This window comes from Balaenoptera acutorostrata, chromosome 1 (assembly GCF_949987535.1).
Source record: "Balaenoptera acutorostrata chromosome 1, mBalAcu1.1, whole genome shotgun sequence".
Classification (NCBI taxonomy): Eukaryota; Metazoa; Chordata; class Mammalia; order Artiodactyla; family Balaenopteridae; genus Balaenoptera; species Balaenoptera acutorostrata.
The window spans coordinates 63,603,245-63,747,423 of record NC_080064.1 but is presented as its reverse complement, the minus strand read 5'-3'; positions in this window follow the sequence as shown (position 1 = coordinate 63,747,423).

Here is a 144,179-nt window from a genome sequence, read left to right as displayed (position 1 = left end):
TATAATTACCCTACTACATGAGCAGAAATACATGAAACAGAGACAAGAAAAATAATTTAAAACATCAACAAAATTAAGAGCTATTTGTTTGAAATGATAAACAAATTTGACAAATATATGGCTATACTAATAAAAAAAAGATTCAAATAAATAAAATCAGAAAGGAAAGAGGAAACATTATGAACAATGCCATAGAAATACAAAGGATCATAAGAGACTGAAGAAGTGGATACATTCCTAGAAACATACAATCAACCAAGACTGGACAATGAAGAAATAGAAAATCTAAACAGGCCAATAATGAATAAAGACATTGAATCAGTAATCAAAAACCTTCCAGCAAGGAAATGTTCAGCACCAGGTGATTTCACTGGTGAATTCCACCAAACATTTGAAAGAGAAATAATATGAATCCTCTCAACTTTTCTAAAACTCAGAGAGGATAGAACACTCCCAAACTCATTTTAGAGTTCAGTGTTACTCTGATATCAAAGCCAAATAAGGATACTACAAGAAAACCACATGACAATGTCCCTGATGTATATGGAGGCAAACTTTTTCAACAAAATACTAGCAAACCAAGTCAACAGCACATTAAAAGGATAAACATCATAATCAAGTGGGATTTATTTCTGGGATACAATGATGGTTCAACCCAACTCAATAAATGTGATACACCACATTAACAAAATGAAAGATTAAAATTATATGATTATCTCAATAGACACAGAAGAAGTATTTGACAAAATTCAACATACTTTCAAAATAAATACTCTCAACAGATTGAGTATAGAAGAAATGTACATCAAAATAATAAAGGCTATATATGACAAAGTCACAGCTAACTCAGGTTGAAATATATTTTTCTAAGATCAGGAACAAGACAAGTATATCCACAATCACCACTCCTAATCACCATAATACAGGAAGTGTTAGCCAGAGTAATTAGGCAAGAAAGAAAGAAAAGGAACTTAAATCAGAAAGAAAAAATATTGGCTCTTTTTCAGATGCCATGTTCTCATATATAGAGAATCCTAAAGACTCCACCAAAAAAAATTAGAACTAATTAATTCAGTAAAGCTGCAGAAAAAAAATCAACATGCAAAAGTCATTTGAGTTTCTATACACTAACAACAAACTACTGGGAAAAAGTAATTAAAAAATCAATCTCATTTACAGTAGTACCAAAATAATAAAATACTTAGGAATAAATGTAACTAATGAGGTGGAAGATCTGTACACTGATAACTACAGAACACTGATGAAAGAAATTAAAGAAGATGCAAACAAATGAAAAGATATTTCATGTTCATGGGTTGGAAGAATAAATATTGTTAAAATTTCCATACTACTAAAGCTATCTATTGACTCAGTGCAATGCCTATCGAAGTTCCAATGGCATTTTTCAAAAAATTCCAAAATTTATGAAAGACCCCAAATAGCCAAAACAGTTCTGAGGAAGAAGAACAAAGTTGAGCTATGACATAGGAAGAATTCAATAAATCTAGCTTTCTTATCTCAGCTATCAATTTCATTTAGAGATAAATTTCTAGATCAGAAAAGCAAATGAAAGTTCACTTTACAAATTCTAATTTCCTCAATGATGGCAAACAGCTTTAAATTATCCAAAATCCTTCTCACACTCCTAGATGTTGCCTCAGAATCTAACAAAAGCACTGTAGGTAGAGAGCTGTAATTAATTAGAGAGGGTACACTTATTTGCTATCATTATCTGAGATAATAAACTTTGCTTAACCTTGTACTGTATGTATCTACAAATCTCTCCTTGAGCTTTCAGACTTCTTTTGTATTATATGTGTCTCTTTCTTAGCTTTGTAATATCTGTCATACCTGACTGGTCTAAAACAAAACAAAATTCTAGATGTATGACTCTCAAACCTGATATTAGTTTATGTTTGCCATAAAAATTTTTATGGGCAATTTTTTTACCAATTTTTCCTCATTACTCTTTTATATAATAATAGCTTTATTGATAGATAATTCATCTGGCATAAAATACACTTTTTAAAATGTACAATTTGATGGCCTTTAGTGTAGTCACAGTGCTATAAAGCCATCATGACTATGTAATTTCAGAATATTTTCATCAGCCAAGAAAGAAACCTCATACCCTTTAGCAATCACTTCCTACTACTCCCTTCACTCTGATCCTGGCAACAACAAATACACTATTCTGGACATTTCATATAAACAGAATCATAAAATATGTGAACTTTTATGTCTGGCTTCATTCATTTAGCATCAGTATTTTCTTGATTCATCCATGTTGTGGCATGCATCTCTACTTCATTCCTTTTTATTGCTGAATAATATTCCATTATTCAGATATATCACATTTTCTTTATCCATTCATTCATCAGTTGATATTGTGTCGTTTCCACTTTCGGGCTATTATTGATAATTCTACCAAGAACATTAATGTACAAATATTTCTGTGGACATATGTTTTCAATTCTTTTTTTCATACATCTAGGAGTGGAACATTTTGAATAATATTAATATTTTGAGAACCTGATCAATTGTTTTTCAAGGCAGTTTCACTGCTCTACATTCCTACCAGTAGTGTACAAGTATTCCAATTTTTCCACATGCTTGCCAACATTTGCTGTTATGCATCTATTTTTATTAGGACATCCTAATGGATGTAAATTGGTATCATATTGTGTTTTATTTGCATTTACCTAATGAATATTTTTTGTTCATATGCTTATTGGTTATATGTATAGCTTCTTTGAAAAAATGTGTATTCAAATCCTTTGCCCATTTAAAAATCTTTGCCTCGATAAGTTGTAAGAGTTCTTCATAAATTCTGAATACTAGGCTCTATCAGACATGTTATTTGTAAATATTTTCTCCCATTATGAGAATTTTCTTTTTTACTTCCTTGATCATATTATTTAAAGAACAAAAGATTGCAATTTTCAAGTCCAATTTATCTAGTTCTTATTCTGTCACTTAAAATTCTTGTGTCATATCTAACCAACCTTTGTCTAATCCAAGATAATAAGGATTTACTACTATGTTTTCTTCTAAGAACTTTATAGTTTTAGCTCATATTCAGGTTATTGATCCATTTTCAGTTAAATTTTGTATTGGTGTGAGTTTGAGGTCAAATTTCATTCCTTAGCATGTGGATATCCACTTCTCCCAGTATCATTTGTTGAAAAGGCTATTATTTCTCAATTAATTGTCTCTGCACGCTTGTCAAAATTCAATTGCTCATAAATATAGGGGCATATTTCTGGATTCTCATTTATCTTCCATTGATGTACTCATCTGTATTCATGTCAGTACCACACAGTCTCGATTATTATATCTTTATAATCAATTTTGTAGTTGACTATTGCGGGTCTGTGAACTTTGGTCTGTTCTTTTTCGAGATTGCTTTGACCTATCTGAATCCCTTACTTTTTCATATCAATTTTTAAATCACCTTGTTATTTTTTCAAAAAGGGCATATTAGATTTTGATAGAAATTGTATTGACTCTTTAGATCAATTTAGAAAGTACTGCCATCCTAATAATATCATATTCCAATCCATGAACATGGGATGTGTTACATTTATTTATGAATTCTTTAATTTCTTTCAATGAAGTTTTGTGGTTTTCAGTGTGCAGATCTTGCTAGTTTGTTGTTAAATGTTTTCTAAATTTATGATTTTTCATACTATTATAAATGGGATTTTTATTGAAGTATAGTTGATTTCCAATGTTGTGTTAGTTTCTGGTATACAGCAAAGTGATTCAGTTTTATATATATATATAATTTTTCAGATTACTTTTCATTATAACAAGATATTGAACATTGTTCCTCGTGCCATACAGTAGGACTTTGTTATTTATCTATTTTTCACAGAGTGGTTTGTATCTGCTAATCCCAAACTCCTAAATTATTCCCCCCTTTCCCCTTTGATAACCGTAAATTTGTTTTCTATGTCTGTGAGCCTGTTCTTGTTTTGTAAACACATTCATAATACATTCATTTGTATTATTTTTCTAGATTCCACATATTAAGAGATATTACATGCTATCATATGATATTTGTCTTCTCTGTCTGACTTACTTCACTTAATATGATAATCTCTAGGTCTATCCATGTTGCTGCAAATGTGCAAATGGCATTATTTTATTCTTTTTTATGGCTAAGTAATATTCATATATATATATATACATATACATATGCATTACTTCTTTATCTTAAATGGATGGGATTTTTGTTAACTTATTTTTCAAATTGTTCATTGCTATTGTATAGAAATACAATTAAATTTGTTTGTATTTATCTTGTATCCTGTAACCCTGTTAACCTTTTTTCATTAGTTGTAATTGCTTTTGGTTGGAGACGGAGGAGTTCTTAAAGTTTTTCTATACACAAGATCATGCCATCTGCAAATAGAAGTAGTTTTACTTCTTTCTTTCCAATTTGGATGCCTATTTCCTTTTCTTCTAATTGTCCTGGCCAGAACATGCAGTATAATGCTGAATAGAAGTGGTGAGGATGAACATCCTTTCTTTTTCCTGATCTTACAAGGAAAGCATTCAGTCGTTTACCATTAGGTATGATGTTACCTGTAGAATTTTTATAGAGGCATTTTACATGATGAGGAAGTTCCTTTCTACTCTTTCTTATTTGTTGAGTGTGTTTATCATATTGGACTTTTAAAAAATATTTTTTTATTTTATTTATTTTTTTGGCCGCATCGGGTCTTATTTGTGGCATGCCAGGTCTTCGTTGTGGCGTGTGGGATCTTTCATTTCGGTGCGAGCTCTTTCTTTGCAGTGCAGGCTCTTCATTTTGTGGCTCACGGGCTTCTCTCTAGTTGTGGTGAGTGGGTTTTCCTCTCTCTAGTTGTGGTGCATGGGCTCTGTAGTTTGCAGCATGTGGACTCTCTCGTTGAGGCAAGTGAGCTCAGTAGTTGTGACGCTTGAGCTTAGTTGCCCCAAGGCATATGGGCTCTTAGTTCCCTGGCCAGGGATCTAACCCACGTTCCCTGCATTGGAAGGTGGATTCTTTACCACTGGACCACCAGGGAAGTCCCTATCATATTGGATTTTTTCCAATACTTTTTCTACATCTATTGAGATTATTATGTGTTTTTCTTTTTGTCCTTTATTATATTAATATCATGTATAATGTTTGTTGAGCTTTTAATGCTGAACTGACTTTGCAATGCTGGGATAAATTCCATTTGGTCAAGATATATAATCATTTTCATATGTTTCTGGATTTCATTCATTAGTATTTTGTTGAATATTTTTGCATCTATATAGTATTCTTGTACTGTGATATCTTTTTCTAGATTTGGTATCATGGAAACAGTGGCCTCATGGATTTACCTCCTCTTCCTTTTTTTAGAAGATTTTGAGAAGAATTTTGTGTTTGTGCATGTGTGTGTGAGTGTTGTTAAACCTGAATGAATTTTTTCCCTAAATTAGCAAAACATAGTTTTTTAGCTCTATTATTTATCAATTGTGTGGCATTAAGCAAATTAATTAACCTCCATAAGTCTAAAATTTTTCATCTCTAAAGTAAGGATAATAACTTTGTGGTTTTGTAACGTTTAAGTTGGATGAAATATGCACAACATATGTGTATATAGTGGAGCTAAATAGATATTATTATAATAAAAAGACTACACAAAATTTTAAAAATACATAGTAACCATATACTCATTATCAATGTAGAAAACTGTCAATATTTCCCTGTATTTCTTATACCGTTCTAAAACAATATGTTTTAAGACTATAGGAAATTTTTGTGTGCTTTAAGAAGTTTTCACATATTTTCATGATATTCGTAAATTGTGGAAAATAGCTTATATAGAGCTCTAATTATTTGATAGTGTGGAGAAATTAAAATTGATGTGGAATTTTAGCATTGAGTAAATAAGTTTCTATATAGAAATTATTTGAGGAGGAGATAGAAACATTACTTTAGAGCTAGAATTTAAATGTATATTGGATTTATCAAATCGTGATCCTGATTTATCATTTTAAAATTGGTAAGAGGCAAGAAAGGTTTTCCTTGTTCAATGGTAACATGTTAAAACATATATAAAATATAAATATAATTCATGTCTTCAAAAATTTAATATTACTAATATTAGATAAAAATAATTTAAAATTATATGTATATTAGATCCGTTAATTAGTAAAACAGTAGTAGGTAATAAGTAAATTTTATGATATGCATGAATATATTACTTCACTAAAATTCTGAATATTTAACATGTTAAATTTTACTTCAGAAGCTAAAAGAATTGATCCATTCTTCTATTACAAAATATAAGGGTATTCTGATGTCATACCTTTCAGATAAGGTCTCCAAATCTCAGGGCCTGGCTTTAAGATGGAGGCAAAACCATGGTAGCATCATAATGTAAAGTTTTTCAAGTATAAACTGGAGTCCACAGAAAGAACGGCCTTGCTGTGTCATTTCTAATTTTCTTGAGATTGGCTGTATTAAGGGAAAAAAAAAAAAGTCTGTTAATGTTTTTATGGTTGGTCATCAGACCCCTGAGGAAAATTTCTGCTCTGGCTATGATATTCTGAGGCAAAAAATTAAGTCTTTGGGAAAAGTATAGACATCTTTGTCCTTAATTCATCTGATTTATAGTTTTCATTTCCATTATTCCTCAAAAAATCTTTTAATTTCATATTTGTAGATTTCCTTATTTCACTTTGATAAACTGAATTCTAGGTAAGACGTATTTACAGAATGGTTTATAGTAACAGACACAGTGATCCACATTCTTCTTTGCAGACCACGTTTGTCAGAACATCATTAGTCTGTGATGTGAGGAAGAATATTATCAGCCTGGCGTGGAATATTATTTCTGTAGTGTCATAGGAATACTCATCTACCAGGTAACTTCTGGGAGTAGAACACTTGCTTAAGGCTTAAAGTAATAGCACATGTTTTATGCTCAATTAATATAAAGCAATCATTGGAAATAAAATTGATCCAGTGATTTGGATCAAAAGAAAGTTATCTCCACATGACTGATTTCTGTTTTGGTGATATATTTCATATATCTCAAATCACTGAGTTAGACATCATGAGTATTTATTTCAGAGATGAAATTGATGGCAACTTTATAACTTTCTGAGGCGACATAATCACGTATCATGATGCATTATCTATGAGTTGCATTCTAACCAGGGTGCAAACCACAACCCACATAATTAACTTCCAGCACCGTGAAATAGTGGAGCCTCAGAATCCTCTGGGGCAGTTACATTCTTGAGACCAATCTACTTTTACATTTTATTAAGCATCACACAATAATCATGGCCAAATATCTCTTTGTTACGAATGGATGTTGCATTTATTTAAGGAAAATTGTGACTGTATATAATGAAGGAGCAAGGAGTTGAGGCCCTACCAACTCCATTATCAGAGTCAGCCCCAAGATGGAAACAATGCATAGTCTTCAGCGTTATGCCTGGTATCAGGAAACCAGGTGGCAATGGTGGAAGTGTAATGGTAGTAAGTGAAGCAAGATAGTGTCCATAAGAAAAGGGCTTTCCCAAGGCTCAAGGCATACAATTACTCAGTGTGACAACTATTGTGATGGCTACAGGCCACCAAAGAAAGAACTATTGTGATGGCTATAAGACACAAAAGAAAGAATGCTCTATCAACAACCAAAGCAATAAGTTGACAGCTATTAGAAAAGGTGAATAACTCAACCTGAACCTAAGCAATATAGTCAGTGTCATGAGCTGGATCAAACAGCTATCAGCCACCTTATTAATGAGGGGAAAAATCCACTTTCCTTAATTTCTGTTTGAGATTTTGTCCAGAGTCTACTCTTTCGTTGTTTGTGTTCTTTTACTATTTACTATTTCTTTTACTATTTACTATTATAAATATTCTTAGTGAACATTGTCAAAGCTTAAAATATTTAATTCATCTGATAAATATAATAATATAGAGGCATATACAACAAACTGGTTTGAGTGGAGTAACCATATATACAATACAGTCTGAGAAATTCCTGAAGATTGTTATCTCTTGATAGCACTTTTGCAGAAGTACCAAGGCAAACAAGCAAACAAAACACCTCACAGGTTTTGAGTTTCAGTTAACTAATTTAATTCAGATTTTGTTGTAATTTGTTGTATTTTCTTATTCAAATGCAAGTTATAATTCACTGCTTACTTTTATTTACATAGAATTATTCATTAAAAGGAATACTATTATGCATTGTCACTGTGGAAAATTGGACAAAGTGAAACACAAAACAACCTAAAAATCTCCCATAATTCCATTACTTAAAGATAAAAACTGTGTATTCTTTTAGTTTTTTTTTGTTTTCTTTTTAATAACACACACGACTTCCCTGGTGGCACAGCAGTTAAGAATCCACCTGCCAATGCAGGGGACAGGGGTTCGAGCCCTCATCCAGGAAGATCCCATATGCTGCAGAACAACTAAGCCCATGTGCCACAACTACTGAAGCCCATGCGCCTAGAGCCTGTGCTCCACAACAAAAGAAGCCACTGCAAAGAGAAGCCCGCGTACCACAACAAAGAGTACCCCCCACTCACTGCAACTAAAGAAAGCCTGCGTGCAGCAATGAAGACCCAACATGACAAAAAATAAATTAATTAATTAATAAAAAAAACCTCACACACACACACAATTATATTTCAATCACACTCTCTATAATAGTCTTCTTTTTTATTTAATAATATCAATATAAATAATTTTTAAGGTTAATTATTCTTGAATGGCATAAATATTAAAGCGATAACAGCAAAAGAATAACAATATCATGGAACAAGCATGGAGTCATGACTCAGGCACATGGACTCTAAAGACAGATTGACTGAATTTCAATCCAAGCTCTACCACTTATAAGCTGTGCGGCAGTGGGCAAACATCTTAAACCTTCTCTATTTCAATTTCCCTTATTTTGTAAATATTACTGTATTGATAAATAAAATCTACAGTATCACATTACAATAAAACACCATAATTCACGCTAACAACTCCGTTAGTTTAAACTTTAAGTGGCTTCCAGTTTTCTTTTCTTTTTTTGCTTTATTACTTTCCTTCTATTTATACAAAATTCTGCAATGACAATTCTTCTAGCTATCTGGCAAAAACTTAATTATTTCCTTAGGATAAATTCCCAAGTGTGAAATCATGATCAAAGAGTGAGTACATTTTAAAGACTTTAGATACACAAGACTGAATTACCTTCTAGAAGTGTTATACTAACATACATTTACATTAATATTATACAATAGGTGTCCTGACCCTTTCCAATATGGACATGTATGGGGGTGAATATGTGTGTGTATGTAAATAATATATATGCTGGGGAATATACATGTGTACGTTAATGTTTGTCATTTTGACAGGACATAAGTGCAGACAAATGGATTCTTATTGTTTACACTAGCTGCACTTTATGATTCTGAAGAACAAGGCTTCCCAATGTTGAATCTATGAACTATGAAAAACACCTATTTTCTCCCTTTTCCACACTCTCATGAACCTAGAGCTAGATAATATAATCATATCTACCCAATAGAAAATAGCTAAACAAATTTTAGAAAGGAAGATTTTTTTTCTTTCTTTCAGTAATGAAGAAGGTAGGTTGTGGGTACTTATGGGGCCCTCAAATGTATTTTCAGGTTAAATTCACTCCAACTGGGTGGTTTACAACACTTTAGCCTGAGAATTTAGAAAGTAATCCCGTATTTAATGTATTTCTAAGAAACCACTAGAAGAGCCATCATATCTCTCTGCATGGATTTACCTTCAACCCAAGCATCAAGAATTTCAACAGATAAATCTTCAAGAAGTCTATAAGATAATGAAAACCAAACAAAAATCTCTGTCTCTCTTTTTCTTTCTTTTCTTTGTACACATACATACACGACACACCAGAGTTAATATTAAGTACAGAGAGCCATAGGTTTAAATCTATCTATCTAATCTATATCTGTGATTAAACTACTAAGTCCAAGATCTATAATACTACATATCACCCTCAAAGTATCCCTTTTGTTCTTCCCAATTAATATCACATTCCCACAAAAATAACCACCATTCTTACTTATAAATATGTTGTGATGGCATAAACATTTTTAGAAAGATGTAGAAAAAGCAATAAATTGAAATTGAAGACAGTATTAGCAAGAAAGTCACAAATATAAAAGGAAGAAATGAATTTGAGAACAAATAATTAACAATGTTAAAACATATTTTCTGTAGGACTGAAAAAAGGAGGATGGATAAAGTATAAAATTTTATGCTACATCCTTTGCAAAGAAATAGGGAATACTGGCCTATTCAAGGGACAAAATAATCTCCAGAAACAGACCTTGTATAAAACATAGGTCTTGGATTTACCTGACAAAGACTTTAAGAAAATGATCACAAATATGCTTAATGAACTAAAGAAGAACGCAGACAGACAACTAAACTAGCAAAATGATTTATGAACAAAATGAGAATATTAACACAGAGACAGAAATTTTCTAAAAAATAACAAAATGAAAATTCTGGAGCTGAAAAGTATAATTACTGAATTGAAAAATTCACTGCAGGGGTTCAACATAAGACTTGATAAGGAAGAAGAAATAATCAGCAAACTTGAAGGTAGGTAACTTGAAATTAGTGAGCCTTAGGAGCAAAAACATAAAAAGAATGAAGAAAAGTGCACAGAAACTAAAAGATTTATGGTACATTATGAAGTGGGCCAATATATGAATTGTGGGAGTCCCAGAAAGACAAGAGAGAAATAAAAGACCAAAGAGCTTATTTGAAGAAATAAAGGCTATAAACTTCCCAACTTTGAGGAAAGATGTGGATTTAAAAATATAAGAAGCCCAAAGATATCCAGGTAGTATCAACCTAAAAACTCCCACTGAGACATATTATAATCAAACTCTCAAAAGTCAAAGACAGAGAATTTTGAAAACAGCAAGAGAAATCATATATAAAGAATTATACCTCATGACCAAATGGAATTTACTGCTGGAATGACGGGATGGTTCAACATACAAAAGTAAATCAATGTAATACAGCACATTAAAAGAATGAAGGGAGGGAAACACACTACTTATTATCTCAATTGCCTTGGAAAAGCATTTGACAAAATTCAACATCCTTTGATGATTAAATCACTCAGCAAACTAGGAGTAGAGAAACTATCTTTAAATATTGTGTGGCCATATATGAAAAGTCCACAGGCAACATTATACTCAAAGGTAAAAGACTGGAAACTTTTTCTCTAAGATCAGGTACAAGACAAAGATTCTTGCTTCCATCACTTCTACTTAACATAGTACTCAGTATAGGACTAACCAGAATAATTAGGCAAGAAAAAGAAATAAAATCATACAAATTGGAAAGAAGAAGTAAGATTAACTCTGTTCACAGGCAACATGTTTTTATATATAGAAAACCCTACAGTTTCTACACTAACTTGATAGCTGATATACACTAACAAAGAACAATCTGAGAAGGAAATTGAGAAAACAATTCCATTTATTATGGTATAAAACATAATAAAATGTTTAGGAATAAGTTTAATTAAGGAGGAAAAGGTTTGTATACTAAAAACTGTAAGTCACTGAAGGAAATTAAAGAATACTTCAATAAATGGAAAGATATCTCAAGTTCATGAATTGGAAAGCCTAATATTGTTGAGATATCAACACTAACCAAAGCAATGCAATCTTTATCAAAATCCCAATGATACGTTTTGTAGAAATAGAATAATCTATCTTAAAATTAACTTGAAATCTCAACAAATCCCAAATAGCCAAAGCAATTTGGAAATGAAAAACAAATTTGGAGGTCTCACACTTTGATTTCAAAACATACTACAGAGCCACTGTAATCAAAACACTGTGGTAATTGCATAAAGATAGGCATGTAGACAAATGGAATACAATAGAGAAACAGAATGAAACCTTTACATATATGAACAAATGATTTTGACAAGGGTATCAAGAAAACTCAATGAGGAAAAGACAATCTTCTAAATAAATGGTGTTGGGAAAACTGGATATCCAAATAAATAAATATACATATATATCCAAATAAGTATTATATATATTTATTATATATATATAATATAGTATATGTGTGTATATATATAAATACACCATCTCTCTGGAGAGAGAGAGAGATTTATACATTTATACAATTTATACACATATAAATTTGGACCCTTACCCTGCACCGTATACAAAATTAACTCAAAATGGATCAAAGACCTAATTGTAACAGCTAAAGCTATTAAATTCATAGAAGAGAACATAGGGGTAAGCTTCAATATATTTGCTTTGGCAATGTTTCCTTGGACATAATACCAAAAGCACAGGCAACAAAAGAAAAATACATAAGTTGGATTTCATCGAATTTAAAAAACGTTTGTATATCAAAGAATATTATCAATATACTGAGAAGGCAACCAAGATGGAAGAAAATCTTGCAAATCATATTTGATAAGGGGTAAATATCCAAATATATAAAGTCCTTCTAGAACTTAGCAACAGCAACAAAAAACAAACAACCTGATTAAAAAATGGGCAAAGGACTTGAATAGGCATTTCTCCAAAGAAGACATATGAATGGTCATAAGCACATGAAAAGATGTCAATAGCACTGAACGTTAGAGAAATATAAATTAAAACCAAAATGAGATACCACCTCTTACCTACTAGGAATGGTACAATAATTTTCTTAACAGAAAATAATGTGTTAATAAGGCTGTGGAAAAATAGAAATCCTTATATATTGTTAGTGGACTGTAAAATGGTTCAGGGTCTGTGGAGAACAGTTTGATGTTTCCTCAAATAGACATAGAATTAGCATACTACTCAGCAATTCCATTCCTAGGTACATATCCGAGACATGAAAACATATGTGTGCATGTAGTCTTCTTCACAACAGACAAAATGTGTAAACCACCCAAATGAGTGTCAATGGGTGAATAGATAAACAAAATGTAGTATGTACATACAATGAAATATTACTCATCCATAAGAAGGAGTATATGGTACAACTTGAACAAACATTGAAAGTGTTATACTAAGTGAAAGAAGCCATACACAAAAGTTCATATATTGAATGATTCCTTCATATGAAATATCCAGAATAGGCAAATCCATATGTAGAGAAAGAAGATTAGTATTAGCTTTGTCACACTGTCACCATATCATGTTGGTCCCATAGCACAAGTCCCCATATTATATATAGGCAGCAGGTGGGAGATCAGAAAGGATTGCCAAAGGACCCAATTAGTCACCTTGCTTAGAATGCTGTGCCATTTATCATCCATTCCCCTTGGGTTTGATATTTCAGTTCATATTCTAAGACAGCAGGAAAAGGTGTGTGTGTGTGTGTGTGTGTGTGTACACTGCATACACTGAAATTCTCTATCATTTTTAGTGACTTGAGTGAGGAAAGGTAGGTTGCAGAAGCTTGGTCTGCTATCTTTACCCTATCTACTGCTCCTCCTCCTCCTCCTGCAATGATATGATCTTTAATTATTTTAATAAAACTATCAAATAAATGGGAAGGATTATCTGAATTACTTCTCTATGTGAGACATTTTCTGTAAATCCTGAATAGTAGGTAAATCTGCGGTACTGACTGAAAGTGTGAAATCTTTGCAGACAATTTAAGTGATAAGCACGTTGCTTAGATGTGGAGCTGGGACAGGTCAAGAAGTCTCCTTGTATTCACTGAAATTCATGATGAATAAGAGTTAAGAGACATAAGGGGTCAAACAAAAAGATTAGCATAACATCTGCAAAATGAGCCCTTAAAATTATTTAAAAAGCTAGAAGATGGTGACTTTTGATGCACGGCTCAGACTATAGTCTAACTACTTCTCAAAGCATTAGCCACAGAAAATAGCTTAAATAAAAATGCGTATGAAAACTTAACTCATTATTTTCTCTGATAAACTTTAATCACAGTGTGTGTCTATATAGAAAATCTAGTAATATTACTTCTCCAAAATTTCAAAAAAATAGCCCAACACATTAAAATGAACCAAAATATTACAATAAAAATAAACATATATCTGACAATTAAAACCACATGTCAATTCTTGTTACATAAATATATTAAAAGAAGTGCATTTATATGTTTTAATTGAGCATCAATAAAAGAAACAGTGAAACAAAAGGATGCTTCCTTAAGAATTGCTTTCCATAATTTTTGCAATAAATGTAAAGTTTGAACATGAAAGCTGAATTGTTTGACTAATAATTCTTATTACTATCTAACAATTTGATAAGAATGAAAAATACTCAAAAGCATATAGTTTCTTTAACCTTCTGAAATTTAACTACATGAAAGTTACTTCTAAGAGAGTTGTATAAATAAAAGTGTTTTGGAAGAAAATCTGTTTTCAAGATATTCTATTGGGATAATATAACTTGTAATAGTATTTTTCATACAAAAAGAAAATGTCTTCCTTACTTCTTTCACTCATTCCCTTTCCATTAGCTGTTCATTATACTTCATTTTTATTCAGTAAGCATATTAGCCAACTTTGTGCCATACATAGAACTAATCCATGGTCAGACAAAAGTAACCAAACATTTACCCTTAAGCACCTTGCAGTCTAGGCCAGACAAGTGAACAAATAATCAAGACACAAGGAGATAAGAAAGATAAAGAACAATTTTAATCATATAAATAAATTGCCAAATGACAAATAGCAAATAAGTGGTAGATGTGGATTTTTGAATCCATGGCTATAAGACACTAAGATCCTGTCACCACAAGGGTGCATCTCAAGGCTGACTGTCAGTTTCAGGACACAGGGTTAAAACATGGACATACAAACAACAATAATTGAAACAACATTTAAATTAACAAATGTATGACCACTTTGGAAACAGATCTAATTGTGATGAAAATATATTTATTTAGTATTACTTTAGACTAGACTTATCAATTGTCCAATACAAGGATGACATATGAATGGTCAATAAGCACATGAAAAGATGTCAACAGCACTAGACATTAGCAAAATGCAAATTAAAACCAAAATGAGATACTACCTCTTACCTACTAGGAATGATACAATAATTTTCTTAATGGAAAATAATGTGTTAATAAGGCTGTGGATAAATAGAAATCCTCATACATTGTTAGTGGAATGTAAAATGGTTCAGGCTCTGTGGAGAACAGTTTGATGTTTCCTCAAATAGTTAGACATAGAATTAGCGTACTACCCAGCAATTCCATTCCTAGATACATATCCAAGAGACATGAAAACATATGTCTACATAGAAAATTTTGTAGGTATGTTTATAGTAGTATTCTTCATAATAGAAAAAATGTGGAAGCCTGTTTCTTTCCTAACATTCACATCTTAATATTTCAAAGTCTACCACTATATCACAGATTAGAATAAAGACATTTTTATATCCCCTAAATATTTCATCTTTGTATCATTGAAATTAGTTTAATCAAGAATGTTATACTTTTTCATTGTACACATTTGTTTCTAAGAATACACTGTGACCTATGTGCTAAGGAATAACAAGTCATAAAGGTTCACCCCCAGTGTCCATTTTGATGACATCAAAAATAAACTATTGGGTGGGCCGAAAAGTACGTTCAGGTTTTCCCATAACATCCTCCGGAAAAACCAGTGTGAACTTTTTGGCCAACACAATATTTTAAGCTCCATAATCTGACTGTACTCCAAATATAAATACATTTCAAAAAATTAAGAATTTTTAAAACTTGTAAGTCGCCTTAATGGCACAAATGTGTATATTAGTGATTCAACCAAGATACCACGAAAATTCAAAAATATTTTTGAAGCAAGAAGAAATTTAACAGAGAGTAAGAGAAAACTTGGCAATAGCTTGCATGGTAGATATTTGTAAAACCTTTTGACAGTCAGTCAGAGTTAAAGCAAATTTGTTTTGACACAAAAAATTAGGAATGAAACAAGAACTTAGATCATGTTTACTAAAAGGTTCTTACAGAATAAACACAGACATTTTGTTGACTCTTGATTATTGGTATATATCTGAAATATAGTGGAATGAATCAAGTAATCACACAACTTTTTAGTTTTGCCACTGTGGGTAAATATAAAAAAAGATAAATGGCAACATTCTTAGTTATTAGAATTATTTTTAGTACTGACATTATGCAATTATTTTTTTTTACTTATAAATTATCAAAAAATATGTACATATTAGCTGCTCAAATTTTACCATTCTAAATGCCTAGGAGTTATAGTTACATATGCTTGAGCAACAAGCTGATTAGTAAATATCAGCTCTAAGGTAATGTTGAACTTATTCTGAAGTTTCAAGTTTTCCACCTTTACACAATAGTTCCATGACATTAATATATTGTGATATAGATGTTAATATGAATTACATATAGAATTTACTAGTTGTTAGCCGATTTCTCCCTGAAAATCGTATTTATTTTACTTTTTAAAATTAAAATTGTAAAACATTAGCTTCATTTAAAAAAACTCTTGTCTTTATAAATACAGTTGATTTTTATTATTCAGAGTAGTTCTATTCTAGAAGGTCATCATGAACACCTAATTAGCAACTATGAATTGTTACCCCTAGGAGAATACAGGAGTAGGTCACAACATTTTCACCAATTTTGTGTGCTTCTATTTTAAGACACCTTATTTACTACATATTGTTGACTCATTAACATTGAATTCATGGCCAATAGTGCTATAACTCATGCCCAAACACAGTTTATTTAACACAAATGTTTTCTCCATAAAGCCCATCACAGTCTTGTTATTAGGAACACTAGACAGCACTTCAGCTTGGGGGCCATTTTAAACAGCAAAGTCACAAAGAGCACAGAAATGCAAAAAAAGCTTGGCATTAAATATACCGTGGCAGGACACTTGAATACAGTATGAGAGCTGAAGCAAGAAAGCAGAGCAACTCCTTGTTCAACCTGAACTGGGAACAAGCATGTTGGGCAACACAAATTTTTTACTGTTCTGCGTCTTCAAACGATAGTGAAAATAGCCTCAAGTATTGGTTTGGATGTTGCAAATAAATGTTAGTGTGTAGGTGAATTTGCAATATGGAATCTGCAAAATAATGAGTATCGGCAGCTAAATGATGTATCTGTCTGTCAGGTGCAGCTATACTCTCTCCTTTTTGAGGAGCTTCTTTCAATCTTGAGATGAGTGACAACAAACAGATTACAGATCTTTCTTGACTTGAAATGGGATAATATTTCTATAAACCCATTGTAAATTGAAAATATCTTAAGGAGAAAATGTGTTTAATACACCTAACCTACCAAACATCATAACTCCACTTAGGCCACCTTAAGTATGTTCAGGACAATTATATTAACCTACAGTTGAGCAAAATCATCTACTACAACATCTATTTTATAATGAAGTGTTGAATATCTCATGCGTTTAGTGAATACTGTACTGAAAGTGAAAAACAGAATGGTTTTATGGCTAGAGAATGGTTGTGCTTACCCTGGAGATTCCATGACTGACTGGCTGGGAGCTGTGCCTCCCTCCTGTTGCCTAGCATCATGAGAGTGCATAGTACCACATATCACTAGCCAGGGGAAAAAATCAAAATTCAAAATTCGAAGTAGGGTTTCTACTGAATCTGTACTGCTTGTGCATCATTTAAAGTTGAAAAATTGTATGTCAAACCATCATAGGTTAATGATCACCTATATCATATTTTTCTGATCCCCTCCTCCCAGGCCCTTTTTTGTAGATATACCTGAAGTAAATATCTTTAGCCATTGTTGTTATTAAATAGTAAGGGTACCAGATTCAGTGGCTGGCTAGCAGAATATTTAGACTTTACAAACTGTAGATTACTAATAATTTGATCAAAGATTTTTTTCCAGATTTTGAGTAAAAAATTGATATTAAATAAATGTATTAGGTATGGATGGGTACAAATATACATAGGCAGATCCAATAATCACCTCACATGCACTAGCATGCTATTTCAGTTGGTGCCTATCCTCATTGATCAGGGCCAATTTTAACTGACCGCCCATGGCTTTCAGTTGATCAATCCTATGCTATGTTGTTAAATATTTTATATGTCATTCCAGTAGGTAAGACTGTACATGTACATTTTCCTTCCAAGAATATTTATTTACATTATAAACAGTGTTTCATACTTTTATAATGTTTAAGTAAATTTGGACAAAAAATTCATTTGGGCTAAAGATCAGCAATTTTAATTAGTATAAAAAACTAGAAAAATATAAAGAGTTTATTGAACTTCAGAGTTGCATGGAAAAAGAGTAGAAAAGGCAAAGAATCAAGAAAGGAAAGGCTAGAAAGTACACATTCTAGTTTGTATGACACTCTGAAAAAGGCAAAATTACGGTAACAGAATTCAGATCAGTGGTCACCAGAAACTAGACAGAGGGAGGTGACTGGAATCAAAGAGGCACAAAAGAACTTTCTGAGGTGATATAAATGAAAAAAAGGATAAATTGGACAATATTAGGGTCAGGGACTTCTTTTCACCAGGTGACACAATTAAGGGAGTACAGTAGTCCACAGAGTGAGAGAAGGTGTTGCAATAGCTCTATCTTACAAAGTGTGTTCAGGACACCTAAAGTAAAAAGGGCTGAAGAACAGATATTTCAAAGTATAAGGTAGCCAAATGACCAATAAGAATACAAAAAGTTCCTTAATTGTGTTAGTCATTAGGAAATGCAAATTAAATTCCAAGAAAAGAGCCACAAATTAGGTAAAATAAATGGAAAATATGGCAATATCTGATGCAGGCAAGGATGTAGCATGAAAGGTCAGTATTCAAGACTTTAATTATCAACCTTATTCAAACTTAAGAGACTCTTTAGCTTTAATATTTTATGTATGATTTTAGCTAACAAGCTTATTAAGAACAGTGTTCTGCTATTTTCTAAGAAGGGCAAAAGATTACCACTTTACAGGTAAAAGTTTTCTATAAAATTATTTATCCCATTCAGCATGTTTGTTTCCAGTTAATTATAGGCCTCTCTATAATATGACAGCTCTGACACTAAAATTCTATTCTAAATCTCTTATCAGGATAACCCCACTGAAACCAATGGAAACTCCTCATCCTCATCTCAATTTTACCTTATTAATTTTGCAAATAACAGGAAAATTCCTAATTAATCACCGTTCTTATATTCCGTATATTCACTAGAGACTTAACAATCTTATATTTTATAGACTATTTTTCAATGGTCAGCCGTTTTTATTTATTTTGTGATAAAGATACTATAAACATAAATTGATTGAAAAAATGCTCTAAAATATGTGAAACTAACAATACTACATGATCTGTTATTAACGAAGCTCAATTTCACACAAAAATTGTAAAAATAATGATGTGATTTTTTAGGTGATCATTTATCATGTAGTAGGCATATCTTTTTGTCTTTTCATCTATTTTTTAAATTTATCTCAGTAATGTTTCTTCTACACTGTTTTAAATAATTTCCCATTGTTTTTATAGTCATGATTCCCAAATGTTAGTTACAAAAGATTTATTGGATAGTTTGTTTAAAAATGGAAATAATCTGCACCTCCATGTTCATGGCAGCATTATTTACAATAGCCAAGATGTGGAAACAACCTAAGTGTGCATCGATGGATGAATGGATAAAGAATATGTGGTATATATATATGTATATATATATATATATATATATATACACACACACACACACAGTGGATTATTATTAAGCCTTAAAAAATTGCCATTTGTAGCAACATGGAAGGACCTTGAGGGCATTATGCTAAGTGAAATAAGTCAAACAGTGAAAGATTATATGATCTCACTTACATACGGAATCCAGAAAACAAAAAAACAAACAAACAAACAAGAAGCATATAGATACAGAGAGCAGATTGCCAGAGGGGAGGGGGCTTGGGGATGGGCAAAATGGGCAAAGGGGAGGGTCAAATGGTACAAACTTCCAGTTATAAAATAAATAAGACATGGGGAGGTAATGTACAGCATGGTGACTATAGTTAATAATACACTATTGCATATTTGAAAGTTGCTAGAAGAGTAAATTTTAAAAGTCTTCAACACAGAAAAAAAAGAAAAATATGTGTTACTATGTATGGTGATGGATGGTAACTAGACTTATTGTGCAGAACATTTCACAATGTATACAAATATTGAATCGTTGTATACCTGAGATTAAAATAAAGTTATATGTCAGTTAGACATCAATAAAGAAAAGAAGAAAATGGAGATCACTCCTAAATCTCATTCTGGGAGATGCTGATTTATCAGGGCTACAGAGTAAATGTCACTTTTCCAGATCTTTTTTATACCCAAGGCAAAATTTGGGGGTACTTCCTGCTGGTGTTTATGCTGAACATTTACTAACTCTAATGTAACTTTTATTATTTTTTGTTTTAGTCATTTGTCTATATATGTTAATTTCAGATCATAACAGTATAACCTTTTGGGTAGAAAATGACCTTGAGAAAGTCACCCAACATAAGTTTCTTAAATTTAATCATGCATTCACTGGTTCCTTTTCTTTTTTTTATCTACTCTAAGAGTGGACTAGGTACTGGGTTAAAAAAATGAATAGGACTCTATTCCTGTCTTCACAGATGTAAAATTACTACTATAAGTACTACTACTACTACAGTTACTACTAGTGGTAATGACAACAAGAACAACACTACCACAACCACAATAACAAAAACATTTATGGACACATTTACAGAATCTTTATTAAAAGAACATTACTGTGAGTATTTTTATGAGTATAGCAAGTTGTCAAGTTAGGAATTACTTATAATCTTATGTATCCTCTCTAACAGAAGAAGGTATTAAAGCTCAGAAAGGTTAACTGAACCTTTCAAGTTCTTCCAGTTAATAATCTATCAAGGCATCGTGAATACAGTAAAATTAAACGTGGTAGGTCTGTTAATAGAGATTAGTTATGTGAAATGTGAATGATGGCTAAGGAAACATTGCCTAATAGTGAGGGTAGTGTGTATGGATCAAGAAAAGTTTCACAAAGGAGGTGACTTTAAAGGAAGAATAATTTTATATATTCCAAATGGAGAAGGGTATATGATGAGAGGAAAGGAAGAGAGTATTGTGTACTGTAGGAAAAAAGGAAAACTTAAGCCAAGGCATTGGGGTAGAAACATATTTCATGTAAAACTTGAGGAGCATGACGACAATGGAGCATCTAGTCTATGGTTGTATGTGGCTCAAAGGAAGTCTTGAAATTGTGGCTTTGATAAAATGATGAAATAGACAATAGTTACTGTGGTTTCACTTCTGAAAACTGGACTTTCTGGGTCAGAATTGTATTTTATTAACAGTTTTAGATTAAAATGAATCCCTAGGGATTAAAAATGTACAGATAAGTGTTTTTCTCACACATTAAGACTTCGACAGAAAAAGTTCTCCATATTAGCCAGAAAAAAAAAAATAGAGATGTAATAAAGATTTCTTATCCAATTGGTTTTGACTAACTACGAGCACAGTAGCTTCTGAACCTAGAAATATTTGTTAAATACATAGTTGAGTGAGTGATGTTAATGTATGCAGTGAAAGGACAATGGTTTTGTCTGGGTTATATCACAGGTCTAACAACTCAAAGTGTGAGGACAATAGAAAATTTCTTTACTTTTACTATTACTTTATTTTAGAAATTTATGAAGAGAAAAACTGATCTTTAATTCAGAAAAAATAACTACAAGAAATACTGTTTCCTTATTCATAACAATATTTTATTCAGTTGTTAAATGTCTTTAAACTATATCTTCAAAGATGTACTAACTTCTGTCATCTGTTCTGCAGCTTGTCTTCTGCCAGTTGAAGGCCTATGAATGTAACAGTTAAAATTAAAATTGCTAATCCTAGACTTGAAAAAATAAAGTGGGAAATATGCATTCTTATTTTAACTGTCACGTTAGACTTAGAACAACTAATTCTGTCAAGTAACAAAGTGCCCAGTACATTTTTCCTTGTGGATGAATGAAAGTTTCAGAGAATGTTTAAAATCTTCCCATATACACCTAAAAGAAAAGATTCAACACAACATCAGTATACAAATATCTTGTTAAGCAATGTTCTTTGGGATTTTTTAACAATGGAAGAAGAGGAATGGATTTAATTAGAACTTAAAGAAAAAAAACCATTAAGCACAAGGATGATTAGATCAGAATGTATTAATATCCATCTCGGTTCAAACAGAAATTAGACACTTGAGTACAATGAAAGTTAAATTAAAAATCTGCAGGTAAGTAACCTGCAGATCACTGGACTCCACATGGTCATGGATAAAGAGGCTAAATTCAGTGCACCTGGCAAGAGGTACTACTTCATTATACTTCAGTAATTGCTAGTAATGCTATTCTACTGAAATCAAGCTCTACTTATTCAAGAAAATAATATGTTTTTTTATGCTGTGGAGACTACCTCATGGCCATTGCTATTTCCTAAATTTACTGAAAGCCTTTTCTAAATGAAATCTTCATATATCCTTCTTATGCCCTTATAGATTTCTCTACTTCACATGGTAAAATCCTACTCAGAAGTAATAATCAATTAAAATACAACTCCTCCATATCCTCCATGGAGTTTTTATGACTGACTTGGTCCTTTTGATACCCATATAATACCCTCTTGTTTCCCTAGAGCATTTGGCAAAGATCTTTGTTACAGCACTTATGCTGATGTGCCATTCTCTTTCTACACATCTTTCTACTCAACTAGATTAGGAAAACAAGGCAGAGAGTATGCATTTAACTTTAAGAATGTTCTCAGAACTTGGTGCCTAGTAAGTGATGAATGAAAGTTTCTTAATGAACAAATAAATGTAAAAAATGAATGAAAGGATAAAGAAATGATAAATGAATGAGTAAATGAACGGATTAATGAACTAAAAACTATTGGTGGACATGCTAATTATCCTTTTTGCTTCCACTAATGCTTTCATTCAGCTGACACCTCTCTGTAAAATCTGTATTTCTGTCATCTGCCTCTATCATTCTCCAACTCTTGGCATTGCTAATATCTATTGTCCCCTCGGTCCACTTTTGATTCCTTTCTCTCAATTTTTTTCTTACTTCTTCACCCCTAATTCTCACCATTTCTAGGTATCTTCAGTATCCATTCAATTTCTTGGCATCAATTGCTTGGTCTCTTCATTTTCTGAGATTGTCATCTTTTCTGTAAATTCATTTACTTCTTGTTTCTTATAGTTATCTGAAATTGTTTTTCCTTTAACATAATAACTTGAAACTCCCATTTTTAAATTTCACCTTTTTTTCACCAATGTGTTGCTTTGATCATACAGAGATTTCCAGGCCCTTCTCCTCTCTACTTTTTCACTTCTTTCCACAGACATTTACTCCTTGATCTCTCCAGTTCACCACGGTTCATTGTGGCCAATGCTTCATTAAGAACATTCTCAGGACTCTTGTTATAGTGTTGTGCCAGCTTAGCACCACAGAAAAAAATCTCAGAATTTCTCAGATTTATACAACTATAATCTTTTTCATCTCAAATCTCCCAATCATTGTGCTCTTCCCTAGTTCTCCATCTCCTACTCTCCAGAGTGACAAAACTTTGACTCTTTCAACCCATAACTTGTCTATTCCAATCAAATCATAAATGCTTTTGACTGTCTTCAAAACGGCTTCTTGAATATTTTTCCTCTCTATGTTCTGTTTTACGTTTTTCAACATTTTAAATTTATCTTTTATTTTTTATACAGTTTTTAAAAGTTAGTTTCCATTTACAGTTATTACAAAATACTGGCTATATTCCCAGTTGTGTTGTACAGTCCATCCTTGAGCATTTCTTATACCCAATAGTTTATAAAATAGATTAAAGACCTAACTGTAAGACCGGATACTATAAAACTCCTAGAGGAAAACATAGGCAGAACATTCTCACAGCAATATTTGTTTAGGTCTCTCTCCTAAAGTAAAGGAAATAAAAGCAAAAAATAAACAAATGGGACCTAATTAAACTTAAAAGCTTTTGAAATCAAAGGAAACCATCAACAAAATGAAAAGACAACCTACTGAATGGGAAAAAATATTTGCAAATGATATGACCAATAAGGGGTTAATATCCAATATATATAAAGAGATCATACAGCTCAACATCAAAAAGATCTAACAACCCCATTAAAAAATGGGCTGAAGAACTGAATAGACAGTTTTCCAAAGAGGAAATTTAGATGGCCAACAGGCACATGAAAAGATTCTCAACATCACTAATAATCAGGGAGATGCAAATCAAAGTCACAATGAGATATCACCTCACACCAGCCAGAATGGCTATCATCAAAAAGAACACAAATAACAAATGCTGGAGAGGATGGACAGAAAAGAGAACCCTCCTTCACTGTTATCAGGAATGTAAATTGGTGCAGCCACTGTGGAAAAGAGTATGGAGGTTTCTCAAAAAACTAAAAATAGAACTACCATATGACCCAGCAATTCCACTCCTGGGTGCATATCTGAAACAAAACAAAGCAAAAACACTAATTCAAAAAGATACATGCACCCCAATGTTCATAGTAACATTATTTACAGTTACCAAGACATGGAAGCAACCTAAGTGTTCATCAACAGATGAATGGATGAAGAATATGTGGTGTATATATACAATGGAATACTACTCAGCCATTTAAAAATGAAATTTTTCTCTATTTTATTTAAGTTCTAGTGTTGAAGTTTGAGCTTAAACATCACTTCCTTTATGCAGCCATTCCTGACCCTTTAACTCAGGTTAGTATTCCATCCATGTTGTTCTTCACTCACGTAGCTCTTTTTTTGTAATTTTAAATTTCTGATTTAATTGCACATCTTTCTCAATATACTGCTAACAACATAGGAGAGATAAATCTCTCTTTAAAAAAACTTCTTTCCAAAGTAATAGATGAATTATTTAAAATATCTAATAATACAAAGGTGCTCATAATATAACCTGTTCCCAAATTCCCAACATCCAATCTTACCTCTCAAAGGAAATTACATTGAACTATTTAGACTGTTTATATTTTCTAGGAGAAAACCTCATAACCTCATAACTGTATATAATGAGCTTATGTCATTGTTTCTTGAGCTGTTTAAAAGACATTAGTAACTGTCTTCTCACAGTAATAGATCAAAATTTAACTTAGCTTAACTCTTCCTCTGTCTTAATTTACATTTATACTTAAAATTATATTTATAATATCTTTGTAACTTTCAATAATATACTCAGATTTTTATTTTTTGAGCTTTTTCATCGTTATTGTTTTTTGTGGTCCAGAATCTGTAGACCAATCTTTTGATTCCTCAGGCAAATCAAGAACTTAAACATATATTTCTCTTATTCTCCTCCATAAACCTCCAACATTTTGATAACTGTTTTTTTAAACTTAGAAATTAGTAACGCATACACTCTCTTTCATAGCCATAATAATTGCTATAATTGTAGCAATACATAAACTGGGCATTTTCCTTTTATGCTAGAAGAGTTGACAGATATCAAGTATAGAGCCATCTGAAAGATGGCCATGTTTGCCTTCTGACTCTTACCCCATCACTTCTTCCAACCAGTCTGTATGATCAGAATACCAGAGTTTACAGAAATAAAGAAACGTATAAGTGTTTTATCATCTTATTTTGAAGACCTAGGGCCTCTCCACCACAAACTGAATGTGTAGACTGAGTATTGTGTTAGTAAACTGTCTCTCAAAAAAAGACCTTTTTGAGTATTTGCAAATATCTTTGGTATAAATACTTACACTGTGGCAGTTTTTTCAAGCTACCAACTTAACATCACAGAATGTGTTGTTGGGAAGAGATACAGTGAATCTGCTCCTTGTAGTCAATACAAGCTGCCTCCAGGATACCACTGAGTAGACTAAAACAAAACAAAACACAGATATTTGAGGAGCCTGCAAAGAAGGGATGCTGGTCTCTTGCTTTCCAGCTGGATATTTAATGTATCATTAGAAGAGAAATAAAAGTGTGTGAAAGTATTCCTAAAAAATCTGACGTGTCCTTTTTAATCAGAAGTACACATGAACATAGACATTGCTGTCTGCCTGAATCATTCTGGGCATAAATTCAGGGAAGGAGAGTGAACAGTAACGACACAGCCTGGAATCCTAATATCTGTATTGATTATATTATGTTTCCTCAGTTCCAGGTGGAGTCAGAGAAGTTTCTATTGGCCTTGATAGAACCTAACCAAGAGGGTGGCGTAAGGGGAAACTGTAAGGAAAAATAAAGTTTTCCCTTACCCTCTATGGTTGTTGGCAGTTCTGAAGATTAAAGACAGATGAACAGGAAAAAAGAATACACATGTTTAATAGAAGTTTTACATGGCACGAAAGCTTTTCTAAGGAAATGAATATAAAGAGAAAAAAAGGTTAATCCTGTGTGTTTTATGCTAGGTTTGATGAAGAGTGGAAAGCCACGGAAAGATATGATAAGACAAAGAGTATGAGTTAAGTCTCGTAAACTGGGGAAACTTAGCAAGGCCTGTTCATTTGGATGCTTCTCAATGTCCAGCTGTCTTGGAAACAAGGATGTACCTTTCCTCTGGGTACAGAGAGGGCAACTCTTGCGTGAAGGTTTCATGACATGCTTCAAGGGAGAAGGACAGGGGAAGGTCAGGGAGAGAACTTCTTGCTTCTTCTGTTTTCTCAGACTCCTACAACTTAAAATATTCAACATGCCAAGGTAAAATATTTGGGGGTAGCATGTGCTAAATACTGTTAGTTGCCTACTAGGCTTAGGGAACCTCAGCAAGAATAAGATATTGAGTATACAAACAGGAGTAGTGGCTGAGGGAACTATGGAGAAAGTCACTCACAGATGGGAAATCAGTGCAGTATTGAGGCTGAACTTCTAAAATACTCTTACATTCGTGCTACATAAAAGGGGTGGCATTGGGCTACTTCTATTGTTCCAGTCATCGAAAAGGAGGACACTATGAAGACATTTCCAAGAAGCTGGCTTACAGGTCCATTAGCAAAATTTTGCCAAATAGTTATAACTGACTACAAGAAGAACTGATAAATGTTGCCCTGATTCTGTGCAACAGTGGACCTACTAAAAATTAGAAGAATGATGGGACATTAGGTGAGATCTAGCAGTCTCTGGTAAATACTCTTATTTGTACCTTCTTATTTACAGGGTTTTTAGGTCAAATATTTTTGTCTATTGCAGTCCCTCCATAAACAGTTAAGCATATGCTCAGTCTACTATCTTGGACCAGAAAATGTAATGTCAATCTTGAAGATCACTGAAAGCACAGCATCCATCATAATCTCTTATAATTAGTGAGGGCTTGCTGAATGAATAAATGAATGAATAGAACTGAAAACAACTGGAACATAAAAGGCACTAAGTAAGTATTAGTTCCTTTTTGTACTTCATCTTTTAGCAAAGTCAGATAGCAATTTCTATATACATTTAAAACAGGGCATAGTCATCTTTTTTTCTGAATACCACAGGTACTAAATTATACATGTATTTATTAAAATGTGAATTCCATTTAATTAAATTTAGATGTTTTGTTAACTGAGTCTTAAATTGTAAATATTCTTTAAAATTCATTATTTTCAATACCTTCTTCTCTGATATCCTTATATGAATTCATAAAAATAAAAATTATAAACTAATACATTATTTGATATTTATCCAGGTATTACTCATCAATCACAATAGATTCAGTTTTCAAGTCAAGTAGCCAAAAGCAATGCCAATTATCAGTCAAAACAATAAACTGCAGTCCAGTAATTTTAACGTTTTCCATAAAGTTTAATTCATAGTTAGACAGATGTGTGACTTGGACAAAATCAAGCTTGGAATGATTGTCACCATTATATCCCAAGACTCATTTAACTACAAAGATTACCTGTGGCTGAAACAATAAAAAACAAACAAACAAACAAACAAACAGAACAGTTTTAAACCACCACATTTGCTCATTTAAAAGATATGCCAGGGGCTTCCCTGGTGGCGCAGTGGTTGAGAGTCTGCCTGCTAACGCAGGGGACACAGGTTCGAGCCCTGGTCTGGGAAGATCCCACATGCCGCGGAGCAACTAGGCCCGTCAGCCACAATTACTGAGCCTGCGCGTCTGGAGCCTGTGCTCCGCAACGGGAGAGGCCGCGATAATGAGAGGCCCGCGCACCGCGATGAAGAGTGGCCCCCACTTGCCACAACTGGAGAAAGCCCTTGCACAGAAACGAAGACCCAACACAGCCAAAAAAAAATTAAAAAAATAATAAAAAAAAAGATATGCCAGGTAGATCAGAATCAGGAAACATCTGTGCTTGCAAAATACACATAAAGCCATTCATATTCTAATTAAATCTATAGGTAGTGTGTCAACAAACCCCAGTTACTAAAATTAAACACAAAATATTTTTTGCACATTTTAGGACATGACTAATGATATGACTATATTAGGATTATTAGCATACATAGAGTATGGATTCCAGAACTAGCCAAATCCAATTCTTGTAAAATCAACTTTACTGCGGTATAATTGACATGCAATATAATCCATTGATCTTAAGTTCTCAAGTCAATGAGTTCTGACAAATGTGTTTATTTATGTAACTACATTAACCATTGACATATAGAACATTTGTTCCCTCATGCCACTTTGCAATTAATCTCTTCCTCTAATCCTGGTCCCTTGAAACCACAGATCTGATTCCTGTCCTAATTGTGCTGCCTTTTTAAAATGTTATAGAAACATTTTAAACAGAAACATTAAGTGTTCCTTTACATCTATGTTCCTTTGCTTTTGCGATCCATGCATGTTTTTGTATAAATAACTAGTTTGTTCCCTTTTATTACCAAGTAACAGTGGTATATTCCATTATCTGGATATACCCATCTTTGGTTATTAATTCAGAATTGATAAGCATTTTAACTGTTCCAAGTTTTAGTTATTATGAATGAAGCTTCTATGTGGATTTGTGTCTAATTCTCTGTGTGGACATATATTTTCATTTTTCTATGTATAATCCTAAGAGTGAGATTTCTGGGTTGCATAATGAGTATGTGTTTAACTTTTTGTGAAACCACCAAACTGTTCTAACGTAGGTGTGCCATTTTGCATTTCCATCAGCAACATATGAAAGTTGCAGTTGCTCCACTTTCTTGCCAACTCATATATTGTCAATCTTTTAAAATTTTAGCCTTTACAATCCTGTGTAGTTGTATCTCATTGATGTTTTTATTTGAATTTTCCCGTAACAAATGATGTCAAGAGTTATTTCACATGCTTATTTGTCACTTTTTGGTGAAGTGACTCTTCAAATCTTTTGCTCAGTTTTTAATAATATTCTATTCAGTTACTATTGAGTTGTAAGCATTCATTTTTAACATTCTAGGTAAGTCCTTTATGAAATATGTTTTGCAAATATTTTCTCCCAGCTGTAGCTTGCCTTTTCATTTTCTTAACATGTCATCTGATGAGCAAATTTTTTAATTTGGATGAATTTCAATTTTTATCTATGTATCTATGTATCTATCTATCATCTATCTACCGTTGTTGTTGTTAAAGGTTCAGACTTCTTGTGCCCTAGGAAATTTTTGCCTAATCCAAGGACACAAAAATTTTCTCCTTTTTTTTTTTTTTCCTAGATTTTTTTAATAGTTTTAGCTCTTAGGTTTAGGTCTATTATTCATTTCAAAGTAATTTCTATGGAGTTAGGTAAAATTTGAGGTTTAGTTTTTCCATATAGCAATCTAATGATTTTAGCAAAATCCATTTTAAAGATTACCCTGTTTATTATTAAACTATTTTGCTCTTTGTTGAAAATCATTGTCTGTGAGTCTGTTTCTGAACTTTACATTCTGTTCCATTGATCTATATGTCTGTCCCTAGGCCAACACCACATTCTCTTGATCGTTATAGATTAACTCATGAAATTAGGTACTTTAAAATTTCTAAATTTATTTTTTCAAAGTTGTTTTGACTATTCTATTCACACTTCCAATTAAGTTTTAGAATTAGTTTCTCAGTTTTTACAAAAATTTTAATCTCTAGGAAATTGTCAAATCCTTAAGTAAGCTCCAGCACTTACTAGCTCTGTTGTGCTGGTTGTCAGGGAATCTATCAAATCTATCCATTTTCTACATTTATGAAAGAGAAATAATATTATCAAATTCACAAAGGACTTTTCTGGATTAATGAGATAATGCAGATAAATAACTTCTTGGTTTGTCTGTAACATATGAGACATTCTATAAATGTCATTTTCCTTCACTATGACTTTCCCTTCCCCAAAACATAAATAGCTTAGCTTCCTGGGCATTGACAATTATTGGATTTTAACTGTTTGGAAGTGATATAAAGATAAATGTAGGAGCAAACCTAAGTCTCTGAATTTACCTGAGTTAGTTTTATTAACAACTTGTTACACATTTCTGTAGTAAAGATTGAAGGCTTGAGACTCCATAATCAGCTGATACAAATATAAGTGCCATATGGATGGATGGTTTTTGTAACCCGTGCAATTATTATTGAGTGGAATGGAATCAAAGGCATTATTATTGGTCTTCATATCCTTTAATAGAGCTAAATATTTGTTGATAATTTCTTCTCTCACTACTGTGCATTTATAAAATGCTACTTGAGAGCATTCTACAAGGCAATATTAAAAATTTGTATTTGAATGCTCCTAGTTAATGACCTGAATGGAAATAATGGATGCAATCTGCAACTTTGAGCATGAGTTTTACATGCTGCTGAAAACCTGTGCATATGTGCAAAAACCTTTACAGCTTCTCAGTGTATTTCCATTTCTTGTCCAGAGATTTGGCCTCCTTTTTTACTTCCCATTTTAACCATTTAGATTTAACAGTTTTTGCTTTATTTGTATAAAAAGTATAATGGTGAGGAAAAAACAAAAGGAGACAAGTTCTAACAGTGAAATCTAATGATATTTGCTAATTTACTTTTCATTATAAGTTGGGATTCCCCAGGGTGCATACATATTCAACTTCTGTCATTGTCTATAAACTCCCTTAGTATTATCACTCTCACTCTAAGTGTTTCAGCTACCCTTTATACATGTATAGTTTTTCACCAATTGTAACTTTATCATAGGCTACCTATAAATAAATGATCAAAGAACATAAATCTTAGTGGTTTTAAAAAATAGAATCAAATTGCAATTCAGAAAATGTGTATTAATATAAACTGATATTTACAAATGAACCGAACTCTTACTCTACTTGATTATTATTTTAAAAGCCTTCTTTACTTTATGGGTAAATTTTGTACTTCATATTAATTTCATTTACTTTGTTTATATATAAAGTTAAATTTTGTGTATTTATTGTAATATTTTTATTATTGTAATATACTACATTTCTAATTTTGAGACTGGTCTGTATTTTTCTTTTCAATGTTTCAGCTAATATTTTTCATGCTTTATTGGCATTCTTTACATGTTTAAAGAGGGCAATGTTTTGTCATTTTGTCACATTTTTTTCAAATTCATAAGCCTCCTCTTACTTTTAACCTCTTCTACATTCGGGTAGTATTTTTCATCATCATTCACTTGATATTCTTTATTATTATCTTTTGTGGTTAGCTGTCTTCAGTGAAGAATTTGTGTTGTCATTGTTTTTACTTATTTTAACCAGTTTATTTTCATCTCTGCTTTAATCTCAGCCTATTCATATCTATTCGTCACAATAGAATCTATTTTAATGACTCCAACTGATTCTCCTCTAAATTGTTGTTTGTTATGTAAATTATTTTCAAACTTATGGTCTCTATTTGTGTCTTCAAGACAAAGTTCTCTTTCCTTTAGGTTGCAGAATTTTTACTGACCCAATGTTGTCATAACTTTGTTTTCCTTTTTGGCACATATTTGGATGGCCTATTCTGATGTAGCATTTAATAACGTAGGGTGGCAGAATTCAAATTGTCACTATCAGTAGCTATTTGGGTGATGGCTGCTTCACTTCTCAGAGAACAGATCTGAAGGACAGGTTGATATTTATAGTTGTCTGAGAGGGGCATGTTCTCCACTCTTTATGGAGGTCATCGATAAGGCAACTCACACTTGCCATCTTTCTAAGAACTTAGCTGGAGAGAAGGAGCATAACAGGCTTGGATCAGCTACTCTTTTTTCTTCCTTTTGATATACACTTAACTACAGGAAACACACATCTACACTGCACCTGCATTCCATACAAGTTCAGATCCCCACAGTGTCAACCCATATATGCTCAGCACTGTCAATGACTGTGAATTGAATTTGAGTGTGAAGTATTAGGAATCCCACTTTACTATCTTAAAGTCATATTTTCCAATATCATCTTTAACTGTTATAAAGGTAATTTCGATCTCCATATGCCTAATTCCTCTGTTTTTCATATTTATTACTATCTTTAGTTTAGAAGCAAAACTGATTTAATTGTATTCCTGAAGTTCAAAGCCCTTCTTCACTATTGACCTGTCTACTCATCTTGGTTTGTTTATTTAAAGCTCCATTCCTCCAACCCACTCCAAATCTGTCTCTCCAATAATATTTCTAATATGTTTCTTATATTTTTTATGTTTAAATGTTTTTAAAAAATATATGCAAGTGTTTTGTGTCTATTTTATTTACATAAACAGCATTATGTTCTGTATTAAAGTCTGTCTCATTCTTTAAAAGTAAGCATTGTTTTCAAAATCCATTCATATTAGTAAATTTACAACTTATTTTGTATTTGTACTTGTTTTTTGTTGTTGTTGCATAAGAATATGTGGTATACATTCACCACATTTTGTATATTTATTTGGTATGTTATAGTTACAGATATTATCTCCAACTTTTGACCACAGTTAATGTGGCAATGAACATTCTGGAACATGACTCCTAATAAACTTATAAGATTTCCCTGGGGTAAATGCCCAGGACTGTAATTGTTGGTTCATAGGGTATGTTTTATTTAATTTGAATAAATTGTGCCAGAATGACTTCTTGATGGATGCCCTAATCTACTGTCCCTCCTAGAGAGGATGAGAGACTTTATATCCCCACCTTCCTGCTGGTGCTTGACATTATCTCACTTTATAATTTTAATCTAATAAATCTAAAGTGAAATTTCCTTGTTGCAATGTGAATTACTCTGGCTACAAATGTTTACCAATAACTCAGTGCTTTTATTTCATGTATTTCTGCATTCAATATGTTAAGATTTGATTCTTCTATTATATTATTTTCCTTTTACTGTTGTCTCTTTTTATTTTCTTCTCTTTTATTGATTTAAATTGAATAAGATTTCTTCTGCTTATTTAAATGTTATTTTTCTTTTTTTAATCTTAGATTTCTAGCTTAAGATCCATCCTACTATATATTTGCACAAAATGCTACCTCTACATAAGCCCTCCCATGAAAATAAGTTCTGTCCTCACTGCATTATGTTAATATTGTCCACAATTTTAGTCCAAGTTTAGAGTGGAAATTCTTTGTTTTCATTTTCCTCATCCTAGACTCTAACAAGCTATTTCACAATTATTACCCTTACATGTCTGTGGCATCGTCTGGATTTATCTCTCTAGTCAGCTGAGTACCTCTTCTAAAAGTATTTTAATTATGTATCTTGGTGGCAAATCTCTGATAATTGCATTTTGATAATGTTTTATTGTAATATTACATTAAACTAAATAATTTTCTGGATATAAATTATAAGTTCAACATCCTTTTAAATCAAAACATTAAAATTGCTATTCAATTGCCCTCCTGCTTCCAGTGTTTATGTTGATAAAACTCATGTCCAATTGTTCCTCAAATTTTACTATAATGTGTTTAAATTTTTTTGTAATTCATAATATTTGACACTCTATACATGTTTTTCTGTCTATACTCCTGGAAATTTATATCAATTTTTCTTCAAGTATTTCTCCATTTTTATTTGCATTTTCTTCTTCTGAGATTCCTATTATCTAAAATTTTGAACTTCAACTTTTAGGTAAGATTTCTGTTATTTTTTTAAAAAGTATTTTCTGTCATTTCTTTCCTGTTGTCTCCTGTAGGAGATGCTCACTCTGATCTTTTATTATTTGTCTTTATTCATTCTATGATTTATCTTTACCTATTGGGTTCTCTTTTTTTCAACTATCATTTTCATACTTAATATATCCAAATGCTATTATCATATTCTACTTTCAAATGATTTATATTCTTTACGTCTCTAAAGGTATTTATCATTTGTTTTATATTTTTATTTTTCTGTTCTAATGCTTCTGCTGCAGCTTGTATTGATAACATAGCTTGCTATTTTCTTTTGAGTTGTACTTTTTACATGTTTCCCTTAGTTGTTCAGCTTCTCTCACTGGAAATGTGTTTTAAGGAATAGTCAAGGCCAGGCTCCATTATGTATCAGTCCTTGGAAGAAGTCCCAGTTTTGACAGTGATGGAGCCATATTGATGATTCCCATTTGTAGTTACTCAATGAGGCAGTTTTTCTAGCCAAATGCTGCTGCTAAGTCCTTATATCATCTTAAATCATGAACTCTATCTCCAGAGAATCTGGATTCTAAAAACATTACCAAGGCTATAGCCCCTGTTCTTTGAATTGAACACAATTTTCTTATCACAAAACATAATTCTTTACTATAAAATCCCTTTACTACACAAATAGAAACAGAGTAGTTTTTTGTCACCAATAGAGACAGTGTAAAACTATGTCTGATATAATTCTGGGCAATAATAGAGGCCTATGGGAAAATAATTTGTATTTAAGCAACATATTAAATCATTGAGACTATTTAGATCTTTCCCTAATCTGGTCAAGAGACAAGTTCATACTAGAGGTGTAATTCACTGACCAACAAAGTTTGTTACTAATCAAGTAGTTCAATCAAAGGGACAGTTTCTGCTTCTACTTAAAGAGACAAACTATTAGCAATGAGAAATTAAGTGAACTATTAAGTATTGCACATTTGCTTTACATAGTAAAATCAAATATCAGTGACCTATTTTCCAAGGAAGTAAAATTTTTTTCCTAATAGTTTTTCTGGAATACTTTAGTAGCTAATTTTATTTTTAAATGTATGCACTTTAAATCTGTTTTTAAATAGACATTTTCTTAAAAAGAAAAAAAGAAAAAAAGAAAGGGTGTTATTCTGTGAAATACTTTCAGGTGTCTAATCTGCATTTTTTAATGATTCAGTGCTGAATTTGTAAAAAGTTTTCTCTAGTTACAAAATGAGACTCTTTCCCACACATCAATGGGATGATGATTCATTTTCCATTCGTTTCTGAGACAAGAAAAACAGTTGTTTTATGATGACCTGGAGAAGGATCTCAGGCCCTTGTCACTTTTCATGAACTGAGGACTGATGTCAATGACTGTCAGATACAAGTGATTTTCTCTATAAATCTTTTCCTTGCAAAAGCGAATTATTGTTCCCTTACACTGCACAGACTTTCGTTCAGGTTTTGTGTAGTATAAAATTTAATGAGAGCAGCCACAGAAAACATCAAGAAGCAAGTGTGTCAGAGAGAAATCTTCAGCTTTGTTGAGATACTCTTATATAATTACTTGTGCTTTCTTTTGGCTATTAGCTTTTTTCTTTTTTAAGATGGGAAAAAAACAGTTAAAGATCCAGTATCAATACTAATTACCATTTAGTATGTATATATGTATGTGAGTATATGTGTGTATATTGTGTATATATGGGTGTATGTGTGTGTAATATAGTATAAATGCAATTCCAGACTCAGTTTAATAATACTATGATTTGTGTGTGTGTGTGTGATAGAGAACTATACATATTTTATTTTATTTTTTTAACCTCTTTATTGGAGTATAATTGCTTTACAGTGGTGTGTTAGTTTCTGCTTTATAACAAAGTGAGTCAGCTATACATATACATATATCCCCATATCTCCTCCCTCTTGCATCTTCCTCCCTCCCTCCCTATCCCACCCCACTAGATGGTCACAAAGCACTGAGCTGATCTCCCTGTGCTGTGCGGCTGCTTCCCACTAGCTATCTGTTTTACACTTGGTAGTGTATATATGTCCATACCACTCTCTCACTTCGTCCCAGCTTACCCTTCCCCCTTCCCATGTCCTTAAGTTCGTTCTCTACATCTGCATCTTTATTCCTGTCCTTTCCTTAGGTTCTTCAGAACCACTTTTTTTTTTTTCTTTTGGATTCCATATATATGTGTTACCATACGGTATTTGTTTTTCTCTTTCTGACTTACTTCACTCTACATGACAGACTCCAGGTCCATCTACCTCACTACAAATAACTCAATTTCGTCTCTTTTTATGGCTGAGTAATGTTCCACTGTATATATGTGCCACATCTTCTTTATCCATTCATCTGTCAATGGACAATTAGGTTGCTTCCATGTCCTGGCTATTGTAAATAGAGCTGCAATGAACATTGTGATACATGACTCTTTTTGAATTATGGTTTTCTCAGGGTGTATGCCCAGTAGTGGGATTGCTGGGTCGTATGGTAGTTCTATTTTAGTTTTTTAAGGAACCTCCAAACTGTTCTCCATAGTGGCTGTATCAATTTACATTCCCACCAACAGTGCAAGAGGGTTCTCTTTTCTCCACATCCTCTCCAGCATTTATTGTTTGTAGATTTTTTGATGATGGCCATTCTGACTGGTGAGAGGTGATACCTCATTGTAGTTTTGATTTCCATTTCTCTAATGATTAGTGATGTTGAGCATCCTTTCATGTGTTTGTCGGCAATCTGTATATCTTCTTTGGAGAAATGTCTATTTAGGTCCTCTGCCCATTTTTGGATTGGGTTGTTTGTTTTTTTGATATTGAGCTGCATGAGCTGCTTGTAAATTTTGGAGATTAATCCAGAATATACTTCTCTACCATCCCCAGGCCCTGCCTGGGGAGATAAGTGAGAATCTCATTTATCTCCTTTTTTCCCTCAGCAATAGCCGTCATATGCATGGCTGCTCCTGATGTCTGTTGCCAGGGTCAAGCACCTTGAGGCAGACAGCTGGGCCTCCTTGATGGAAGATTCCCACCTCTATAATTCACCTAGACCTCTCTAATTCACTTCTACCCATCATCTGCCAGAGGTACAGCTTTACGATTGTTCGAACACATCACAAGATGTATCTGTTTGCTTTGCCCTGTGGGTACACTAATCTTTTTTTCTGAGACTGTGTATTTATTAGGGGAGAGGTTATTGTTTGTAGTCAGGGGGTGTGAAGATGTAATGAGAATGTACTTAATTTATGGTCACTGTTTCTATTTGCCTTATCTGTGCTGTGTCTTTTCCAGATATTTCCCAAAGGAACACTTAGTTCATCTAAAATATTTCTTATATAAATCCACACTTATGTGGTAACTTCACTGACACATGGTATGAACTCATTTCTTTCTATTTGCCAACTTGGCTCAATATGCTCTGGAAGGGAAAGTTTCCCTGATCAAATGGAAGAAACAAGGAACTCTAATAGAAGGAATATGGGTCCCTTTTCTACTACAATTCCCACATTCTCTCCAAATGAAACCCATAAAACACTTGTTTTATTTTTGCAAAATAATGGAGGGTAAGCTGTTGGATAGAAGAAGGAACTAGTTTAAAGGCTTGCTGATATTGGAGATTTTGAGTTCTTTATTCTCAGAGTTAAAAGCCTTTGGAAGAGCAAAAGATTATATCTGTGTCTGCATTTAACTATGGTGGGGATCAAATGCCACTGATTCATGCTCATTAGGGCTGCTTCTCCCTCACTTGAGAGGCTTAAAGAAGTCTTTATGAGAGCTCAGTGAGGATTAACTTCATAGACAAGAATAATACGAAAAAAATCTCTATGGTTGCTCTTACTTTGTGAGAGAATGAGATCATTTAGTTATTATGCCCTGGGAATCTTTAAAAAATTTAAGTACATTATAGTCAGAAATATACATATTAAATCCTTTAAAATCTGTGAGAGGTGGGGTTACTACAATGGTGCTTTTATCCCCAGTAAGAGAAAAGCTAATGCTGGTTATCTTAAGTGTGGGGGGAAAAAAAGCTGACTAACACTTTCCCTTGGTTGACTTTGGCATATCGAAACAATTGCATGGTATACTTGGTATGCATGTGTGTGTTGGTTATAATCCATGATTTTAATTCAGAAGTTATTAACTATTTATTATATTTCTGTTATGAATACATAGCACATGATAAATACACACAGAGGTATATTTTCTAATTATGATTTTTCTTGATCTAATTGCCTTTTACTTTCAAAATCATTTTGAATGGCATCAAAAACAAATGCCCTCACTGTATAGTTGGAAGAATCAGGGTGCATAAAATAGAAAGGCATGCTTAGAGTTAGAGTGTCAGTTAGTGTCTGCTCTTCTAATACCCAGACTTTACACTCTCCAAGACACCCTGTAACTCTTTTTAAAGCTAATCACTATTATGGACAGTTAATGTGACCACATGTATTTCCAAAAACCTCACTGTGCTATGCCAATATTTGATAATAAATCTATATTTATAGATGAAGAATCTCTAGGACAAATAATTAAACAAAGTTTCTCCACACTGTGTAGATACTTCACTGTTTTGTTTTCATGAGATTCTGTTCAGTTCAATAAATTAACAAATACTGGTTTAGGACTTACGTATACTAGATATGGTGCAAACATTAGAGTAAGAGAAAAATAAGACAGTGATTATAATAAAAAACAATGCTTCTATGGCTTTACTTATATTGGATAATGATTATATGTTTTCATATCTATCTCTTCTACCCTATTCACAAAATTCTAATATTGAGGAATATAGATTATGTCTTGTGACTGTAACTGACTGATAAATGAAATATTTTCTTCAAATGATAACAGCTCCTAATTAAAATATACTCAGAGTATTCATAATTGATTCAACTCTTTATCAAGATCTTCTGACCAGGGCCTTCCCTGGTGGTCCAGTGGTAAAGAATCTGCCTTCCAATGCAGGGGACGCGGGTTAGATCCCTGGTCAGGGAACTAAGATCCCACATGCTGCGGGGCAACTAAGTCCGCGCGCCTCAACCAGAGAGCCGCGTGCCACAAGCTACAGAGCCCACGCGCTCTGGAGCCCACTCACCACAACTAGAGAGAGAAAACCTACACACCACAACTGGAGAGAAGCCCATGAGCCACAACAAAGAGCCCGTGTGCTACAATGATAGATCCCGCATGCCCCAGCTAAGATCCGACACAGCCAAAAAGAAAAAAGAGAAAATATTAATTAATTAAAAAATAATTGTTAAAAAAAAATCTTCTGACCAGTTTAATGGAAAATTTTTATTTTCTTTCCTTAATTAATACATAGAAATATCTCTTTCCCCTAATACAATATAAACACCAGAAATATCGCTGATGTTCAACTCTATTCCCCTCCTCAACAACAATGCATTGAGGAGATTTTAAAAATTTTGCCAGTCTGAACATCTTGGTCTGAGGCTTTTACCTAAGCTAAAGTCACAGGACAGAATGAAAGGAGACAAGATATGACCTGATAGAAATTGAGACACATAAAGATCTCTCTCATTTCCTACCTCATCCTGTTGTCAGCTACTGAAATAAATTTCCCTTCTTTTCTTCTGCATTTTTCTAGAATCCAATGGTCATATCCTAGAAAGGGCATTTCTACACTACATTTGTAATGTGAGTATATATAACTTGATTTCAGCAGAGGGATAGTTAATCTTTATAGATTTTTCTCAGTTACTATTGACAGAGGTTGGATTTCATCCAAGGTCCCCATTTGTAAACAAGATTAGACTTGCTCTGTGGAACAACAGATGATCAGGTTCTGTGTTTCATGTACACTTAAAAGAATGTATGCATTGTTAACATTGGAGGTTCTGTTCCATAAATCCCAATTATATTAATTTTATGGTATTTGCTGCTCAGATCTTCTGTATACTTGATGATTTGTTGTCTGCTTTTTCTATCAGTTATTGAGAGGAGTATGTTAAAGTTCCTACTATGGTTATATATATGTTTCTCTCGTCTTTCAATATTGTAAATGTTTGTTTTAATTCTGAAATTATATTATTACATGCGTACATATTTGACATTGTTAAATACTCTATTTTAATCATAATGAAAGGTCCCTTGTATTGCTCAACCAATTTTTTCCTTAAAGTTTATTTTGTCTGACATTTGTATAGACATACCAGATTTTGTGTGTTTGTGAAGAGGGGAAGAGAAGTAGGGTGACTGCAGAATGTATCTTTCCACATTTTTTTTTTAAAGGAATTCCTTTATTTTTATTTTTTATTTATTTACTTATTTATTTTTGGCTGCGTTGGGTCTTCGTTTCTGTGCGAGGGCTTTCTCTAGTTGCGGCAAGCGGGGGCCACTCCTCATCGCGGTGCGCGGGCCTCTCACTATCGCGGCCTCTCTTGTTGCGGAGCGCGGGCTCCAGACGCGCAGGCTCAGTAGCCGTGGCTCACGGGCTTAGTTGCTCCGCCGCATGTGGGATTTTCCCAGACCAGGACCCGAACCCATGTCCCCTGCATCGGCAGGCAGACTCCCAACCACTGCGCCACAAGGGAAGCCCCCACATTTTTAATTGGAAATCTTCTATGCACTTATTTGAAATATTTTTTCTTGTAAGAAGGATATTGCTTTATTTGCCTTCCATAACAATCTTTCTTTTTTATATAGATTTCAAATATATTTTATACAAATACTGACAAAACTTAGTTCATATCTAATAGAGTACTTTCTGTTTCTGTTTATCCTACCTGTTTTATGTACCCTTTCTCTCCTTTCTTCTATTTTTGGACTACTCAGACTTATTTTATTATTCTATTTCTTCCTTTTATTTTGTAAAGATTATTTATTGTAAAAATAATCTGTGGGGGGTTATACTAGAAATGAAAACATACCTCTACACTTTGTATATACTAATATATATTAGTGCTTTCATTACTTCCCAGACAAAGCTGGACTCTAGAAATTTTTAACTCCACTTGATCCAGCCTAAATTTTGTGTTTTCTTGCATTTTAATTTTTTGATCACTTTAAGCCCCAGAATATTCATTTAAAATTTACTGACTTGTTCATCACTTCTGTGGTTCTTTATTCTTTCTAACATTTCTGTGTTTCTCTCTGGATATATTCCCTTCCTCTCCGAAGATCTCCTATTAATATTTCTCTAAGAGCATGCATGGTGGGAAAAAAATCTCTGTCTTTCTCTTAATTTGAATAAGTCTTTACCCCTTCACTTCCTTTTTAACTTTTAATATTTATTTATTTATTTTGACTGCACCAGGTCTTAGTTGTGGTATGAGGGATTTCCATTGCGGAAAGTGGGATATTTTAGTTGCAGTATGCAGACTTCTTAGTTGTGGCATGTAGAATCGAAGTTGTGGCATGCAGACTCTAAGTTGTGGCATGCATGCGGGATCTAGTTCTCTGACCAGGGATGGAACCTGGGCCCCCTGCATTGAGAGGGCAGAGTCTTACCCACTGGACCACCAGGAAAGTCCCCCCGCTTCACTTTCAAAGGATACTTTTTTTTGGTATAGAATTTGAGGTTAGCCTTTATTTTCTCTCAGTGCATTTGAGATGCTATATTGTCTTCTGGACTCCAGAGAGCCTATTGAAAGATCAGCGTTCACACTTATTGATCATCTGAACAAAATATGTCTCTTTTTTGTATGGCTGCTTTTAGGTTTTCCCTTTGTTTTTGGCTTTCAATAGTTTGATTGTAAAATGTCTAGATGTACTTCTCATTGAAATTATTTTGCTTCAGATTCATAAGGATTTTTAAAACTGTGCTTGGATTTTTTCGTATGTTTTGAAAACTTCTGTCAATGTATCTTCAAATTTTGCATCTTATCCATTCCATGTCTCTTTCTAGGACAACTATTACATATATTTAAAATCCTTTACTCTATCAACATTTTCCATATACAGTTTTCTCTATTCTTCCATCTGTTTTGGACTCTGTACTTCATTCTGGATACTATGTAATCACCTACTTACAATTCACTATATATTTCTTGTGCTGTGCCCAAACTGCTATTAAGCTTACCTATTGACTTCTAAATTTGTTTATTGAGTTGTTCATACCTATAGTTTCTATTTGATATTTTTATATATTCTAAATCTCTATGAACGTTCTACATTGTAATGCCAGTTTTCTTGAATACATTAATCACAACTATTTTTAAGTACATGTCTATTAACTCCTAAATTCTATTTATTTTGTCTGTGTTTTTTTTTTTTTTTCTTTTGAATTTTTTTCTATTGGCATGCCTCATGATTTTAAATCCATGCTGATATGTATAATAAAATTTAGAAGATCTGGATGATGCTTAATTCTTCCAAATATGGAAAAATTTATGGAAATACAAAGATACCACCTCCTCTACAAGCTAAATATTTTTTTCATTCAATAGTAGTACATCATTCATTCAACATTAATTGGTTTCCTACTATATTGGTACTTTGTTCTTCCTTGTTCATAAAAGCAGGAATATAGCAAGAGCTTTTTGTTTATTTGTTTTAGAGAACACAGTATATGGTGCAGCAAGGTAAACATTTAGGTAATTATTTAACATGGCCAAGTAATAATAAAACAATGCAAATAGCTATGAAAATGGGGAGGTTAGCTTACTGGGAGGCTGGGACAGGGAGGAAGTGTGCAGAACATCATTGGAGACTTCCTTAGAATTAAAAGAATTTTAATATATCTTAAACATTTAAATAGGAGGTAGCCAGGCATATCAAGTGTGTGAAGGTGAGTAGAATGAGAAGCTCATTCCAAGCAGAAGTGGCAGATTGCATAAAGGGAAGGAACTGCTTAGTTTATATGGGGAACCACAGAAGTGTAATGTAGGTAGTTGTAAAGATTGTGCTTGTGAGACAACACCTACAAAACCATGAAATACCTTTATTCCTTTCTTGTTTTCTGGAGTATGTGAATGTGTTAGTGGGAAGCCACTGATGTGATTTAGACAAGAAAGTGAAAAGATCATGTTTATGTATTAGAAAAATTTCTGCAAAAGCATGATAGAAGATGAATTATTAAGGGACTACAGTGGAGGTAGGGATGCCTGTTAGGATGCTGTTGAAGTAGCATAGTAAAATAGCATATCAGGTAATCATTTAGGACTTGAATAAAGGATAAACAGTTGTAGAAAATGAGGGAGAAAATCAGTAGTGTAAATATCAGCTGGCTCATGAGAGTTGAATGAGTGTGCATATCTTCCCAACTATGTGTTCAGTTACGTCACTTTGATGGCTTGAAATCTGCTGTGGTGGATGTTATCTACCCAAAGATAATTGTCAAATGCCAAAAATCAAGCTCTACATTTTTTCCCAGAGAACTGGTTGCTAAGCATTTACAACACACTGCTGGGCAGAATGGATTAGAGAAATGTCTGGAAACAAGCTATGAGACTTGATTTAGTATTTGGAGGCTGAAGAAATGGACAAGTCAAATTTGTCTATCAGGCTTTCACTTGGGTGAACAGATGGATACTGTTTCTATAACTGAAATACAACCTAAGAGTAGGATTTAGGGCAGGGAACTGAATTTCAGACATAGGTGACAACATTCAAGTCAAAGTGTCCAGCAAGTAATAGGATATATGAAGTTTTGAGTCATGAGCACGTGTGTGTAGTTAAAATAATTCCGCTAGAGGAAACTGACCAGGGAGAATGTGCGTGTTAGAATTTAAGTAGAAAATTTGAAGCAGATTTGAAATTTGAAGCAGCAAATTCCAAATGCTGATGGTGACATAAAGTAGAAGCCATAAGGAGGCAAAGGTGAAGGATCGCACAGGCATGAGGAGAATTAGCATAAACCATTGTTGCTGTGGAAAGAAAAACAACAGTTTTTCCAAACAGAGGGCATGTCAGCAATGCTGAATGCTTCAGAGATGCTGCTAGATCCTAGAGCTGAGAAATGTTCATTGAGGTGAATAAGTAAGACATCACTGTTGACCAAAATAAATGAAATTTCGGATTTTGAAGGAGTGGTTGGTAATGAGGTGAATGTAGTAATTGTGATAAAAAGTTTGAGTTTTTCTGAATGGATAGAATAGAAAGATGGAGTAAAAGAAAATTGAGATTCAGTCTAATAATGAACATGACTCATCCAGAGAAACTTAAAGAAGGTTGCAGTTGTCTTTCAGTATCCGTGGGTATCAGTTCCAGAAAACCCTTCAGATACCAAAATCTGCAGATACATACAAGGTACATATAAGGTACAAGTCCCTTATATAAAATGGCATAATATCTGCATATAAACTATACACATCCTCCCATTTACTTTAAATCATCTCTTGATTACTTATAATACCTAATACAATATAAACACTATGCAAATAGTTGTAAATACAATGTAAGTGCTATGTAAATATTTGCTGGTGCATGGAAATTTCTAATTTTGCTTTTGGAACTTTCTGGATTTTTTTTCAAATTTTTGAATAGCAGTTGGTTGAATCCATGGATGGGGATAAAAAGGACAAACTACGATTGCCCAGTAATCACTTTACCAGCATTTTGTGATGTGGGATTATGGAGTGCATGATAGTAGAAAAGCAGAGAGATTGGCACCATATCTGGGAGACCCTGAGCCTCAGTTGGCTCTCTTTAACAATTATGAGGCTGCTTTTTGACAGTTACCTGCTAAAATATTTGGTATAGTCTCTGGAAAAAGATTACTTACACAAGTTTCTTTTATCTGCTTTGGCAGCAGTTAGTGACTTTGAATCACGAAAGGATCACTATTTGTAGGTTAAATAAGGCCTCTGAATGAGAATGTCAAAGATATATACACTGGCCATATAAATTCAGTAAGGTTCCTTATTTTTGCTCCAGTTTGTACCTAAGTTTTCACAGTGGGACTTCTGCTTGGCCTTGAATGTATCAGCCTTGTTCCAAAGTTCTATTATTTGGGTTGCTATTTTGTTGCTCCATGTAAAAATTCTGATCTTTGCAATCTGCAAGCCCCAGGCTTCCTAGGATCCTCTGCATTTATTCCCAGAAGATAATATATGCTCTGTTTCATTTAGCTCTTCCAAATCTTACCTCTTCTTTAAGATCTAAATGCCATTGACTACTGAAAACCATTAAAAAAAAAACCACCTCACCTACTTATCTAAGAGATTTTGTTGCTGTTGTTGGCTCTCAGTCCTAATCATCTTTACCATTCCTTGAATACCTCACAGTTTTTGTAACCTCTCTTGAACTATGTATCATGTTTTTATTTAATTCGCAGTTCAAATTTTAATGGCTGTATGTCATCTCTTCAACTGGAATGTATGTTCCTTGTGGGGTTATTTTACTTTGTATCTATCCAAAGGAACTTAGCATAGTTTCATACTTCTGATAAAATTTTAATAGATACCTTTTGAATACTGATCATCTGTTAAATAGTGTATGGTTACTTTAAACACAGAATGTATTTATGCTGCTAGTAAATCCCTTGAGAGTGTTCAAACACCCTGGTCACATAGACACTGCATTAAGGATTTTGAAATATTATACATAAGAGCAAGCTGTATCTCAGTCAGAGTCTCACCATGGCAACAGCTGCTTATTTCACAAAGAAGGAGACTGATTTCCCTTATAGGTAATGTAAAGCTTGATACCCAGAGTGTTTTGTTTTGTTTTGTTTTTTAAAGCAGAGTTACACACACATACACACAACAATAGCCTTATTTAAATAGGTTAGAAGTTGGGTTTCTTTAGGAACTAATTTTGTTTAAGACTTATTTTAGAAACATATTTACCCAAAAAGAAGATTACAGCTATGATCTTACTTTGCCTTAAAAACAATATTCTCTATATTAAGCTAAGGACAGAAGACTTCAAGTTATCCAATAAAAAGAAAAATTGTTTAACTAGGGATTTACCTGATTCATGGAGTAAAATGAGAGGATAATTTTCAGAGAGATAAAAATTTATCACCTTTAATAGGTATCAATGTACCCAAAACTATTAATCTACAGGAATGACCTCTTCTGTAACAGTCAGACACTTAAAAGATCACGTTTTAGGCTTTCTATGACAATATCTCACTATAATTGTTATTTTTTAATTTTACTATAATTTTGTGGTGGTTAGCAATTCATCCCCATCCTAAAATCTACATTTACAGCCACCTCTAACAATATCTATCTTTTCTTATGCACAGCATACTCATTTACCTTCTTTTTTTTTTTTTTTTTTTTTTTCTTTTCCATAAGAAAAGAAAAATGGTGGGTGGAAGGATAATGGTGGTTAGGGTGTAGCCCTAACCACCATTATCCTTCTGGTGACTTCTTTCCAAACTCTTATTCAGCTCAACTCAGTTGAAGCCCATTTTTAAGAATTTCAAAGAGATTAGAGGCAAAGAAAAAGAGCTCTTAGTTAGGTAAGCACTGGATGTACGGCAATTTGTTTAGGAAAAAAAGTGTCTTGAATAAGAAGTACTATTATTTATATAAGGCCACCTGAAAAGAAATGCATGTGTCCTCTTCGGTGCCATGAAATTATATTTGAAAGTGTAAAAAAGTTTTGATCCCCTGATGTCTTATGGCATTCTAAATCCATATCTAATATGAAACTATTGTATATTTTTTTCAGCATTCAACTATTTTTATTAATATCTGAATTTTGAATATCTTTCTCTAGAAAACAATATTTCCAATAATGGTAAAATTAATATACATGCAACATTTTCCTGGGTTTGGACACAGCAGAAGTCTACTGGTATTTTGGATACCAAAATATTTTTGCTGTTTTTGTTTGTCACTGCCACTGCTGAATTATGATTTGGGGGAGGGGTAAAAAAAAAAAAACTTTATGATTTTTTTTTCCTTTCTTTATTTAATTTTTTTTAATTTTTGAATTTTATTTTATTTTATTTTTTTATACAGCAGGTTCTTATTAGTCATCCATTTTATAGACATCAGTGTATACATGTCAATCCTAATCTCCCAATTCATCACACCACCAACCCCACCCCCTGCCACTTTCCCCCCCTTGGTGTCCATACGTTTGTTGTATACATCTGTGTCTCAATTTTTGCCCTGCAAACCAATTCATCTGTACTATTTTTCTAGGTTCCACATATATGCGTTAATATACGATATTTGTTTTTCTCTTTCTGACTTACTTCACTGTGTATGACAGTCTCTAGATCCACCCACGTCTCAACAAATGACCCAATTTCATTCCTTTTTATGGCTGAGTAATATTCCATTGTATATATGTACTACATCTTCTTTACCAATTCATCTGTCGATGGGCATTTAGGTTGCTTCCATGACCTGACTATTGTAAATAGTGCTGCAATGAACATTGGGGTGCATGTGTCTTTTTGAATTATGGTTTTTTCTGGGTATATGCCCAGTAGTGGGATTGCTGGATCATATGGTAATTCTATTTTTAGTTTTTTAAGGAACTTCCATACTGTTCTCCATAGTGGCTGTATCAATTTACATTCCCACCAACAGTGCAAGAGGGTTCCCTTTTCTCTACACCCTCTCCAGCATTTGTTATTTGTAGATTTTCTGATGATGCCCATTCTAACTGGTGTGAGGTGATACCTCATTGTACTTTTGATTTGCATTTCTCTAATAATTAGTGATGTTGAGCAGCTTTTCATGTGCTTCTTGGCCATCTGTATGTCTTCTTTGGAGAAATGTCTATTTAGGTCTTCTGCCCACTTTTGGATTGGGTTTTTTGTTTTTTTAATATTGAGCTGCATGAGCTGTTTATATATTTTGGAGATTAATCTTTTGTCCATTGATTCATTTGCAAATATTTTCTCCCATTCTGAGGGTTGTCCTTTCGTCTTGCTTATGGTTTCCTTTGCTGTGCAAAAGTTCTGAAGTTTCACTAGGTCCCATTTGCTTATTTTTGTTTTTATTTCCATTACCCTAGAAGGTGGATCAAAAAAGATCTTGCTGTGATTTATGTCAAAGAGTGTTCTTCCTATGTTTTCCTCTAAGAGTTTTAGAGTGTCTGGTCTTACACTTAGGTCTCTAATCCATTTTGAGTTTATTTTCGTGTATGGTGTTAGGGAGTGTTCTAATTTCATTCTTTTACATGTAGCTGTCCACTTTTCCCAGCAACACTTATTGAAGAGGCTAGCTTTTCTCCAATACATATCCTTGCCTCCTTTGTCATAGATTAGTTGACCATAGGTGCATGGGTTTACCTCTGGGCTTTCTATCTTGGTCCATTGATCTATGTTTCTGTTTTTTTGCCAGTACCATATTGTCTTGATTACTGGAGCTTTATAGTATAGTCTGCAGTCAGGGAGTCTGACTGCTCCAGCTCTGTTTTTTTCCTTCAAGACTGCTTTGGCTATTTGGGGTCTTTTGTGTCTCCATAAAAATTTTAAGATTTTTTGTTCTAGTTCCATAAAAAATGCCATTGGTAATTTGATAGGGATTGCAATGAATCTGTAGACTGCTTTGGGTAGTATAGTCATTTTCATAATATTGATTCTTCCAATCCAAGAACATGGTATATCTCTCCATCTGTTGGTATCATCTTTAATTTCTTTCATCAGTGTCTTATAGTTAATGCATAAAAGTCTTTTGTCTCCCTAGGTAGGTTTATTCCTAGGTATTTTATTCCTTTTGTTGAAATGGTAAATGGAAGTGTTTCCTTAATTTTGTTTTCAGATTTTTCATCATTAGTGTATAGGAATGCAAGAGATTTCTGTGCATTAATTGTGTATCCTGAAACTTTACCAAATTCATTGATTAGCTCTAATAGTTTTCTGGTGGCATCTTTAGGATTCTCTATGTATAGTATCATGTCATCTGCAAACAGTGACAGTTTTACTTCTTCTTTTCCAAATTGGATTCCTTTTATTTCTTTTTCTTCTCTGATTGCCGTGGCTAGGACTTCCAAAACTATGTTGAATAATAGTGACGAGAGTGGACATCCTTTTCTTGTTCCTGATCTTAGAGGAAATGCTTTCAGTTTCTCACCATTGAGAATGATGTTTGCTGTGGGTTTGTCGTATATGGCCTTTATTATGTTAAGGTAGGTTCCCTCTATGCCCACTTTCTGGACAGTTTTTATCATAAACGAGTGTTGAATTTTGTCAAAAGCTTTTTCTGCATCTATTGAGATGATCATGTGGTTTTTATTCTTCAATTTGTTAATATGGTGTACCACATTGATTGATTTGCCTATATTGAAGAATCCTTGCATCCCTGGGATAAATCCCACTTGGTCATGGTGTATGATCCTTTTAATGTGTTGTTGGATTCTGTTTGCTAGTATTTTGTTGAGGATTTTTGCATCTATATTCATCAGTCATATTGGTCTGTAATTTTCTTTTTGTAGTATCTTTGTCTGGTTTTGGTATCAGGGTGATGGTGGCCTCATAGAATAAGTTTGGGAGTGTTCCTTCCTCTGCAATTTTTTGGAAGAGTTTGGGAAGGATAGGTGTTAGCTCTTCTCTAAATGTTTGATAGAATTCGCCTGTGAAGCCATCTGGTCCTGGACTTTTGTTGGCTGGAAGATGTTTAATCACTGTTTCAATTTCATTACTTGTGACTGGTCTGTTCATATTTTCTATTTCTTCCTGGTTCAGTCTTGGAAGGTTATACCTTTCTAAGAATTTGCCCATTTCTTCCAGGTTGTCCATTTTATTGGCAGAGAGTTGCTTGTAGTAGTCTCTTAGGATGCTTTGTATTTCTGTGGTGTCTGTTGTAACTTCTCCTTTTTCATTTCTAATTTTATTGATTTGAGTCTTCTCCTTCTTTTTCTTGATGAGTCTGGCTAATGCTTTATCAATTTTGTTTATCTTCTCAAAAAACCAGCTTTTAGTTTTATTGATCTTTGCTATTGTTTTCTTTGTTTCTATTTCATTTATTTCTGCTCTGATCTTTATGATTTCTTTCCTTCTGCTAACTTTGGGTTTTGTTTGTTCTTCCTTCTCTAGTTCCTTTAGGTGTAAGGTTAGATTGTTTATTTGAGATTTTTCTTTTTTACTGATGTAGGCTTGTATAATATAAACTTCCCTCTTAGAACTGCTTTTGCTGCATCCCTTAAGTTTTGGATCATTGTGTTTTCATTGTCATTTGTCTCTAGGTATTTTTTGATTTCCTCTTTGATTTCTTCAGTGATCTCTTGGGTATTTAGTAACGTATTGTTTAGCCTCCATGTGTTTGTGTTGACGTTTTTTTCCCTGTAATTCATTTCTAATCTCATAGCGTTGTGGTCAGAAAAGATGCTTGATATGATTTCAATTTTCTTAAATTTACTGAGGCTTGATTTGTGACCCAAGATGAGATCTATCCTGGAGAATGTTCCATGCGCACTTGAGAAGAAAGTGTAATCTGCTTTTTTTGCATGGAATATCCAATAAATATCAATTAAGTCTATCTGGTCTATTGTGTCATGTAAAGCTTCTGTTTCCTTATTTATTTTCATTTTGGATGATCTGTCCATTGGTGTAAGTGAGGTGTTAAAGTCCCCTACTATTATTGTGTTACTGTCGATTTCCTCTTTTATAGCTGTTAGCAGTTGCCTTATGTATTGAAGTGTTCCTATGTTGGGTGCATATATATTTATAATTGTTATATCTTCTTCTTGGATTGATCCCCTGATCATTATGTAGTGTCCTTCCTTGTCTCTTGTAACATTCTTTATTTTAAAGTCTATTTTGATATGAGTATTGCTACTGGAGTAGTATTGCTACTCCAGCTTTCTTTTGATTTCCATTTGCATGGAATATCTTTTTCCATCCCTTCACTTTCAGTCTGAATGTGTCCCTAGGTCTGAACTCGGTCTGCTGTAGACAGCATATATATGGGTCTTGTTTTTGTATCCATTCAGCAAGCCTGTGTTTTTTGGTTGGAGCATTTAATCCATTCACGTTTAAGGTAATTATTGATATGTATGTTCCTATTACCATTTTCTTAATTGTTTTGGGTATGTTTTTGTAGGTCCTTTATTTCTCTTGTGTTTCCCACTTAGAGAAGTTCCTTTAGCATTTGTTGTAGAGCTGGTTTGGTGGTGCTGAATTCTCTTAGCTTTTGCTTGTCTGTAAAGCTTTGATTTCTCCATCAAATCTGAATGAGATCCTTGATGGGTAGAGTAATCTTGGTTGTAGGTTTCTCCTGTTCATCACTTTAAGTATATCATGCCACTCGCTTCTGACTTGTAGAGTTTCTGCTGAGAAATCAGCTGTTAACCTTATGGGAGTTCCCTTGCATGTTATTTGTCATTTTTCCCTTGCTTCTTTTAATAATTTTTCTTTGTCTTTAATTTTTGCCAATTTGATTACTATGTGTATTGGTGTGTTTCACCTTGGGTTTATTCTGTATGGGACTCTCTGTGCTTCCTGGACTTGGGTGGCTATTTCCTTTCCTATGTTAGGGAAGTTTTCGACTATAATCTCTTCAAATATTTTCTCTGGTCCTTTCTCTCTCTCTTCTCCTTCTGGGACCCTTATAATGCCAATGTTATTGCGTTTAATGTTGTCCCAGAGGTCTCTTAGGCTGTTTTCATTTCTTTTCATTCTTTTCTCTTTATTCTGTTCTGTGGCAGTGAATTCTACCATTCTGTCTCCCAGGTTACTTATCCGTTCTTCTGCCTCAGTTATTCTGCTATTGATTCCTTCTTGTGTAGTTTTCATTTCAGTTATTGTATTGTTCATCTCTGTTTGTTTGTTCTTTAATTCTTTGAGGTCTTTGTTAAACATTTCTGGCATCTTCTTAATCTTTGCCTCCATTCTTTTTCCGAGGTCCTGGATCATCTTCACTATCATTATTCTGAATTCGTTTTCTGGAAGGTTGCCTATCTCCACTTCATTTAGTTGTTTTTCTCTGGTTTTATCTTGTTCCTTCATCTGGTACATAGCCCTCTGCCTTTTCGTCTTGTCTATCTTTCTGTGAATGTGTTTTTTGTTCCACAGGCTGCAGGATTGCTGTTCTTCTTGCTTCTGCTGTCTGCCACCATTATGTTTTAAAGAAGATAAATTTATGTCCATTAGCCATTCTAAAATGGCTAAAGTTTATTTTTAGCAGAGTATAGAGGATATAGTTAATTGAAGTACACTTTTACTGCTTCTTTGGGTTCCATGTCCCTGCTCTAGATACTCTGGATACAAAAATGAACCAGAAATGTTCACTTGTCATAAACTTCTTAGGAATACAGAATGTGAAGAAAGAACTATACTATAGTATAATAAATGTTGTGATAGAGATATTCCCTCAAGTAATAGTGGAATACTGATGATGAAGATTATACTTCTGGGTGGAGAAAGAGTGACAGAATGGAAACCTGGAAAGAAAAAGCAACATCTCAGCTGGGTTTAGGATAAGTAAATCTTCCCCAGTGAGAAGCAATGTTTTCTTTTTTTTAATTTTTATTTTATATTGAAATATAGTTGATTTACAATGTTGTGTTAGTTTCAGGTGTACAGCAAAGTTATTCCCCTATATATATACACATATCTATTCTTTTTCAGATTCTTTTCCCATTTAGGTCATTACAGAATATTGAGTAGAGTTCCCTGTGCTATACAGTAGGTCCTTGTTGATTACCTATTTTATATATAGTAGAGTATATATGTTAATCCCAAACTCCTAATTTATCCCCTCCCCCCAACTTTGCCCTTTGGTAACCACAAGCTTATTTTCTAATTCTGTAAGTCTGCTTCTGGTTTTGTAAATAAGTTCATTTATATCATTTTTGTTTTTAGATTTCACATATAAGTGACATCACATGATATTTGTCTTTGTCTAACTTCACTTGGTGCGATAATCTCTAGGTCCATCCATGTTTCCGCAAATGGCATTATTTTATTCTTTTTTTATAGCTGAGTAATATTCCATTGTATATATGTACCACATCTTCTTTATCCATTCGTCGATGGACATTTAGTTTGCTTCCATGTCTTGGCTATTGTAAACAGTGCTGCAGTGAACACTAGGGTGCATGTATCTTGTCGAATTATGGTTTTCTCTGAATGTATGCCCAGGAGTGGGATTGCTGGGTCATATGGTAGCTCTATTTTTATTTTTTTAAGGAACCTCCATACTCTTCTGCATAGTGGTTGTATCAATTTACATTACCACCAACAGTGTAGGAGGGTTTCATTTTCTCCACACCCTCTCCAGAATTTATCATTTGTAGACTTTTTCATGAAGGCCATTCTGACCAGTGTGAGGTGATACCTCACTGTAGTTTTGATTTGCCTTTCTCTAATAATTAGTGATGTGGAGCATCTTTTCATGTGCTTTTTGGCCATCTGTATGTCTTCTTTGGAGAAATGTCTATTTAGATCTTCTGCCCATTTTATGGTTGGGTTGTTTTTTTGTTTTTTTTTTTGATATTGAGCTGCATGAGCTGTTTGTATATTTTGGTGATAATCCCTTGTTAGTCATATGACTTGCAAATACTTTCTCCCATTCTGTAGGTTGTCTTTTTGTTTTGTTTATGGTTTCCTTTGCTATGCAAAAGTTTTTAAGTTTAATTTGGTCCCATTTGTTTATTTTTGTTTTTATTTTCATTACTCTAGGAGGTGGATCCAATAAGATATTGCTGCAATTTATGTCAAAGAGTGTTCTGCCTATGTTTTCCTCTAGGAGTTTTATACTGTCAGAGAAGAAAAAGAAATAAAAGGAATCCAAATTGGAAAAGAAGAAGTAAAACTGTCACTGTTTGCAGATGATGTGATACTATACATAGAAAATCCTAAAGATGTGACCAGAAAACTACTAGAACTCATCAATTTTTTTTTCCTATATTAGAAATTTTAAAATATCTTGCCCGGGGCTTCCCTGGTGGCGCAGTGGTTGAGAGTCTGCCTGCCAATGCAGGGGACACGGGTTCGAGCCCTGGTCTGGGAGGATCCCGCGTGCCGCGGAGCGGCTGGGCCCGTGGGCCACAGCTGCTGAGCCTGCGCGTCTGGAGCCTGTGCTCCGCAACGGGAGGGGCCGCGATGGTGAGAGGCCCGCGCGCCGCGATGGGGAGTGGCCCCCGCTCGCCGCAACTGGAGAGAGCCCTCGCACAGAAACGAAGACCCAACACAGCCATAAATAAATAAATAAATAAATAAATAAAATATCTTGCCCAGTAACTTTCACAGAGCCATAAAATTTGTATATATTAAAACTCAAGTTCCTACTATAAAACCATTCCAAGATCTTATTTCTATTTCACAAGAGCTGGAAAGAATTCCATGAAAAATATTCTTCCAGTGATCATGATATAGTTAGAATGACTACGCAGAGAAACAATTCTAAGAAAGTCACTACTATTCTGGGAGTTTATTATCTAAATTCTGTATTATCATCAACAAATAGGTAAAACCCAGAATCCATCAAAAATACTAAATTAGGCTCACCATTGAATTTTATCTCACCCAGTACTAAATCCAGCCAGTTTTATCTTGGAAATACATCTTCAGTTTGTCTTATTTTTTCTTTCTTCTCAACCTCTAATACCTGCTTCTCTATCTGAATAAAATAGAAGCAATCAGAAAGTAACTTTTGTAAATTGCAATCAACACAAGTTACTCTTCTGTATCTGTGCTTTCTTTCTCATTATCATAGATATGACCTCTTTCTCTGTTTGAGACCAAAACATGCCAAGTACACTGAATCCCATCCACTCTTGTTTATCCATGAGCACAGTTACTGCATTTTTTCCTGTCTTCCTGCATCCTCATTGCTTATTTCTCCGTTGGTCATTTTTATCAGCACACAAAATGCCTGTTATTTCTCCCATCTTAAAATTAAAAAAATTAAAAAAAATCTCTTGGGAGTTCATATAACTCATCAATTACTTGTTATCTGCACTCATCAAAAAGAAACCTCCTCAAAAGTCAAATCTATATTTGTTGACTTTCACTTTGCTCCTCCCATTATTTTGATAGTTTGGGGTCTAATTGATATAAACTAAAATGTTCATTTCTTAAGTACAGGTTTGATGAGCTTGAGGAATTAATATATCCATGTAGCAACTATTCTCAACAAGATCTAGAACAATTCCATCACACTAGAAAATTATCTCAAGTTCCAACCAAGTCAGTCTCCTGGCAGAAATGATGTAAAACATTATGCATAGACGAGTAGTAATTCTTACACTGAAAAATGGAGTCAAGAATTGGTTAGATGCTAAAATGCCGGAAGTTCCTAGGCAGAACTCCAGACTCTATCGCATATGTGAGAACTTGAAGAGTGAATGCCCACATTTACATTTCTGAGATAGAAAAATAAGAGCTACTCATACACAGGGAAAATATTGGTCTGAAAAATGGATTTTTAAATTCAAGTCAAGACCCAGTACTGTGAGTATGGATAAAAGCAAGGAAGCTGAAATGAATATGAGGTCAGTCTGTAGTAAATCTTACAGGTAATCATTCTTTGTCTTTCTGTTCTCATTAAAGGTCTAGGCTTTGTATCCACAGGTGTGCTTCTACCAGTCCTACAGGTGTATTTGCCTGAATTTTATTAAAGGTACATAAATACAGTTTCTGGAGAAAAGATATAAGAATTTGGGAAAGGGGTTCTAGTCAAAAGTAAACAATATTGTTCTTCAATTAAAATTAGAATCTTTTCTAATTAATTTTTTCTTGCTGTAGGCATGCATGGATATTCATCAGTCACATGCAAAAATGTACTTTTAGATGACAATATGTTCTCCTTACAAAGCAGAAAATAGGTCATAAATCTCTTCCACAAATCAAAATTCAGATATCTTCTCTCTGACTGATTTATAACTGTATATTAGAGTCCTTGGGCACATTTGAAATTACACAAGCCATGTGATATATACAAGACAGATATTTTTAACCTCTGCAGATATACTTCTATGTTTAAAATTGATGAACTTTTGTGAACATTTGCCTTTCTGTTTTATGGAATGTTATAGACAATCCTAATGCTATTTGTCTAAGCTGCAAATGTTGGTTTTGCTTTGATCATTATAAATCACATTCTGATATTTGGTGTGTGTAAAGGTGAATATTCTTGTGGATCAATTTAATTTTTTATATATGTATAGCTTTTAACTAATATTTTCAGGAAATAACATAAAGTTCCATGTAGATATGTTAATGAAAATGGGCCATTCAAAACCATATGTGCCAAATAATACCAAATTTAATTCTGCAGTGTGAAATGTAATAAAGTTAAAAACTCAAGATTTGAGAAGACAACCAAAAAATTATGACATTAACATAAATCAATGAAGTATAGCCTAAAATACAACCAGATATTGTTACTATTTGAAAAACTAAATAAGAAGACAGCATATCACACTGCTGGAAAATTTTTTAAAATAGAATGAGAAAATTCATAGATATAATGCTCCGATTATTTAAAATAAGTAAAAAAAGAGATTAAACGCATATGACTTAAGAAGCTTGAAAGAAAGACATAAAAGTCCAAGAAAACTATAAAATTTAGAAATAATGATAGAGGGGAGATTTTTCAATAAACTGAAAAAAAATTATATATATTATATATAAGCCAAGAATTGATTGTTAGAAATAAATAAAATTGTTATAGACTTCAAGGCTTACCATAGTTCTGAAGTAATCAGGGCATTGTGGTATGGAGATAAGGATAGATATATAGATCAATAGAACAGAATAGAAAACCTTGAAATAAACTTATATGGTCCACGTATTTTCAATGTAGGTGCAACACAGTACATTGGAGGAAAGGATAGGCTTTACAAAAAATGATTATTTAATAATTGAATATGTCTATTCAGAAAAATACAAAGCATAAAATAAATTTTAAGCCTTAACACATACCACTTAGAAAAATTAATTGAAAATTGATCTAATTTTAAACTATAGCATTTATTTAAAACTCAGTGACAATACATTTGAAAGTTTGATGATATAGAAAATATTATATATTTTTTCAAAACTAATTCAAGAAGACTGAAAAGCTGTTGAACAATAATCCTGGGAGACAATGGAAAAGAAGAATTTAGTCATGAGTCCAACAGTGTGCCAAACTGAAAACAAAAAATCTGACAACAACACAGATTTGTTTACCTCACATAATTGGAACCCGTAAAACTGTACAGGACTATGAGTATAACCATGGACTTGGGGCTCCGTGACTCTCTTTCTGCTTCTTGCCTCTTCTTTTTATCTGGGTGTCATCAGCTACATGTTTTCCTTCTTGTTTCTATGGCCTGGAACCATAGCTTCTCCATAGGCCCATTTCTTCAGAACATCAGTGCATCTTTCCGAGCACAACTTTTGGATAATTACCAGAACCTGATACAACAATATTGGGTAACATGCCCATCCCAAAACCAGTGCCTGAGTCTAGGAATATGACTTCTACGATCTTGCTGGTAACTGTTGTTTGCAGATTCTTGTACTTAGGAGGAAGTGGCCTCTTTCATCAGAAGAATGGTAAAGTTACGTACGTATGGTGATCATTACACTGGTCCAAATAAATTTTATAGGTAATTTCTTTAAAATAACTAAGGAAGGTGTCCTTTCTCTTGGCCTCTTAGTAACTGAGTCCTTTCTGTACATTATGTATCTTAGAGGAAGATAAAGCACACATTTCACTAACGTAAAGGAAAAGTCAGAAACATTTTCCCATTCTTTCTTGATTCAAGGACTCAGACACGTAAAATAGGCTGCACCAATCAGATCTCCCCACCAGACTAGAATTGGAAGTTGTCTACTGGGAGTTGTTCCTGGGCATAGGAAAAAAGCCCTCTGGTGGCCATTTCAGTTACAGGAAGATAGGGTCCTGGAGAGTCCAGAGAAAAAAGTGCTAGGGTCAAAATCTTTTGTTTAGTGCTGCAAGTGTAGGTGGTAGTGAAAGATAGAAGGACCCAGTGTTTGCAGTTTGCAGCAGAGATCTAGTAACTGAAACACCTACTGTATGATTTTGAGAATTGTTCCTAGTTTTTCAATTAAAACCCTATTTCTCTAATTCTCCCTGAGATTACTGAACTGCCCAATGGTTTTTATTAACTACACTTTAATGGTAAAATATTTAGATACTTAAAAAGTTAGTTTTTGTTTCTTGCAACTATATAATTTCATTGATACTGGGAATATCTTCTCTAAATTAGTTCAACATTTCCAGTGTGTGTGTGTGTCTGTGTGTGTGTTTAAGCTGTGATACACCTGCTATTAAAACTCATCAATCCTACACACACACAGACATGTATGATCAATAACAAAGATGTTAAATGTCAATTTAAATACTAGTAAACTGATCATACTAGTTATTAAATAATGAATATGCTTTGACCAAGTAGAATTTATTCTACAAATACACTGATTGATAATGGAATATATATTAATATATGTCAACATAATAATAGCTAAAAGGTAAAGAACACTATAGAGTTACAGATATCCTTGTGAAAAATGGATTTAAAGAAATAGGAATATCTAATAAGGGAAAAATGTTCTTAAAGAAATACATGATGAAAGGTATTTCTAATTGAATTAAAAAAATCTATCTCAAACAAAGATCCATCATTATGGATTAATGACAAAATAATGAAATTCTTTCTAAAACCAAGGAAAATTCAAGGATGTGTGCTGTAATCATGATTTTTAATATTTCTCTTTGAATTGAAACCAATATGATAAAATAAGAAATGGGAAGTATTACTATAAAAAAGGAAAATATATTATTATCATTAGTAATAAAAGCTTTTATTGTCTATCATTGTTATTATTATTATTATAAGATTGTTATTATATTTTGGAAAATCGAGAGAAACAATTCATAACATTTCAGACAATTAGAAAACAGTGGTCAGTTAGTTAAAAATATATTAAAATCAATAATATTTTCAAGGAAAAAACATAAAACAGACTTGTGGCAGTTGATGGATTGAGCTGAAGAGGATGAGTTTCTATACCTTTCTAAGCTTTAGAAATTCTGGATGAAATATATAGAACATATTTTTAAATTAATTGATAAAGTTGTAACGAAGAAAAAAGAAATTCTAAAAACTCAGAAATAAATTAAAATAAGAATGGTAAGGAAAATCTGATGCTTTGTTATCCCAAAGTAAATTCAGATCAGATTTCGCTCAGAGGATTATGGACTAGGAGATATTTACACATTAGGCATGGCAGCCAGAGTCAGGAGCATTAGAAATTTTTACCCACTTAACAGGTTGGAACAAAATAAATCCCACCCAGTAACCTTCAGAGGCAGCAAGGAACCTTGACCTTTATAATGGATTTTGAGTAGAGAACAAAAAAATGTGTAAACCAAAAACAAACAAACAAAAGCAATATTTATTCACACAAAGAAAATAAATTGCAGAAAAAATTAAAAATGTCTGCATAACATGAAATCCATAAACTATACAATTATATAAAAAGAATCTAGAGCTACTAAAAACTTAAGTGTCAGTTGATGTAATATGAAGCATTTTAACAATTTAAGACATATAGAACTCACATAGAATAGCCCATTCCTGCTCACAATTAAAGAAAACTAAAAACATTCATGGAAACCAATAACCATGAATAAGAGTCAGTTAATAGAAAAAATGAAAAAATAAGTGCCCCCAAAACATAGAATAATAGAGCATTATAAAAGGCAATTTTAAAATATTTAAGCTTAAAATAATTAAAATGATAAAAACGACATAACAAAAGAAGAGGATAATTTGATACAATAAAAAGGCACAGTTTAAAAGATCCAAGTAGGACTTCTCACAATGAAAAAAATAAATGCAGAAATAAACTATTTAATGAATGGGATAAGAAGTATATTAGACACAATAAAGATTAAGTAAGTATGTAGAAAAGAGATACGAGGAATGAGCCAGTATGTGTCACAAAGAGCTAAAAATATGTACACTATGAAGAATTGCTCAAGAGACATAGGAGATATACCAGAATCTCCAAATTCATTTTAATAGGAATAAAAAGATGAAAGAATAAATGGAATAATAATATATATATTATACAAGATTAGATGACAAATTTTCAGAAGTGATTAAAGATTTGAATCTTCAGATTCAGAAAGCATTACAAATCAAAAGTGGAATAAAGACAACTGAAGACAGAGATATGGAGAAACTGCATATTCCATAAAAACAAAAAATATATATATAAATATATGTGTATTTACTTATATGTTTGTATACACAATCTTTCTCTCTCCTTCTCTCTCTCTCTCTCTCACACTCCCACTCTTTCTTATAGTTCTAGACTATATAGTTCCGGACTACATATTTATGTTCTCCCAAAATTCACATGTCGCGGAGCAACTAAGCTCGTGCCCCACAACTACTGAGCCCAGGTGCCACAACTACTGAAGCCCGTGTGCCTAGAGCCCATGCTCCGCAACAAGAGAAGCCACTGCAGTGAGAAGCCTAAGCATTGCAATGAAGAGTAGCCCCTGCTCACCACAACAAGAGAAAGCCCACACGTAGCAGCGAAGACCCAACACAGCCAAAAAATAAATAAATAAATTTATTTTAAAAAAGTAAAACAAAATAAAATAAATAAGAAACAATTTCAATCTAGTGGGAAAATGTAAAAATCTGAGTACAATGAATGGTGGTTATGAATATGGACTCTGGGATAAGAATGTTGGGGTTCAAACTCAAGCCCTACCTATTACTAGCAATAGACCTGGTTACCACAATTTCCTCATCTGCAAAATAATATTAATGATAATATTTACCTCATAGGGTTACTGGAAAATTAAATGTTAATAGAATTAAATGTGTTAACATATTAAATGCATTAAGGACAGAGTCTGATTCATATTATGCGTTCAGTAAATGTTAGTTATTATTATATTTATAGATTCGTAGATTTGCCCAAGTTTATTATGCATCACTAAAACATATTTCCCACAATTATCACATGATATTCATAGAATTTTAATTTCTATCATTTCAAATATGAAAAATGTATACCAACTTGAAGATATTTATTGCAATAAATTCATTATACCAGGGTATTAGTCAGTACCGTTCTTGCAATCTATTAGTTTAAACAAAGCTATAGATTTTATTAGGAGGCAGTTGGTAACTTACAGTATCTCAAGAAAAACTGTACAACCAGGACCCATGAATGTTTGGATGAGGGACTACAATCTTCCAGGAATTTAGAAACTATTCTCTCTCCATTTCTCTACTTGAGTCTACAATATTATATTTCATTCTACTCCTCTATGCTTATTTTTTTCTCTCTACAGACTGGCTTCCTCCCTCTTCTTCCTTATACACATGCTTGCCTCTGAATTCTTAAATTTACATCAATTTAGTTCCAGCTATGAAAGGAAACTACAACTTGGTCCAGATTCCAAATTCTTAGGACAGATAACTGAATAGTCCAAACTTGGATTAGGAATCTGATTTCCTGCAACCAATTATCAGAAGTTTTGGGTTAGAAATTACAAACAACCAATGGTAGATGCTCATAGGAGTCACCGTGGCCTATGAAGTAATCACAATACCATCTGCTACAATCAGTACCTTGCCTACCAGTTTTAAAAGATATACTACAGTGCTTTACTTTATAACACCATAGAATAATTATTAACAAATTTAGTTGGTGAGAATCCATGCCGTTTTAGAAAATTACAACTGTAGAAACAACTGAATTAAGTGTCTAGTAACGATCCTGGCCAATATATACAGCATGATTATGAAGCAGTTTTTTTTTTTTTTTTTTGTAATCATTATTATGTATCCTCTCTATATTAAGATAACATAAACTTAAATTTAATCATTATGTGTCTTTATGAATCTTTTCCAAGTTAAAATGTATCAGCAATTTAGTTCTGATTATCTAGATTAAAGGGAAACTAGCTACAACATCTATAAATTCAGTGAACACCAGGCTAAGATATGCAAACTTGCCTTCCTACAAAGGCCTTAGATACTCACTATAGCAAACATATATCATATAGGCTTCATTGGTTGGCTGAAGAAAATATATGTTAATATTATCCAATTTTAATTTTATTCATATATCAAAATATGTTTGCTATGAAAAAAAAGCTCACTATTTTATGGAACTTACAGTGTTCCTGGCACCCATATAAGTGTTTTACATACATTAACTCATTCAAACCTCATTACAATTATGTGAGATAGGTTTTATCATAATCTCTGTTTGAAACATGAGAAAACTCATAAACAGTCATTAAGTAATTTGCCCACGTCTAGCAATAACCAGAGCTAGTGTTCAAAGGCAAGCAGTGTTGCTTCAAAATCTGTTTTTAGAGAAGCAGTAAGAACTACAATCTTGCAGCCTGTGGAACAAAAACCACATTCACAGAAAGGTAGACAGATGAAAAGGCAGAGGGCTATGTCCCAGATGAAGGAACAAGATAAAACCCCAGAAAAACAACTAAATGAAGTGGACATAGGAAACCTTTCAGAAAACGAATTCAGAATAATGATAATGAAGATGATCCAGGACCTCGGAAAAAGAATGGAGGCAAAGATCAAGAAGATGCAAGAAATGTTTAACAAAGACCTCAAAGAATTAAAGAACAAACAAACAGAGATGAACAATACAATAACTGAAATGAAAACTACACTAGAAGGAATCAATAGCAGAATAACTGAGGCAGAACGGATAAGTAACCTGAAAGACAGAATGGTGGAATTCACTGCTGTGGAACAGAATAAAGAAAATAAATAAATAAAAAGAAATGAAGACAGCCTAAGAGACCTCTGGGACAACATTAAACGCAACAACATTTGCATTATAGGGGTCCCAGAAGGAGAAGAGAGAGAGAAAGGACCAGAGAAAATATTTGAAGAGATTATAGTCGAAAACTTCTGTAACATGGGAAAGGAAATAGCCACCCAAGTCCAGGAAGCGCAGAGAGTCCCATACAGGATAAACCCAAGGAGAAACATGCTGAGACACATAGTAATCAAATTGGCAAATATTAAAGACAAAGAAAAATTACTGAAAGAAACAAGGGAAAGATGACAAATAACATACAAGGGAACTCCCATTAGATTAACAGCTGATTTCTCAGCAGAAACTCTACAAGCCAGAAGGGAGTGGCATGATATACTTAAAGTGATGAAAGGGAAGAACATACAACCAAGATTCCTCTACCGGGCAAGGATCTAATTCGGATTCGATGGAGAAATCAAAGCTTTACAGACAAACAAAAGCTAAGAGTATTCAGCACCACCAAACCAGCTCTACATGAAACGCTAAAGGAACTTTTCTAAGTGGGAAACAAAAGAGAAGAAAAGGGCCTACAAAAACAAAAACAAAACAATTAAGAAAATGGTAATAGGAACATACATATCAATAATTACCTTAAACAAGAATGGATTAAATGCTCCTACCAAAAGACACAGGCTTGCTGAATGGATACAAAAACAAGACCCATATATATGCTGTCTACAGCAGACCCAGTTCAGACCTAGGGACACATCCAGACTGAAAGTGAGGGGATGGAAAAAAATAGTCCATGAAAAAGGAAATCAAAAAAAGCTGGAGTAGCAATACTCATATCAGATAAAATAGACTTTAAAATAAAGAATGTTACAAGAGACAAGGAAGGACACTACATAACGATCAGGGGATCAATCCAAGAAGAAGATATAACAATTATAAATATATATGCACCCAACATAGGAGCACTTCAATACATAAGGCAACTGCTAACAGCTATAAAAGAGGAAATCAACAATAACACAATATTAGTGGGGGATTTAACACCTCACTCACACCAATGGACAGATCATCCAAAATGAAAATAAGTAAGGAAACAGAAGCTTTAAATGATGCAATAGACAAGATAGATTTAATTGATATTTATAGGACATTCCATCCAAAAACTGCAGATTACACTTTCTTCTCAAGGGAGCACAGAACATTCTCCAGGATAGATCTCATCTTGGATCACAAATCAAGCCTCAGTAAATTTAAGAAAATTGAAATCATGTCAAGCATTCTTTTCTGACTACAACGCTATGAGATTAGAAATGAATTACAGGGAAAAAAATGTAAAAAACACAAACACATGGAGGTTAAACAATACGTTACTAAATAACCAAGAGATCACTGAAGAAATCAAAGAGGAAATCAAAAAATACCTAGAGACAAATGACAATGAAAAGACGACGATCCAAAACCTATGGGATGCAGCAAAAGCAGTTCTAAGAGGGAAGTTTAAAGCTGTACAAGCCTACCTCAAGAAACAAGAAAAATCTCAAATAAACAATCTAACCTTACACCTAAAGTAACTAGAGAAAGAAGAACAAACAAAACACATAGTTAGCAGAAGGAAAGAAATCATAAAGATCAGAGCAGAAATAAATGAAATAGAAACAAAGAAAACAATAGCAAAGATCAATAAAACTAAAAGCTGGTTATTTGAGAAGATAAACAAAATTGATAAAGCATTAACCAGACTCATCAAGAAAAAGAAGGAGAAGACTCAAATCAATAAAATTAGAAAAGAAGAAGGAGAAGTTGCAACAGACACTGCAGAAATACTAAGCATCCTAAGAGACTACTACAAGCAACTCTCTGCCAATAAAAAGGACAACCTGGAAGAAATGGACAAATTCTTAGAAACGTATAACCTTCCAAGACTGAACCAGGAAGAAATAGAAAATATGAACAGACCAATCACAGGTAATGAAATTGAAACAGTGATTAAACATCTTCCAACCAACAAAAGTCCAGGACCAGATGACTTCACAGGTGAATTCTATCAAACATTTAGAGAAGAGCTAACACCCATCCTTCTCAAACTCTTCCAAAAAATTGCAGAGGAAGGAACACTCCCAAACTCATTCTAAGAAGCCACCATCACCCTGATACCAAAACCAGACGAAGACACTACAAAAAAAGAAAATTACAGATCAATATCACTGATGAATATAGATGAAAAAATCCTCAACAATATACTAGCAAACAGAATCCAACAACACATTAAAAGGAACATACACCATGACCAAGGGGGATTTATCCCAGGAATACAAGGATTCTTCAATATATGCTAATCAATGTGATAAACCGTATTAACAAATTGAAGAATAAAAACCATACAATCATCTCAATAGATGCAGAAAAATCTTTTGACAAAATTCAACACCGATTTATGATAAAAACTGTCCAGAAAGTGGGCATAGAGGGAACCTACCTCAACATAATAAAGGCCATATATGACAAACCTATAGCAAACATCATTCTCAAAGGTGAAAAACTGAAAGCATTTCCTCTAAGATCAGGAACAAGAAAAGGATGTCCACTCTCGCCACTATTATTCTACATAGTTTTAGAAGTCCTAGCCTCAGCAATCAGAGAAGAAAAAGAAATAAAAGGGATCCAAATTGGGAAAGAAGAAGTAAAACTGTCACTGTTTGCAGATGACATGATACTATACATAAAGAATCCTGAAGATGCCACCAGAAAACTATTAGAGCTAATCAATGAATTTGGTAAAGTTTCAGGATACAAAATTAATGCACAGAAATCTCTTGCATTCCTATACACTAATGATGAAAAAACTGAAAGTGAAATTAAGGAAACACTCCCATGTACCACTGCAACAAAAAGAATAAAATACCTAGGAATAAACCTACCTAGAGAGGCAAAACACTTGTATGCAGAAAACTATAAGACACTGATGAAAGAAATTAAAGATGATACCAACAGATGGAGAGATATACCATGTTCTTGGATTAGAAGAATCAATATTGTGAAAATGACTATACTACCCAAAGCAATCTACAGATTCAATGCAATCCCTATCAAATTACCAATGGCATTTTTTATGGAACTAAAACAAAAAATCTTACAATTTGTATAGAGACACAAAAGACCCTGAATAGCCAAAGTATTCCTGATGGTAAAAAACGGAGCTGGAGGAATCAGACTCCCTGACTTCAGACTATACTATAAAGCTCCAGTAGTCCAGACAATATGGTACTGCCACAAAAACAGAAACATACATCAATGGAACAAGATAGAAAGCCCAGAGATAAACCCACACAACTATGGTCAACTAATCTATGACAAAGGAGGCAAGGATATACAATGGAGAAAAGACAGTCTCTTCAATAAGTGCTGCTGGGAAACCTGGATAGCTACATGTAAAAGAATGAAATTAGAACACTCCCTAACACCATACACAAAAATAAACTCAAAATGGATTTGAGACCTAAGTGTAAGACCAGACACTCTAAAACTCTTAGAGGAAAACATAGGAAGAACACTCTCTGACATAAATCACAGCAAGATCTTTTTTGATCCACCTTCTAGGGTAATGGAAATAAAAACAAAAATAAACAAATGGAACCTAATGAAATCTCAAAGCTTTTGCACAGCAAAGGAAACTGTAAACAAGACCAAAAGACAACCCTCAGAATGGGAGAAAATATTTGCAAACAAATCAATGGACAAAGGATTAATCTCCAAAATATATAAACAGCTCATGCAGCTCATTGTTAAAGAAACAAACAACCCAATCCAAAAATGGGCAGAAGACCTAAATAGACATTTCTCCAAAGAAGACATACAGATGGCCAAGAAGCACATGAAAAGCTGCTCAACATCACTAATTATTAGAGAAATGCAAATCAAAAGTACAATGAGGTATCACCTCACACCAGTTAGAATGGGCAATATCAGAAAATCTACAAGCAATAAATGCTGGAGAGGGTGTGGAGAAAAGGGAACCCTCTTGCACTGTTGGTGAGAATGTAAATTTACACAGCCACTATGGAGAACAGTATGGAGGTTCCTTAAAAAACTAAAAATAGAATTACCATATGATCCAGCAATCCCACTACTGGGCATATACCCAGAGAAAACCATAATTCAAAGAGACACATGCACCCCAATGTTCATTGCAGCACTATTTACAATAGTCAGGTCATGGAAGCAACCTAAATGCCCATCGACAGATGAATTGATAAAGAAGATGTGGTACATATATACAATGGAATATTACTCAGTCATAAAAAGGAACGAAATCGGGTCAGTTTTTGAGATGTGGATGGATCTAGAGACTGTCATACAGAGTGAAGTAAGTCAGAAGGAGAAAAACAAATATCGTATGTTAACGCATGTATGTGGAACCTAGAAAAATGGTACAGATGAACTGGTTTGCAGGGCAAAATTTGAGACTCAGATGTAGAGAACAAACATATGGACACCAAGGGGGGAAAGCCCTGGGGGGATGGGGATGGTGGTGTGATGAATTGGGTGATTGGGATTGACATGTATACACTGATATGTATAATATGGATGACTAATAAGAACGTGCTGTATAAAAACATAAATAAAATAATATTAAAAAATTAAAAAGAAATGCACTCTCCTGTTCTTTCCCTTTGATTTGTAATAATTCATGAACAATTAACTTGGTGACTTTGTGTTTCTAGACCACGAAAAAAAAATCTGTTTTTAATCTCTATACCAGTGGTCCCCAACATTTTTGGCACCAGAGACCAGTTTTGTGGAAGTCAATTTTTCCACGGACTGGACTGGGGGATGTTTCAGGCAGTAATGTGAGCGATGGGGGAATGGGGAGCTGCAGATGAAGGTTCGCTAGCCACAGCTCACCTCTTGCTGTGTGGCCTTGTTCCTAACAGGTCACAGACGGGTACGCGTACGCGGCCCAGGGGTTAGAGACCCCTGCTCTATACTGTGTATGTGTGTGTGTGTGTGTGTGTGTGTGTGTGTGTACGTGCTCTCGCATGCATCCACATCAACACAAATGCTTACCCATGGGCATCCAGAAGCAGAGGTCTGGGGGAGATCCTTATACAGGTTGAAAGAAAAGAGAAGAAAAAGATGAGGGAGATAAAAGGGAAGGAGAGAAGGAAAAAAGGAGATAAAAAATATATATACATATATATTTTTTTATTGGCACACCAGAAACTAAAAACCTTATTAGGTGATAGGTACCATTTGATAGAGACCATGTAAATTTTTCCATTTTCTTATAGAAGATATATACTGTGACATACTGTTTGACTTTTAAAATGAATCCTTCCAAATGGGCCTTTAAAATATTTTCATTGAGGGTAATTATATATATATGAATAAAAGTTTAAATATAAACAATGACATTAACTTTTAAATACATGAAGGAAAATATTGCTTACTGTAATATTCATACTATGTTCTCTATGCCAGGTTTTATAACAATTTTGTTTAAATACATTTATTAAGCATTTATTTCTCTTTGGTTATTTTTATAGACATGATATTGAATTAATAAAAACAGAAAGGGTTATGAGTGCAATTTGAGAGTGACATTAAAATATATTTCTTGTCAACAGCTTTAAACTTTTTTCTTTCCAGTCTATTATAATGTTAATTAAATTTTACCTTAAACTAGAGAAATTGGTATATGTGTCAGTACCAAATTAAAAATGCTGTTTAGTACTCATTAAATCAACATGGCTGGATTATAACAATTTTGTAATAAAAAAGATTCATTTTAACATATGCAATATTGAGTAGTATATTAGACTCATTCAGTTATGACATTATATGATATAAATTACAATTACAATCCAGCCATTTTTATTAATTGGATTGTTCTTAATTAATTAAATCTAATATTTCTATGATCTGTATTCACATTGAAATATTATAGATATACAGAATTTTTTACAATTCATAATAAGAATCAGAGGGTGTTTTTTCCAGTAAGAAACCAATTCAACACCTGAGATATGCAAATACAAAATAAATACAACAATTTTAATTTAACTTTGCACTAGGCTATACATTATGCTTCTTGACTTTGCCCAAAGCCATGCACATTTGGCCACGCCAATATTTAAGTAGCAGTTTACAGAAGGAATTCAGAAAATACTACTGGCAGTATGGTTGTTTTCTACAAACAAAAAATGAAGTGTGAATTTGTAAAGAATTGTGTCTTCCAAAGGGAAAGTAAAACTGTAAATAATGCAAATTGGCAGGATTATAGAATATAATGATTCCAAAGAATATTCTGAGTTATAATTGGAAATCATATTGAAGGAAACAGGTTACTCTATTTTATGTGCTGCTAAGTGTTGAATATGTAGCTCGCTAAGGAATTAGCTATACCAGAGAAAGTGAAAAATGTACTGCAATATTGTACTCATTTAAGAACCATTATTAGACCACAAAGTATATGATGCAGCAGTGGAGGAATAACATTTTCTGAAGTTTTAAAATTCTTAACAAAATGTAAAATGTCTCTAAGACCATGGATTATTTGACTTTCTGGTTGTCCTTGATTCATGAACATATTTGGTAAGTTTGGATATGGGAATATTCAAACAGAACTCATAACTTTAATATTCTAGCAAGCTATAGGATAAATAGCAACTAAAAGAAACAAACAAATGGAAGTCTTTAGTTGTTTAGGAAACAAAAGAAATAGTTAAGGGGTGGGGGAACAACTCTCTTAAGAGGCTACAAGTATCAATATCAGGTTTCCTAAACTAGATGTACTCACTAAAAAAAAAAGTAGACTACTTTTTACTTCCATAAATTTTGTTGTACTTGGAAACATTCTAAATTTACAATGGTTTTCACTGTTCCATTATGACTGAGGACAGCAAAATATCATTTCCAAAGCAAAATATAAGCATTTGTGATATATGCAGAAATGAGAATGAGTGGCCTTAAACCTAATCAAGTTAAGAGTCTGCGGTGGGGGGAAGGATTACACCAAGTTTTGAGAGAAAGGAAAAGGAGCAAAAAGACATCAACTTTCAGACAGGACACCTAAAGATTATATAAATTATCTCCAGGCAAGTCTCCCTCAGAGTGATTTCCAGAGCTGTGAGATTGAAGACTTGTTCTATTGAAGAGTTCCCAACATGAACCACCTTGGACTTTCAGCTAAGCTTTGGAATTCCTTTTTTTTAACGTGGTGCTTCATTCAACAGAAATGGCTTTGCTCTGAAGAGTCTTCACTAGGTACAGATTACTCTAATGCTCTATGTCAAAGTCATGAAAGAAACTGAAACAAGTATGATGAAAACAATGGAAACTAAAACACAATGTGCAATGAAGCAGAGAGGAAAAGGACTGCTATCTCCTGTATTTGGAAACTCAAAAATAAATGAAAAAATCATAGTTTACTTTGTTTTAGCCTTTATCTTTTTAATCACAGGCTCAGTTTCTTTGTTAAAATTTATTTGAGTAATACTTTGCAATATATAAAAGGTAGTAAAGTCGAATTTTCTCACCAGCACTTGCTGAATTGATTTCAGAATATACTGCTATAGAAACAGAAAAGCCGAAAAACTAATTTCAATGTTGACCAAACTCAAGAGCATATAATCTCTACAAAACTGATTATTTTATGCTATAGGTAGAATGACCAATATTATTGAATAGCCTCGAGACTGGAAGAAAGGAAATTTTTGCAATATAATGATCCGGGAATTAGGTTACTTCAACCTATCTGTATTTGAGATGGAGAAAAGCATTAATTTCAGGTGAAATACTCAAGGGCTTAACAGAGAATATGCATTTTCCATTTTTTAAATGGTTTAAAAATGGTCAGTGTTATACAAATATAAGCTACTTTGAATACTTGGAATTATGCAAATTGCAATATTTAATTTTTGAAGTAAACTAAAAATCAAAACTGAAATATGCCTTCATATTGATTTTAATTTATCCTTTAAATGTTAAAGCAAAGATCCATTTTACCATAACTCTAATTAATAGTGTTTTTACAGAAATTGATTATTTAATTATTTCACACAGATTAAGGAGCTTCAGAGATGTGATTTTTTTATGTTTGCTGTTTTTTGGATTACTTAAAAGTTAGCATAATATAATATCCATCTAATTAAAAAGCAGAACAATGTGTGCGTTTTAGCCACTAGATACTGCCCTAAGTCCCTTGTTATGTGATTTTGTTTTTCCAAAAATCACTGGGGGGCCTGGAGAGCTGCTATCAATGTCCCAGACCTCAACCTGCTTCATCTTACTCTCTTAATCTATTATATCCTTGGAAATACTAGTAAAACTGGATACTGTGTAAAATCTCTAATTTATTGAGTCTGATTTGAGAATTCTTTGTGTGTGTTAACTACCATGAGCAATGCTTCTATGAGCATTCTGCTACATTCTTACCCATGTGCAAAATATTCTCTAATATTAATATATACACTGTAGCAGAAGCTGTCAGTCCTCCCCCTTTATGCCTCTGCCGTCACCTTTATCCATGGGGATCTAATTGCCACCTGATGCATATCTTTGCCTTCGGACTTCTCTGGCTTTTGAAGCATGTTTTGCATACCTTTGCTGATGCATACCTTTGCCTGCAGACTTTTCTGGCTTTTGAAGCATGCTTTGCCTCTCAGTAGCTCAGAAACCTTGGGCAACTAATGGCTATGAGGAGCAGAACTCAATGACTGATGGAAGTTGATATAAATATACCCTGTTGTTTCACCCTCACTCCACCACATGTGGGATAACTCTAGAGCCATGTGTTGCCTCACAGAATTTACTAGCATAACACTCCAGTTGCCTGCAGTGGTAACTTGCTTTATAATCTAATTTTTAAAAAATTTGTTTAATTGAGGTAACATTAGTTTATAACATTATATAAATTTAATGTGTACAACATTATATTTTGACTCTTGCGTATGCTACAGCATGCTCAACTCCAAGAGTTTAGTTTCCATCCATCAACATACAGACCCCCTTTACCCATTTTGCCTTCCCTCCTACCCTTCTTCATCTCTGGTAACCACTACTCTGTTCTCTGTATCTATGTGTTCATTTTTGTTTGGTTTGGTTTGTTCATTTTTTACTGACTTTCTCCCCATCTCTGTCTCAGTTTCACACTCCTCTCAGAAGAATGGTGTCTCCTGAAATCTTTGACTGAGTCAGCTTCCAGAGAAAGTTAAATTAAGACATATCCAGGACTCTAATTTCAGTGATGTAGATCACACAGATGCCCAATTTCACAAGCAAGAGCTAAATAGCTTCTGAAAATATTTGTATTAATTCACACTTCCATTATCAGTGTGTAGTGGTCTCATTGGTTCACATCCTCAAGCAAAATGCCTTAATTTCTTTCAACCTGGTTTGTGAAAAATAGTATCTCATTGTGGAATTAATTTGTCTTCTTGTATTATAAATGATGATAACTATCTTCCCATGTATTTATATGCTAATCTTGTTTCCTCATCAGAACAAATGCCTGTTTAGGTCTTTTGCCTAGTTTATGCTTAGTTGCTTGTTTTATTCTTATGAATTGTTTCAAGTTCTTTATACATTCAGTACACTAATTCTTCATTGTCTTAGGTGTGCTATACATATTTTTCTTTTCAAAATTTCTGTGACATGTCTTTTTGCTACAGTTTGATAAAATAAGTTCTTAATTTTAATATAGTCATGGCTCTATGAATAGTTTTATAGCTAGCACTTCTTGCTTTAGTTTAAGAAATCCTTGTCTACCCTGAATTAATGAATATATTTTCCTAAATTCTCTAGTAGAAGTATTAAAGTTTGACCTTTCACATTTCAGTATTTAACCCATTAAAACTGATTTCTCTGTACGGTGTGAGATATGGACCAAATTTCATTATTTTCTCATTAAATTATTTTTCTCGTACCATCTACCAATAATCCTTTCTTCATTTTTTTTTTCCATCTATCAAAATGTTCTTCCTCCAGATCAGAGTCAGCAAACATTTTCTTTAAAAAACCAGATAGTAAATATTTTAGGTTTTCTAGGCCATCTATAAACTTTGTCACAAGTTCTCCTTTATTTTTTCAACCTCTAAACAAACAAGTAAAAAAAGGAAAATAATCTTATCTTCCAGGCCATACAGAAGAATGCCACAGGCCCAGGTTGGTCTTCCTGCAGTAGTTTGCAGACCACTGCTCTATATAGTCATATATCTTGCTCTCTCACCTTTCACCTCTTTCCAAATCTCTGGTCAAATGCCATCATTTTAAAGGTTTTTTCCTAAACAACCTATTTATATTTGCATTTCTTCTCTCCTTAAATACAGTCTACTGTTCCTCTCTCATATTTTTCACCATGGAACTTGTTACTTTTCAATATTATATCTATATCTAATTATATATTTTTATCTGTCTTTTGTTTTTCTTTGCTTATTTTTGCCCTTCTACCCCAACACACACATGTATACACACTAGTACGTAATCAACCAATGAATGAATGATTATATTTTACATTTTTGAAACTTTTATTTATATTTAAATCCACTGGATCTTGTCTTTTAAAAGACCATTTTTCCTATTTATTTCTACTTCCTTATTCATTTATTGAATAATATATTTATGTTAATTTGCCTTTGACGACTCCTATATTTAAAATCTTAGGAAAAATGACTATGGTGGATATATTCTTTTTCCTGTTAATTCTCAGTCATGATGTCTTATTTCTTTGTGGTTGTCTGAGGGTGTGTGAGTGTGTGCGTGTGTATAGGTGTGTGTGAGTGTGAGATCACACATGAATATGTGGGATATTTTAACTGAGTGCTTGCTCATTTCTTCCAATCTTCATCAAAGAGAGTTTTGTAAGTCTGTATTAGAAAGTTCATTTGTGTGGAGAATTTGTGTTAGCATCTATCAAGCTACTAAGGCAATACTAACAGAAATTAAAATAAATTCTGACATGAAATTTTCCAGATAACACATGTAATGTGATTTTGGACCACAAACCTATATATTGGAAGTTACAAATGATAAGGGAAATTTATTTTTTATTCCATGCTTGGTTACTTCGTGTTCTGCAAATGGTCTTTGCAATTTTCAAGTCATTGAGAGTATAAATATGTTATTTATTGTCTTCATCTCATGGTGGCATTTTCCTTCTTGTGTTTGGTAATGTTCTATTATTTGCTCATATTTTACAAAACTTAATTCTGAGAAATCTTGAGAGACCTGAAATGGGGATTCTTCACTCCAGAAAATATTTACATTTGCTTTTGCTGAGCTCCAGATAGGTGCTACCAACTTTAAAATAATTCAATTTCTCGACATGATGTTTTTGGGCTATATGAGTAATGTAGCTTAGAATCATATTACAGTGTGAGCACAGGCTTAGTGTTTCAAATTCCCATTGTAAACAATTATTTTTATTATTCCACCTAGACATGCCATAGAAAGACAGGTACCCTCAATGGTTTGCTTTGTTTCCACTTATAGTCCTGTTTATTTGTTTCCAGATTATTCTAAGGAAATGGCTGTTTTTCATGTTCCAGATTTATGCTTTTATGTCAAATTCAGCTTTCTCCCTTTGAATTGACACAAGGTCTCTTCTTTTGGCCACCACACAAATGTTAATTCCCAAGGCTATAATTTCCTGGGGTTGGTGACCATGTCCTGGAAAACCCTCACACTATTTTTTAACCCCTCTGGTGTTATTATAACACTGTTTATATTATCTTCCACACAAGGGATTTTTTTATTTTTCTTCTAAGCTCAACATATATTTTTACTGTTATAGTAATTTATTGTTTACTTGGATGTATAAAAATGAAAGGTAATTTCAGAAAATCTAGTCTGTCTTAGTATTAGAAGGGAAGTATCCCTTTGTTCATTTGCCAAACTTCCTGAGAGGATTCTTTAGCTTAATCATCAAGACATAATAATTTGTACTTCAGTTGCATTCATTCTTTTAGCCCATCTGTTTAAATTTTTATATCCTATGTTTAATTTCCAAGATTTTGTAGTTGTTCTTCTTTTATTATAGCAATCTTTCGTTTTATGGCTTTAGTATCCTCCCAAGTCATTCTAAGTTAATTATACTAAATTCAAGGTATTTTTGTTTTTGCTACTTTTATTATTATTACTATTATTATTAGCTTTATTTTTAGAGCATTTTATGTTCAAAATAGTATTGAGAAGAGGTACAGAGATTTCTAACCTATCTCTTCCCCCCTCACATGCACAGCCTCCTCTGTTATCAACATCCCCCTCCAGAGTTGTAAATTTGTTACAACTGATGATCCTACACTGACACATCATTATAATGCAAAGTCCATAATTTACATTAGACTTTACTCTTGGGTACATTCTATGGGTTTGAACAAATGTATAATGACATGCACTCACCATTATAATATCATACAGAATATTGTCACTACCCTAAAAATCCTCTGTGCTCTACCTATTCACCCACCCTCCCTTTAATCCCTAACAACCACTGATTTTTTACTTTCTCTACAGTTTTGACTTTCCAGAATGTCACATAGTTAGAATCATATAGTATGTAGCCTTTTCAAATTGGCTTCTTTCCCTTAAGTAATATATATTTAAGTTTCTTCTATGTATTTTAATGGCTTTGGTAGCTCATTTCTTTTTAGCACTCAGTAATATTACATTGTCTGGATGTACTACGTTTTATTTATCCATTCACCTACTGAAGGACATCTTGGTTTCTTTCAAGTTTTGACAACTATATAATAAAGTTGTAAACTCCATGTGGAGATTTTTGTGTAGACATGAGTTTTCAGCTCCTCTGGGTAAATACCAAGGAGCATGATTTCCAGATTGTATGTAAGAGAATGTTTAGCTTATTAGGAAACTGCCAAAGTGTCTTCCAAAATGGCTGTACCATTTTGCATTCCTTTCAGCAATGAATGAGAGTTTCTGTTGCTCCACATCCTCACCAACATGTTTTCAGTGTTCCAGCTTTGGGGCATTCTGATGGGTGTGTCTAATGGTATCCTCATTGTTATTTTAATGTGCATTTCCCTGATAACTTATCACCTGGAGCATCTTTTCATTGTTTACTTGCCAACTGCTTACTTGCCTTCTTTGGTGAAGTGACTGTTCAGGTCTTTGGCTCATTTTCCAATTGGGTTCCTTGTTTTCTTTTGTTGAGTTTTAAGTGTTCATTGTATATTTTAGATAATAATCCTTTATCAGGTATGTCTTTTGCAAATTGTTTCTCTCAATCTGTATCTTCTCATCCTCTTGATGGTTTATTTTGCAAAGCAACAGTTTTTAATGAAGTTCAGCTTATCAATTATTTGTTTCATGCCTTTGGTGCATGCATTTGTGCCTTTGGTGCTGTGTCTAAAAAGTCATCACCAAACCCCAGGTCATCTAGATTTTCTCCTATGTTATCTTCTAGATATGGATTCATATGGAAATGTCTGGATTCATTCTTTTGCATGTGGATGTCCATATTTTCCAGCATGATTTGCTGAAAAAAATTGTCTTTGCTACATTGTATTGACTTTGCTCCTTTGTCAAAGATCAGTTGACTATATTTAAAAGGGCCTATATCTGGCTTATTATGTTTTAAATTGTTAGATCATCTGTTGCCATCTTTAATGACCCATTTTCAGGATGTTGTTTTTCTTCAAACACTTGGTGTGAATTTATATCTCTTTAATTGAAAAATTCTGCTTAACAGTCCATGACTGAACTCTCAAAAACAGTCTATGACTATGTTTCTGTGGTCTGTAAAATGTTTAGCCATTAGGGATGTTGGGAGTGTATAGATGGCTAATCATCTACATATGAATATTCTAATCCTCCTTGAAGGATCAGCAGCAGCTGGGACAGTGAACTCCTTCTCTGATCCTAGTACTCTGCCTTGGCCCAGGGATAACAGTATTAGTGGGAGAGAGAGGAGGAGTCTGTTTATATTGTTTTTCTGAATCCAGTTGCCTCATGAGTCATTCTAATTCCTGGATCCCCTCTGCCTCTCTCTTTGTTTGCATGCTTATTTTGTTTGTTTTGTCAAGTTGATAGTTCCTCTCCAATTTTTCTATATCATATGGTTTCTATTTTTCAGGGATTTGACAAACTATTTGGTCAACAGATGAACTTTCTGCTTTTCAAATGCTTGTTCTATCATTTCCAGGGATTTGCAGACTGTACAAGTGTAGCTGTATGTTCTCCATCTTCCATCCTATCCTAAAATAGCTATTCTTATGAATATGTCTCTGACTTATTTTCATCTAATCTATATTCTATACTGTATTGCAACACTGAACATTATACTCCACTGTGTTTCAAAGAAAATATAAAGAAAATGTAGTTTCTTTAACAGCTGTAAATAATAAGATTTTTTTCATGAGTTTACAGTCCATTGAGAAGTACATGGAATACATTTTTAAAAATGAAAAAGAAATAGGATCTTTGGGAAGATGGCTGAAGAGTAAGACACGGAGATAACCTTCCTTCCCACAGATACATTAGAAATACATCTACACGTGGAACTGCTCCTACAGAACACCCACTGAACGCTGGCAGAAGACGTCAGACCTCCCAAAAGCTGTGTGGATGAAAGGTTCTTGGTGCTCCAGCCAGGCATCAGGGCTGTGCCTCTGAGAGCCAACTTCAGGACACTGGTCCACAATAGACCTCCCAGCTCCACGTAATACCAAAAGGCGAAAATCTCTCAGATATCTCCATCTCAACATCAAGACACAGATTCACTCAATGACCAGCAAGCTACAGTGCTGGACACCCTATGCCAAACAATTAGCAAGACAGGAATACAGCCCCATCCATTAGCAGAGAGGATGCCTAAAATCATAATAAGGCCACAGACACCCCAAAACACACCACCAGACATGGACATGCCCACCAGAAAGAAAAGATCCAGCCTCATCCACCAGAACACAGGCACTAGTTCCCTCCACCAGGAAGCCTACACAACCCACTGAACCAACCTTAGCCACTGGGGACAGATACCAAAAACAACGGGAACTACGAACCTGCAGCCTGTGAAAAGGAGACCCCAAACACAGCAAGATAAGCAAAATGAGAAGACAGAAAAACACACAGCAGATGAAGGAGCAGGGTCAAAACACACAAGACCTAACAAATGAAGAGGAAATAGGTAGTCTACCTGAAAAAGAATTCAGAATAATGATAGTAAGGATGATCCAAAATCTGGGAAATAGAATAGACAAAATGCAAGAAACATTTAACAAGGGCGTAGAAGAACTAAAGAGGAACCAAGCAATGAGGAAAAACACAATAAATGAAATTAAAAATACTCTAGATGGGATCAATAGCAGAATAACTGAGGCAGAAGAACGGATAAGTGACCTGGAAGATAAAATAGTGGAAATAACTACTGCAGAGCAGAATAAAGAAAAAAGAATGAAAAGAACCGAGGACAGTCTCAGAGACCTCTGGGACAACATTAAACACACCAACATTCGAATTCTAGGGGTCCCAGAAGAAGAAGAGAAAAAGAAAGGGACTGAGAAAATATTTGAAGAGATTATAGTTGACAACTTCCCTAATATGGGAAAGGAAATACTTAATCAAGTCCTGGAAGCACAGAGAGACCCATACAGGATAAATCCAAGAGGAAACACACCAAGACACATATTAATCAAACTGTCAAAAATTAAATATAAAGAAAACTTATTAAAAGCAGCAAGGGAAAAACAACAAATAACACACAAGGGAATCCCCATAAGGTTAACAGCTGATCTTTCAGCAGAAACTCTGCAAGCCAGAAGGGAGTGACAGGATATACTTAAAGTGATGAAGGAGAAAAACCTACAACCAAGATTACTCTATCCAGCAAGGATCTCATTCAGATTTGATGGAGAAATTAAAACCTTTACAGACAAGCAAAAGCTGAGAGAGTTCAGCACCATCAAACCAGCTTGACAACAAATGCTAAAGGAAATTCTCTAGGCAAGAAACACAAGAGAAGGAAAACACCTACAATAACAAACCCAAAACATTTAAGAAAATGGGAATAGGAACATACATATCGATAATTACCTTGAATGTAAATGGAGTAAATGCTCCCACCAAAAGACACAGACTGGCGGAATGGATACAAAAACAAGACCCATATATATGCTGTCTACAAGAGACCCACTTCAGACCTAGAGACACATACAGACTGAAAGTGAGGGGATGGAAAAAGATATTCCATGCAAATGGAAATCAAAAGAAAGCTGGAGTAGCAATTCTCATATCAGACAAAATAGACTTTAAAATAAAGACTATTACAAGAGACAAAGAAGGACACTATATAATGATCAAGGGATCGATCCAAGAGGAAGGTATAACAATTGTAAATATTTATGCACCCACCATAGGAGCACCTCAATACATAAGGCAAATACTAACAGCGATAAAAGGGGAAATCGACAGCAACACAATCATAGTAGGGGACTTTAACACCCCACTTTCACCAATGGACAGATCATCCAAAATGAAAATAAATAAGGAAACACAAGCTTTAAATGATACATTAAACAAGATGGACTTAATTGATATTTATAGGACATTCCACTCAAAAACAACAGAATACACATTTTTCTCAAGTGCTCATGGAACATTCTCCAGGATAGATCATATCTTGGGTCACAAATCAAGCCTTGGTAAATTTAAGAAAATTGAAATCGTATCAAGTATCTTTTCCGACCACAATGCTATGAGACTAGATATCAATTACAGGAAAAGATCTGTAAAAAATACAAACACATGGAGGCTACACAATACACTACTTAATAACGAAGTGATCACTGAAGAAATCAAAGGGGAAATCAAAAAATACCTAGAAACAAATGACAATGGAGACACGACGACCCAAAACCTATGGGATGCAGCAAAAGAAGTGTTAAGAGGGAAGTTTATAGCAATACAAGCCTACTCAAGAAACAGGAAACATCTCGAATAAACAACCTAACCTTGCACCTAAAGCAATTAGAGAAAGAAGAACAAAAAAACCCCAAAGCCAGCAGAAGGAAAGAAATCATAAAGATCAGATCAGAAATAAATGAAAAAGAAATGAAGGAGACAATAGTGAAGATCAATAAAACTAAAAGCTGGTTCTTTGAGAAGATAAACAAAATTGATAAACCATTAGCCAGACTCATCAAGAGAAAAAGGGAGAAAACTCAAATCAATAGAATTAGAAATGAAAAAGGAGAAGTAACCACTGACACTGCAGAAATACAAACGATCATGAGAGATTACTACAAGCAACTCTATGCCAATAAAATGGATAACCTGGAAGAAATGGACAGATCCTTAGAAAGGCACAACCTGCCGAGACTGAACCAGGAAGAAATAGAAAATATGAACAGACCAATCACCAGCACTGAAATTGAAACTGTGATTAAAAATCTTCCAACAAACAAAAGCCCAGGACCAGATGGCTTCACAGGCAAATTCTATCAAACCTTTAGAGAATAGCTAACACCTATCCTTCTCAAACTCTTCCAAAATATTGCAGGGGGAGAAACACTGCCCAACTCATTCTACGAGGCCACCATCACCCTGATACCAAAAACAGACAAAGATGTCACAAAGAAAGAAAACTATAGGCCAATTTCACTGATGAACATAGATGCAAAAATCCTCAACAAAATACTAGCAAACAGATTCCAACAGCACATTAAAAGGATCATACACCATGATCAAGTGGGGTTTATCCCAGGAATGCAAGGATTCTTCAATATATGCAAATCAATCAACATGATACATCATATTAACAAACTGAAGGAGAAAAACCATATGATCATCTCAATAGATGCAGAGAAAGCTTTTGACAAAATTCAACACCCATTTATGATAAAAGCCCTGCAGAAAGTAGGCATAGAGGGAACTTTCCTCAACATAATAAAGGCCATATATGACAAACCCACAGCCAACATTGTCCTCAATGATGAAAAACTGACACCATTTTCACTAAGATCAGGAACAAGACAAGGTTGCCCACTCTCACCACTATTATTCAACATAGTTTTGGAAGTGTTAGCCACAGCAATCAGAGAAGAAAAAGAAAGAAAAGGAATCCAAATTGGAAAAGAAGAAGTAAAGCTGTCACTTTTGGCAGGTGACATGATACTATACATAGAGAATCCTAAAGATGCTACCAGAAAACTCCTAGAGCTAATCAATGAATTTAGTAAAGTTGCAGGATACAAAATTAATGCACAGAAATCTCTTGCATTTCTATACACTAATGATGAAAATCTGAAAGTGAAATTAAGAAAACACTCCCATTTACCATTGCAACAAAAAGAATAAAATATCTAGGAATAAACCTACCTAAGGAGACAAAACACCTGTATGCAGAAAATTATAAGACACTGATGAAAGAAATTAAAGATGATACAAACAGATGGAGAGATATACCATGTTCTTGGATTAGAAGAATCAACATTGTGAAAATGACTCTACTACCCAAAGCAATCTACAGATTCAATGCAATCCCTATCAAACTACAATGGGATTTTTCAAAGAACTAGAACAAAAAATTTCACAATTTGTATGGAAACACAAAAGACCCCGAATAGCCAAAGCAATCTTGAGAACGAAAAATGGAGCTGGAGGAATCAGGCTCCCTGACTTCAGACTATATTACAAAGCTACAGTAATCAAGACAGTTTGGTACTGGCACAAAAACAGAAATATAGATCAATGGAACAGGATAGAAAGCCCAGAGATAAACCCACGCACATATGGTCACCTTATCTTTGATAAAGGAGGCAAGCATATACAGTGGAGAAAAGACAGCCTCTCCAATAAGTGGTGCTGAGAATATTGGACAGATACACGTAAAAGTATGAAATTAGAACACTCCCTAACACCATACACAAAAATCAACTCAAAATGGATTAAAGGCCTAAGTGTAAGGCCAGACACTATCAAACTCTTAGAGGAAAACATAGGCAGAACACTCTATGACATAAATCACAGCAAGATCCTTTTTGACCCACCTCCTAGGGATATGGAAATAAAAACAAAAATAAACAAATGGGACCTAATGAAACTTAAAAGCTTTTACACAGCAAAGGAAACCATAAACAAGACCAAAAGATAACCCTCAGAATGGGAGAAAATATTTGCAAATGAAGCAACTGACAAAGGATTAATCTCCAAGATTTACAAACAGCTCATGTAGCTCAATAACAAAAAAACAAACAACCCAATCCAAAAATGGGCAGAAGATCTAAATAGACATTTCTCCAAAGAAGATATACAGATTGCCAACAGACACATGAAAGAATGCTCAACATCATTAATCATTAGAGAAATGCAAATCAAAACTACAATGAGATATCATCTCACAAAGGTCAGAATGGCCATCATCAAAAAATCTAGAAACAATAAATGCTGGAGAGGGTGTGGAAGAAAGGGAACACTCTTGAACTGTTGGTGGGAATGTAAATTGATACAGCCACTATGGAGAACAGTATGGAGGTTCCTTAAAAAACTAAAAATAAAACTACCATATGACCCAGCAATCCCACTACTGGGCATATACGCTGAGAAAACCATAATTCAAAAAGAGTCATGTACCAAAATGTTCATTGCAGCTCTAGTTACAATAGCCAGGACATGGAAGCAACCTAAGTGTCCATCATCGGATGAATGGATAAAGAAGATGTGGCACATATATACAATGGAATATTACTCAGCCATAAAAAGAAATGAAATGGAGGTATTTGTAGTGAGGTGGATGGAGTTAGAGTCTGTCATACAGAGTGAAGTAAGTCAGAAAGAGAAAAACAAATACAGTATGCTAACACATATATATGGAATCTAAGGGGGAAAAAAAAAAAGGTCATGAAGAACCTAGTGGCAAGACGGGAATAAAGACATAGACCTACTAGAGAATGGACTTGAGGATATGGGGAGGGGGAGGAGTAAGATGTGACAGGGTGAGAGAGTGGCATAGACATATATACACTACCAAATGTAAAATAGATAGCTAGTGGGAAGCAACCGCATAGCACAGGGAGATCAGCTCGGTGCTCTATGACCACCTAGAGGGGTGGGATAGGGAGGGTGGGAGGGAGGGAGATGCAAGAGGGAAGAGATATGGGAACATATGTATATGTATAACTGATTCACTTTGTTATAAAGCAGAAACTAACACACCATTGTAAAGCAATTATACTCCAATAAAGATGTTTTTAAAAAAAAATGAAAAAAAAATAGAATGCTTTAAATTGAAATTTAAGTTAAATACAAGTATCTTGCAGGTTAGATATTCTCTTTTGGGTAAAGTTTCCATGCTCCCCTTCCCACTCCCCCTTCTCTTCAGGTTGATAAAGATTTGGGTGTTGGTGTAAGAATTTCTGTAGCAGCAGTAGAGAGAGGAACACATAGTGTTTAAATTGTCTTATGGATCTAAACATGCATCTTTCAGTCTCTGGACTAGTGACAGGTTCAGTGTTATATGTTATAACTGGCCTGTGCTAATGCCATGCTGGTAGCCACATCTGGGGTCTATCATCCTCAACATTTACTTCTAGTTTAATTCCATGGATAATATGGTCTATTTATTGTGAACGCTGCCCCTTTGCTGGCCCTTCTGCTCTCTGGTTTCCTACCTACTCCTTCACCTGGACATGTGACTCTCTGGATCCCTTGAATGCAGCATGCAGAAAGGGGAGAACCAGGAGATTACTTCAGGCTTATCCACAGACACTTCCTTTTATTACTGCTGTTTTTTTCACACCTATGTTGGCATGTGGCCACTCTCCACAGCAGTTTATTCTCAGATCACCAGATACATAAATAGATAGATAGATAGATAGATAGATAGATAGATAGATAGATAGATTATTCCTGCTTAAAATTTCTCCTCAACCTAAATATTGTGCTTTCCAACTATAGTATTTTACCCAAAGAGAAGAATTCAGGACATATATTTAGAACTTCTTGCTTCCGCATATCTAATTCATTCTCAGAGCACAATACACAGAACAAAAGGACAGGATTTCCCCCATGCCTTGTAGACAGTCCTTCCTCTTTATCAGATTCTGAATTGTTGCTACAGTTGGTTTTTAGTCACTAAATGGTTAAGTTGGTCCATTTTTGCTTTTATCAAGAGGCAAGTAGGGACTGAATGTTCTCCTAAATAGAAATGTTAGCTTCCTGTTTCAAAATATAATTCCCATTAAATGAAGATTTATTGAAAAATTTGTTTAGTAACATTCCACTGTATTCCAAAGTGCATTATTTCCAAAGCACTACTAAAGAAAACAGAAGAAACAGGGTAAAATGTCATTATGTCCTTGAAAGAGTTACCAGGTTTATTAAATAAAAAATATAGGATCTTTTTAAGTAGAAAAATAAAAATTTCTGTTTTAATTTTTCCTCATGATTTTAAACTACATCATGCAAAAGTTTGAACTATTATTATTTTAAAATATAGTTTGATTCAAGAGGGAATAAAAGAAAAAATTCCTGGTTCTAATCTGGCTCTGCTATTATCTAACCATATAAATTTTACCAGTGTTCTTCTCTTTGATTCAGTTTCTTCACCTCTAATTAGAAGGGATTGTAATCAGGTGTTTTTTAAGTTCTTTTATATCTTTAAAATATTGATAGTATGATTCAGCTGAATACTATAAATTGCACAGCATGCTGCAGATAGAGAAGTTTTGCGGAGCTATATATATATAAACAAAACAAAACAAACAAGCGACAACAAAAAAAGACTTTAAGCCAAAGTTAAAGGAAAGCAAAAGGAATTCACCATCAACCTTTCCAGCCCTCCCTTCAATTGCCATCTGAATAGCACACTTCCTTTTCACTCAACCCTTTGGACCAACCCAAACTTTTGAACAGCTTTGACCAGAGTTACTTATTATATCTTTCATTGGATGCTCTCATTTGCATTTTCTAAAATAGTCCCAAAAGAATGTGTCAAAGAGAATATTTAATATTACATTAAAATGCCTTATCAGGCACATTATGAAATTGATACTAATGGTACTTCTTCTCCAGAGAGCTGGAACAGTTTTAATGGTCCAACATTTGTCACCATTTTGGCAAAGTCTAAAATAGTTTCTAAAGGTCTTTTTTAAAACAAAATATGTTCTTAGAATTTTTTCACTAGACTCTGCTTTGCTTTTTTAATGTGTCACACTTTCTCTATTCTGCAAAATATTCATCATGCAAAAGTTGTATAAACATAAAAAATTTATACAATTTCAAGTCTGGAAAAAAAGAGAATGACTTGTCAGAAAATTTGTATTAAGTGACAACACCTGAACTGATAAAAAAAAAAAGAAAAAAGTCTGAGTCATATCACATAATACATCCTGAAAAGAGCTGTTAAATTATAATGTCAACACGAAGTCCCTGTGCCATAATAAAATGTCTGCTTTGTAAAATCATTCCCTGGTGAATTGGGGACCTAATGTTTGGAAGTGAATGAAGAAAAAAAAGTCTGTTGTAGCTTTCATTTGCCATCAACTATACTTGTATAAATTTGCTGGCACTTCAGAATATGATACATCAGGGCAGCACTTGTCCAGTGAATAAAATGCTCCAACAGTGCAAATTAGAATTTTGGAAGCAAGTCTTCTCTTTCAATCCATTTGGGCATCATTTAGCACATTGGAGTGGCAGATTATTAAATAGTATCCCTGTGGCCTGAAAGAAAGAATAGTCCTCCCATATTTCATAGACTATTTTCTGTGACTAGAGGGATTATATGATAGGACTTGGCTCATTTTAGTTACTTGTACTGAATAGATTAAGATATTATGAAATATCAAAGTATTGTAATTACTGTCTATAAATTGTAATCAATTATGTAAATGCTTTGCCCAGTAATTATTGTAAGGTTCTTTAAATTATTTATTGTATGGTTAATTAGTATGGTAGGCCAAAAGTGAGTAACTAATCAGCTTTTTAAAAAGATGTGGGCTTCCCTGGTGGCGCAGTGGTTGAGAATCTGCCTGCTAATGCAGGGGACACGGGTTCGAGCCCTGGTCTGGGAAGATCCCACATGCCACGGAGCAGCTGGGCCCGTGAGCCACAATTGCTGAGCCTGCGTGTCTGGAGCCTGTGCCCCACAACGGGAGGGCCCGCGATAGAGAAAGGCCCGCGCACCGCGATGAAGAGTGGCCCCCGCTTGCCGCAACTGGAGAAAGCCCTCGCACGAACCGAAGACCCAACACAGCCAAAAATAAAAAAAATAAAAAAAAAAAAAGATGACCCAGGGATTCATGAAAAATCTGGATTCATATTGGATTATGATGGCATCATTCTGATTGAAAGTACTAAATCATTTCTCAATTTTATTTTAAATATGACACATGCAGGTCTTATTAAGATATATATTTAGAAGAAGGTACTGTTGAGTAAGTTGAAATAAATTTTCCAAATACATTATAATAAAAGATTGACGTCTTGACAATGTGTCCAGTGTCTAGTATTTTAGATAGAATTATTAAAGCCATATTTAATTGATTCACATGATACACCTTTACACTATATACTCATAATTTATAGAGTTTGTATACATCATTTGAGCAGACAAAAATCACATGAAATATTATTTAATACTAGAACATATTGCTGAGTGGACAGAGAGTAAATTCAGAAGAGGAATCTTGTATAGAGAAGAAGGAAAAGCAGTCAAGTTTGTAAGTGGAAATAAATACAGATTTTCTTTTTCTCTTTCTGAAAGAGAGACAGAAAGGGAGAGAGAGAGAGAGAGAGAGAGAGAATATCTGCCTGTTATAATTTTCCCTAAGAAACCTAGTGATGCTTTTTCTAAGTTTAAATATCAGCAGATACCACATGGTATAATTGACAATCTTGGGTGCTCTAGATATAGTTTTGTTTTGAAGTTTATTTGAATTTCAGAGGGGAAATAAAGTGAAAATGAACTATATAAAGTAAATTAAAAAATAAGTGTCTACCACAAAAGATAATACTTCCTAAAATATAGTTTGAACTCAATCTTGCTGAGTTATTTTTTTTACTTTAACATGTTTTCTATTTGCTATTTTTGTTGTTGATACCAAATTTATTGCATTATGATACAAAAATGTGATTTGTGTGATAAGATATTGAAATGTGTTGAGACTTTTGAGGCCTAGTAAGTAAACTTGGAAAGAACATTTAGTAATTACGATAAATCTGTGTGTGGGGGGAGAGGGAGGCTAATTACACAAAATCATCATGAAGTTATTGAATATTAGAGATAGAAGTAGTTTAATATCCTTGTTTTGCAGATGAGATAACCAAGCCTGAAAGTGACTCAACTGAAGATTCATGAATTTTTAGAGAGACTGATCTCCAATTCACCTGAAATCCAGTCTCAAGTTTTCACCCCAGCTCCCTGGGTCATAAACTCTAACTGCAGAAATGTTTTCAGAACGCAAGAACTCACAAAAAATCTTTATAGAAAATTTTAGCGTGTATGTACAGTATTACTTAATTGGTTATTGATACTTATTTAGCACATTTTTTGGTTTGCATTACTTAAAAAATAAGTGATTCAACTAGTGGCTGATTTACTTTGCATAATGAAATTGCAAAAATAGTTACACCAATAATATATTGGTATAATTGTTCAGTAATAGCCTATGATGCAATGTGTTATTTTTTGTATTATTTATTTCAAAGCATTTATCAAGCCTTTGGGGGGAATTTAGTAATACTGCAGTAGGTGCCTGAATCCCCATATGCATATGCATTTACTCAAATAAGGGATATTGGATGTATGGATATAGTAATGAGTCTCTGTATACAAAGTACAATTACTTTCATGAGTTATCATCAGGAGTAATGTTAAAACATATATGTGTATACAAATACATGCATGCTCACACATGTAAACACATAAACATATATACATAGACAGTTTTGAAAAGTTTGAGAAATACTGATATCTATTACTGCCATGCACCATGCTATAAGTGAAAATTTGCTGTTCTTTTAGTTTTAAAAGCATCTTTTTTTTGCACTTTTTAATAGTCATTATGTTCTGTATCTGTTGTTTTTACTCATGTATTTCTGGCTTGCATCCTAATTATTTGTAAATATATTTTATTTTATTTTATTTTATTTTACTTTATTTTATTTATTTTTTATTTACTTATTGTTTAACATCTTTATTGAAGTATAATTGCTTTACAATGGTGTGTTAGTTTCTGCTGTATAACAAAGTGAATCAGCTATACGTATACATATATCCCCATATCCCATCCCTCTTGTGTCTCCCTCCCAACCTCCTTATTCCACTCCTCTAGGAGGACTCAAAGCACGGATCTGATCTCCCTGTGCTATGTGGCTGCTTCCCACTAGCTATCTATTTTACATTTGGTAGTGTATATATGTCCATGCCACTCTCTCACTTCATCCCAGCTTACCCTTCCCCCTCCCCATGTCCTTAAGATCATTCTCTACATCTGCATCTTTATTCCTGTCCTGCCCTTAGGTTCTTCAGAGACGTTTTTTTTTTTTCTTAGATTCCATATATATGTGTTAGCATATGGTATTTAATTTTCTCTTTCTGACTTACTTCACTCTGTATGACAGTCTCTAGGTCCATCCACCTTACAAATAACTCAATTTAGTTTCTTTTTATGGCTGAGAAATATTCCATTGTATATGTGTGTCACATCTTTATCCATTCATCCGTCGATGGACACTTAAGTTGCTTCCATGTCGTGGCTATTGTAAATAGAGCTTCAGTGAACACTGTGGTACATGACTCTTTTTGAATTATGGTTTTCTCAGGGTATATGCCCAGTAGTGGGATTGCTGGGTCATATGGTAGTTCTATTTTTAGTTTTTAAAGGAACCTCCATACTGTTCTCCATAGTGGCTGTATCAACTTACATTCCCACCAATGGTGCAAGAGGGCTCCTTTTTCTCCACACCCTCTCCAGCATTTATTGTTTGTAGACTTTTTGATGATGCCTGTTCTGACTGGTGTGAGATGATATCTCATTGTAGTTTTGATTTGCATTTCTCTAATGATTAGTGATGTTGAGCATCCTTTTATGTGTTTGTTGGCAATCTGTATATCTTCTATGGAGAAATGTCTATTTAGGTCTTTGGCCCATTTTTGGATTAGGTTGTTTGTTTTTTTGATATTGAGATGCATGAACTGCTTGTAAATTTTGGAGATCAAGTGTTTGTCAGTTGCTTTGTTTGCAAATATTTTCTCCCACTCTGAGGGTTGTCTTTTCATCTTGTTTATGGTTTCCTTTGCTGTGCAAAAGCTTTTAAGTTTCATTAGGTCCCATTTGTTTATTTTTGTTTTTATTTCCATTTCTCTAGGAGGTGGGTCAAAAAGGATCTTGCTGTGATTTATGTCATAGAGTGTTCTACCTTTGTTTTCCTCTAAGATTTTTAGAGTGTCTGGCCTTACGTTTAGGTCTTTAATCCATTTTGAGTCTATTTTTGTGTATGGTGTTAGGGAGTGTTTTAATTTCATTCTTTTACATGTAGCTGTCCAGTTTTCCCAGCACCACTTACTGAAGAGGCTGTCTTTTCTCCATTGTATATTCTTGCCTCCTTTATCAAAAATAAGGTGACTATATGTGTGTGGGTTTATCTCTGGGCTTTCTATCCTGTTCCATTGATCTATATTTCTGTTTGTGTGCCAGTACCATACTACCTTGACTACTGTAGTTTTGTAGTATAGTCTGAAATCCGGGAGCCTGATTCCTACAGCTCCATTTTATTTTCTCAAGATTGCTTTGGCTATTATGGTCTTTTGTGTTTCCATACAAATTATGAAATTTTTTGATCTAGTTCTGTAAAAAGTGCCATTGGTAGTTTGAAAGGGATTGCACTGAATCTGTAGATTGCTTTGGGTAGTAGAGTCATTTTCACAATGTTGATTCTTCCAATCCAAGAACATGGTATATCTCTCCATCTGTTTGTATCATCTTTAATTTCTTCAATCAGTGTCTTATAGATTTCGGCATGCAGGTCTTTTATCTCCTTAGGTAGGTTTATTCCTAGGTATTTTATTCCTTTTTTTTGCAGTGGTAAATGGGAATGTTTCCCTAACTTCTCTTTCAGATTTTTCATCATTAGTGTATAGGAATGCAAGAGATTTCTGTGCATTAATTTTGTATCCTGCTACTTTACCAAATTCATTGATTAGCCCTAGTAGTTTTCCAGTAGCATCTTTAGGATTCTTTGTGTATAGTATCATGTAATGTGCAAACAGTGACAATTTTACTTCTTCTTTTCTGATTTGGATTCCTTTTATTTCTGTTTCTTCTCTAATGGCTGTGGCTTAAACTTCCAAAGGTATGTTCAGTAATAGTGGTGAGAGTGGGCAACCTTGTCTTGTTCCTGATCTTAAAGGAAATGGTTTCAGATTTTCACCATTGGGAATGATGTTGGCTGTGGGTTTGTCATACATGGCCTTTATTAAGTTGAGGTAAGTTCCCTCTATGCCTACTTTCTGGAGGAATTTTATCATAAATGGGTGTTGACTTTTGTCAAAAGCTTTGTCTGCATCTATTGAGATGAACATATGGTTTTTCTCCTTCAATTTGTAAATATGGTTTATTCCACTCACTGATTTGTGTATACTGAAGAATCCTTGCATTCCTGGGATAAATCCCATTTGATCATGGTGTATGATCCTTTTAATGTGCTGTTGGATTTTGTTTGCTAGTATTTTGTTGAGGATTTTTGCATCTATGTTCATCAGTGATATTGGCCTGTAATTTTCTTTCTTTGTGACATCTTTGTCTGGTTTTGGTATCAGGGTGATGGTGGCCTCGGAGAATGAGTTGGGGAGTGTTCCTCCCTTTACTATATTTTGGAAGAGTTTGAGAAGGATAGGTGTTAGCTCTTCTCTAAATGTTTTGTAGAATTCACCTGTGAAGCCATCTGGTCCTGGACTTTTGTTTGTTGGAAGATTTTTAATCACAGTTTCAATTTCATTACTTGTGATTGGTCTGTTTATATTTTCTATTTCTTCCTGGTTCAGTATCAGGAGGTTGTGCTTTTCTAAGAATTTGTCCATTTCTTCCAGGTTATCCAATTTATTGCCATAGAGTTGCTTGTAGTAACCTCTCATGATCCTTTGTATTTATGCAGTGTCACTTGTTACTTCTCCTTTTTCATTTCTAATTCTATTGACCTGAGTCTTCTCCCTTTTTTTCTTAGTGAGTCTGGCTAATGGTTTACCAATTTTATTTACTTCTCAAAGAACCAGCTTTTAGTTTTATTGAACTTTGCTATCTTTTCCTTCATTTCTTTTTCATTTATTTCTGATCTGATCTTTATGAGTTCTTTCCTTCTGCTAACTTTGGGTTTTTTTTGTTCTTCTTTCTCTAATTGCTTTAGGTGTAAGGTTAGGTTGTTTATTTGAGATGTTTCTTGTTTCTTGAGGTAAGACTGTATTGCTATAAACTTCCCTCTTAGAACTGCTTTTGCTGCATCCCAAAGGTTTTGGGTCTTCGTGTTTTCATTGTCATTTGTTTCTAGGTATTTTTTGACTTCCTCTTTGGTTCCTTCAGTGATGTCTTGTTTATTTAGTACAGTACTGTTTAGCCTCCATGTGTTTGTATATTTTACAGATTTTTTCTGGTAATTGATATCTAGTTTCTTAGCATTGTGATCAGAAAAGATACTTGATATGAATTCAATTTTCATAAATTTACCAAGGCTTGATTTGTGACCCAAGATATGATCTATCCTTGAGAATGTTCCATGAGCACTTGAGAAGAAAGTGTATTCTGTTGTTTTTGGATGGAATGTCCTAGAAATATTAATTAAGTCCATCATGTTTAATGTATCCCTTAAAGCTTGTGTTTCCTTATTTATTTTCATTTTGGATGATCTGTCCATTGGTGGAAGTGGGGTGTTAAAATCCCCTACTATGATTGTGTTACTGTCTATTTCCCCTTTTATGGCTGTTAGTATTTGCCTTATGCATTGAGGTGCTCCTATGTTGGGTACATAAATATTTACAATTGTTATATCTTCTTTTCGGATTGATCCCTTATTCATTATGAAGTGCCCTTCTTTGTCTCTTGTAATAGTCTTTATTTTAAAGTGTATTTTGTCTAATATGAGAACTGCTACTCCAGCTTTCTTTTGATTTCCTTTTCCATGGAATATCTTTTTCCATCCCCTCACTTTCAGTCTGAATGTGTGCCTAGGTCTGAACTGGGTCTGCTGTAGACAGCATATATATGGGTCTTCTTTTTGTATCCATTCAGCAAGCCTGTGTCTTTTGGTTGGAGCATTTAATTCATTCACGTTTAAGGTAATTATCGATATGTATGTTCCTATTACCATTTTCTTAATTGTTTTGGTTTTGTTTTTGTAGGTCTTTTCCTTCTCTTGTGTTTCCTGCCTAGAGAAGTTCCTTTAGCATTTGCTGTAAAGCTGGTTTGAGTGTGCTGAATTCTCTTAGCTGTTGCTTGGTTGTTAAGGTTTTAATTTCTCCATCGAATCTGAATGAGATCCTTGCTGGGTAAACTTGGTTGTAGATTTTTCCTTTTCATCACTTTAAATTTGTCCTGCCGCACCCCTCTGGCTTTCAGAGTTTCTGCTGAAAGATCAGCTGTTAAACTTATGGGGATTCCCTTGTTTGTTATTTGTTGCTTTTCCCTTGCTGCTTTTAATATTTTTTCTTTGTATTTAATTTTTGATAGTTTGATTAATATGTGTCTTGGCATGTTTCTCCTTGGTTTTATCCTGTATGGGACTCTCTGCCCTTCCTGGATTTGACTATTTCCTTTCCCATATTAGGGAAGTTTTCCACTATAATCTTTTCAAATATTTTCACAGTCCCTTTCTTTTTCTCTTCTTTTCTGGAACCCCTATAATTCGAATGTTGGTGCATTTAGTGTTGTCCCAGAAGTCTCTGATTCTGTCCTCAATTCTTTTCATTCTTTTTTCTTTATTCTGCTCTGTGGTAGTTATTTCCACTATTTTATCTTCAAGGTCACTTGTCCATTCTTCTGCCTCAGTTATTCTGCTATTGATTCCTTCTAGAGAATTTTTAACTTCATTTATTGTGTTGTTCATCACTGTTTGTTTGCTCTTTAGTTCTTCCAGGTCCTTGTTAAAACTTTCTTGTATTTTCTCCATTCTATTTCCAAGATTTTGGATCATCTTTACTATCATTACTCTGAATTCTTTTTCAGGTAGACTGCCTATTCCTCTTTGTTTGTTTGGTCTGGTTGGGTTTTTACCTTGTTCCTTCAAATGCTGTGTGTTTCTCTGTCTTCTCATTTTGCTTAACTGACTGTGTTTGGGGTCTCCTTTTCGCAGGCTGCACGTTCATACTTCCCACTGTTTTTGTTTTCTGTCCCCAGTGGGTAACGTTGGTTCAGTGGGTTGTGTAGGCTTCCTGGTACAGGGGATTATTGCCTGTGTTCTGGTGGATGAGGCTGGATCTTGTCTTTGTGGTGGGCAGGAATGTGTCCAGTGGTGTTTGTTGGGGTGTCTGTGACCTTATTATGATTTTAATCAGCCTCTCTGCTAAAGAGTGGGGTTGCATTCCTGTCTTGCTAGTTGTTTGGCATGGGGTGTCCAGTACTGGAGCTTGCTGGTCGTTGAGTGGAGCAGGGTCTTAGCGTTGAGATGGAGATCTCTGGGAGAGCTCTCACCGATTGATATTATGTGGGGCTGGGAGGTCTCTGGTTGTCCAGTGTCTTGAACTCAGCTATCCTACCTCAGAATCTCAGGCCTGACACCCGGCCGGAGCACCAAGACCCTGTCAGCCACACGGTTCAGAAGAAAAGGGAGGAAAATGAAAATAAAGAAGGAAAAAAAAGATAAAATAAAGTTATTAAAATAAAAACATTTTTAAATTAGTAAAATAAAAAAGTTAAAAAGTAAGTTTAAAAAAAAAGAAAGAAGAAAGCAGCCAAACCAATAAACAAATCCACCAATGTTAACAAGTGCTAAAAACTACACTAAATTAAAAAAAAAAAAAAAAAAAAAAGACAGACAGAACCTTGGACAAATGGTAAAAGCAAACCTATACAGACAAAATCACACAAAGAAGGATACACATACACACTCACAAAAGGAGAAAAAGGAAAATTTTTAAATATATATATATATATATATATATAAAGAGGAAGAGAGCAATCAAATTAATAAACAAAACTACCGGTGATAATAAGCTCTAAATACAGAACTAAGGTAAATATAAAACCAGAAACAAATTAGATGCAGAAAGCATTCCCCAAGTCCAGAGTTTCTCCCAAAGTCTATCTACTCAATTTTGGGATGATTCATTGCCTTTTCAGGTATTCTACATATGCAGGGTACATCAAATTGACTGTGGAGATTTAATCTGCTGCTACTGAGGCTGCTGGGAGAAATTTCCCTTTCTCTTCTTTATTTGCACAGCTCCTGGGGTTCAGCTTTGGATTTGGCCCCACTTCTGCATGTAGGTCACCCTCTGGTGTCTGTTCTTTGCCCAGACAGGAGGGGGTTAAAGGAGAGGCTGATTAGGGGGCTCTGGGTCACTCAGGCTGGGGGGAGCGAGAGGTACAGAATGCAGGGTGAGCCTGCGGCAGCAGAGGCCAATGAGACGTTGCAACAGCCTGGGGCACGCCGTGTGTTCTCCCAGGGAAGTTGACCTTGGATCACAGGACCCTGGCATTGGCAGGCTGCACAGGCTCCCAGGGGGAGTGTGGATAGTGACCTGTGCTTGCACACAGGATTCTTGGTGGCTGCAACTGGCTCGCGACTGTCTCTGGCGTTCATTTAGGCAGCACTCTGAATCCCCTCTCCATGCACACCCCGAAACAATGGTCTCTTGCCTCTTAGGCAGATCCAGATTTTTTCCCGGACTCCCTCCCGGCTAGCTGTGACGCACTAGCCCCCTTCAGGCTTTGTTCACACAGCCAACCCCAGTCCTCTCTGTGGGATCTGACCACCGAAGCTAGAGCCTCATCTCCAAGCCCTCACCCACCCCGGTGGGTGAGCAGACAAGCCTCTCGGGCTGGTGAGTGCTGGTCAGCACTGATCCTCTGTGCTGGAATCTCTCCACTTTGCCCTTTGCACTCCTGTTGCTGCGCTCTCTTCCGTGGCTCCAAAGCTTCACCCCACCCACCGCCCCCTGTCTCCTCCAGTGAAGGGGCTTCCTAGCCTGTGGAAACTTTTCCTCCTTCACAGCTCCCTCCCTGTGGTGCAGGTCCCAACCCCATTCTTTTGTCTCTGTTTTTTTCTTTTTTCCTTTGCCCTACCCAGGTACTTTAGTTATAGTTATACCAGTCTATTCTTTGTGCCCCTTGTGACACCCTTGTTACATCTTTACCACTATACTACATTTATACTACTTGGAAATTCCATACCCCCTAATTAGAATAGAAACTACTCAAAATCAAGGATAATTTTTCAGTGTTTCCGGGCCAACCAGAGTATCTAGCTAATAATTAGAATCAAACATTTATTGATCAGATTTGAATAACTGAATATCGTTTTTAAAAAGTGTAAAACACTTTACTCATCAAGGTATTTCTATCTTGTCCTAAGTACTCTTTTAGAAACTATACTTCTTCAAGGCAGAGACAATCTATTGTACATTTTCTATCCCCCTCTCAATTTTGCACATGGACTTGTTAAGCAAAATATTTTTTAATGAGTGACTTTTTATACTTCGAGCCCTTGTATTCCTAGATGATACCAAGTATATAAAATAAAATAAACCTATTAACTTAATATAGCTTCTCAACAGCCCCCTTTTAAGTTATGTAATGTAGCTTTATTAACATCATTTTACTGAAGCAAATCTGCCAAGAAGTACAATATATACCTAAATTCATGAGCAAAAAACACACACAGCCTAAATTTAAAACCAGGTTTCATAACTCTTACCTTTAATTATTTTCAAGGATGAGACTCTGTATGCTCCCCCACAGAAAACATGCACTGACCATATTCGCTTCTCTGAAATTTCAGCCTTAGGAGATGTAATATGTTGACTCGTAGGTTGAAAATAACATTATTATTAAAACTTTTAATGTTGAATGTAAGGGACTCGTCATTTCCCTTTACATATAACTAAAAGTGTGTTAAGACAATTTTTGCTTTAGTTTACATTATGCTTGCCACTCCTCTCCCTCAGTTCCCAAGACACCTGTAAATTGATTTCACAAACTACAAGTAGAAAATACATTTTGTTATCCAACTGCTACCCTTTGTTTCAATTCAGTATTGTTGAGTATTCAAGCAGCAGCTGTGTCCCTTGATACATCCAGGTACTAAATACAAAGAGAATAGACACAATTTTACATGACTGTTGTATTCAAGAATTCATGTCATTTACATATGTCACAAATATTGTATTTTAAAGTCCCTATGCTAGTACAAGCCTTCTGTTCTAACACATTTGGCTTTTTGATATCTAAGTAATTTCAAATTCCTTTCTGATTCAAAAGGAGTACAGAAACACATCTACCTTCCCCAATACCCCTCCTAAACACATTTACTTCACTGAATATGCTAAACTGGACCTTAAATTTGCTGCCTATGTATATGAGAATGAAAACCAGATGTCCATTGATAATGGTATTGCTGATGCTGACACTTTGTTAAATGAAAATTCTTGCAGTGTTGCTGAAGAAGCATAAAATTTAATGTCTCTTATTTGAATGAGTTTTACATTTTTTTGTCTGGAAATGCTGTAGAGCTGAGTAAACTCAGAGATGTAAGTATTCCCAGGGCTCAGGAAGACTACAAAGAGTTGCCTAGCAGTTTCAAAAATTATTATTCTGAGGTGGGGTTATATCAATTCTAATTCCCTAAGATGACCACAAGGCAAAAGCTATATAACAAGTTAGACTAACATTAGGAAGAGCATTAATCAAGACATACTATAATTTTCTTTAACCTTTGGATTGGATTTTATTTTTAAAAAATAGTTAAAACAGATTTAAAATGCTTTACAAATCCTGTGAAATATATGGCATGCTGAACCATTTCAACATTTCTAAATTCTTCATCTCAGTTGGCTTAGAGTCCACAACAGGTTACTGTACTTCTTAACAGGAAGAGCAGGGAATGGTCAACTCTTTCCAAATCTTGCTTAGAATACTGAAAAGGTCAACAAACTACAGCAGAGGAATGTAAAAATGAGACAATTGAAATCTGATACCTCGTTTTTGTGACAAAGAATTTTGCAAGAATTGAAAATGTCACAACATGAAGTCAATTTTCAGGAAGAGACTGAGACACAGCACAGACTGAATCCATCCTCACCATACCATTAGCCTGTGATCTCAACTTTCTGATTAAAGAGCTCCCTGCCTTGAAAAAAATGCAGTGTTTTTTTTTTTTTTTGTCTTTTGTTATTTTTAGCAAAGATATATTCTGTGAGAACAAAGAAGAGAAAGGAACAAAATTCAGTGGTTTTCGATCAGCACAGATTTTGTTCCCTCAGGAGGCATTAGGCATCTGGTGATATCTGGAGACATTTTTGATTGTCACAATTGAGGTAGGCGGTGCTGTTGGCATCTAGTGGGAAGGGGTCAGGTATGTTGCTAAACATTTTATGATGTATAAAACAGCTCTCTACAACAAAGAATTTTCTGCCTCAAAATGTCAATAGTGGGCTTCCCTGGTGGTGCAGTGGTTAAGAATCCGCCTGCCAATGCAAGGGTCATGGGTTCAAGCCCTGGTCCAGGAAGATCCCACATGCTGTGGAGCAACTAAGCCCGTGAGCCACAACTACTGAGCCTGCTCTCTGGAACCCACGAGCCATAGCTGCTGAGCCCGCATGCCACAACTACTGAAGCCCGTGTGCCTAGAGCCCATGGTCCGCAACAAGAGAAGCCACTTCAATGAGAAGCCCGTGCACCGCAACAAAGAGTAGCCCCCACTCGCCGCAACTAGAGAAAGCCCGTGCACAGCAACGAAGACCCAATGCAGCCAAAAATAAATTAAAAAAAAAAAAATGTCAATAGTGTTGCTATTGAGAAAACTGGAGCTAGAGTAACGTTTAGTTTAACAATATTTTGATCAATTACCTTGCCCTTCATCATGAAGAACTCCCATTATACTAAGTTCGAACCTAGAAAAATCCTTTATATACAGTGGATGCACAATAAATGTTTATTGGTGCTTCTGCTTTTATATAAAAATAGGAAATGTTTATACCCAAGAATAGACATTCAGGTTTTATAAACCATGTATTATGAATTACTTTTGAAACAGCTCTTATGAAACTACTGTTTTCCTGCTAAATCTTTAAAGTAAAATATTTAGTAATTAATATAATGAGCAAGAGGCCAAAGTATCAGTTAGCATCAGTGTAAATAGTTTATGGTGAAAATAGAAAGGAAAAAGACAGGAAACAAACTAGACACAACAGAGAGAAAGCACTCATCACAGGCCAGACTATAACTTTTGTGACATCTCCCATCTATTGTCCAACTGTTACCAAACCTAACTTCCCAAAGGAAAAACAAATCATGCTACCTCTTGACTCAAATCTTTCAGTGGCTTAACGTTGCCCAGACAAGAGGTCAGAAAACTTTTCCTGTAAAGACTTAGATAGTAAATATTTTCAGCTTTGCAGGATACATGGTCTCTGCTAGAACTACTCAGCTCTGCAGTTGTAGCATAAAAGCAGTCATAGACAATATGTAAACAATTGGTATGGCTGTGTCTCCATGAACTTTTCTTTACAAAAAGAGGTGAGGCTAGATTTGATATAAGGGCCATAATTTAATGCAACTCTGAGTTAAAATCCAAATTTTTAAAATAATATATGTTTTGCCCTTCTCAATTCTTTGGCTTTATCTCAAATGTCTTTTTTCTCTAAATTTCAATGTCTCCTGTGCTCCAGGAATTCAAAGCTTTTAATACTTCTTTAAACATATCAGATTGTTCTGTTTGTGACCTCACAGTGCTCCATCACCTGGTAACTTCTTCCAGGAATTTGGTAAAAAGCTATTCTTATTGAACACTCAGATGAAGCATTACCTTACAAGCCTTTCCCATCCCCCCCTTGACCCTCGTTCATAGGCTTGAGATCTCTCTCTGCTGTGCCTCAGTGTACCCTGTGTGGATTGCTATTATCTAATTTTAAATACGTAACTAAAATTTAATTACAAATTTCCCGCACCCTAGATATAGACAAGAAGTGTAAATAACTAGAACATAACACTTTGCCTGAACATCATAGATATCTAATAATTGCTTTCTGAACAAAATATATTTTAGACCAACTTAAAAGTGAAAACAATTTTCTGCCAAGATAGGCTCTATTGAGTTTTGTAATATGTAACCATATACAAAACATGGCACTCCTTAAGCTATATTGTAAAACAAATATATGTAAATCATGATTAGTCACAATATAAGCACTGCCAGTTTAAGATAATCAAAGTGTTATTTAAAAAATAGAAATCTTAGAGACATAGCGAACGAAGACCATGGAAACACACTTTAGAAATCTTAAATAATAAAAAAAATGGGAAAAATAAAACTTGGAACTAGAGTTTAAGGAAGGGAAGGCAAACACTAAAACTAATCTTTAGTCTATGATATTCTCAAGGGGTCAGGTGAAAATCTTACTCTGTCATTTATTTTAATTATTTGGGATGTGCATTCTGCTTTCTTTTGTTTGTTTTTTTGTGTTTGTTTGAATTGCAAAGCATAAATATTGGTAATGTTTTGAATGGTATGTTTAGAATATAGCTTTGTAGTGAAGAACCATAATCTTCCTATGCCTGACTTCAAAACTTTTAGCGAAAAAATGGCTGTTCAGGGAAGAATTTAAAATTGATGAAGGTAGTAAAGGGACTGACTGAAGAAAGAATTTTGTTGGAGGTAAATATGTAACTCTTGGAAAGTGAGAAATAAGAAGAAAATATCAGGCCACCAAATGTTTAAAAGTGTAACCCTCACTGGGAATGAGAAATCATTTAGTGATATGCTCAGATATGATGTAGCTATGAGAATGGAATGAAGTTAGAGAAAAGACATTTTGGATGGAATACATGAAAAACTTCCTGACAGTTAAACTGCTGGATTATGGAATTATCCCTCAAGGGAAATGGTAGAAGTCACATCACTTGAATGGTTGAAATCAAGAGAGACAAAACACTACTGAAAGTTACTTATTTGTTGATTCTGCATAGCAATTGTTATGGTCCCTAAGGGAAGTGTTCTATCAAATAGATGAAATTTCTGAGGCTCTCTTCAGTTGTTCTGAGTTTGTTTTCTGAACTTTGTGTACAGATAACAACAAAAAAATGTGTTTTATATCCTATTTTCTACGTAATTATATTTTAATAATGATGCAAAGTTATTCTAGACAAAATGTGTTTGGGTGTTCTATAAATGCTATGCTCTTTATCGTGTTCTACCTTATGTGGGAAAAAAATGGAATTTGGTATCATAGTACCTGGAGTTTGTATCCTTGCTTCAATGTATTATTGTTTATACTCAAGCCACTAAGTCTCTCTGAGGCTTAAGTTCTGAATTCATAATATGGTACTCAAAAATGATGTAATTTTTATAAGGGTTGAATGAACCACAAAACAATATAAAAACATCATTTGGTAAAGGTTAATTATATATTGTAGTTATCTTCACAGTTGAGATTACCATCTCATTCTAAATTGACTACATGGTTAAGTTTCTTGACTTGTGCTAATATAGCGCGCTCTATCTCATAGTTATTCTCGTGTCTTAGCCATAGCAAGAGAAGGCGGCACTGGCAGTAAAACTTAGTGAAACTCAACCAGAATTGAATCATAGCTTTACTGCCTACAGTAGCAGAGCTTTCTGATTGAGTGGGGTAGCTTCAATGTGTGTGCATATATGTGTGTGAGTGTACAAATACATGCATGCCTCACAGCTCCCATTAACTTCACAAATCACTAGACCGCACAGAAAATTTTGAACTACATTTGGTAAGTCTTCTCAATTTAATATGGGGAAAACTACTTAGAGATTGTTCTGAACATTCCCTTCTTATGTTCTACTGAAGCAGCAGTGAATCTTCAACAGAGAAAGGACAAGCTGTTTCTCAAACAAAATGTCAGGGGGAAAAAAAAAATGCCTAAGTTCATATATATTATTGAGTGCCTCATAATGCAACTATAAAACTCTGCAAACCTATTTGGGGTAATTCTAAAGCGAGAGCCAAGTGCAGACCAACAGGAACTGTGATAACAACATCATTTGGCTAATGTGCTGTTTATGTATACAAAATGCTTTGGAAATGGTAAGGGGAAAATCACCAGCAAAATAGTTTCTAAAAGCATCTTAGTTTTCTAAAGCCATACTTATCTAAAATTGTAACAAAGAACAGCAGGAGGTATGTGACAATGAAGCCAGTACAAAATGAACGAAGTTTCAGCCAAATGTCAAAATATAAGGAAGGAATTTCTGAGGCAAAAGAAAAAAAAATTGTATTGGGAAATGGGAATACAGTAGTTTTATAGAGATTTGGAACTTTAAATTATTCAGAACTGGTACAATCAAAACTAAAACACGTGCATGTGTACCATCTGCTTGCCTCCAAAGTGGAGTCTTTGGAGAATTAATTCAGCTGCCAGAGTTGCATGAAAGAAAACTGGTCTCTAGTTTATCCGAATCATTACTTGAAAACAGGAACTCAAGAACAGAGAAGAGACTTGGGCTGTCTGGCTCTGTCTCCATGGAGAGATATTCCCTATAGATTTCAGCAGCTGCAGAAAAATATGAAGAGAGGTACAGAGAAATGAGACACAGCCTGCAAAGTCAAATTTAGGCTAAGAAAAGTGTTTTTGGTTTAAAACATGTTTTAGAGTAGTTATTAGTATTTAAACTGAGATTTAAACTAGCTCATAAATATTTTTTTTCTAGAGGTAAACTAAGTTTTCTAGTAACAAATCATGTTTTGTTAAGTCATGCTTAGGCCAGCCATTTATTTTTGTTCCTCCTCTATGAGCAAGAAAGTAGAATCTGACATTTTCTGGCCAAATTGAAAAGTGAAGAATCAATACTCCTGGGAGCTATTAAGTCCCAGTTTGTAGTGAGTTTTTATTTAATAGCATTAGTGCTTTCAGTTGTGACACTAATGGGCATGTCTACATATGTAGCCTTTGCTTACAGAATAAACTAATCAAGAGATACTTATTGTGTTTCTACAAGTAAAAGAATATAAAGAAGCATAATTTATAGCTTGTAATTTTAAGAATTTTAAAATTTAAATTGTAGAAATTGAACATACATGTTTGAAAACAAATAAGCACACAACAGATTAATATCAGTTCAAAAGATATTAAAAGGCAATGTATGACTAATTACCAGGCAAATCTATACATTATAGGCTTTGCGTGTTCAAAGAAAAATAAACTCATGTCAGCTATAGTAAACAAGAGAGACTTCCTAGAGATCGAATTTGAACTGAGCTTATGAAGAAGCTAGCAACAGTGAAAATAAGCTATGGGAAATTCAAAAATGGAAAAGGAATAGCTTTATTCACTAAGGAATATGGCAGAGAAAAATAAATGGATGGGTGGATAGATGGATGGATGATGAATGAATAAACAGATATTACTTTTCCAAGTCCGTCATCTCCTTTAGGAAAGGCATGTAAATGTTGAACAAAATTTATCTTTGAGAATCCAGAATATTTACATTTTACTGGCAAATAACAATATCAAACATACACAAACCCTCATATTGAAAGGTTTTCAATATGAAGAAAAACTTCTCTTCTTCAATATGAAGATAACTGAAAAGTGAATTCACTCACAAATGAGTGCATTTACTAAAATACCAGTTTAAGTAAATTAAGATATTAAACACTAAATTATCCATAAAACTATATCCAGCCTAAGTAACAGAGACTCAAAGAATATTGACTTGGGTGCATAAAAAACAGCTTCTGAGCTCAGTAAATAACATAATTACTATATCAGTATTTTTCTTTTCTTCCTACTGGGAAATTTACATTTGGGAAAATAAATTAAAATGATGTACTTAGTAGTAAAAATGTTGCTCACATATTAATGTTCATAATATTGTAAAACAAATATGTTTTAAGCATTATATAAGACCCCTGAAATGCATTTTCTCATTTCACAACTGCACTATGGGTTATACATACTTACCCCATTTTCATATGAAAAAAATGAGGTTTAGAGGGCTATACATGAAAAGGTAAAATATTAACACCAAGTCTTTATGATTCATTTGGCTAAATAGGATGAGAGTAAATGCTTTGGACCTTGACACCACTACACCATAAATTGTTGACAAACTAACTCTCAACTATAGAGGATTGTCTCAGAAATTCAATAATTAATTAATTAGTATAAAAACTAAAATATGATGGGCTGAAAAGAAGTAATTTTTTTTTTTTAGCTTCTGATACAGGAAAAATACGTGTAATGAAAGAAACCAAAAGTATAGCAATCATGGATTTCATGCTCATGATAATAAGGAGGAGATATAGTCTAGGGTCTTTGTGTATAAAGTCACCTAAAAACATCCAGTGCAGTTCACTTATTTACAGATAAGAAAATTAAAAGCCTAGAGAATTATAGACACACAGAATCTCCAAATTCATAATTGTGTTTGCTCTTATGAACTGTATGGTCCTTGCATAAGATCTCCAAAAATTATTTAGGGAAGTATTAGTTACAGGTGATTTTAAGTAAAAAATATTTTAGAAAAATCTTCAATATGTGAAGCTGAGTTTGACTCACTAATAATTTTTATGCAAAGTTATAGAACTTGAACTAGGTTTCTAGAATTTTTATCTTAGATGAATGTTTTTCTTACTTAAATACCGTATCAGTGATGAGTAATGCCCTAGAAATTAAAGTGCCAACACTCCTCACTACATCATCAATGTCAATGTGAAGATTCAATGTTCATAAAAGTTAGGTCTAGCTATAACTATCCTGACAATCGTCATGGTATTGAATATGATCTTTAAAAAGAAACAACCAAGTCCTTGACTGTTGTTTTACACAACCTCAAAACTCTAATTTATACGAATAATATAAAACACTGCAGAAAGTAATTGTACATGAAGGAAATCTGATTTTGTTCCCAACCAAGAGCTATCCACTTTTTCTACGTCCCGGGATTATTAAACAAAAATTTTTATTTTTGGTGGCACGAACCAGTTTTTCCATTGGTGAATGCCCAATTCCTATCACCACCTGTGGAGGAAAATTATATCATAGGGACTTTAAGTCCAGCAAAAGTCATGGGATTGTAATACAGACTTGATGTAAAAGAAGATTAGTTGGCTACAGGCAGGAATTCAGACCAGATGAGACAATGGCCTCTTATAATATGGCAGCTCTGCTCTGCTTTTGTTCTATCAAATGGAGATTTATTCCAACACAAGCCACTACAATGGTAAAACAGAGACAGTAGGTTTGGATCATCTTAAAGCTCCATGGAAGCCTTCAGAACAAATTTGTTTCTTCAAAGTAAATAAAAAGTGCCTTTGATTTTCTTAAGCTCCTTCCGGTTTTACAGAAATATTAACATGTAACATTTGCCTTCATTATAGTCATTAGATAAATGCCAACTTAGTGTTAGAAGAAATGCATTTTCAGCTGAAATGGAGCCACGTTGTCTTAGTTAGTTATGTTAAAGAGAATCGAAAATTAATCAGTCTACTATTAGGGCACAGCTGTTTTTTGAAATGTTTCTTTGATTTTCAAGAGTTTATGTTTTAAAGAGTTATTATTAAACATAATCATAAGCCTAGAAGTTGAGAGCAAAGCACACTTTAAGCAAGCTGGCATTCACAGGAGAGTAAAAACAGCTCCTTCCTTCTGGTTATGACCTTTGAGCAAGTCCTTTCTCATTTCCAGATCTACCAAATGGAGATATTATATTATGATGAAGCATAAACCTAGAGGAATCAGAATACACTGAGGGAACTCAAAAGTTTGTAATGTTGCTTTTCGAAAGTTCAGAACCTGCAGGAAATCATTCTGCACTCCTAAGTTATTATTAAAATAACAAAATGTATTAACTGAATGTAATGACATAGTAATAGTCTTCAAACCAACAATAAATACCTTTTTATAAGAGCTGTGTTTAACTTAATAGCCCTTTTAGCTCAAAGGCAAAGGTTTGTGTCATCCTTAACTGAAGCACACTTATATTGTCTCTTGCCGAGCAGCTGAGAGCAGGTTAATGCACTCCCACAATAGTATATTTTTTTAAACATTTTTTTCCTCTCAAATGGTTGAGGATAGCATTTGCAACAATGTCATGACACATGGTATAATTGGAGGGTTCTGGGCCATGAATACTTATCAAGCTGTTAGACCCTTGATATTTGCTTAAACAGTACGGGTACTAGAAGCAGAACAGATGCCCTAGTTTCAATGCCAATGCATCACTCCATCCCCTCAAGCTGCCTTTTGTAATTCTCAGTTCAATATCACTATCAGGGTCAGAAACTGTAGAATTCATTACAGATTTCCTTCCTTCTAATAACCTAAGAGTGCAAAGAGGCATGCCTGAAATTTATTAATTGTTCCACTATTTAATCTCCCATTTTAAACTAGATTACTCTCAGTTTTCAAAAGCTACACCTATGTCTTTAATATTTATAATTCAGCATTCACTACTGCTTATACATTCCTGTAATGGAGGATTTTTTAAAATTTCATAGCAAGTAACAATAGTATGAAAGGAATTAGGTGTTTCCCAAAGGAAATGCACACTGTTCTTTTAATCCATGAGCAGGTGTATATAAACATATAATAATGATTCTTATCTTTTATAACTGAACCAATAAATAACTATGCATCTTTATCTTCTTAAATAAACACACCTTTGCCTGCCCTTAATATTTCTGGGTATAGACACTAACAACTAGAGTAAGTAAAGATAAAATATTTATTGAACAAACAGAACCCATAAGGTTGACTAAAAAAACAAACCTTTCCTGAGTGTTTAGCATGTGTCTGTTACTATTGAGTTATTTATATGCATTATCTCATCTGTATCTCACAATAGGCCAGTACAGTTTTAGCATACATTTTACAGATGAATAAACTGAGGCTTAGAAGTTTGATTTCTGATCGCCAGAGGTCAAGTAAGTGTCAGAGCTAGAATGTGAACCTAACTCAGCTTCATGCATTGTTCAGGTTGTTAATTAATCAATACTGCTTCTTAATAAGGACATATTCCTAGAATAGGCATCATGTTACAAAGATTCTTAGACCAGACTGCAATTAGTTGTGAGTCTTAGTAAAATCACTTCTCCTTAGTGTTTTTCAGAATCCACATTTGTAAAATAATGAGGTTAAGCTTAATGATCCCTTGGGTCCCCTCAATTCTAAAATCCCATGATACTATAATCAACTAAACCAATCTTGTAAGGTCCAATTCACCTTTCCTTTCATTCAAACTATGATTTACTAAAGTCCTGTATTCAATTATAGAATACTGTACTCCGAAGTAATGTATTTCCCTGGCCTACTCAGTGCAATTTGAACACTTCACAAGAAGTCACATAAGCAAACATTTCTGGGTCAGCAGCAGTGGTTGCAAAATCAAATAAGATGCTGAAGTCCATAGAATTCAAAGTGTAAGCATCCAAATGCCAGTTAACAGCTGACTGAGCAAGAATTTCTGAGATTATACTGAAGAATTTAGAAAAAGACTTTTGCTATGTGAAATTGCTTTTGTCTTTTTTTTCCCCTATCAGAGCAAAATGCTCATATGCATACCTAGCTAATACTATTCACATAAAGTGAGATATGTGTGTGCACTTTATCCAAATATATGTATTTAATATTTTGGTTCACTCTTTCCTGGAGAGAAAGAAAGAAACAAGGCAGGATATTGTGAATATACAATTATCTATTCTTTCTAATATTATATTAATATATTATAAATATTCCAAATACTTAGAGATGTAGGTTAAAGCTTGAATTTAAAGCTTAAATTTTTATGGAGCATTTTAAAATAAGTCACAAACTCTGCAGTGTGCAAGAAGTACAAAATAAAGGAAAGTCTATGGGTTTCAAATTTGGGGAAGCAATTTCAAATTTCTGCTGATACTTCTTTCTATAATTCTATGATTATCAATGAATATTAATCTTTTAATATTTTCATTCATTTAAAAAAATTTAACCCATATTTATCCTCCATTACACATCCTATGAATCACAATCCAAAAGAATGAAATATTATTTTCATTTACTGAATATGTTTTATATATTATCATCCTGTAGATTTTTTTTTCAGAAAAGAGTAACTGAGGAAAAGAACAAGGCAAAAAGAAGAAGTGAATCTGTTTCCAAAAGAAAATAGAAAAGTGTGAATATATTTTCCTCTAGAGGAGGAGCCATAGGTACTACCTTCATTTTTGTCTAGAGAAGTAAGGCCTTGAAAGCACCTTGGATGCTGCTCTCCCTTGAAATATTGCCTGATACCTGTCCTTATGGTCTATTTGGAGAAAAACTACTGAACTCTAACAGAGAGAGGACAGTCAGATATTTAGGGATTATTTGAGCATGTACGAGAACATTTTGGTCAGATATTAGGGACTGTAATAGGCCATGACTCTAAATAAAGGATGGGCCTATAGATTCATTATAAGGTAAGAATGATACTATTTCACAGGACATATGGTGAAGTGTAAAAGAGTTAATATGTATGACAGCCCAGCCTGGTGCTGGTATAATAGTGAGAGCAAGATAAAAGAAGTTGTTTTTAATAATAGAGATAGAATCAAAGAAATGGGAGGAGGACTCATGGGGTAGAAACAGAATTTAATAAAATCTGGGAATTTAATTGTGAAATAAGAAAAGACACTACCCTTGCCCTTGAAAAATTTAAAGTTTATCAAATAAATGATTAAATTCAGAGTGAGAAGGTAAATAACAATGTTATTAAACGTGGGGTAATATGGGAGATGTCCTCGATCTAGGTTTAGGAAGTCAGGAAGCACTCCCCAGAAGATAAAGTCTAATCCGACATGGAAGATTGATTCTGCTATATCAGCTGTGTACACTTTAGAAAGTTAATTAACTCCTCTAATTTGCAGGTTTCTGAAAAATAATGGATTTCAACTACTATGGATATCTCATAAAAATGGAAAAATACAATGTTTGTCCTTTCGTAACTGGTTTATTTCACTTAGCATAATATTTTCAAGGCTAATCACTGTTGTTGTAGTGTTTGTCAAAATGTCTTTCCATTTTAGGGATAAATAATATTGCATTGTGTGTGTATATATATATATATATATATATATATATATACACACACACTGCTTTTTTGTTTATCCACTCATTCATTGATGGACATTTGAGTTGCTTCCACCTTTTGGATATTGTAAATAGTGCTTCTCTGAGCATAGTTTTACAAATATCTCTTCAAGTCCCTTCTTTTAATTCCTGTGGGCATATACAGAGAAGTAAATTACTGAATCATATAATAATTCTGTTTTAAATTTTTCTGAGAAATGGCCATAGAGTTTTCCCTAGTGGCTGCACCAATTCAAATTCCCACTTAAAATGCATGAGGATTCTAATTTCTCTACATCCTCACCAACACTTGTCATTTTCTGTGTGTGTGGTTTTTTTTAATATTATTATTTTCTTTTGGTTTTGATAATAACTATCTGAATGGGTATGAAGTGGTATCTCATTGTGGTTTTGATTAACTTTCTCAAATGATTAGTGATATTGACCTCTTTTCATGTACTTCTCAGCCATTTTTATATCTTCTTTGGAGAAATATTTATTAACATCCTTTGCACATTTCCTAAATAGGCTGTTGTTGTTGTTGTGGAATTGCAGAAGTTCTTTATATATCATGGATATTAACTCCTTATCTAATATAGGATTTGCAAATATTTTCTCCCATTCCATGGGTTGCCTTTTCACTTTGTTTACAGTGTCTTTTACGCACAAAGTTTTTAATTTTGATGTAGGACAAATTGTCTATTTTTCCTTAGCTGTTTGTGTTTTTGGTGTCATATCCAAGATATCATTGCCAAACACAATGTCATAAAGCTTTCCTGTTATGTTTTATTCTAAGAGTTTTATAATTTTATCTCTTACATTTAGCTCTTTGATCTATTTTTTAAATGTTTGTAGAGTCTAACAAGGAGCCAACTTTATTCTTTTGCACGTGGATATACAATTTTCCCAACTATATTCAGACTATTTACTAAAAAGTCTTACCATTCTCCAATAGTCTTGGTACTCTTTTCATAAATAATTGTAACATATATGTGATGATTTATTTCTGGTGTCTCTATCCTATCCATTGTTCTATATTTCTATTTTTATACCAGTACTGTACTCTTAATTACTGTGGCTTTGTTGTATTTTGAAATCAGGATATGTGAGACCTCCAACTTTGTTCTTTTTCAAGATTGTTTTATCTGTTCAGGGTCCCTTGAGATTCCATATTAATATTAGGATGGATTGTTCTATTTCTGAAAAAAAAATCATTGGGATTTTGATAAGATTTACATTGACTTTGTAAATAGTTTTGGGTAGTACTGACATCTTAACAATATTATACCTTCTGAACCATGAACACGGAATGTCTTTCCATTTATTGTTATCTTCTTTCTTTCAGCAATGTTTTGTAAGTTACACTGTACAAGTCTTTGGACTCCTTGGTTAAGTTTATTCCTAAGTAATTTATTATTTGTGAATAAAATTATCAATTTTTTTCAGATAGTTTGTTGTCAGTACATTGTTTTTCAGATTGTTTGTTGAGCATTGCTTTGGTAACCTGAAAATTTGCTGAATTCTTTTCTTAGTTCTAAACATTTTTTTGTGTCTGTGTGCAGAATCTTTAGGGTTTTCTACATATAAATCATGCCTTGAATACATATAATTTTGCTTTCTCCTTTCTAATTTGGATGCCTTTTGTTCTTTTCCTGTCCTAATTTTTCTGGCTAAGACTTCCAGTACTATGGTGAATAGAAGTGTTGAAAATCAACATCCTTGTCTTGTTCCTAATCTTAGAGGAAAAAAGAGTAGTCTTTTACCATTGAGTATAATGTTAAATGTGGATTTTACATGTATAGCTTTTACTATATTGAGGTAGTTTCCCTCTATTTCTAGTTCTTTGCCCATATTTTCCTTTAGCTCTTTCAGCATATTCAAGACAGATGTTTTAAAGTCTTTGTCTAGTAGGTTCAATTTCTGCGTTTTTCAAAAATGGTTTCTGGAAATTTATTTGTTCCTTTGAATAGCCATATTTTTCTGTTTCTTTGTGTGCCTTGTAATCTTTTGTTGAAAATTGAGAATTTGAAAAGTCAGCTACCTCTCCCAGTCTTGGAAGACTGGCTCTATGACAGAGAAGATTTTCACTAATTAGCAGGACATGCTTGAGCATCAGAATCAGCTTGGCATTAAGACTTAACAGTCCTTGGACTTCCTGGTGGTGCAGTGGTTAAGAATCTGCCTACCAATGCAGGGGACACATGTTCAAGCCCTGTTCCAGGAAGATCCCACATGCTGCAGAGCAACTAAGCCCGGACGCACAACTACCGAGCCTGTGCTCTAGAGAGCCCTCGTGCGGCAACTACTGAAGTCTACATGCCTAGAGCCTGTGCTTCGCAACAAGAGAAGCCACTACAATGAGAAGCCCGGGCACCGCAACGAAGAGTAGCCCCTGCTCACCGCAACTAGAGAAAGCCCGTGTGCAGCAGCAAAGATCCAATGCAGCCAAAAATAAATAAATAATTTTTTTTTTTTTAAAAAGGACTTACGGTCCTCTTATGTATGACCTTTCTGGGCATGTATCTTCCCTAGGCCTGTGTATGTCCTATTCTGTATAGACTGCTGGTTTTCCGTGTGTTAATTTCCATCCCCTGCTTCTTCTAGTGGTCTTAGCTGTTATACTGTATCCCTCGATCAGTAATTTATTGCTCCAGCCACCTGTTAGTCTGTAGGCTTTTTATAGCCTCATGAGCCTTTTCTTAGCCTGTGATCTGAGCTGCACTGCTTTTGGAGGTCTAAACTCCCACTTAGACCCCCACAGAGACCAATCCCTTAGATAGCCACCAGGTAAGTTATAATGTTGCAAATTAAGTCTGTTCTGCTCTCTCTGGTTCACAGAAAGTAACTGAGGACAGAACTGCCACTTCGTACAGACCACACCAAGACCATATGTAACAGGGAGGAAGTGGGGCAAGAATGAATACCCCCCCCCGAAATTTCCTTTTGAATATGTTTTTTTTCTTGATTAAGCATCCACTTAGTTGCTGGAGATGTTTGGCTGATTCCCAGAGCTCCTGTAAAGTTGTTTAGTCGGTCTCTAATTATTTGTTAATGTTTCCCTGAAGGAACAAGGTCCTGGATCTTCCTGGTCCTCCCTGTTGCTGATGTCACTCTCCCAGTTAAAAAAAAAAAAAAAAAATTATGTATGTATATGTGTGTGTGTGTGTGTGTGTGTGTGTGTGTGTATTCCATTTCTTTTATGTTGGAATTCTTTATTTATAGTCTATGCTATTTTTCAACCACTCATTCATTGATTATACATGTATATTTTATATTTGTATTTATATATCTCAGTATTTGTTAGATACCATTACAGCTTATTGCTACTGGGAACACAACATTAAATGTAATAGACAAAATGAGCTGATTTCCTGAAACTTGCCTTCCATTTAAGTTAATACTATATATAGTAATACAATAGGTCAGAAAGTGATAACTGCTAGGAAGAAAAATAAACCATGGAAGTGGGTAGGAGATACAAGAAAATAGTGTGATTTTAAATAGAGCATTAGTCACAGGTTCACAATAAACCTGTTCCTTAAGTTAAAAACTAGAGAAAGTGAGACAGAACTGTGAGGATGTATGAAAAGAATTTATCTCAGGCAGAGACATGACCTTGTGTAAAATCCCTCAGGCAAGTGCAAATCTGGTGTGTTTCAAGAAAAGCAAGATAGCCAGTGATGTTGAGACCAAGTGAGCAAGGGGTAAAAAGCAGGAGATAAGAGAGGGCTAACAACTGTAGAGCCTTTTAAATACTATCTAGGGGTTTTGTCTTTACTTCGGCTGTAAATGATTGAAGAGCTTTGAAGCAGGGGCATAAAATGATTTGAGCTACAATACATTTTAAATGAATCACTGAGTCAGCTTTGATATGACTAGATTCTAAGGTGGTAAATGAATTAGCAGGGGGATCAATTAGAAGGTCATGTAAATAATACCATATTGATATAATAGCAATATAGCCCATCATGTTTGCTGCATGGGAAATAAAAAGTAGACAGGTTTCCTGATACATTTTGAAGAAATAAATGATTTGCTAAAGAATTGGTTAATGGGAGTAAGAAAATGGAAGACATCGAATATAACTCTGTGGTTGCCCTGTGCGATTTGAAGAATGGAACTGCCACTAACTGCAAAGGGAAAAGCTACATGATAGGTTTGGAAGGGGGAAGGGGAAGATCAGAAGTTTAGTTTAGGACTTGTTGAAATAAAAATGCCTATTGAAAATTCAGTAGGAGACGGAGAGGAGGGAGTTGGATTTGTGAGTCTGGATTTCAAAAAGGAAATAAGATTTTGAAATATAAGTCAGAGAGGCATTAGACTAGAGATGATATTTGATCCATAAGACTCTTTGCAATTACCAAAGACCATGTACAAACAGAAAAGTCAAAAGGTTAGTTTGAAGAATAGAAAACAGGAAAGGAGCTTGAAATGGAGTGGTTAAGGAGGCAGGAGAAAAACAGCAGAACGTGGTGTGCTGGAAGCCACCTGCAGAAAGTGTTTCCAGGAGGAATTCTAGCTGTGTCAAATATTGACGGGAAGTTAAGTTCATTACAGTTTGAAAGTCAACCATTGTATAGAGCAATATGGACGTCACTGGTGATTTGTGAAGCGCAGAATAGCGGAACAGTAAAGCAAACTCCAGCTGGAGAGGCGTTGGAGACAGCAAGGATAGACAGCCTTCCTAAGGAGACTCATTATAAAGAAAAGGAGAAAATTGATACAGTAACTGGTTGAGGTTATGTTACCGAAAGCTCGGCCTCTCTGGACACCTATGCTGAATCAAACCCCAGAGACAGAGCTCTGGGTGAAGTAGAAAAGGATAGCTTTATTACTTTGCCAGGCAAAGGGAGACACACCGGACTTCTGCCTCGAAAAATTTTGTGTCCCAACCCCAGAGAACTTGATGAGGGTTTTATAACAGTGGTTCAAAGGTGAGATCTCTGACAAGATTAGGGTTGAGCAGGGCCTGCCTCCCCTTAGTCTCAGGTGGTTCCTGGCTGCTCCTCCCTTGATTAGCAACTGTTCGATAATCTGCCCTTTGTAACTCAGGACAGGTCATGGAGGCTGGAGTCTTGCCTGTGAGAAATGATGGACAAAAGGAGGCTTCTGTGCCCAAGCCCCACTCAGTTTCAGGGCCTGGAAGCCCCACAGGGTCCCACTTAGTTTCAGTTATAGGTTAATTTTTCTTTTGTAAAATGGGAGAATTGTGATTTTTTTGTGTATGCTGATGAAAATGATCCTCCAGAGACTGAAAAACGTATCTACTGGAAATAAGGGGAAGATTGCCAAGATGAAGTTCTTGAATAAGCAAGGAAAGATACCATCCACTACACAATTGGAAGAACTGGCCTTCAATATGAGAGTGGAGAGTTTATCTAACATAACTGAAGAAATGGAATAGTATGTGGGCAAAAGTGCAGGAACGTTGGGGTTTATAATTGTAGAGCTTATGGAAGTTCTCTTCTGAGATCCTCTGTTTTCATTTTTTTTTTTTTTAGTGGAATTTGAAAGTAAGAATTTCAGTAAGAGAATAAAAGATGAGGAGTTGGATGTTCAAAAAAAAAAAAAAGCAAAGGGCATAAGATTTTCATGTGGGAAAGGGAGAGTGAGTGGAACAGGAAAATGCTGAATTAGGGGTCCCATAAAGTTTGGTGATCCTGAACTTAAAGCAAGACAACTCAATATACCTGTTTGTTTTACTTCAGCAACATTTAGCTACTATGTACAGTCACTGAGCAGTCAGAGTCCAAATTTAACCAGAGTTAGGATTTTGCCAAAGGAGTATGAGGAGAAAAGAGAGAAGCAAAAGACTTAAAGGTGTATGAGCAGAGATTATTTTAAATAATGTATCCATACATAGGCCTCTTTCAATCTCTAGTTATTCAGTAAGTGATTATGGAACATCAACTATGTTGTATGAAAAAAATATAATAAATAAATAATAAAATGTGTTAATAGACAATAAATGCTATCAGAAAAAAAGTAGAAGAAAAAAAGCAAGGGTCACATATGCTGAATGGGAGGATGCAGTGCCTAATTTAGAATGGTCGAGGTTTGCATCACTGGCAAAGTAAGATTTGAGCAAAGACTTGAAGGAGAGAGGGCGTTAGCATGGCAAATAGCTGGAGGAAGGGCATTCTAAAAATGTGACTGCTGTAAAAAAGGTCTAAGATCTGAAGTGTGCCTGGCATATTCAAGAAACGGCAAGGAGGAAATTATGTCTATGGTGTGGTGTTAGGTTGAACCTCGCAGGCCTGCAAACCCTGTATTTGCCCAGCCTCAAGATTAAAGAAAGAGCCCAGAGTCAACAACAGAGACATTAATGATTTAATGGATAGGGGATCTTACACATCTGAAGCAAGATCCTGGAGCAACATCCCACCATGTGCAGCGGACGGTAGGCAGGACATGGCATTAGTCTTCACTACGAGGGGAAGAGGAAGGTGGGAATTGACTTCAGTTTGGTTAATCAGTTGCCAGGGAAACCAGCAGAGGAACAGGCTCCTTCCTGCCCCTTTGATAAGCTATCATAGTGGAGAGAGTTATGACCTAAAGATTAGAACAGCCACTTGCTGGGGCCGGGGCAAGTACATAGGCATTTACTGATTAGGCTCTATGAGGAAGAGGGAAGGTCAGTCAGGTGAGTAGGGTGTAGGTGAGGCAGGACTGGTCAAAGATAGGATGTACAGAGAGCAAGAGAGCAGCCATCTTGGGTGGCCTGATCATACATATTGTAAAAAATTTGGGACCGTAGCAAGAGATGAGGCTAAAGAAGTAAGAGTGGTGGTGGAAGAAAATCATGCTTGCCATTGCAAGGACTGTGGCTTTCATTTGAGTGACTTGTGCAGTCATTGCACCATTTTGAGCAGAACAATGATATGATTTAACCTCACTATTAGAAGGATCAGTTTGACTACTGAGTTGAGAAAAAACTGTAGAGAGGCAAGGAGATGAAACAAAGAAATTTGTATATTAGTCAGTTTTCACTAGCTTACTCTAAGATAGCAAAAAACCCCAAATCTCAGTGCTTACCCAGGAAATATTTATTGCTCACATGTTACATGTTGACTAGGATCAGCTATGACTGTTTCCCTGAATCTTGTTCATTTTAGGATCTAGGATAAAGGAGCATTGCATACCTGGGGCATGCCATTCTCCTTGCAGAAGGAAAATAAGACATGGCAGCACTACAAAATAGCTCTTTAAGCTTCCCCCAGGAAGACCACATGGTATTCCCAGGCATTTCATTAGCCAATGCTTTTTTAATAAGGAGTGGCACTATACGAAATATTGGCTGAATAATTTGAAGACCCCAGTACGAAATTAAAATGTGAGATCTCTTGTTCAAAAATTATTATGCATTTTAAGATGGCAATAGCAGAGCATTAAACCAAATGAAGATCACAAACCCATGAAGTTGGCCCTGACTGCAAGTTACATGGAAATGGGCAGGTTTGAATAGTACTCTTAAATAAAAAGAGCAATAAATATGTACATAATTAGGAATAAAAATAATACCATCTCTCACAATTTAATAGATGGCTATTGATGAAATCCAAGTGAGTGATTATGTTGGCTCAAACCAGGTGATAGTACTAGTGGAGGTTAAAAGATGTGCTAGTTTATTGAAAGACTTAGTAGTACTCGATATATTAGAAGGAGCGTTGTTAAGGATGACTCCAGGTTTTCTACTGAACAACTGGAAGACTTGAGATGCCAGTAACTGAGATGGGGAAGACTATAGGTAGAGTGGTAAAAAATCAAGAATTTGGTTTTGGATGAGATAACTTCAAGTAATGTATTAGATATTCAAGTAGAGATATCAAGAAAAGAACTGAATACACATATCAGGAGTTTTTGAGAGAGATCTGTGTTAGAGAAATACATTTGGGAGTCACAGGCCAACAGCTGAAATTAAAATTCAAATTTGAGAACACCGAGATAATAAGTGTAGACAGAAAAGAGAAAAAAAATTGGTAAGTGGTAAGTCTTGGTGTATTTTAATATCTAAGTCTCAGGAAAATGAGGAATAGCCTGCAAAGGAGTCTGACAGAGAAGAACCAGTAATGTAGGAAAAACAACTCCAGTGAATTTGATATAATGGAAACCATATAAAGAAAATGTAACACAGAGGATCTACTGTGCTCAGTGCTGCTGCTCATAGACATAGTAAGAAGAGGACTGACAGATGAATTTAGCCATTGGATGTTGTCAGTGCATAACAAAAGCTGTTTAAGTGGATTGGTAGCAACAAAAGCCAGATTGCAATGAGGCTAAGAAAGGAGAGGAATTAGACACAGTGAATATAGACAGCTTTCCAGAAGTCTTATCTTCAAGAAGAAAAAAAAAAAAAAACATATATATATATATATATATATATATATGATTTCTCCTTAGTCTCAGACACATATTATGGAAAAGTTTCACATTCCTGAAAGCTTTGCATTCCTAGATAGCCATGACCAAGAAGGATATTTGAAATTCTTTCAGGGATAAGCCATGAGAAATAGAAACAATTTGGGGTTTTACCCCATTAAAAACAGGAAAATCTATTTTTAAAACAAAGCTGACCCAAATATTATCCAAAAAGAATTATTTATGATATAAATTTTGAACAATAAACGTTGCTTTTTTTCCCCTGTGATCCAATTCTCCTGAAAAGGTGGACATTTTTACGCATACTTTAGTATGAGTTTGTCTATGAGTTTCTCCTTTTTCTCTGACATCTCCAAAGTGGAAAAAAATAGAGAAATGGAGAGGAAATTGGAATTGTAAGAATCTTTTTTTTCTTTTTCTTCAAATGGGAGAAACAAGTACATGTTTGCATGTTTATAAAAATGAGACTGAAAAATAGATGACATACGAAAGAGAAGGGTGAATTAAACTTTTGGAGCCATGTCCTTAACTAAATAAACAGGGATGAGAGAACAAAGGAGGAATTGGCTTTAGATGGGGCTAAAAAAAGTCATCTATGACAGTGGTTTTCAGAAAGAGAGACAATCCGCTTATCTGCTTACCCCTGCCAGAGAACATTTGGCAATGCCTTGAGATATTTTTGATGGCCACTACTGGGAGGGGGATTTTCACTAGCAGTTAATGGGTAGAGGCCATGGATGCTGCTAAACATCCGACAATGCAAGGACAGCTCCCACAACAAAGTATTATCCAGTCCAAAATGTCAGTAGTGCCAAGGCTGAGAAATTCTAACCCATGGTAAAAGAAGGAGAGGGAAAGTATGTGGGTACAGAGTCTGGTAGTTGGTTATATATGGGAGTGAGACTCGACTAAATTCAATGTCTCAGTGAGAGAAGGGTGCAAGAAAATCGAGAGACTCTGCAAGCAGTTGATTTTAATGATTAACCACAGAATTTAATCTGGGTAATGAAGAGAGTCAAGATATTAAGTGAATGAGGAACAATGAAAATGTTGTATGGCCAGTGGATTGGAGATTTAGCAGAGTGGATCAGGCAAGCTGGTATGAAAGAAGTGGTCCTCAGGAAGGGAACATTAAATTAAGATTATGGAAGTGATGCAGTTCCACCTGAGGTAGGGTGGAAGGTAAGATTGGGGTTTTTTTCATAAGTTTATTTTATTATTTTTAATATATTTATTTATTTATTTTTGGCTGCATTGGGTCTTCGTTGCTGTGCACGGGCTTTCTCTAGTTGTGGCGAGTGGGGGCTACTCTTGGTTGCAGTGTGCAGGCTTCTCATGGCAGTGGCTTCAGTAGTTGTGGCTCGTGGGCTCTAGAGCGCAGGCTCAGTGGTTGTGGTGTGTGGGCTTAGTTGCTCCTCAATATGTGGGATTTTCCTGGACCAGGGATCAAACCCGTGTCCCCTGCATTGGCAGGTGGATTCTTAACCACTGTGCCACTAGGGAAGTCCCAAGATTGTTAATGGGAGAAGGATTTTCAAGGACTAAAATGCTAAGGTGTTGAAGAATCATTTGCATATGTGTTAAAATTGCCAAAGATTCAGATGGAGTAGCCTTAGAAAAAGTGGCTGTGAATAAATAGATAATATTATTGAGAAGAGAAAGGGAATGAACCTGGGATAACAGCTAATATGAGGAATAGTGGGTGATATAATACAATGACACCAAACATAAAGCTGGAGAGTGTGAAAAAGAATACTCTGAAAGTCAGAATGGGGATCAGAGACATCTACCTCCTTTCAGCACACAAGTAAATGGCTTGTAAAAAAGCCACCACCTAATAGGTTGCAGAGAACGCTTGTCCCTACTGCAGAGTTAGTTTTCCTCTACCTCCAATCAGTGATGAGAATTTCACAAATTGTTTCAGGATATAGCATACTTTATTTATTCCCTAGTGCGCAGTGGAAGGATTTCATGAGCTCTGGAAAGATGGGCCTACAGATTCTTGTTGTAGCAGATACAAACAACAGTAAAGCACATAATGGGGTTAATCCCAGAGAATCCAAGGGGATAGTAATGACTAGATTATGAATATTGGGGTATAGGGATGGGTGGGTTTCTCCTGTATTCCTGAAGAATGGGGAAGAAGGTCTAAGGAAAGTGTGGTCATAGTTCCCATTCTCTGGTTTCCTGTTGATCCATGTAGGGAGAGGAGTTTTTACTCTCAATGTATGTGATCCTTGGTGATCCCAGTTGTTGAACTTAATGACTGCTGGAGAAACTCTTTCTAACTACATTTTCCTTCCCCAACTCTCCCTTGTTGAATAAACAAACACATTCCTTACTGATAAGTAAAGGACACATGATCCCACAAGAAAATGGATGATAGATACAAAGTACATGGTTAGAGCTTAGAAAGTGTAGTCATTTATGTAGCTGGGATATAAATATGAGTCTGTGTCTGGCTTCAACCCTTACTGGTTGTCTGGCTTGGAGGATGCTACTATGTAAAATTTCTACAAATCATCATTAAAATGGGAATAAAAATCCTACATACCATATAGAAATTTTTTGAGGACTAAGTAAGAGAACTCATAAAAAATTCTTAGCACAGAGTCAGGTACATGACAAGCATGCAGTATTGTAGCTCATAATAGTTAACTGTATGTATTGATTTAGAAAAGAGAAAATGATGAGTAAACATAAGATGCTCAACCTTACTGCAAACTCTAATAATAAGATACAAATTTTCAACCTATCCAACTGACAAAACATTTAAAAACATCGACAGCATCCAATTTTTCAGTAATTACATGGTAAAATAGGCACTGCCACACATTATTGGTGATAGGTGGATTTGGCATTGCCTTTATGGAAAGTAATCTGTCAACATCCATTAATAATATTCAAAATGTGTATATTCTTGAATCTATTAATCCAAAATTTAGGAATCTGACCAATGGAAATGAAGGCAAAAAAAGGTTAGGATTTATACAGAAGAGTGTTTATCTTTGCTAACACTCATAAAATGAAAATTTATTTTGTTTCAAGGTGAAAAGAACTGTGTCTTTCTTCAGAGCAGCTGGAAGCTGGAAGCAGCAGGGAAGAGGACCACTGGCTTGTCAGCAAAAGTGGCAGTAAAAGGGAGCAAAAGCCAGGGTGACAGCAGTTCAGGAGCTGGCAACACCACGAGCACCTCTGGAGGGAAGTGATGCCTGAAACAGCCTCATTAAACCTGGTGCTGTAGAGCCATGTAAGAGAGAAGCAGATGGCATAGTTTTTAAAACCAAGCACCACCTGGTGTGAAATCCCTGCTCTACCACTTTCTGCTACAAACTGACCTCAGGCAAGTTACGTAACGTCACTGTGCCACAGATGTCTCATCTGTAACATGGGGAGAAAAAGAGAGACCCCTCATAGGGTCTTTTTGAGAATTAAATTAGGTAATATTTTAAGTGCTTAATACCTAGTACATATTAACCACTATATACATATTTGTTAAATTAAAAAATAAAATAAGTTCCATAAATACTAGTGGGAGGTAGTGTTTCTCCTCTCCTTCTGGTTAGACACATCTTCTCAGAATGAAAAATTGTGACTTTGGAATTTATCACTGGCTGAATAAGTACAGTTGAAATTAGAGCAAACAAACTACAGTCACAGATTACAGTGGGGGTCCTCAAATGGTTTGTTGTTATTATCCCTATTATTAACAATAAAACACATTATGAATTAAAATAATAACCTACCAGCTATAAAGTACTGGGCCAAATATTTTACCTGCCTTATCTAATCTACACAACAACCATATGAGGTAGTTATTCTATCCACATTTGATAAATAAGAAAACTGAGACTGAGCAAGGTAAGTCAGCAAACTGTCCAAAGTCAACCACTTAATAACTGGTAGCCTAGATTCAAGCTGTGTTCAGCCTGATTCCAAAGTTTTTACCATTCACTACCATGTGCTTTCTTCATTATATGGCTCAGTCTGGGAACACTGAGAGTTTTATAAGGCAATATGCAATTGATCAGTGCAATATGACCAGTTCTCCATTGGGGATTTTGTGGACAGAAAAACAAAAATGGGTATATCTTGAAGATTTTTAGCTATAAGAGAATCAGTCCTGATTTTAAAAATAATACACACAAAATGAGTCAAACTAAAATAAATAAATAAATTTTAAAAATAAAATAAAACTGTCGCATGGTAGAAAGATGTGATCGTTTAGAAAACAGCATCATTAACAAGATGCTGGGGACCAATTAAATGGTCAAGATTCATAATATCAGGACTAAGCTTGTCCCTATTTCATGGATCACTAATCCATATCAGGCAGGTTTCATTAGAGAGGAAGAGTCAAATGATTTCCAGTTGCCTTTCTACATCATTTTAATAACTTTTAAATGCACAGATTGTAATAAAATCAGCTTTGAACCAATGTTATATCCATTCTTGTGTGCCCTCTGCTTATTTCCCAGGGAAGTATGCGTGATGTCATTAGCTTTTCCGGAGGTGACAGATCAATATCACACACACATCTAAGCCTGCACTTCTAAATTCTCAGTATAATTAGTAGAACAGATTATACATTATTCAACTTTATTTTCACTGATTGTCTTTTTAAGATTAATGTATTAAATATCATATTTAAATATACTAGTTTAATATTACTTGGTGGTTAACATTTCAAAAGCTATTTAACACCTTTATATTTACCTAAGAGACACATAAGTAAGTCATCTAGATTAACCTCTAGATACAGGACAAAAAACAATTGTGTTACCAATTGGATCCCCAAAATAATTATGGTTACAATATGAGTTTAAATGCTAATGTTATTCCACAAAATTATCTACAGAATTTAATATCTATGCTCACTATCCTTATCTTATACTTTATTCCAAGTTTCTTAAGCATCAAATATGCTATTATCTTAAAATTTTTATGAAGACTTTATTAACCCTTGATTGAAAAACTGTGTGTCTTTGTTTTCAATACAGTTTATAAACCAGTATTTACACTAAACTACCAGGTGAAGGGAATTGAAAAAAGATATTTGACTTGTCTTCTTTTTCTTTACTATAATTATAACTACCAAGTACTTATTTTGGCATTACATTATACCACATATTATACCTAGAACTTTTCATTGAAAGTCATGTTCTACTTTTAGTATTCATCTATGTGTATACTTTGAACAATATTTATTAGATTGTCACATTTATTTTTTTCTTACTTGAGACGTCAAATGTCAGCTTGTTGGTTCTGATCTGAAGACAGAATTATATAAACTATTTTTCATATTTCATTCTACTTTAATAAGAGACTGGAGGGCAGGACAGAGAGAGAGGACAAATATTCCTTTGTGAACATAATTTAAAAGAAAACAAGCCTTTCTTTTGGTTACTGTATGTCAAACATCATATTAAACACTGGAGAATCAAAGACGTAAAATACTTGGTTCCTTTTTCGTAAGGAATTCTAATCCAGAAGAAAGAATAGAATAATGTAAACTACATGAATAATAGTTATAAGAAGTTTACATATGGGAGAATAAGTATTTCCTGTCTGGGTTATTGTGGTTGTTTATTTTTAATAAGACAATAAAAGTACTTTTTAAATGTAGCTGTGTGTGTATTAAACACGAAAGTTGAGAAAACATGAACAATATGGAGGGAAGGAGTAGGAAATAAGAATGAATATAGCATACGCATTTATATAACTCCACAAAGAGACATGGGAGCAGATAATGTGTAAAATGCATATTAAATTAGACCTTTACAACCAATCTGTTGACACTAGGCTAGAAAGGCTTTTTTTTTTTTTTAGATTTCCGAGAATACAAATACTTACTTCCCCTTGTATTACACTACTGGATTGTTTTTGCAGTCCCAATATCTTGAGATATTTATGATACTCTCCCATTTATAAAAAGGAAATGAATGTTTATTTCTCCACTAACGTGGTAAAGATTGGATAACAGCTTTATTAATTTATTTGTTTCTTTTTGGAAAGAAACTTCTTTCATCCAGTTTTCATGTCATATAAGAGATAGATAAAAGCAATTCCTCGCCCCACCCATACTGTATTTGAAATCTGTAATATCAGAAATTCAGCACGATGCTTTAACCAGTCAAGCTAAATATTCCAGGGCACTTTTTAATATGCTGCACTGGTGAAGCAAGAGTATTAAGTTGATTCAACCATGAACAATCCTTTGATTATCACACACCTCAACTGCTCTGTGTTGACCACGAGAAAAATAAAAAAATTGAAAGTGAAATGTGATTAGTTCCTGATGAATTGAAATTCCTTTAACAGATAGTGAATGGGGAAAATTTACATTAATAGTAACAATCAAGCCTTTAGTCTTTTCACATTGAGAGTAGTATTCTATAAATGTATCTGATGCATGATAACATTCTTATATGAATAGAAGCATATGGAAAAAAAGGAATTATTGCCACTGTATTGTTTGTTACAGTAAGGGGAGTGTGAGTTATGTAACAGGAAAACTTAGAAATAACTATGACAATTATACTTTTTTTGAAAACTGTGTTTGCAGTTGCATACCTAGTATTTGTCAGTAAGTTGGGCATAAAGATGTAGAAAGTGATAAATTATAAGATTTTAAAATTATTTTGCAACTGAAGCTTAACAAAGGATTGCTAAAAAATCTCAGTTAAAGGGGGAAAAACACATAATTCAATTGGATAAGACATGATTATAACATGCTTAAGCCACTGTCAGCATCTGGAAATGTATGGGAAAGTTTAAAAAGGCCTGATAATTACAGTGCCACCTAGTTTTGGCAGCCCTATAATATTCATTTTTCATGTTTCTTAGACAGATGCAGAATTCTATGGTGTTGGAATTTAATATCAAATTTTAAAAAGTCCTGTCAGTGCTCGTACACCACATACAGACTTTTTTTTAACGGATGAATTATTACAACTTCATGTTTTGCTCCTCTGCCTTCACAGTTATTTCACACATACTTTTTGTGAGTAGCTGTAAATGATGAAGCATGGAAATGTCACAGAACTCACTAAAAAGTGTGAAATCAAGTTTGAGATGTTGAACATTGTTAATTTATTTGTATCATTGGTAAAGTTAGGACAACACAATTAGGATAAAGACATATGTCAAGCAAGGGGAGGGGGAATAGATATCAAGCTTTATTGACACCCACCTATCTCCTCTACTCAAATCTGTCACTTTTCTGGAATAAATCAAACACATAAACAAAACCCATCAATAGAATAATAATAATAACGTATGCTTGCAGGAAGCTTACAGCCTACTTAAAAGGTAATATTCTTAAACATATCCATGGAAGTTCCAATGTAAACTAATGGGGAACAATTATTTGAGCACAGAGTAAAATTTCATCTCCTCCATCTTCTAGTCCTAAGTCAAACTTCTCTGTGTGGAGCAATTGATAACTTCGGAGAAATGACTCTCAGTCTCTCTGAATCTCTTTCCTTATCTATCTATGATAGACAGGTAGACAATGTTTTATTAATATTACTTACATCTTATTTTATATTATACATTTTATATAGTATATATATTTCTCTGAAGATTCAAGCAGAGATATTTCTCTATTAAATTAAATTTTCATGTTTTTATAGGTTTAAAGCACCACTATATCTCTCTTCAGGGCACAAACTTTATTTGTATTTTATCATTATAGTATCTTTTCTATAAAAAAAAATTATTATCTCTCAGAGTTCCCAGAGTTTAATAAACATATGATAAATGTTAGTTCTCTTAATTCTTCTTTTGATTACATGTATTTCCATGAACATTTTTCCTGAAAATAGTATTTATCTCATTTAAAATATGTAATTTAGCATCAACAGTTTCCTACTTTACTAGGGGAATTTGAAGAAGGGACTTCAGGCACCTTGACATAATGTTTTCTTTCTTGATTAGGTCAGATTTTCTATCTGCTTTAAGAAAATGTGTAACATTGGGACTTCCCTGGTGGTCTAGTGGTAAAGAATCCACCTTCCAATGCAGGGGACCCAGGTTCAATCCCTGGTTGGGGAACTAAGATCCCACATGCCGCAGAGCAACTAAGCCCGTGTGCCACAAACTACAGAGCCCCAGCGCTCTGCAGCTGCGTGCCACAACTACAGAGAGGAAAACCCAAGGGAACAACTAGAGAGAAACCTGAACAGACGGGGTGCCGTAATGAGAAGATCCTGCATGTCTCAACAAAGATCCTGTGTGCTGCAACTAAGACCCGATGCAGCCAAAAAAAATAAGGAAAATAAATAAATAAAATAAATAAATATTTTTTAAAATAGAAAAGGTGTAACTTTTTAGAAATGCTTATTATATGAGCATAATGATAGAAATGTAATGGGGAAAATATGGTGCCTGAAAACATTCTAGGAGTTAGAATTAAAAAAAAAAAAAAAAGAAAATGAAGGACTTGTCTTACTCAAAAGCATACAATGGGAGCTTTATAATATTGTTGTAAAATTTTTCAGTTTTTCTTTATGACAACTGCTCAAGTTTAGATATAAGGGAATCAGAAAATCATAGTGTGTCATCTTTGAGAAGAATGTAAAGGAAATCTAGTCTAACCTTCACTTTACAAAGGAAAGGAGGTATTAATCAAGCAAATGATTTACCCAAGGTCATTTAGTGAGTTCAAAAAATTAATGAACTTATGTATAGTAAGGAAAAGGCACTGAATAGAATTCAAATCTCTAGATCTTTTATAGCTGAAAATAATGGCTATTTTGGTTTATTTTTTAACACTCATTAAAGCAGAAGCATTATGAATTTTACTCTTAATTTTTAAACAAGAAAACATACTAAAATATTTATACTATATATGTGAGGTGCAGATAAGCTCAATAAAATTAATATCCATTTACCATCACCATGTTTACAGAGGACTTCCTGAAGTTCATTTCTCAAACTATTTTTTATCTTCTTCTGCCTATTCATTTGATGAGTTATTAATTAATGATATGGTCCAAAAATTGTAAACATATCAGAATATATTTGGTGGAGGTATTTTTTTTTCCAGAAACTGTATAATTCACCTCTGGATAATCAAAATGTTACAATTTTGTTGGATTTTCTACTAATCACTTTTAATCAATCCAAAGACAAAATAAATCCAATCTTTATTTTGTTCTGAAAAATCCAGGTTTTTGTGTGTGTGTGTGTCATCAAAGATAAAAAATGATAGAGTTACATTGTGAAGAAGTCTTGATTTAAGATAAATAGAACAAAGAACTCTGGTATAAACAAAAGGCATAGTAAATCACTAAATAATATCAATATATAACTACTATGAACTACTCTCACATTTCAGAAAATGGTTTAAATATATTTATATGTTTTAATTGCTATTTATTGAAATCCAAGTTGCTATCTTCTTAAGTAAATATAAAGAGACAATTATGAGCAATCATGAGCTTCAAAGTCTATGTATCTAGAAAAGAAAACCTCAGCAGGAGGATCTGGCGACAAGAATATTGTCCAGTCAGCAGAGTTTTTCACATAAAGACGAGTGATTATACAATAACTATCACAGCATTGTTGGTAATACATCAGTATTAGGTGAGATGGTATTTATTTTCAGTCCATTCTATCACCACAATAATTTGAATGGTCCTTTCCTACTTTTTATTCTCTCGGTTGAAATGAATTTAAGCTAATCTGTATTTTTATCTACTACAGTGGAAAAAATCTGTTATTTTATAACTGCATTTTTGAATATATATAAAGTGATGTCCTTGAACCATCAGTAATGGCATCACTTGGGAATTAGAAAAGCAAATTCTCAGTTGTCACCCCAGACTTTTAGAATAATAAACCCTGTGCAGGGGTCCCAGCAATCTGTGTTTTACTAAATCCTCCACGTGGTTCTGCTGCACAGCACATTGATAGAGGTTAATTATAACAAACACTATACTAACTTAGAGTCTGCCTAGGAAATGTGATTTGAAAACTGATAGATGTCAAAATACAATGATCTAACATACTTTTGTAAGATGTTTGAAACTGCACCTTCAAAAGTGCAGATATCCTTGGAAGTGGTAGTGGTCTAAACTTCCATTATTCCCCCTTTTTATTAGTCAAGTGACATATCACTCTTGTCTATTTTTACTTAAGGTTTACTCGTATATTATTCTCCTTCACACAGGTTCTGGAATATGGCCAACCATCAAGTTAACACCAGACCCAGTGGTTCACTTCAGTCTTATAACCCTTTATCTGTCTGTGCAATCTCTTTGATGCCAAAGTCCATAATATTAAACACTATGAAATGCTGCCATTCATTTGTAATTGTTGCTTGGAATGATTGACCATAATCCCTTTAAAACATTCTTTCATCTTAGCTCAGTGATGTTACTCTGTACTGGTTTCTTGCTCTCTGTTTATACTCTGATGATTTATTATGAGTTACAAAAATGGATTGTTCTGTTATTTGTCAGCTCTCTCCTTTTATTGCTATTTATAACCATATATATATATATATATATATACATATATATATATATATATATATACATATATATATATATATAGCTAGGGCTTTATCTAATACCCTCTTGTAAATCCCTTTTTCCAGGTTCCTGGGTTTCCCTGGAAAACCAAGAGACCGTGTTAGAAATAGAGAAGAGTTTCTTAAACTGTGACAGGCATACATTACAAAGTATTTAACATGACGGTAGGTAGTATATAAATAAGTCCAAAGCCAAGAATTCCTAAATTTTGTTTGCCAGTAATACAAAGATAATGGTCAATTGTGAGTTGAAGTAAAGAAATAGAGGGGGAGACCTTCAAGATGGCAGAGGAATAAGATGTGGAGATCACCATCCTCCCCACAAATACATCAGAAATACATCTACATGTGGAACAACTCCTACAGAACACTTACTGAATGCTGGCAGAAGACCTCAGACTTCCCAAAAGACAAGAAACTCCCCACGTACCTGGGTAGGGCAAGAGAAAAAAGAAAAAACAGAGACAAAAGAATAGGTGTGGGACCTGCACCTTTGGGAGGAAGATGTGAAGGAGGAAAAGTTTCCACACACTAGGAAGCCCCTTCACTGGTGGAGATGGCAGCTGTGCAGGGGGGGAGCTTTGGAGCCACGGAGGAGAGCACAGTAACAGGGCTGCAGAGGGAAAAGCAGAGAGATTCCTGCACAGAGGATCACTGCTGACCAGAACTCACCAGCCTGAGACGCTTATCTGTTCACCCGCTGCGATGGATGTGGGCTGGGAACTGAGGCTTGGGCTTCAGAGGTCAGATCCCAGGGAAAGGACTGAGGTTGGCTGTGTGAACACAGCTGGAAGGGGGCTAAGTGTGCCACAGCTAGCCGGGAGGGAGTCCAGGAAAAAGTCTGGAACTGCCTAAGAGGCAAATGACCATTGTTTCGGGGTGTGCGAGAAGAGGGGATTGACAGCACTTCCTAAACAAGCTCCAGAGACGGGCATGAGCCACAGCTATCAGCGAGGAGACCAGAGAAGGGTATGAAGCACTAACACTGCTGCTGCAGCCACCAAGAATCCTGTATGCAATCACGGTTCACTACCCACAGCTCCCCTCCTGGGAACCTGTGCAGCCCGCCACTGCCAGGGTGCCGTGATCCAGGGACAACTTCCACTGCAGAACACATAGCATGCCTCAGGCTGGTGCAACGTCATGCCAGCCTCTGCCACCACAGGCTCGCCATGCATTCTGTACCTCTCCCTCCCCCCAGACTGAGTGAGCCAGAGCCCCTAATCAGCTGCTATTTTAACCCCCTCCTGTCTGGACAAAGAACAGATGCCAGATGGTGACCTACATGCAGAGGCAGGGACAAATCCAAAGTTGAACCCCCAGAGCTGTGCGAACAAAGAAGAGAAAGGGAAATTTCTCCCAGCAGCCTCAGGAGCAGCAGATTAAATCTCCACAATCAACTTGATGTACCCTGCATCTGTGGAATACCTGAATAGACAACGAATCATCCCAAAACTGAGGCGGTGGACTTTGGGAGCAACTGCAGACTTGGGGTTTGCTGTATGCGACTGACTGGTTTCTGGTTCTATGTTTAGCTTAGTTTAGTATTTAGAGTTTATTATCATTGGTAGATTTGTTTATAGATTTGGTTGCTGTCTTCCTTTATATATATATCTATATATATAGATATATATATATATTTTTTCCTCTTCTCTTTTTGTGAGTATGTATGTGTATGCTTCTTTGTGTGATTTTGTCTGTATAACCTTGCTTTTCCCATATGTCCTAGGATTCTGTCTGTCTGCTTTTTTGTTTTCTTTTCTTTTGTTTTTTAGTATCGTTTTTAGCGCTTGTAATCATTGGTGGATTTGTTTTTTGTTCTGGTTACTCTCTTCTTTCTTTCTTTTTTCTTATTACTTTTTAACTTGTTTATTTTTAATAATTTTTTTAATTTTTTATTTCAATAACTTTATTTCTTTTTATTTTATTTTTTCTTTCTTGCTTTCCTTTTTTCTGCCTTTTCTTCTGAGCCGTGTGACTGATAGGGTCTTGGTGCTCCAGCCAGGTGTCAGGCTTGTGCCTCTGAGGTGGGAGAGCCAAGTTCAGGACATTTATACAGCAGAGACCTCCCAGCTCCATGTAACATCAAAGGGCAAAAGTTCTCCCAGAGATCTCCATCTCAATGTTAAGACCCAGTTCCACTCAAAAACTAGCAAATTACAGTGTTGGACACCCTATGCCAAACAACTAGCAAGACAGGAACACAACCCCACCCACTAGAAGAGAGGCTGCATAAAATCATAATAAGCTCACAGACACCCCAAAACACACCACTGGACACGGTCCTGCCCACCAGAAAGACAAGATTCAGCCTCATCCACAGAACACAGGCACCAGTCCCCTCCACCAGGAAGCCTACACAAACCACTGAACAAACATTACCCACTGGGGATAGAAAACAAACACAACAGGAACTATGAACATGCAGCCTGTGAAAAGGAGACCCCAAACACAGTAATTTAAGTAAAATGAGAAGACAGAGAAACACACAGCAGATGAAGGAGCAAGGTAAAATCCCCCCAGACCAAACAAATGAAGAGGAAATAGGCAGTCTACTTGAAAAATAATTCAGAGTAATGATAGTAAAGATGATCCAGAATCTTGGAAATAGAATGGAGAAAATACAAGAAAGTTTTAACATGGACCTAGAAGAACTAAAGATCAAAAAACAATGATGAACAACACAATAAATGAAATTAAAAATTCTCTAGAAGGAATCAATAGAAGAATAACTGAGAAAGAAGAACGGATAAGTGACCTGGAAGATAAAATAGTGGAAATAACTACCTCAGAGCAGAATAAAGAAAAAAGAATGAAAAGAACTGAGGACAGAATCAGAGACCTCTAGGACAACATTAAACCCACGAACATTTGAAATATAGGGGTCCCAGAAGAAAAAAGAAAAAGAAAGGGACTGAGAAAATATTTGAAGAGATTATATTTAAAAACTTCCCTAATATGGGAAAGGAAATAGTCAATCAAGTCCAGGAATCGCAGAGGGTCCCATCCATACAGGATAAATCCAAGGAGAAACACGTCATGACACATATTAATCAAATTATCAAAAATTAAATACAAAGAAAAAATATTAAAATCAGCAAGGGAAAAGCAACAAATAACATACAAGGGAATACCCATAAGGTTAACAGCTGATCTTTCAGCAGAAACTCTGCAAGCAAGAAGGGACTGGCAGGACATATTTAAAGTGATGAAAGGGAAAAACCTACAACCAAGATTGCTCTACCCAGCAAGAATCTCATTCAGATTTGACAGAGAAATTAAAACCTTTACAGACAAGCAAAAGCTAAGAGAATTCAGCACCACCAAACCAGCTCTAAAAAAATGCTAAAGGAACTTCTCTAAGCAGGAAACACAGGTGAAGGAAAAGACCTACAATAAAAAACCCACAACAATTAAGAAAATGGTAATAGAAGCATACATATTAATAACTACCTTAAATGTCAATGGATTAAATGCTCCAACCAAAAGATATAGACTGGCTGAATGGAAACAAGAATAAGACTCATATATATGCTATCTACAAGAGACCCACTTCAGACCTAGGGACACAAACAGAATAAAAGTGAGGGGATGGAAAAAGATATTCCATAGAAAAGGAAATCAAAAGAAAGTTGGAGTAGCAATGCTCATATCGGACAAAATAGACTTTAAAACAAAGACTATTACAAGAGAAAAAGAAGGACACTACATAATGATCAATGGATTAATCCAAGAAGAAGATATAACAATTGTAAATATTTATGCACCCAACATAGGAGCACCAAAATACATAACGCAAATGCTAACAGCCATAAAAGGGGAAAGCGACACTAACACAATCATACTGGGGGTTTAAACACCCCACTTTCACCAATAGACAGATCATCCAAAATGAAAATAAATAAGGAAACACAAGCTTTAAATGATAAATTAAACAAGATGGACTTAATTGATATTTATAGGACATTCCATCCAAAGACAACAGAATACACCTTCTTCTCAAGTGCTCATGGAACATTCTCCAGGATAGATCATATCATGGGTCACAAATCAAGCCTTGGTAAATTTAAGAAAATTGAAATCATATCAAGTAGCTTTTCCGACCACAGTGCTCTGAGACTAAATATCAATTACAGGAAAAAATCTGTAAAAAATACAAACACATGAAGACTAAACAATACACTACTTACTAACCAAGAGATCACTGAAGAAATCAAAGAGGAAATCAAAAAATATCTAGAAACAAATGACAATGAAAACACGATGATCCAAAACCTATGGGATGCAGCAAAAGCAGTTCTAAGAGGGAAGTTTATAGCAATACAATCTTATCCCAAGAAACAAGAAACATCTCAAATAAACAACCTAACATTACACCTAAAGCAATTAGAGAAAGAAGAACAAAAATCCCCAAAGTGAGCAGAAGGAAAGAAATCATAAAGGTCAGATCAGAAATAAATGAAAAAGAAATGAAGGAGATGATAGCAAAGATCAATAAAACTAAAAACTGGTTCTTTGAGAAAATAAGCAAAATTGATAAACCATTAGCTAGACTCATCAAGAAAACTAGGGAGAAGACTCAAATCAATAGAATAAGAAATGAAAAAGGAAAAGTAAAAACTGACACTGTAGAAATACAAAGGAACATGAGAGATTACTACAAGCAACTATATGCCAACAAAATGGACAACCTGTAGGGAATGGACAAATTCTTAGAAAAGTACAACCTTCTGAGACTGAATCAGGAAGAAATAGAAAATATGAACAGACCAACTACAAGCACTGAAATTGTAACTGTGATTAAAAATTTTCCAACAAACAAAAGCCCAGGACCAGATGGCTTCACAGAAGAATTCTATCAAACGTTTAGAGAAAAGCTAACACCTATCCTTCTCAAACTCGTCCAAAATATAGCAGAGGGAGGAACACTGCCAAACTCATTCTATGAGGCCATGATCACCCTGATACCAAAACCAGACAAAGATGTCACAAAGAAAGAAAACTACAGGCCAATATCACAGATGAATATAGATGCAAAAATCCTCAACAAAATACTATCAAACAGAATCCAATAGCACATTAAAAGGATTATACACCATGATCAAGTGGGGCTTATCCCAGGAATGCAAGGATTCTTCATTATATGTAAATCAATCAATGTGATAAACCATAGTAACAAATTAAAGGAGAAAAACCATATGATCATCTCAATAGATGCAGAAAAGGCTTTTGACAAAATTCAACACCCATTTATGATAAAAACCCTCCAGAAAGTAGGCATAGAGAGAACTTACCTCAACATAATAAAGGCCATATATGACAAACCCACAGCCAACATCGTTCAAATGGTGAAAAACAGAAACTATTTCCTCTAAGATCAGGAACAACACAAGGTGGTCCATTCTCATCACTATTATTCAACATAGTTTTGGAAGTTTTAGCCACAGCAATTAGAGAAGAAAAAGAAATAAAATGAATCTAAATAGGAAAAGAAGAAGTATAGATGTCATTGTTTGCAGATGACATGATACTACACATAGAGTATCCTAAAGATGCTACCAGAAAACTACTAGAGTTAATTAATGAATTTTGTAAAGTAGCAGCATACAAAATTAATGCACAGAAATCTCTTGCATTCCTATACACTAATGATGAAAAATCTGAAAGAGAAATTAAGGAAACACTCTCATTTACCATTGCAACAAAAAGAATAAAATACCTAGGAATAAACCTACCTAAGGAGACAAAAGAGCTGAATGCAGAAAAGTATAAGACACTGATGAAAGAAATTAAAGATGATACAAAGAGTTGGAGATATGAACTGTATTCTTGGACTGGAAGAATCAACATTGTGAAAATGACTATACTACCAAAAGCAATCTACAGATTCACTGCAATCCCTATCAAACTACTAATGACATTTTTCACCTAACTAGAACAAAAAATTTCACAATTCGTATGGAAATACAAAAGACCCCGAAAAGACAAAGTAATCTTGAGAAAGAAAAACAGAGCTGGAAGAATCAGGCTCCTGGACTTCAGACTATACTACAAAGCTACAGTAATCAACACAGTATGGTACTGGCACAAAAACAGAAATATAGATCAATGGAACAGGATAGAAAGCCCAGAGATAAACCGATGCACATATGGTCATCTTATTTTTGATAAAGGAGGCAAGAATATACAATGGAGAAAAGACAGCCTCTTCAATAAGTGGTGCTGGGAAAACTGGACAGCTACATGTAAAAGAATGAAATTAGAACACTCCCTAACACCATACAAAAAAAAAATCTCAAAATGGATTAAAGACCTAAATATACTGTCAGACACTCTAAAACTCTTAGAGGAAAACGTAGGAAAAACACTCTATGACATAAATCACAGCAAGATCCTTTTTGACCCATCTCCTTGAAAAATGGAAATGAAAACAAAAATAAACAAATGGGACCTAATAAAACTTTAAAGCTTTTGAACAGCAAAGGAAAACATAAACAAGACAAAAAGACAACCCTCAGGGTGGGAGAAAATCTTTGCAAGTGAAGCAATTGACAAAGGATTAATCTCCAAAATTTACAAGCAGCTCATGAAGCTCAATATCAAAAAAACAAACAACCCAATCCAAAAAGGGCAGAAGACCTAAATAGACATTTCTCCAAAGAAGATATACAGAATGTCAACAAACACATGAAAGGATGCTCAACATCACTAATCATTAGAGAAATGCAAATCAAAACTACAATGAGGTATCACCTCATACCAGTCAGAATGGCCATCATCAAAAAATCTACAAACCATAAATGCTGGAGAAGGTATGGAGAAAAGGGTACTCTCTTGCACTATTGGTGGGAATGTAAATTGATACAGCCACTAGGGAGAACAGTATGGAGGTTCCTTAAAAAAATAAAAATGGAACTACCATACGATCCAGCAATCCTGCTACTGGGCATATACCCTGAGAAAAGCATAATTCAAAAAGAGTCATGTACCACAATGTTTATTGCAGCAGTATTTCCAATAGTTAGGACAGGGAAGCAACCTAAGTGTCCATCATCAGATGAATGGATAAAGAAGATGTGGCACATATATACAATGGAATATTACTCAGCCATAAAAAGAAATGAAATTGAGTTATTTGTAGTGAGGTAGATGGACCTAGAGACTGTCATACAGAGTGAAGTAAGTCAGAAAGAGAAAAATAAATACCATATGCTAACACAAGTATATGGAATCTAAAAAACAAAAAATGGTTCTTAAGAATCTAGGGGCAGGGGCTTCCCTGGTGGCGCAGTGGTTGAGAATCTGCCTGCTAATGCAGGGGACACGGGTTCGAGCCCTGGTCTGGGAAGATCCCACATGCCACGGAGCGGCTGGGCCCGTGAGCCACAATTGCTGAGCCTGCGCGTCTGGAGCCTGTGCCCCGCAACGGGAGGGGCCGCGATAGAGAAAGGCCCGCGCACCGCGATGAAGAGCGGTCCCCGCACCGCGATGAAGAGTGGCCCCCGCTTGCCGCAACTGGAGAAAGCCCTAGCACGAACCGAAGACCCAACACAGCCAAAAAAAAAATAAATAAATAAATAAATAAATAAAAGAAAATCCTTTAAAAAAAAAAAAAAAAAAGAATCTAGGGGCAGGAGAGGAATAAGGACGCAGACATAGAGAATTGACTTGACACGGGGAGGGCGAAGGGTAAGCTGGGATGAAGTAGAGAGTGGCGTGGACATATATACACTACCAAATGTGAAACAGATGGCTAGTGGGAAGCAGCCACATAGAACAGGGAGATCAGCTCGATGATCTGTGACCACCTAGAGGGGTGGGATAGGGAGGGTGGGAGGGAGACACAAGAGGGAGGAGATATGGGGATATATGTATATGTATAGCTGATTCACTTTGTTATAAAGTATAAACTAACACACCATTTGAAAGCAATTATACTCCAATAAAGATGTTAAAAAGAAAAGAACAAGAAAAAGAATGGAGAGGGAAGGAAATTATACCAGGAGAATGTAGGTAAACCAATTGCATACAGTTGACTTAAATCAATGGCTTAATCTTTTTTTTTTCCCTTAATTCTTTGAATATTGATATCTTTCTCCCACCTGAGTATATTATAATTTCTTGCATTATCTTTGTTAACTAATACATATTAAGTCATATATAAGCATGTTTTGATATTTAATTTTATCAATATTATGAGTAGTTAACATTTTTACTGAATTGTTTGATTAAATTATTTCTACTGAGCACTTAGGTAAGGCAAGGCTTGATAGTGTCAGGTGAACAGAAAATAGAAGCTTAGAACAAAATCTACTGGTCAAAAATATTGACCAGTAGAAGGACGTGACAGAAGACATTCTTAGTAGGAGGCTTCTGAATCTCTGTAATAAGGCAACACATTATCAAATAAAGATGGTAAAGAGTGAGAGAGGTCAGTGAAATCACCTCACTTATTTTAATATACCCTACCTATCATAGACTTATAATTCATTAAAGAAGGTGTGCCACATATACACACATGCACACACACATACAGCTTATAATGGCAAAAGATTCCAATTTTATCCTAGAAAAATATGTTTTCATGATCAAGGCTCCTTCTTGAAGGCTGAACCCTTTATAATAGCCCCATAATCTCTAGCTTCTATCCATGGCTGAGTATAGCAGGCCCTCAGGACTAGCATAGTAGCCAGCCCCAAAGCAAATCACCACCATAACCATAGAGACAGGAGTGATCCCAAGCATCTAGCACTTCCAGCTCAGGTAAAAAAAGACAAGGAAGCATGTCCTTGACCAGAGCATGAATCACTGGCATAGGGCAACCTGGAAATAGAGAACATGAATGAAATAACTTATCTAAGCTGCTCAAGTGGACAGCAGGGTCAGAGAGTTACCATCCCAATGATAAAGTTGTGGAGGGAGATGGGACTAAAGGGACCCAGTGAGGATCTTTCTCACTTACCCTGTGTGTCAATAAAGGTCTTAAAAGAACACCTGATAAATCCATTTGCTTCTTTTCTGACTCAGTACCATGGGTACAACCCCCTCTGAATTGATAAGACAGAATCTATTAGAGTTTCAAGTATTTCAGTGAAAGAAAGAAATAAAAATAATAATTAAGTTGTTACTTGATAAAGGAAGGGAAAGATTCCAAGTGGCATCAGATTGCAGAATGTCTCCCAAGGAAAGCACAAGAGCTATTTACTTTTAGTTGCAAGTTCAAATATATATATACACAGTAAGGAGGCCTGCCTAAGAGTAATAAGTGTATCAGTTATTCAAACATAATTGAAGTAAATTAAGCTGGATGGAAAATTTGGGATCTTTCACAGCTCAATCCTGATAGAAACCTGATATCTTCTCAAAGTGAAACTGTCTAAAATAGGCATTTATTTTCTGTTATTTATGGTGTGAGGCTACATATGTATTTCTATTCCCAAACCACTAATGAAATGTCTACTTAGGTCTGATAAAATGCCTAACATTAGTTGAACAAGGATACAATATTTTATAGGCTTCTTATATAGTATGTAAAAGTCACATAACTTGAATGTAAAGGGGTGGTGTGATGCCCCAAGTCTCTGACTATGACTTATTCTGTGCTGTTGTAAATCTCAGAATATCAAAGGATGGGATAGTGTCTGGACAAGTTAATATCAAGAATGACTTTTCCTAACCTGTATGTTGTATGTTGATAGCTGTGAGTGGAATTGGGAGATGACTAAAGAACATATTGTAATATCACTGAGACCCCCTTTCTGTATTTTAGGCCAGGTCATTCCCTGACTCTCATGGTTTGGTGAATGCCAAGTGTTCAATAAAACCTTCTAAGTTTCTGAGAGTCAGATTTTCCTCTGTCTTCTAAGTAAATTACTCCAGTAACTTAAGGGGCCAGGGAAAATGGGATGATGGATCTTGTCACTAATAAGAAGGATATTTACACAAACATGAAATTTCAGAGATGAAATCAGGGACTACTCATCCATCCAGTGAGTCCCTTTCTGTACCATTCAGCATCTCTTTCCTGTTGCATATCTGTCAATAAGCAGGTCAATGTCTCAAAATATCTTGGCAAACATGGTGGTTTAGGTTTCCTAGATATGAGATCCAGCGTGGTCTTCTGTGACATTGCTAAAACTTAATGCATTTTAGCAAACACCTGCACATAATACAGAAAGGAAACTGATTTCTTATTAATATGTCACTTCATTCAAAAATGTATTTTATATATTCTCATTGACAAGTGGAGCCATTGCTTTTGTGAAATGCAATATAATTCAGAACATTTTAATATTTTGTATGCTTCAAGTACACTTTATACTAGTAGGAGTCTACTCTTGCCACTCAAGTACAGAACTTAATTTGTGGAGGTATTCTCATGCATCTTAATGGGATTTTTTTTCTTTTGCATCTCTTCTACCACAAAGAATATTAAGTTTTGAGAAAATACTATTTGTTCTTACATGTACATATACATATGCCTATACACACACACACAAACACATGCACATGCACACAATGAGGCAACCCATATGTTAGAAGAAAACTAAAGCTCTGGATATAATATATTCATAAAAATATATATTCTATTACAGAACTGTATTTTTAACTGGACAATAATGGAAAAAGCAATTGAAAACTAAAGAAATTCCATTTGTTTTAACTCAGACCCAAAAAGAGCTACATTAGCAGCTGACTTAAAGAAAAAATCAGTATAAGCATTTTCAGCCCATTACAAACAGAAACAGCTGCATTGTCAACCCCTCAGAGATAGAGCTGATAATGAAAATGTTACAGACCTTTAAGTGGAGCATCTCTGCCAGACAAGGTTAGAATAGTGAACTTACATTAGGGAAGAAAGCATTCAGTATTTATGATTTGCAATTTTAACTTGTGTTTAAAAGTGGTACAGGAGGATTCATGGGGGATTTAATGTTCTAGGAAATCTATTTGGTCAGTACTGTAAGATTTTATGACCTTTCATTAAGACTTGAAAGTTTAACTGTACAGATTCTGCATTGAATGCAAATCATGCTATTTTGTGATGCCTGTCCTCTGAACATCTCTAATGCCACAGATGAAAGAGGCAGTTATAAAAGCCTTGTATTTTAAAGCGGCTGGCATCAGAGGCTATAAATACAATATTCATCAAAGGACTTCAGAGGACAAAGCTTTAAATGAAAAACCTAGAGAATTGTTTGTACTTTTAAAATTTATAGTCTGTGGAAACCAAGAGAAACTTATTTAAATGGATGTCGTTTAGCATCAAAAATCTTTCTCTAGTGAAGAATATTAACAATTTTAGGAAAATGGTTAAATTCAACCAAATTCATACATGAAGCTATAATTTATTCTATGACCATTCTCTTAATATGCATCACAAAATTTATGGGAGTCATCAACATTATTCAAATAACATTTAGGTTCAAGTAAATCTCCCTGAATAAATCAAGTAATCAAGGAGATTTCACATGGGTTTTCTTATTTATTTCTCAAAATAATCTCATTTCTTTTTTGTATCATTAAATCCATTTTACAGATGAGAAACTGAAGTTCAGTGATTAAGTAATCTGACCAACAGTTCACAAACTTCATTTGTAATGTGTGTTGTTTTTTTTTTTTCTGTTACACCATATTATCTTTTTAAAGCAAATATGTCCCAGGCTGTATTTCTAATATTTCAAGATATCTCTTTAATATTATTCAAAATTTTTTTTCTTGCTTTTCTAACGAACCTGAGCAAGCTCTGCAACCCAGAAACCCAAGGTAGTTAATCTGTATCCATTGAACAGAGTCAGTTTAACCAAAGAAGGGTGGGAAATGTATTCACGTAACTGTCCCTTTCAAGGGAGCATTTTTAAGATGCTAAAGAGAAAAGCAAGTGTAAGCCAAAACAAAACAAAGCAAAACACGAACAACAAAAAACCTACTCTATGGTGTTCAAAGTTAGAAAAATAGTTATCCTTGGGGAGGGGAAGGAGTGGAAGATGTTCTGGATTTGTTCTAGTGTTTTGTCTCTGGTTCTAGGTGTGTTCTCCACAAGTGTGTCCCCTTTGTAAAAATGGAGCTGTAGACATCAGTGTTAGACTACTCACAGGTGTTGGCACATTTCTGGCTTTTGCAATCTGCTCTTTTATCTTAATTATCTCACAGCTATGACTGTCTTCTCCAAATCTGGTAACTGGAATTTTCTTTATTTAGAATCCCAGTAACCAAACATGGCTTCAGATCATGATCTTCATATATGTTTCCTGGACCATGTTGGATAAGAGGAGACAATAAGAAGACAAATAAGCATTAAAATAGTGTTTCCGCTTTATTAGTGGTAAGTATCGGAATAGGGAAATCAGTATAGATCATAACCAAAACTTGAAGTTTCTATTCCTTTTCCAGCCACCTACTCACTTTTCATACAAAATAGACCTTGACTCCCACATCTAAGTGAAATGGCTCTGCAGAATCTTTTGGGGAGTGATAAAGTACCAACTGCCAGCCTCAAACCTTATCAGGTCTGAAAATAAGATTACAAGAAGGAAATAATATTTCAGTCTTGTCTTGAGGGGCAGATCTGGGTTCAGTTACAACTATGTTTATCATATGAGGGTAAATGTCCCTTTACTGGTCAACGTGGTAGGCAAGATATGCAAGACTGAGCCAATCGTTTGAGCTAAATGTATATAGTTTTTTTTTTTTTTTTAAACTCATTGCTACCTATTTGGTAACTCACTCATTCTTTTTTAGGGGAAAGAAAGACTGTAGAAGAGAATGAAGCTATTCACTGAGTATAGTAAAATACACATCCTTCAATAGAAATATAAGGAATGAAGTAATAATTGTCACCCTTTTCCTAAAATCTTGTTTGAAATTTCCCTACTGTTACACTACAACTGAAACTTTCACATCACTCAATAGAGACTTCTACATTCTGTATTTTATAGCAAGGAAATATACTCATGCATTTTTTATAAAATATTGCATATGCAATATTGCAAATATTATAATTGTTCCTATAGTATTGCTAAATACCTATTAAGCTATGGACAAATTATCAATGAGCATTACACATGTAGCTTAGGGGAACCATGTTGGGAGAATAGACCAACCCACTGGACAACTCTATTCTTATTTTCATACAGTAGAGCTCTTATTATATTGCTTTTCCCCAAAGTACACTATTTATCATATTCACAATCATATCTAGACAGAAACTAGCACTTAGAAAGTATGAAGATGTCCCTCTGTCAACAGAGTATGGAACAAGCCTTTATTGGAATGTTGAACCCTTGTTTCAGACCCAAATAATATATGGCCATCAGAGCCTATTGAGAGGAAATAAATCCTTTTGGGAGTAATCTCTGTATGGAGTGAGATTCTGATGTGTCCCTCTAATAAATCTTAATTTAAAATATTTAAAATTTTATCTGTTCACCACATATATCCATCAGGGTCTTTTATATGCCAGGAAGATGAAAAAACAAAACAAAACAAAAACCAAACTTCTACCCTGCAAGAACATATAAACTAGTGGTGATAAAGATATAAAATCACAAAATTGTAACACATCCTGACACTACTGCAGTTAAGATTTGTACAGGGCTTCTATGGAAGCCTAGCAGGATAAGCAGGGTAAATCCTCCTGGAAAAATCAAGAAAAGCTTCAGAAGAAGCAATTTTAGTACCAAAGATGAAGCAATATTTTACCCTTTAAATGGGAGAAGGTAAGGAGAACATTACCAGCAGAATGGATAGTACCAACAAAGTTATAGGCTTATATCCAATCTATTGCCCACCCATGTATTCATTCAATGAATACTTCTTTAATTCCTATAATGTGCCAGAACTAGGTTCTGAGAACCCATTTGGAAAGCATAAACAATCTTCCTGCCCTCATGCTTCTTATATTCCAGTAGCAGAGACAGAAAATAAATCAGTAAAGTGTTAAATATGTAATATCATTTCAGATAATGACATGTTATAATGATAAATCAAAATAAATGAGTAGAGTGAGACAAAAGATGAGGAGAGGGGCTATTTAAGGCAGCTCTGAAGAGACCTCCATGAAAAAAGAGAAATCAAGGATGACCATTAGGTCTTAGCATGCGAACTGGGTGAAATGGTATCACTTACTCTGACACAGAATCTTTTATTAAAAAGAATCAGGAATATGCATGATTGTGTGTATGTACATGTGTGTTTGTTTACATGTGTGGTGTAGATGAGAGAATGAAAAGTTTTGTCTTGAACATACTAAGTTTTAGACATCAGTTTATGAGGCGATGTCCAGCAGACAGTTCCATGTATCGGTCTGTTTCTCAGTGGAGATATCACACTCAGAGATGTAAATTTGTGCGTGATCAGTGATATTAAATCCATGAGACTGGAGGAGATCACAGCACATTTTGTGCAGGTAGACCGTGGTATAAGAATAGGACTGAGCACTGAGACTCCAACGTTGAAATATTGAGGAGTATCCATCCAGTAAAGGGCACTGAACATGGATAGCAAAGTAGGAAAATCATGTGAAGATTGCACTGTTCCAAAAGGAAACTGAAGAAAGTCTCTTAAGCAAAAAGAGTGATAAACAATGAAAATGTCACAGAGAAGTTAACTAATTCTTCACAGCTGGGTTTCTCAAGATGGAACTGGCATATTTGACCAAAGTGATTTAGTGACATCTGATTAAAGTGGGTTGAAGAAATAAAGGAAAATGAAGATGTTGAACCAGACAATCTTGACATGTCTTTCAAAAAAACTTTAATGGCAGGTGAGGCGGAAGCAGATTATTGGGTGGCGGGGGAGGGCAGTGTAAGCTTGAACTAGTTAAAGCACCTTAAGAAATGTGAAGTAATAAGATTTTGTGTGCCTGGAGCACAGAAAATGTCAATCACAGGCAGTGAGAAGGCTGAAGTGAGAGGGGTGCGGTTAAAAAAAAAAAGAAATAATAAGGCAAGAAAAACAAGGTACAGAGTCATAGCCAGGTATGGCCAGAGAGAAAGATCAGTTTTAGTGTGAAAACAAATGTTTGAAACCAGGGAGAAAGTTAAGACAAAGGAGGGTGTCTTTTTCCCCCTATCAATGTATTTTCTGTACCTGCCACAAAGTAGGAATAAACTTTTTGTTGAATGAACAAATGAATGATGAAATGTGTACATGCTGGAAGTGGGAGACTACTGATAGATATTTCATTAATGCTGGGAAGGTCAAGGAGGTTTCCAAGTATTGGAATTCAAGTAGAACTCGCAGGTGAAACTGAAAAAGCACATTGAATACAATGTGTCAATTTTCTGGGTAACCAGGATATTCATTACATCTCCTTTAAGTGGCAAGTTAATGGAATTCTTTTTTCTTTCTTTTTTGATGGGAACCTTTGTCCAAAATGAAATGAAATCTTATGAAGACTATTGATATATTAAAGAAATGAAAGTTGAGTAGGTCTCTTGTGTGAAGGGAGCAGCCTGGAGCCCTGAAGACATAGTACTTCCCTCTTGCCCACTGAAGATGGTCCCTGAGGTCATGTCAAAGGGTCTTAAAAGACTGAGAATATTTTAAAAACATTTAAGTTACAATGTAATGAAACTGTATTCTATATATGAACTTTCTGAAACACATACATTTTGTCTAGTGGAACATACTTATATTTATCTGAGAGAAAATAAATTATTAAATAAAGCAGATCAAGGACAAGACACATAAGTTAAGACTATCTTGTTCCCACTTTCACTGAGCAGTACAAAAATTGTAAATGAGATATGAAATAGATACTAAACATAGTGTTCTTAACAAACCCTGACTCATCCCTTTACCAGAGGAAATGTCTCATTTTTTGAACACATTTCTTCCATTCGCTGTTCCCTTCTAATGGCACTTCTCATTTTCTATTATCTATTACTGTTATTTTTGTATTTTCACATGCTTCCTATCAAGACTAGAGTAGTTTCAAGAGAAAAAAATCATAATTCACTCAATTATTATTTGTTGATTGAATAAGCACACTGCTAGGGCCCAAGAAAGAATGATGGGTATAAAGAAATTACTCATTATGTTATGAATGGAAATTTTCCATATGTCAGGTGGCAAGAGGATAGACTTTTTGGTCAATTTAATATCCTTTATATTGCATAATTTTATGCCAAAGTAGGAGAATAATTGAAACCCCTTGATAATTCCAAACATTTTTATTAGAAAACTCAACAGTTCATTTAATACCGTACAATAAGATTCAGAGATTAACAGCATAATAAGAAATTAATTAATGAGTCACTAATATCAAGAACACCTGGGAGCTTCTTCTTATCAATTTTCCTTAATCTAAGTGTGAACAGTTTTAAAAAGTAACTTGTGTTCCAAATCTTTTCTGCCATGTTTTTCACACTTCTTAAGAAATGGTGCATTGAAATATTACAAATGTAATCTGGTAGGATGGAAATTACTGGAACAGCTTGTCTGTGATGTACTATCATTTTTATATATTCCACATTTATCTTGTTGGCTTCTTTTTTTTTTTTTTTTTTGGCTGCATTGGGTCTTAGTTGCGGCATGTAGGATCTTCATTGCGGCACGGGGACCTTTCGTTGCAGTGCATGTGCTTTTCTCTAGTTGTGGTGTGTGGGCTCCAGAGGGCATGGGCTCAGTAGTTGCAGTGCATGCGTGGGCTCTCTAATTTGGCACTCGGGCTCCAAGGAACGTGGGCTCACTAGTTGAGGCACACGGGCTTAGTTGCCCCATGGCATGTGAGATCTTAGTTCCCCAACCAGGGATCGAACCCATGTCCCCTGCATTGGTAGGCAGGTTCTTAACCACTGGACCACAAGGGAAGTCCCTTGTTAGCTTTTTAATGGGTTTTGCACCCATGTTCCTAAGTGTGGAAAACCTATAGTTTTTTCTTTCTCCTAACATTCTTCTTAGATTTTTGATATCATGGTTATACTTTACTCACAAAATAAATTTGGGGATACTTAGTCCTCTTTTTATTTCCTCCTGAAGAGTTTGTATAATTTTTTTCCTTAACTGTTGGTAGAATTCACTGGTTTAGCCAGCCATCAAGGCCTGGAGTTTTCTCAAGGAAAAGATTTTGATTACAGATTTTGTTTATTCCATAGTTATAAGAAAAATCAGGTTTTCTTGTGTCTGTTTTGTTATGTTTCATTTCTCTAAGAATTTGTCCATTATGTTTAATAATCAAACTTACTGGAATAAAGTTGTTTATGATACTTAAATTACCTTTACTTATAATGATTATTTTTGTCCTCTCTTTTTTATGGATTCTTCTTGCCAGCAATTAACCAATTTTATAATTTTCAAAGAACCAACTCTGTGTTAAGTTGTTCCTTGTAATATTATATTGCTTTTCTATTTCATTAACTTCTGCTTTTTATTATTTTCTTTCTTTTAATTTATTTGTGTTTTATCTGATATATTTTCTAAAGTCTATGATTGGTTACTTAC